At 36.1% G+C, this 144,179-nt stretch overlaps 9 protein-coding genes, 1 long non-coding RNA gene and 3 pseudogenes across 25 annotated transcripts; 8 read left to right on the plus strand and 5 right to left on the minus strand.

Moving 5' to 3' along the window:
- Positions 1-2,433: 2,433 nt before the first annotated feature.
- On the minus strand, positions 2,434-3,604 carry LOC113294161 (MADS-box transcription factor PHERES 1-like). Its single transcript, XM_026542578.1, has 2 exons — positions 3,533-3,604; positions 2,434-2,799 (listed from the first exon to the last, which is right to left on the minus strand). Exons 1-2 carry the CDS (start codon positions 3,602-3,604, stop codon positions 2,434-2,436), a joined length of 438 nt encoding a protein of 145 aa, XP_026398363.1.
- A 12,536-nt stretch (positions 3,605-16,140) lies between these two features.
- LOC113294162 (protein FAR1-RELATED SEQUENCE 5-like) lies at positions 16,141-18,090 on the plus strand. The gene has a single exon (XM_026542580.1). It carries the CDS (start codon positions 16,141-16,143, stop codon positions 18,088-18,090), a length of 1,950 nt encoding a protein of 649 aa, XP_026398365.1.
- Positions 18,091-48,745: 30,655 nt separating this feature from the next.
- LOC113294163 (agamous-like MADS-box protein AGL80) lies at positions 48,746-49,366 on the minus strand. Its single transcript, XM_026542581.1, has one exon. The coding sequence runs from the start codon at positions 49,364-49,366 to the stop codon at positions 48,746-48,748; it is 621 nt and encodes a 206-aa protein (XP_026398366.1).
- Positions 49,367-49,946: 580 nt separating this feature from the next.
- LOC113294164 lies at positions 49,947-65,755 on the plus strand (annotated as a pseudogene).
- Positions 65,756-68,493: 2,738 nt separating this feature from the next.
- Positions 68,494-71,870, plus strand: LOC113295859. 3 transcript variants are annotated; one of them, XM_026544188.1, is made up of 6 exons: positions 68,494-68,609; positions 69,435-69,917; positions 70,010-70,303; positions 70,401-70,506; positions 70,659-71,329; positions 71,614-71,870. In XM_026544188.1, the coding sequence occupies exons 2-4, from the start codon at positions 69,580-69,582 to the stop codon at positions 70,471-70,473; spliced, it is 705 nt and encodes a 234-aa protein (XP_026399973.1). In that variant the 5' UTR covers positions 68,494-68,609; positions 69,435-69,579; the 3' UTR covers positions 70,474-70,506; positions 70,659-71,329; positions 71,614-71,870. The 3 variants fall into 3 exon arrangements, 2 of the variants coding, with proteins under 2 accessions (XP_026399973.1, XP_026399974.1); XR_003332939.1 differs by having other exon boundaries at positions 68,504-68,609; positions 69,650-69,917; XM_026544189.1 differs by lacking the exon at positions 68,494-68,609 and having other exon boundaries at positions 68,641-69,917.
- Positions 71,871-73,393: 1,523 nt separating this feature from the next.
- Positions 73,394-76,488, plus strand: LOC113292742. Of its 2 annotated transcripts, none has more exons than XM_026541611.1 (6): positions 73,394-73,462; positions 74,730-74,854; positions 74,969-75,080; positions 75,157-75,261; positions 75,350-75,613; positions 76,070-76,488. In XM_026541611.1, exons 3-6 carry the CDS (start codon positions 74,985-74,987, stop codon positions 76,478-76,480), a joined length of 876 nt encoding a protein of 291 aa, XP_026397396.1. In that variant the 5' UTR covers positions 73,394-73,462; positions 74,730-74,854; positions 74,969-74,984; the 3' UTR covers positions 76,481-76,488. The 2 variants fall into 2 exon arrangements, with proteins under 2 accessions (XP_026397396.1, XP_026397397.1); XM_026541612.1 differs by having other exon boundaries at positions 74,730-74,841.
- Positions 76,489-78,162: 1,674 nt separating this feature from the next.
- LOC113295862 (asparagine--tRNA ligase, cytoplasmic 1-like) lies at positions 78,163-82,412 on the plus strand. Its single transcript, XM_026544192.1, has 6 exons — positions 78,163-78,704; positions 79,712-80,302; positions 80,427-80,677; positions 80,805-80,934; positions 81,170-81,228; positions 82,007-82,412. Exons 1-6 carry the CDS (start codon positions 78,198-78,200, stop codon positions 82,188-82,190), a joined length of 1,722 nt encoding a protein of 573 aa, XP_026399977.1. The 5' UTR covers positions 78,163-78,197; the 3' UTR covers positions 82,191-82,412.
- Positions 82,413-116,530: 34,118 nt separating this feature from the next.
- Positions 116,531-124,415, plus strand: LOC113294165 (annotated as a pseudogene).
- Positions 118,804-123,870, minus strand: LOC113295874. Of its 5 annotated transcripts, none has more exons than XR_003332942.1 (5): positions 123,598-123,870; positions 121,136-121,364; positions 120,909-120,964; positions 120,203-120,328; positions 118,804-119,088 (listed from the first exon to the last, which is right to left on the minus strand). It is a non-coding gene; the product is annotated as an uncharacterized LOC113295874 (long non-coding RNA). The 5 variants fall into 5 exon arrangements; XR_003332944.1 differs by lacking the exon at positions 118,804-119,088 and adding an exon at positions 122,237-122,383 and having other exon boundaries at positions 119,978-120,328; XR_003332943.1 differs by lacking the exon at positions 118,804-119,088 and adding an exon at positions 122,237-122,460 and having other exon boundaries at positions 119,978-120,328.
- Positions 124,416-132,005: 7,590 nt separating the features above from the next.
- Positions 132,006-132,716, plus strand: LOC113292956 (oleosin 1-like). Its single transcript, XM_026541759.1, has one exon. It carries the CDS (start codon positions 132,028-132,030, stop codon positions 132,469-132,471), a length of 444 nt encoding a protein of 147 aa, XP_026397544.1. The 5' UTR covers positions 132,006-132,027; the 3' UTR covers positions 132,472-132,716.
- A 651-nt stretch (positions 132,717-133,367) lies between these two features.
- Positions 133,368-134,861, minus strand: LOC113294166 (F-box/LRR-repeat protein At4g14103-like). The gene is made up of 2 exons (XM_026542582.1): positions 133,965-134,861; positions 133,368-133,652 (listed from the first exon to the last, which is right to left on the minus strand). The coding sequence occupies exons 1-2, from the start codon at positions 134,859-134,861 to the stop codon at positions 133,368-133,370; spliced, it is 1,182 nt and encodes a 393-aa protein (XP_026398367.1).
- Positions 134,862-136,910: 2,049 nt separating this feature from the next.
- On the minus strand, positions 136,911-141,417 carry LOC113295876. 9 transcript variants are annotated; one of them, XM_026544207.1, is made up of 8 exons: positions 141,134-141,417; positions 140,026-140,246; positions 139,711-139,794; positions 138,957-139,090; positions 138,370-138,508; positions 138,161-138,289; positions 137,986-138,088; positions 136,911-137,307 (listed from the first exon to the last, which is right to left on the minus strand). In XM_026544207.1, the coding sequence occupies exons 4-8, from the start codon at positions 139,061-139,063 to the stop codon at positions 137,171-137,173; spliced, it is 615 nt and encodes a 204-aa protein (XP_026399992.1). In that variant the 5' UTR covers positions 139,064-139,090; positions 139,711-139,794; positions 140,026-140,246; positions 141,134-141,417; the 3' UTR covers positions 136,911-137,170. The 9 variants fall into 9 exon arrangements, with proteins under 9 accessions (XP_026399992.1, XP_026399993.1, XP_026399991.1 ...); XM_026544208.1 differs by lacking the exon at positions 140,026-140,246; XM_026544206.1 differs by having other exon boundaries at positions 139,711-140,234.
- Positions 139,986-140,076, plus strand: LOC113300927 (annotated as a pseudogene).
- Positions 141,418-144,179: the final 2,762 nt, after the last annotated feature.

A 144,179-nucleotide genomic window follows, 5' to 3' on the forward strand; every position in this document is an offset into this window, starting at 1 on the left:
GGCATGGTTGACATTCCTTGGCGCGGAGATGTGGCTGGCACGGCTGGCATGGTTGGCATGCTTTGGCGCGAGACGTGGATGGCATGGTTTTCCATTGGCACGGTGGTGCGGCTGGTATGGTTGGCATGACTTGGCGCGGAGAAGTGGCTTGCATGGTTGGCATGCTTTGGCGCGGAGACGTGGCTGGCATGGTTTGCCATTGGCACAATGCTGCGGCTGGCATGCATTGGCGCGGAGATGTGGTTGGCACGACATGCCTTTGGTAGATGCGGCTGGCATGGTTGGCATGCCTTGACGCGAAGACGTGGCTGGCATGGTTTGCCATTGGCACGATGGTGCGGCTGGCATGGTTGGCATGACTTGGCGCAGAGAAGTGGCTTGCATGGTTGGCATGCTTTGGCGCGGAGACGTGGCTGGCATGGTTTGCCATTGGCACGGTGTTGTGGCTGGCATGGTTTGCCATCGGCACGGTGCTGCGGCTGGCATGCATTGGCGCGGAGATGTGGTTGGCACGGCATGCCTTTGGTAGATGCGGCTGGCATGGTTCGCATGCCTTGGCGCGGAGACGTGGCTGGCATGGTTTTCCATTGGCACGGTGGTGCGGCTGGCATGGTTGGCATGCCTTGGCGCGGAGACGTGGATGGCATGGTTTACCATTGGCACGGTGGTGTAAGAATTTAGGATTTGGTGTACGAAGGTGATGTCGGTCAATACTATGGGTTCTACCGTGGAACATGACACATATATATGTAAAAAAAAAGGTACCCTGGTAATTCTTACGTAGGCGTGTTGAATGATCAATAAATGCGCTAGTGGTCCTAGTGACGTCATGTTAGATGTAAGGTTTTACGATTTTAACCCTAAGCCAAAAACCACCATCAACAGAAGGATAATAGTCCCACACTGTTAATGTCCCTTTAATAAACTTAAAATATAATATGGAAGGGCCAATCCACTCATTGCCAATTGGTTGTGAGTTGGATTCCCGTATTCTAATATGTTATTACAGCCAAGCCATGTATGAGACGTGAGACCCAGTAAGACCCAAAAAGACAGGGAAACCATACAGCGGTCCATATAAGGTGTGGAGCTACTCCACTTATTTCCAATTGGTTTTGTGGTCGATGTGCGCAGACTTTAATTGAGATAGCAGTTGCTAAACTACATAGACCCTTTAATGACTATGATGAGAAACCAAGATGTAGGGTTGTTACCTAGGAGGTGTGACCTAAGACCAAGAGGTAAGAGGAGGTGCATGCCTGTTACAAATGAAACATGAAAGTTGACACTGTATAAGGTGTGAGTTAGATTCTGCATATTCCTGTGAATAAGTATATGCAGATATGAATTTAAGGTTGTTATTTTCGGATTAGCTTTGTAAAGCATATGTTCATTTGTGTCACCATCAACAAGGCCAGCCATATCACTCAAATCTGGATGTAGAAACTTTCACTGCTTTACTTAGATCGATGCCATGGTATTGGTTTTTTCAAGATTTTCACAATAAGATGCATATTAAATCCGTAATGTTTTTCCCATGAATGTTGGTTTTATTGCTTGCGCCAACTTCTTACAGAACTTCTTGTTGTTCATATTTTTATATGCAAAAGAAATTCAGAATGGACAAACGAATAAATAAATATGTATAAAACTCACACAATATTAAAAGAAAAAAAATCTTTTTATTATATTTGCGCCAAGGTATTACATTTTTTTTTTGACAAGAAAATGGCAAATTTGATAAAAATTTAACATTTATCAAAGAGATGAAAGTCAAGAAAATTACAAAGGAGACTCAACACATTGGTAGTGCATAGACAGAGTTTAGGGGATCGATAATCACCAGAACCCAGGAATCCTTAGCGATTATTGTCTATGCATTAGACTGTTGACGATATCTTCAAGGGTACCACCACAATAAGATGCCTCCAGTGAAGGTGGTAGAATCCCCCCTTCCATCATATTCTTACTCGTACTATTGTTATTGAATATACTTTCAAGTGTACCACCACCATAAGATGATGGTGCCTCACGGGCAGCTGGTGGAGCTTCTCCTCCCATCATCATCTGATTGGTCATATAAATCGGCGTGCTACCTTGATAATTTTGACCGTAGTCTATGAATCCACCATTTACACCACCATACATGACACCACCATTACCATTATCCATACCATAACAAAGATTTAAACCACCATACATGACACCACCATTACCATTATTCATACCATAACAAAGATTAACATAAGATCTATCATTAGTACTAGGGTTAGGGTTCATATTGATATTCTCAATATTATGAGGATTCATAGTGATATTCCCAATATTATGAGTACTAGGGTTAGGGTTCATAGTATTATTTGTATTAGCAGGAATAGATTGTAATACTGGTGTATTAAGCTCGGTTATTGCTTGTTCAATTTCTTTTATTCTTCATGCAATTAACATTCTTAAATCAGCCAAATCACTACGATTTACAGGAGAGCACTTACCATTCAGAGCTTCCCTCACAATTCTACCGAGCACCTCATTACGATTTTTGAATTCCTGTTTCCGCGATTTTTCATCAAGTTTAGTAATCTGCTTATTCAAGAATGATCGGTGATTCGTTGTCTTCTTGTTTCGTTCCTCCAAGGACATGCTGTTGAATTTCATCAATACATGCTGCATTTCTGGTTGATCTGTTGGCCATATTTCTGGTTTTAGATCTCCGTATGGTCCACACACTATCACACAACCATCAACACCGCATAAGGTACACAACTCACTAACTAGTTTAACAAAACCCTTGCTTTCCATCTGTAGAAACACACAAACTGAAATAGGAAAGAAGAGATGCTTTTGGCAAGGACACAATAATGGACATATATAGAATGTCTAGACTATTAATTAGAGAGGCATTGACATGTACTTGCTGAGAGAATTAATGGTAGAGGTTCAGAAAGATTTCTGCCTTGCCTTTGTTTGGATCTCGACAGCTCAGGCAATTAAATGCTTTTTATTAATCTGTGATCTTTTTGCTTCAGAGCATTTATATGACCTGTAGAACGTTACGATCTTATCATTTATACATTGAACAGTTATCATTTAGTGAAGGTTTAATGCAATTTGCTACTCCTTTGGAATTGTGGAACAAGGAGTATTTCTGCAATAGAGTTGATTAATCCTAGTCAAACATACTCAATGAAAGTCCAAATGACTTTGATTTTTTGCAATATCTACGGGCACGTTTAAGAGAAAAATAATGGGGTTTTTTCTTTATGTAGAGTTACTGTTGAATCCAATGGTGTTCATTTGCATATATAGAATGTCTAGACTAAAAAACAAGCAAAGGTCGCAGCCTATTTGCGTCCCTTCTTATCATATCTTCAATTTAGAAAGCAAAAAAAAAAAAAAAAAAAGTTCTTGAGAGGAACATGAGAAACCAAGCTGAAGGGTGCTAACTAGGAGTCTGGGAGTGACCCAAGACCGGGGATAAGGACGAAGTGACTGTTTTTTCCATGCCGCCGATGTCCATGGAAGAAGTATTTACGACATCTCTATGTATCTCTCTATATGTTTTACTGCTGGCACCGCTTCCGATTTCCCCATCATTTTCCACCATTGTATCAATCAACGCCTTGGGCGAACTGTCGCCCAACTGAATAAGCAAACCTTTAATTGAATGATACAACCCATTCTACTGTATTTTTCCTTGTTGCGGAAACTCTGTCATTCTTTTGCTCCCAGATTTAACTATGTATATAGCGAAAGGCAAACAAATACTTAACAGTTAATTGGAAAATGTTGTGTTCTCATAACACTATCGTTCTTTTAGCCTTGAGTGTTTCCTGTCTTGTTGGCCTTTGGCATTGTGGATGGTATGTTCAATCCTCCTAGGCAAGGCTGATAATAGGATAATTTAGGATGTTTCTTCATGATTTTTAGACATTCTTTGAATTTTCTCGTCACAATAAATTAATAGTTATATATGGGTTTAAACTTTAAATCTACATTATCAATAAATGCACAAGAAATTCAAAATAAGATTTTTTTATTACATAAAACTGGACCGATTATTGCACAACTTTAGACGCCAGATACACATTAAGGGACAGACACTCGCGAAAGGTGATCATGCATGGTGTAAACCGGTGGATTGAATAGGTTTGAGGGATCCATGTAATCTTCCCCAAGAGGTGCATCCTGATTCATTACGTTTGCATCTGGTAGGGGAATAGACGAATAGTTGGCTTTCAAATTCTTCCAAGGATGCCAACATCTGATCTGATCGCATCCTCTGGTCTTCGTCAATACTAATATCAGCACCACCAGCCAGACCACAAGGACTCACACCACAGCAGCCAACATTCATATTAACGTCATTAGCACCATCATCAAGGATGGGATAATACTCCTCAATTCCACCTTCCACACCACCACCACCATCTAGGATGGAATAGTATTCCTCAACTCCACCTTCAACACCACCACCACCATCTAGGATGAGATAGTGTTCCTCAACTCCACGTTCAACACCACCACCACCATCTAGGATGGGATAGTACTCCTCAACTCCACCTTCCCCACCACCAACACCATCTTGGATGGGATAGTATTCCTCAACTCCACCTTCCGCACCACCACCACCATCTAGGATGGGATTGTACTCCTCAACTGCATCTTCTACACCGCCACTATACCTACCATTCTCATAATAACCCCCACTAACATTGGCATTAATGTTAGTAGCACCACCATCTAGAGTGGGACAGTACAATTCAACTCCATCTTCCATACCACCACCATACATACCATTCTCAGAACCACCAGAGATCTCACTATCAACATCTTCACCATCACCAAGATTAATGTAAGGATTAATATTATCAGCACCACCATCTTGATTTTGATAATAGTCTCCAACATCTGAACTACCCCCAAGAGACTCTTCAGCGTCATTCAGACCACCACCATAAGCACTATTCTCAGAACCACTATCCGTATAACCATCCATCTCTTCATCACCATTCATATAAGTGTACTGAAGTACAATTGGTTGTTTTGGATTTCTAAGTCGGTTTAAACAATTGCGAGCATGGTCGCCTTCTTTTGCAGCGAACGCATATAAATCAAGAGCATCCTTGCGATCGAGATCATCTATAGAGCACTCACCAATCATGGCCTTTCCGTATATTTGACCGATTTCCATGGTACCGTTCTCACGCTTGTATTTTTGCCATTTCGGGTTCATTTTCTTTATATTATCAAACAGGTAACTTTCCTGATCCATTTGATTTCTCATGCGGTCTTTCTCTGGCACGCTGTCTAAATTCATCAAACAATCGTGCACGACCTCATCTGATGGCCAGACTTTTGGTTTTTTATCATTGGCTCCATTAATAATCGCGCAAGCAGTAACCTCAGTCAAGGTACACAAGTCGCCAAGCATTTTTAATATCCCTCTCCTTCTTGACCTCAAGATTCCTTTCTAATAGCCTTATTAGTGATAAAAGCAAGGTTTACCTTCCCCGCCTTTTCGTTGGATAATATATATAATGGATGCAGAAGAAACAACAAAAACAAAGGGAGATGAAGATGAAGATGAAGATGAAAATTAAAGATTCAACATGAAGAGAGTACACCAACACTAAAGGAAAGAAAAGATGTTTTTGGCAGAAACATTAGTACATAGAATCTTTGAAGAGAGGAAAGGGAATATATAGATAGATAATGTATTCCAATAGAGTACTAATGGCAGAGGTTTTGAAGATCTTCTCTTGTTCTTTGGTCTAAATTCGCTTTAATGTTGACAGCTAATGACGTTTTCAATGAGTTTACCAACATTAAATACTTTTTACTAAATTTTGACTTGATTTAAAGCAATTTGTCCTAAAGATACTGAAAAATCTAGTCATTAAGCATTTAAAGAGTTGGAAAAGTACATTTAAGAGAAGGATAATAACAAGGTTATCGCATGCAAAGAGACTCATATTACAGTGTTTGTGAATCACTAAGTTGTCGAACATCCCATTTATCACCCCCATTCATTTTTCTGCAACGACTATTTCCTCCTCACTTTCTGCTGTAGAGACTCTAGATTTTTATCCATTTGTAGTTGTAAATCCCTCTCATCTTCACTCAATTCCATCAGAAATATCTGATTCTATGGGTGATCCTGCTGTGAACGCTAACAAACAAGTTATCACTGATATCTCCGAAGAAAATGTTGAAGAAAGTGAAAAAATGAGTCATAACAAACGCAAAGCGGTTTTGATTGGTAACTCAAATCCTGAACCTACTATGCTTAAAAAGATCAAGAAAGGTGGATCTTCTGGAGACCAGATCACCACCCTTGCTTCACTTAATCAGATCTTCCCAACACCTTTCCCTGAAATCTACCTTCCTCATGAGTTCTTTCATCGGAGTGTTTCTTCTGCAGCTTTTGACCCTGCTATAGCCCCTTCTGAAGATATGATTATTGATGAAACCCCCTTCAACGCTGCAGCTGCTGATCTTGGTGCAGAACCTTACACATCTGAAGTTCAGGTATCCACCTCTCCTTCTTCGTTTTATTCCTTAGATCTACAATTTTCCTTTAGATCTTGCTTACAAGTTTGTGTTCCCTTAATTTTCACTGGAATAGTGATGTTCTGATCATTGTTAGATGCATTAGTGTTCATTTTGATTTAATCCAAATGGTTTCTTTGTAGTTCTAGTTTACAGTTTTGTACTACCATTTTAAAAAGTCTTTTAGGATCTTCTTTCTCGTGTAAGGGTCTCACCTTTCTTTTATCACTTCCCTTGATACATCTCATTTTTGTTCTGGGCTTAGCTCTAATCCCCTTTCTCTTAAATCTGTTTTTTTTTTTTGTAATCTCAACTCTGATCTCCTTTTTTGTGTGTTCCGATATCCTTTCAGTTTAACCCCAGGTAGTAAATAATTAATTTAGGCTGGCGGAGGCCGGATAGGAGAGACACTTGTTGCTTATCTCAACAATTTTTTAAAATTTATTCTTCATTTCTGCAGTGTTGTTGTCATACGGATTTTCCAGATAATTTTTATTTTCTTTTCACATGATAGTGCAATTAACATCAGATTTCGCGAAGATCAAACATCTGTATGGGTTCTCAGTGGTGCAAATCGCATTAAGTCCATAAATGGGATTTGGTCTAGTCCAAGTAGTTTTAAGGGGATTATTGCATTGTTTTTTTTTTGAGTAAGAGTTTATCAGGGGTGATGCTTTATCTCATAATTTTTGTTATTTGATTTATGGCAGAACAAGGGTCAGTAGGAGGGAGGATTGCATACAAAGATTTCGGTTGCAACAAGGAAAAGCTAGAAGGGAATGTTATTCTGTTCAATCCGATAGACTTCTTTTGTGGAACCTTTTTTATCGAAGTTAATGTGTAATAATAAGTCTCAAGACTGAGCAGCTTGGGACTCAGTGATTTATGTTTGTTTTACAGTTTAAGACTTTTTGAAAGTGTTGTGTTTGTGCTAAAATCCATATAGTATCGGTGTTGGATCCTATGAGGAAATTATGCTAGGGCCCAAAAGTATAAACGCCTATAGGGTACATGGTTGAATGTGGTATGTGCATCTATAAAACGATGTTGGTATCGACGGTATGTTGTATATGCATCCTGAAAATTGGTTGTATGCTTTTAGGGATATACTTCAAGTGGTGAAAAATCCTAAAGAGGACTAACTTGGAGTCCAAAAAAAATCCAATACCAAGAAAAAGAAATTAGAAAAATAGAAAAAAAATCTTAAAGAAGATTACAAAACAGATCCATATGTTGTAAGTCTACTTCTCTAAATTCATTTAATTCACATTACTGATAGTAATTTTGAAGATTATTTTCCAAAAAAAAAAACACTTAAAATTTGAATTAGTTGTTTTATGATAATTGTTTTTAGGTTTTTACAAAATGTATTACCATATATTATGGCGACCAAGATTACGTTGAAATCATTTTTAATATTATAAAATGATATTGATGGATGAATATAGCGCTAAGTAATACTAATAAATGTGAATACAAAAGAATAAAACTAATCTCTGAGGTGATATTACCTATGTATTTTTTGTATGTTTTTGGGAATATTCACGATGAATTCATAAAAGATCTCTTCCTTAAATGACTTTTCTAATTTTAGAGTGTAATCACTATTCTCATTTTTTAATGAGATACAATCTATTACATTAACTAATTTCCAAATAAACAAAGTCGCATAATAACAATAAGAGTTGAGTGGAGGGTAAAAAGTTTCAACTTTGTTTTGTACAAAAAAAAAAGTGTTTTTGATGCCAAACCAGACCATGACTTTTTTTCATCTATGAGGTTAACTTTTCAACCTACGCATACACATAGCTAATAATTTAGTTCGCGATTTTTTTTATGGTTGAAAAGAACAGCAATTCCTAATGTTATGGAAGATATTTATAATTTTCAAATAAAGAAAAAACTTAATTCAATATTGAAAAAGTTGTCGCCGCCGCCAATTTGATAATGTGAGTATATTAAATACGACAAATTATAAGATTTTATTAAATAGTTTTGATATGATAAAAACTGAAAAACTCGTTTGCTGCCGCTAAATTGGGAAAGCAAATCAACAGGCTTTAATTACTAAGGGTCTATAGTACGAAAAATTAGGAGATTTTATTCATTTTAATCATTTATAAACATTTATTATTTACTGATACAATTAGTTCGATTAGAAAAACACGGTTATGTCAGAAATTTAAAGACCAGTGGTTGAGCTAAAATAATGATGTAAGGAAGACAATGTAAATACATGTTGAAAGTAAGACGATGTAAATAAAAATGAATAATATGTTATTAAGTTTTATTCTACGACATTGCTAATGTGCATGTTGGTTATAGATAATTTTCATATTAGGTATGTAGAAAAAATTATTTCAAAGTGGTCAGTGGTAAGTAAGGCTATGAAAGGTGCATAACAGAATGAATGAGGTTTGTCCAGTATCTTAATTTGTTAGTTTCACTGGTGTAGAGGGTAATTTTTGGAACGAGGGTAAACTAGTCATTTTATGACCCATGGGTAAAATTGTAATTTTGGTAGTCCAATGCAAAATCGCCTCTCTGTAGAAATGTATAACACATTCAAGGTACTCAGGCCTATGAATATGATTGACTATCAGACCATGCGGAAGAGCATGCAAACTCAAACGCAATTTAGACAGTATGAAGCTCAAAACTCCAACCAGGAAAGGGTTCAAGACGGAGTTCAACTCCTGAAGAAAGAGAAGCTGGCTCAAAGATGAAGAAACCTAGTTAGGCCCGAAGAGCTTCCTCCGCTCCGAGACCAAGAGCTTTCGTCACTCCGAGGCGAAAAACCTCCATCTCTCTAAAAAGAAAGGACTTCACCACTCAAAGGTAAAAGATATTGTTCTTCTATAGGTCCGTGTTCGACCACGCGCCTCAGCCGAGGTTAAAAGTCATTTCTTAGCCGAGGTCGACCGGCTTAGCACCTCAGCCGAGGTTAAACATCTCAAGTCAATGTTCGATCGCCTCCAAGTCATGGCCCTCCTTTTGGCCGGACCTTGCCTTAATCCTCTTCATAGAGCCATTTCGATTGCCTCAGCCGAGGTCAAACATCTCGCATCATCCGAGGTCAAAAGGATCGCCTTATCCGTGGTTAACATTCATTATGACAAATCGTAAGTATATATATATGCTACCACGTCACACGATACATCACATACAAAGGTTTGTCACATCACAAATGGGGGGATAAATTTTGGGTTTTGGTTTGGTAACGTGTGAGTATCAACCTTCCCACACAGAAAGAGAATATTCGAGTGTGAGGAGTCACCTTAGGATAGACTAGATAGGTTATCGATCCTTAGATATTCCTTAGGCTTATGAAAAAGTAGTCATCCTTTCTCCTTGTCGTTATCCCACCGATTAGAGATTAGGGTTTTGCAAAGATATAAATAGACATGTGCTTGGTTATTCTAAAAAGAACAGAATAACTAAAACAACAAAAAAAATATCTGCAACTGAGAAACTCTAGTATTATCTATTTCGGATTCTCTCCCTATACCAAACCTACCTCTGATATGCGACTGAAGTAGTCTTTCAATGGCCATCATCTTGGTTTAAGAAAGGCCTTTTCATCATCATCCTCTCATCCTCAAAGTAGAATAAGTCAGACTCCCTGACCAACCATCGTATATTTTCTACATATACATTTTGGCAATCGCGGTGGGGCGTGCGGTTGATCACTCGTAATTAGAGATTACAATCATGAGTTTCATCATGGAGGAAATTTATTCTTCAACAACTACCCATAACACAAACGTACTCCTAAACCCAAATCTAAACTTTACGTCTAAAGAAAGGTTTTTTTGTCGACTCGTAGAATGTTTCCGCAACGAAGAAGAAGTCAGGGAGGTATTATTCTCATATACCAATAAGTTTCATGTCTATCACGGACACATACAAGGCGGTTATTCCCTATCAGTGTCTCTATTTCATCAAAACGACATTAAGTCCAGCAAACCCGACAGGCTCCGAAACACTCAACAGAATCTTACGAGATTTTAGATCGACATCCTGAATCATATCAAGACCATCATGAGCCTCACCATTATGTCGATCTGTGTCACCATGTGATCCTCTTTACCTTGGTGAAACACCATGCTGAGACTCTTGAGAAAAGGCAGAATGCAAGTCACGCTATAGTCATCCTCGTTAAAAAATATTATGCTCATCATGAATTCAAGAAGAAAAATGACCAAGCACATGAACATATTCATCACCATTGGAGATTTATATGACGTTAAAAACTTAAACTTTTTATGTAAAGACTCACGAAATTTCTTCTAGGTTTAATGCCATCCGACCTGATCTTGAAAAACCCGGGAAGTTTACTACACTTCAGTGTTTCACTTTTGTATATTTCATTCTTTATCCGATTGGCATCATTCTATAAGATTTGTATTTTCACCTCCTACATAATGAAGTTAGAAAATGTTTCCATATTTCACTCCCCCTCTCTCCCAATTTTTTTTCCCATGTTTACGAAACAACCAACGCATAACATTTTATGGATCTCATCATTGAGATAATTTATGGATTTTATCATGAATAATCTAATATTTTTGACTTTTTAATATGTGTTTACTTGAAGTTAAAAAAAACCGCGAATTTATATCCTAAAGATTATTCATGGTGGGTTACATGTGAAAAACCGGGGGTCTAACAACCACACCCAATATTTTCCTTATTAATCTGTTTGGGAAAACTCCAATAGACTTTTAATAGAATCAACTAGACAGTTAGACTCAAACTTAATAAAAGTATATCAAAGAGTTTATATCTCAATTTCTCAATTCAATCCACAATCAAACAATAATGAATTTGCGAGCCCGATTGAATAATGAGAAATAACTTGAACGGTACCAAAGACCAATGTTGGATTATTTAATAAATTGAACTTACGCACAACGTGTGGTATTTCTATTATATAAAAAAATATAATGCGGAAAAGAAATAACATAGACACCAAAAAAAATTTAACGTGTAAACCGAAAATGCAGAAAAACCACGGGACCTAGTCCATATTTGAACACCATACTGTATTAAGCCGTTACAGACACTAGCCTACTCCAATCTAATCCCACTCACAACTAAAAATTGCTACGATCCAAAGTCGAAGACTTGATAAACAAATTTGTATCACATAGAAAAATCTATTGAATAGATAAATCTATCTCACGCATATATACCTGCGACATTTGTTCCCTCTTTTGATACATCAAGGTGAACAAGAACCAATTGATAAACCGATCTTGTATTCCCGAATAACAACTTAGTATTATCAATCACCTCACAATAATCTTAATCGATTAACGAAATTGGATATTTTGGAATCACAAACAATGAGACGAAGATGTTTGTGACTACTTTTCAATCGTGCCTATCGGACATAAATCTCGAGCAAATCTTAAAGAAGATAGTACTCAATCACAATAGAAAACAACAAGATCATAACACGCAACTACAGATAAAATAGTTGGGTCTGGCTTCACAATCCCAATGAAGTCTTTGAGTCGTTAACCTATAAGGTTTCGTGAAGAACCTAAGGTGAAAGGAGAATCGACTCTAGTCGCAACTAATATCACACATAAGGTGTGGGGATTATGTTTCCTAGTTGTTAGACCCAATATACAGGGTATACTTGCCATACCCAATGTATACAATCGAGACTACCTAGCATTCCTGGGAATCCCCTGTCCTCATCTTCAATCAATATTTTTCTAACATCTTCGTCGGTTGGTTTTCGTAAATATGTTCGACCAAAATGATTAATTATTACTTCACAGAACAATGAAAGGTAAGTGTAAGAAGTTGTTTTACCCATACGAAGGTACTCATCGTTCGCATCCGCTGAAGTGCCATAACCTAGAATCCTTAAAGCTGAAGTAACTTTTTGTTCAGGACTATGACCTGTAATATTCAGTGCATCAAACTGATAATTGAATTGAGGTTCTACCAGAAAAATCTCTTCAATAATATTATACACCATATGACGAATCGACCTTGAAAATTTTGATCAGAGTACACACAATTTGGAAGAAAATAATCGTGCATCAGCTTTTGGTGGTAAAATTCCCTCCCTCGATACGTATATCTTCTTGATAATACTTCTTTGGGATCTGGAACTCTTGGTATTTGGCCTGTATGTACAAGCATCAAAGTTTAGATTAGTTTATTATCTTCAGCTTCCTCATCATCAAGTTCTTGCATCCTCTTACGATAACTTTTTTGTTGTATTTCATAATAATATTCCTATCGTAATTGGATCTCGACATTGATGATTATTTAAAATTGAGAATATAGAAAAGGAAATTGGTGAAATATCTGTAGAAGTATGTGTGAGTTATCTGGAGAAGTAAGAGGGTGTATATATAGGAACCATTGGGGGGAAATAGCCGTTGCAAAATAACTACTGGTCGATAATCACAATATCACCAGCAATATTGTGATTAGCGCTCGACGGAAAGAATAACGCCAGCGTTATAGTTAGTAACGCTGGCGATATTATGAATGTCGCTCGATAGAAACTCAGTCGCTTATTGGTTTTCCCATAGTGGCGCAAATGGTTTGCCATGCCACCTGGCATGCCAAACACCATTTTTTGGCATGTGCATAGGAATAAGCCTAACAGACTAAAAACACTCAAAGACACATGTTTGGTGTCTACATAACTTTATATATACGTGGAAAATGTTTGGAGCAGTGAAGTTTTCTTTACAAAGCCAAAACTGGAGAGGCAAGCAACTGCTTATCCATGGATTTGTTTTATTAAATTAGATTTTGTTTTTAATTCTCACTGTTATTAGCAATTTTGAAGATTATTTTCTTAAAAGACACTTTAAATATGAATTAGTTATTTTGTGGTAGTTGTTTTTAGGTTCTACGATAAATTCATTTTTCATATCATTAATGGTTTTAACGGATGACTATAGTGCTGACTAATAGTAATACTTGTGGTTACAAAAAGGAATAAAAGTAATCACTGAAATGATATTAGCTATGTTTTATTTATATATTTTTGGGAATATTCATGATAAATTCATAAAAGATCTCTTCTTTAAATGAACTTCTCTAATTTAGAGAGTAATAATTATTGTCATTTTCTGATGAGATACAACCTATCACATTAAATAATCTCCAAATAAACAAAATTATATAGTAACTGTAAAAATTGAGATGAGGGTAAAAATTTCAACCTCCTTTTGTAAAAAAGAAATTAACCAGACCATGTTTTTTTTCATCGATGAGGTTAGCTTTTCAACTTATGCATACACATATCTAACAATTTACTTCACGAATGTTTCTATGGTTTCCATGGCTGAAAGGAACAACATTTCATAATATAATGTAAGATGTTTACAATTTTCAAATAAAAGAAAAATCAAATATGGAAAAAGTTATGGGCGCCTCCAATTTGATAACCTGAGTTAACATGCTTAATCCATCGAAAAAATAAAATAAACATGCTTAACTTAAAATATGCCAAATAATAAAAATTCATTAAATAATTTTGATTTTATAAAACTTGAAAAACTGGCGGCGCTGCTAAATTGAATACACAAATCACCAGATTTAAATAAGGGTATAATACGACAAATTAAGAAATTTGATTCGTTTCAATCGCTTATAAATATTTACTGATACAATTATTTCATTAGCCAAACACAGTTATGTCAGAATACCAAAAACCAATATAACAATGAAAGTAAACCGATACAAAATACAAACGAAAAATGCGTCATTAAGTTTTATTCTATGATTAGGACTCCACCGGTGCTGTGACGACACAGGCATAGATTTTTTCAGTTAAGCATTTTTACGATGGTAAAGTGACCCATTTTTGGACAACGACATAAGGTACCTTTATATTCAATCAACTATTTTCAGCAGTTTGGTGAGTACTGAATCACCTCTTGGTGAACCGTGTAAATACGTTTTATTAAACATCGGCCAACGGAGATCGAGCCCAGGCCAGACATACCTAGTATAATTTGGCCACCCGAAGGTTTATTACGAGTCATCATAAAACAATAACTGATCTCGGCTGATGATACCACTAATGTCAAGATATTTCTTCGTGATTTAGATATCCTCTCCCAGTTTCAACCAAAAATAAATATCAACTATATGGAAAGCAAATTAAAGAAAAACAAAACGGAAATGGCAAAGGGCAAAGAAACTAAACAACTTCAAAATAAATAAATAAATAATTATGATGTCTTTTTATTAAGTTTGTTCCTATAAGCTATGACATGATGTTAAACATTTTCAAGCCTGCTTTAGAAACCAGAGACACACAAAAGAAGAACCCTCAATCACACATTAAGGGACTAACACCTTCACGAAAGGAAATCACAGAGGGTATAAACCGGTGGATTGACACGGTTCTGAGATATCGGTATTCATTAGGACATAAGAGTCATTAGCAGGAACTGTTAATGCATTAGCACCGTTAGCGGTGTCTTCCAAGGTACCACCACCATAAAATTCCTCCACTGCAGGTGGTGGAACAATTCCTTTCATCATCATCTCGTTCACATCATTATTGATGATACATTCTTCAAATGTACCCATTAATTCATCGATCAGGATTTCATCTGGTCGAGAACTCGTAGGTGAGTTGGTCACCCCGTCGAACAATAGATGGCTTTCGAGCGCTTTCAGCATTGCCACTTGTACTCCAGCAACACTTCCAGTTGTATCAACAGCAATATCTTCTAGGGTACTGGTACCACCATAAGATTCCTCCAGTGTAGGTGGTGGAACTTCTCTTCCCATCAAACTCTGATTAATTATTTCTTTCCTATGGTCTTCCATAAGAGGTGCAACCTGATTCATTACGTTTGCGTCTAATTCTAAAATAGTTGGTGAGTTTCTTGCGTCGTTTAACCAAAACTGATGATTAGATGATTAAAGAGGCATAATCGATGTACTTGCTAGAGGTAATTAATGGTTGAGGTTTTTAAAGATATCTGACTCATTTTTGTTTGGATTTGACAGCTCATGATAATTATCGATTTTTCTATTTGAACAGCAAGTGGACAGCCACTTGACAGCAAAACTGATGTGGCAGTGAGAGGTAAGTAGCTTTTTTTATTTATCTAATTCTTCTTTTTAGAAAAACGAGTTAATTCTTTAATTCTTTAAATCGTTGGATATATCCGACCGTTCAGATTGAAATCAAATACTTTAGAAACTTGGCAGCGGGAACAAAAAGGAAGTCCGACGTTTCCTATTCAGTTTCTTTTTTCTTCCCAAAACAAATTCTTAGGGTTTGTTCGTCTTCGTAAAACAATTCTGGGTATCCTGCGATCAAATCTAGGGTTCTCTTCGAATCTTCCAATAGAAAAAAGTTAAGTGATGGTAGTTCCAGAGATCACTACCATTTTATCTCCAACTTACTAACAAGGTAAACTTAAAAACCCACCTCTATGTTTATTGTATAAGATTTCTTGAATGCCAAAATCATCTTGATTGTTTAAGGTTTGATACATATCGTATTTTATAAAGTGTTTATAGTTCTTGTTTCTCTTCTGTTAGATTTGGGTAAGCATCCTGATCAGGAATTTTGATAATTGTATAACTATGGTTCATATGATTCATATGTTTATTATTCACAGAACTGTTTATATCGTAAACTTATATCAGGTTTATGATACATCTAATCTGATTTTAAGTGTAGACGGCGGTGTCAGTTTAGATGATACTGAGAAGGAAGCGGGTGAAAAGACTCAAAATACCGATGAGGATGAATGGTACATTGGAAAAAAGTTTGAAACACATGATGATTTGTTCCGTGCTTATAAAGCATATGCAAAACGTGAAGGATTTGCAGTTAGAAAAAGAACTAATTGGAGAAACGAAGAAGGAATCATTAAAAGTGTGATGTATGTTTGTAACCGATCAGTAAATCCTGTTAACAAGACTAAAAATATAGCCAAACATCGCAAGAGCAATTGTTGTGATTGCAAGGCTTACGTTACTGCAAGATTGGATGATGAAGACAAATGGGAGATTAGTCAACTTAAGCTTGATCACAATCATACGTATGATCCAAGTCTGTCTCGGCATTATCGACAACATCGGAAAGTTGAACCACATGTATTACGTACCATCGACCTTAATGACCAATCAGGAATTCCAATGGAAAAGACTTTCCGCTCTGTGGTGAATCAGTATGGTGGATATGATAAAGTTGATTGCAGTGAAAAAGATTGTAGAAATGCTCTTGCAGAAATACGCCGACTACGACTTGGTGAAGGGGATGCAACTGCTTTGATGAAATATTTTTCCAAGAAGGTAAAAGAGAATAGTGGGTTTTATTTCGAAGTTGACTACGATGATGAAAATCAATTGAGAAACGTATTTTGGGCTGATGGTTGGAGTAGAGAAGCGTATAAAGAATTTGGCGAGGTCATTAGTTTTGATGCCACTTACATGACAAACGATTATGATATGCCTTTCACTCCTTTTGTCGTGGTTAATCACCATGGACAATCAATATTTCTTGGATGTGGGTTGCTTTGTAATGAAACTACAGAAACATTTGTATGGCTATTTAAGAAGTGGCTAAAGTGCATGTCTGGATGTGCTCCGAGAGCAATTATAGATGATCAGTGTCAAGCCATGAAGAATGCGGTTGAAATTGTTTTTCCGGAAGCTAGGCACAGATGGTGTCTGTGGCACATAATGAAAAAAATTCCTGAAAAGTTTGGTAGTTATAAACAAAGAGAAAAAATTGTGTTTGCTTTGCAAGAGGCAGTATATGATTCCCAGACTCCAGCTGAGTTTGAAGAATCATGGAAGAAAATGATCGACAAATACAATTTACAGCAAAACACATGGTTGAGAGATTTATACCCTGAGAAAGAACGATGGGTACCATGTTTTCTTAAAGACACGTTTTGGGCGGGGAAGGCTTCTACTCAGCATAGCGAAAGCATAAACGCAATCTTTAAAGGTTATGCTTATTCAAAGACAAAATTAAAACAGTTTGTTGAACTATGTGAACAAGCTTTGAGGGCTAAAGTAAAAAAAGAGTTTAAAGAAGATGCGGAGTCATGTACAAAGGCAATTCCTCTTATTTATGGCTATCCTTTTGAAAAACAGCTTCGGGATATGTATACCCTTGTGAAGTTTCAAGAGTTCCAGAAAGAAATTCGTGGGAAGATTGCATGTGAAGTGGTTGATTTTGATGAGGTGACCGAGGTTCATAAGTATGTTATTCGAGAGGATATTTGGCTTGATAATGATTTTTGTAAGAAGGTGAAATTTAATGTTACATTCCGTAAAATAGAAACGGATGATGATAGCAGTGAAGAGGAGGATGGTGATATCGCTGTTGAAGTTGTAGATGATGGTGAAGGCATGGTTGATTTAGAGACAAATAATGAAAGCGAAACAGATGACAACGAAACAAATGGAAGTGAAACCGAAAGAAGCGGCACAGATGATAGTGAAAAGGAGGAATGTGTGTTTGATAAAAGGACAGACGAAACAGAAGCAACTGAAGCTAAAAAAATAAAAAAAAATTAGTTGATTTCGATATTCATTGTAGCTGCCAAATGTTTGAGTCTAGGGGAATACTTTGTAAGCATGCAATTGTGGTACTAATGCGTAATGGGATTCGCCTTATTCCTGAAAAATACATCTTACGCAGGTGGAGAAAATACGTAACAAGACCGCATACAAAAGTGAAAGTGATTTTTATCTGTTGGGAGTTGAACGAGCAAAGTCTGTGTTACAATCAAATATGTCTGAAGTTCAGCGTTTTAGCGGATTTGGCTTCTGTCAATGATAAAGAAAGTAAAGTTGTTAACGAATGGTTGGACAATAGGACCGAGGAGCTCAAAGCCAAGTCAATAGAACTCGAAAATATTAAAATGAATGCTGAGGATCAAGGGGATACATCAGCTCCTAGTTATCGCGAGCCATCGAAAAAGAAACGTAGAGGAAGAAAGAGAGCTAAAACACTCAAAGCCAAGAGATCATGGAAAAGGACCAAAACAAAGACTTCTACAAAGCCTAGCCAGGTTAGTGTTTTATGTTCCCTACTAATGGAACACATCTTTCATTGTTAAAATATTAGTATGGTATTGTTTGAAATATTTATCTAACGTCTCTACTCTCAGAACCCCTAAGATATAAATCTGTGTTATATTTATTGCAAATTCATTTAAAAATACAACTCTAAACCAAATTTTGGAACTAATAGAAACATCCCATTATATTAGTGTGAGGTTGCACTACAAAACTTTGCTTTATTTGATTTGTTACAGGATGTCATCACAGAGCTTCCTGACCCCATTTTAAATGATATGCATGTGACCCAGGAGAGTGTTACAACTCCAACACCATCAAATCCTCATGATATTTCACATCAGCAACATACAGAAGTTACTCGCGGTCGAGGTACTCGTGGCCGAGGTCGAGGTCGGGGAACTCGAGGTATGGGGACTCGAGGTCGAGGTCGAGGTCGGGGAACTCATGGATATATGAATGCCCCTCAACTGAGCAACAATACTTCTAGATTTTCTACTGTTGGCATGTACATGCCTGTTCCTGCCGAAGCACCATTTATCAACCCTGCTTGTGTGAGTAGTTGGAATTCACCTCACAGTTGTGCTTCAATTTGTTATTATTTTCTTTTTCCTTTTAGTCTCCCCTCTAACCATTATGTTTTTTTAATTATTGTAAAGTCAAATATGAGGACAGCATATGGTCAATTCGAAAATGTTGAACCAAATTCCTTTCTAGAACAATTAATGGTAAATAAACTTTTGCAGCATTCCAGAGTTGGAAAGTGTGATGTTAAGGAAATTTAAATCCAAATAATGGCATTTGTTCTGTAATAGCAGGCGCAGACCCCTGGAATCGCACCATGGCAATACTATGGAGGAATCCATAATTTTGGAGCAGCATATGGAGATCGTCACTTACATGAATTAAGTCGAGCTCTCACTCCTACTTCCTCGCAGAGACCTTCCAGCGAGGAATTTATCTAAAGGCAGAGATAGATTCCATGTGGAAGAGTATTTTGTGTATTTTTTCATTTGGTTTTAGGTTCATTATGTGTGTGTTTCTTTATTTGTGAGGAGTATTTTCTTGCATTTCACTGTGTTTTATTTTCCAGTTGCAAGGATATCTATGAAGCAAACATTTAGGCAACTTCAGTAGTGCATTGCTTTAACGGAACAAATATATGGATCTTTTGTTGCTAACATTATGTGTGTGGCATTATTTTAAATCTCTATTCCTGCATCATAAAGCCGTCACAGTTAATATACTTAATCCATGTATGTACAACATACATTCCGGTCTGCTATAGTACCATACATTTTGCAGTAGGTCTATATAGTCTGCAGTACCATCAAGTGGAGAGCAAGATGAAGAGTATTTGTGCAGTCGACATAATCCTTCCACACAGTGTGATATGCCATAATTTATAAATAAAATTCATTTCATCAAAGAAGGAATACATTTATAGACCCATACATTTACAGAATATGCGAGTAGCGAGTTGTCAGGTTACAATTTCAAATTAACAAAACACTAGCCAATCTGGCCAATACGTTCTTAGGTTACATTAGCTTTACAGAATTTTCAAGACAGTAGCCGAGACACCTCGAATAAGAAAATTAACACGCAAAACTGGTTAATCCTTTATCAGTTGGTTCTTGTACAAAGACAGGTGATGCACAAGAGTTTACCAAATATAAATCTGGGCTGGAATACCCTGTCAGTGTTTCCATAAACAAACGCCTTCGGTACATGGATTGAGAACTGAAAGAAACATTTAGTGACCAACACCCTGCGAAAGGCCGGAACCAAGACGGAACTGGTTAGCTACTATCTTGGCCCCAGTCGGATGTTGAGGCTTTTCACCCTACATGTTTTTTGAAAGTTACAAACACTTCAAACAAAAAAAATTGATCAGGTATATACAATATGGAATATCATTCAATGTAACAACTTACATATGAACTACTCCATCAAACAAAATGATTGCGTCCAACTAAGAAGAAACTACAAAACACGCATAAATAACTTCAACTAGTAAATAAATATCAAGAATATTGGAACATAACCAGGCAGATAAGAATTTGTAAATGTTCAGACAAGACAAGAAATATCATAGCAGACCAATGATGTGTTTTCTTCTTCTTTCCATCAAGAATTTTTTTATTAAGTTCCCAGAGTTCAATTCTTTTACATAAAATTTAGTATCTCTTCACTGAATTCATAAAGGGGAGAAAATTAATGGTCTAAACCAAAATTGCAATTTGTTTATGGATATTTACACATCAAGTGTCTATTATTTCCTAAAAAGCTGACTCTTTTGGTGCAGTAAAGGTCAAAATTCTGCTTATCTCATCAATCAACATTCAAAGCCAATTCTCGTGGTGTCATTTAGCCTATATGCTTTCAAATCTCATCCATTATTACCACTCTTCAAAAATTAACCTATATGCTTCTAATTTAAGATCTCATACATCTAATCTGGTTAACAAGTGTCCTAAGAAATAACAAATCTTAATCAAGAAGAGACTAATAATTCTACTATCAAATCTCATATAAGACGATTTGAGAAATGGAATTCTCATAAACAAAATTAGGATAAAGATAGAGAATGAAACTAGTGAAACGGGAAAGGAGACTTACTATGATGTCATCTCCAACTAAATCAATAACTTTATTGGATTTCTTGCCTAACCAGTAGGTTCCTACTTGATTAATATCTAAGAACTTGTTTGTTTGCAGCTGACTCGACATCTGAATCTGAGTCAACCCCTGACTCGGACCGAGTCAGTAGTCAGACCGTTTGTTTTCCATTTTGAGTCAGATCTGACTCGACCTCTGACTCAGACATAACCCCTGACTCGGACTCATTTGAGTCAGGTAACAAAATACCCCTGACTCATGGGACCAACCCACTGACTCACTTATTTCCGAGTCAGATGAGTCAGATCTGACTCAAAACAAACATATCGACTCAGATTCAGATGAGTCAGGTGATTTCACTCAGATCCAGATGATTCAGATCCAGACGACTCAGATGAGTCAGGAGTAAACAAACATGGTGTAAGTTTAGCCGCTGAAGTCTGTCGGATTGATGAAATCTACTAACTGAATGGTAAACAGAAATATTATAATTATTAGATCTAAAACATAAAACTAGAATTAAATCATCGGATCAATACTCGAAGATACTGAAATCAAGATGGTTAGGATTGAGCGATTTTTGCCTCAGAGCTAGAATTAGGTTTTCGACTTCGCTTCTCTCCTCTCGTTGTTCAATTAGGTGTGAGACGAGAAGAACAAGTCTGAGTGAGAACAGATCGGGGTGATCTTTGAAACTATCGATACAGATTTCATGCGAATCGTCGGATACATCTAACGGCCTTAAGAATTAATGAATTAAGTCGTTTTTCCGTTTTTAAATAAAGACAAAACATAAACAAAAAATACTTACCTCTCTCCGCCACGCAGGTTTTGTTGTCAAGTAGCTGTCAACATGCTGGTCAAGTAGCACTATTGTGATAATTATGAACGTTTATCACAATTAAATGTTTTTTAATAGCATTTATATAAGAAGAAGACTAGGATCTTGTCATTCATTTGAACAGTTATCACTTATCACTAAATGCAATTTTCTTTTTTTTTTCAAATGACATGGTTCCTTTTTGCGATATTTAAGGGCAGTGTTGAGTGGTACGTGTACTTTGAGGGGTAAATCTTATGATCCTAGTAGGGTGATTAGGTTTCTATGACACCAGCCAGGATGTATACATTTAGGAGTAACTGGCATGATTCAAACTGGTTTTTAGGTTGCCCAGTCACCAGTCCCGAGTAACTAGACTAAGAGGTGTGTCATTTCATATCGAAGTTTTAGTAGTCCAACAGTTCCAAGAGGATGATCTTGGATACATAATGTTCGGATTGGAACCGGATTATATGGGATACATCGTGTAAAGATTTGAGTCGACACAAAAAAGCATTACAGACTGTACAGTACTGATTTCTTTGATTTATAGCTAGCTAGCAGAGACTTGTTAGACACCAGACATATAGCAGCATGGGACAAAAGGTCACCTTCTTAATTGTAACTTAATTTGAAAAAAAAGAAAAGAATAGCCTTATAACATTTTCATCTGCAAAGGCCCATGGGATGAAGATCAGATGTTGAGGAATATCATATCTACTTGCTCAAACAAATACTTATATACAGATGTAGAAAATCTGATATCAAAAACTTAGTGAACATAAACGTAAGTCAAACAAATCTCTTCTAATGATATATTTAATCTTATGGCTTTGCAGCCTATTTATAGTTTAACAAATTTGACTCTTAAGAAAAGACACTTTCCTAACAAATCAAATTCTAAAGCAAGACTTTTCTAGAATATTGTAAACTCTATATGAAAATACTATACGTAACTAAACTCTAAAACTAAAAAACTTGTTTCTCAAGTTTACTACACGTTCACAATAACGCGTAATAACTTTTACTGTTGTTTCCATAAATGACACCAACTTCCACTGGTTACTTTCACTCAGTCAGCAGTAACTTCCACAATAACATGTCAACTTCTCCAGGTTGCTTCCTCAATCTATATCTTGGTTTAATCTTCAACATCCTCCCTTAAACCAAGATATTCTTTACTGATCATTTCAAGTTTTCCACGCAAGTAGATGAAGGTATCATACTTCAAATACTTGGTAAAAACATCAGCCACTTGATCTTTACTTTCACAACATTCCACGGCAATCTCCTTATTCCTGACAAGCTCTCTAATGTAATGATATTTGATATCAATGTGTTTACTCCTTCCATGAAACACAGGATTCTTTGTTAATGAAATTGAGGACTTGTTATCACATATTATTGTTGTAGGTGTAATCTGTTCATTGAAAAGAGACTTCAACATCATCCTCATCCAAACAACTAGTGTAGCACAATTTTCCAGCAGCTATGTATTCAGCTTCTGTTGTAGACAAAGCGACAACTTGTTGTTTCTTTGATGACCAAGAAAAGAATCATGTTCCTAAATGGAATGCATAGCCTGATGTACTCTTCCTTCCTTCTGTGTCTCCATCCCAATCACTATCTGTATAACCAACCAATTTAGGATCTTCTGAAACTGTGTAAAGAATTCCCAAACTAATTGTTCGTTTGACATACTTCAAAATCCTCTTTGCAGCTTGTAACTGTGACTGTCTTGGTAATTCCATTATCCTACTAACCAATCCAACTGCATACATAATGTCTGGTCTTGTAGCAGTTAAGTATCTCAAACATCCAACAAGACACTTAAAATCTGTTGAGTTCACAAGTTCTCCTGATTCATCTTATGTTAGCTTCAACCTCTCTTCAGTTGGTGTTAAAATTGGATTGCAATTATCCATCTTGAAACACTTAAGTATTCCATCTGCATATCTCTGCTGATTAATAAAGATTCTTCTTTCTGTTTGTTGTACTTCAATGCTAAAAAGTATGACATTAATCCAAGATCTGTCATCTCAAATTCTTTCACCATATCCTCCCTGAATTCATTGATCATCTCTGAGTTATTTCCAGTAAAAATAAGATCATCCACATACAAACAAACTATAATAAGATTACCAAGTGAATCAGATTACAAATACAGTGTATGCTCATGTGGACACTTGTAAAACCTTTCTCAATGATGTATGAATCTATTCTTGTATACCAAGAACGTGGTGCTTGTTTTAAACCATACAAAGCTTTGTTTAGATTGTACACTTGATTATCCTTCCCCTCCATAACATAACCTGCGGGTTGCTCAACATATACTTCTTCTTTTAGTACACCATTCAAAAATGCACTCTTCACATCCATCTAAAAAATCTTCCATTGCTTCTCAGCAGCTGGAGCAATGATCATTTGAACTGTATCAAGTCTTGCAAATGGTGCAAAGACTTCAGAATAGTCTATTCCTTGTTTTTGTCTATATCCTTTAGCAACTAACCTTGCTTTTAATTTATCAACTTCACCATCTGATTTGTACTTTGTCTTGTAAACCCATTTGACTCCAATTGCTTTATTTCCTTATGGAAGTTCTGTAAGTTCCCATGTTTTGTTCTTTTCTATTGAGTTTATCTCTGCTTCCATTGCTTGTACCCATCCATTATCTTTAGAAGCTTCTTCACAAACAACAGGATCACAATCTCTATATAAAGCAAAATTCATCTCCTCTTCATCACTATCATCATCTCTTGTTATCACATGATCTTTCATTCTTGCTGGTATAACATATTTCCTTCTTGATCTTGCAGTCTCTTGTTGTGGTATCACATCAGTTCTTACCTCTTCAGTTATTGCTTCCTAAGTTCTTCTTTCCTCTTGTTGTTCAGTAACTCAATCTTGAGTATTTACTTGTTCTTTAACTGCTATTGGAACTGTTTTAACAGTTTCATTTGTTGAGCTATATCTTTCCAATTCCACTGAGAATCTTCATCAAAGATTATATCTCTACTTATAACTATTTTCCCTGTTATAGGTGTAGCGCCCCCTAAGCTGGCAGCTGACTAATCCAAGAGATTAACTAAAAAGAGGCACTAAAATCTAAATCATTTACCTAAACAAGCAATTAAGAAATCTTCTACAATACTTAACCCAAAACTAGCCCCACTTAGAAACATATATACAAGAACTTCTCTCAAATGATACATATACAATAGTCATTTGGTTTACATATATAATATGCAACATAATAAACATAGCCGAAGTTAATCAACTAGCGAACTCAACCCTTGAATCTTTCGCTGCGCAACTCTGATCTGTCACTGAAATTGAAAGTGGGAATGGGTGATCACATCATCCATAAAAGGGGTGCCCAGTAGGAATAACATCTAACTTTCAAGTAATCATAAGCAAGAGTTGAAAAACAATACATGTTTTTCCAAAACATTAAACAGTGACTAAGTCACTGAAATAATCATATATGTATATGGAACAAACTCCTTCTTTCAAACAATGTATAATATTCGTGCTAACCACACTCATTAGATATTGATATCACCAAGACCATGATGACCCACTCTAAGCATAAAAGCTAAATTCATGTAGATATAATTGTGAAGGAGCGTATCTTATATACCACAAGTGGAAATTCTCATTTCCCATAACAATTCATAATGACAAACAAAACATTACAAGTCCTTTCCAAATCGTGGAAAGATTCACAAAATCAACAGAATTATCATAATTCAATTTAAACAAATCATGGAATGCACAACTAGACAAATCATGAATTTGATAAACATAAATATTTGTAAAAGAAAACATCAATGGTTACAAGAGAGTCAAATGTATTCACACCTCCTTTAATGACAATCCACGCCTACCTCGAGATCCACGATCCACCGGTTCATCCTTTGAATCGATCGTTGTTAATATAGACTAATTGTTAATCACACAAGAAGTCTAAGAATCTAGCCAAAAGGCTCACACAAGAATCATACAAGTCCATATAATGGTTTTAAGCCCATTTATAGTTCGACACCTTTCTATTATCTATCTTTAGTACATCTAAGGTTTACCAATTCAATTAAGTTGGTTCTATAGTCCAATAGCTAAGTCTTATGAACGTCTACAACTTTGTAGAAGGATCCAAAGGCTCATTCAAGCCACAAAGGTCCAATACATGTTCATTAGGGGAACCGGCTATAAGCTCAAGTCCATCAGAGTCAACTAACAGTCACTAACGGTCAAACTGACGGTCACAGGTCAACTAACGGTCAACGTCTAGGTCCGGGTCAAAGGTCAACTATGGTTAAATCGGTCAACTGAGTCAACACTGAGTTATCTTGGTCCTAAAACTCCGGGTAAACCAGATTCTCAATTAACTCAGTCAGATGGACTGAATCAGAAGCACTAGGTCGAGTCAGCTAAGCTAAAAAGAACTCAAATTAATATTCTTGCACATAACATAAATCAAATACAACTTCATTTACACAACCAACCTGATTTCAGGCTTTAACCAAACTTCAATTCCATCACCCTGCAATTGCAGTACCAAGCCATACACATCCCAGTTGGACTTCAAATTCAGTAACCATACACCATCACTCATTCCTCAACTGCAAGACCTTTCTTTCTCATTGAATGTTCACCAGCACACTCAAACTTCGACAACTAACTCAATTCCTATACACAACCTCTGTTACTGCAATTCTTCTACAAGCCTATTACATAACCCTGCAACTTAATATCATTAACATCTCCAAATTCCCAACATTCATCTATAACTCATCCATACCAAAATCTCAGTATCAACCCAACGCCATCATCATGAACCCAATTCCATTTATGCATCACTTCATTGTAACCCATTCCGTCTTACATGACCTGTATCATCACATGAAAATTGAACTACAGGTGCAACCCACAAAACCATCTGCAGATCATACTTAATTCAGCAACAACACCATCGCATTCCATCCCTGCACTTTACATCACCACCACAGTTAATTCAGCTCAATAGAAAACTCCATTTCCATTTCATACTAATACATACATAGTTCATACATATATCCCCTGCAACTTCAATAATATTCCTATTAATTCAACAACATCACCAATGTATTTTCAAAGTTGTTGTAGTAATATGATTCGTTCAAGACTTGTGAAAGCGGATTTTTAGATTTTTTTTTAATAAATAAAAAGAGCGAACTAAATTAAAAAGATGTTGTGAAAATTATGGAGAGAATAGGGCTAGGATTCCACCATTGGTTGATATTAGTGATTTAATAAAATAATAATTATGCAACTCAACATTCAAATTGATTCTAATAGTATTGCCTAGACATGCAAATTTCCAAAAGAATAGATGTTAATCCAAGCATAGAATATCAAAACCCTAAAGCAAGCATATTCAATCAAGAGAAAATACACCTAACTAATCAAAATCATATAAACAATTTTTAGTTCAATGCAACAATCATAATAGAGTTGTTGTAATTAATTAATAGAAATATATCATTTTTACCGAAACAATGGCTTCCTCCATAGCCTCAAGGATTGGGTTTAGGTCATCATGATGTTGGAAACACGCTGAAAAATTGATTTCATTTCTCAAAGTAGGTGTACAAATGATGAAATGGAGAAAATGATGAAAATTGGGTGTTTGGAACGTTTATAATTCTTGCAAAACACTGTTACAAAGAACGATAGAAAAGAACTGTTGTTGTTGTAACTCTGCAACCCTCGTGTGGCTGTCGTTGTCACTGTTGATAAACGACGCCTCTGGTGGTCTTTTGTTCTTCGTGTTCTTGGTGCAGCAGAAGAAACAGAGTTCTGAAATTCACGCCTTTCTAATCTCTCCTCTCGACCCCAAACTCTCTGTCCCCCTTATCTATGATCCAAGCAATCTATTTATACTCCTCAGCCTCATTTAATCACGCCATAATTCTCAATATTCTTCATTGAACTCGAGCAGTAAAGAAAATATTCAGGGAATATTTTCTTCTAAAATCTCCTTATTTATCTTTGTCAAGGTCCAAAGTGTTGCTCGAGTCATCAAACATGAGCAGAACACGTTTAAATTCTCCAAAACTCATGCAATCCCATGAACTGTTCCTCTCATGCATGTGCTGCCCTGTGTTCTTCTCACGGATTTTTCAACCAAATTTGATTGAAACAAACACCCATACCAGCTTTGTTAGGACATATCACAACTACAGCGATTGAATCGCACAAAAACTCCTCCAAAATCCGATCGAAAAATCTTCCAGTGAATGGAAATATTTTCCCGCCAAAATATTTTTTTGAAATGTTGAAGATGAAGTGACCCTATCCTTTTCTGGGGTGTGAATAGCAGATGGGTGTTGAGGACAAATTTGGGTGCTGAGGATGAATTTGGGCTACGCATAACCTTGGGTGTCCCTTAGCCAAATCTGGGGTCCGTATAGGAAATGTCCTCCAGGGGTCCAAATAGCACTTTTTGAGCAACTTTTTCCGCTCAAGTATATTTCTCCAAAAACACCTACACAAACATAAAAACACCATAATAAGTACAAAATCAAGCACTAGGAATAGAGACACTAAGGATAATTCAGACACAAAAATGTGTCTATCAAATACCCCCAAACTAATTATTTGTTATTCCTCGAGCAAATCTAATATAGAAAATAAAAATGACTACACTTAGCACGTGCAGCAAGCCGTTAAACCACTAGGTGGCCCTAGTGGCGGAGTGTTGACTCCGGAGGGTTTACCAGAGGTGTACCCACAAAACCTTTAGTCCAGACCCTAGCTATCTACGCAGAACCTTGGAAGGCACTAAAGAATCTCCTTGGTTGGCATACTATCATTGACTACAGGAGGAAGTACCCTGACGCGAAATTCCAATTGATGTACACGAGTTTGCACTCAACATACTAAAATTCATATATAAGTGACAGAGCTCTACTCAGATAGTTTTTGTACATCATAACCGGAGTCAACCAATCACATGGAAAGATTAAGAAGATGGATAAAGAGATGGTTAAAAGTGAACGGTGTTTCCCATATCTGTCTGAAGGCGTCTGCCAAGGTGAACCTATCCTAATGGACTGAGATACCGGTCTGACTAATATCAACACAACTGGCATATACAAGGGGACCACTGGTCGATAAACCTAACTCTAGGTCAACACAACTGGCATATACAAGGGGACCAGTGGTCTGGTCTTTTTTTTTTTTTTTTTTTTTTTTTGTTGTCTATCTCAATCACTCTATTCCACCCTAGCAAAGGAAACAACTTGAATCGTGTGCCCCACCAAATCACTTAAAAATAAAAATAGAAGGATTAGGATTCAACGAGATATGACGAAACTACCATGTTTTTTTTTATTCTAACACCTGAGCTTTGTGCTTTTATGAATAGACTCTTTAGATGTTTCCATCTAATCAGATTGGTTCCTCAACTCCTATAACTAAGATGTTCCCATCCACTTAGATTGGTTAGTGCCAACCTTAATAAGCATAAATTTCTAGGATCTGGAGTTTATTTGTTGCAGCTAAGAGCTAACAAAAAGTTTCTTCCACACCCCCAAACTTAAATCTAACATTGTCCTCAATTTTCTAAAGATGAAATTAAAAGTATGAACAATAAGAAACTGTTACCACTTGATGGATGGAAAAAGAAATAAGGAAGGATATTACCGTAAGAATGAGTACCTCCCAGGAAATGCGAAATTTAAATTCTTTAGCTAGAAATCAAATACCTCAAAAAGGATTGTCACCTTCCAAAGTCATATATCAATAGTCGAAACAATTGTGGGTCCATAAGACCAAATAGAGCTGACACCAGTATGAGACAACTGCACTGATTCAGAAAAATGAAAAGAAGGAGCACGTCCTCATCTAAGGTTTCTGTTAAGACAACTGGGTTTATCTGCGGCGCGTAATTGAACTTCATATGTGTGTCTTGAAAAATAGATTCATCCGAAAAACGGGTCTCTAATACCTTGGTTACCTCCTAGAGAGTATCAGGAGTATCGGGTTGCGGAGTCTGAAAAGACTCAAGTAATATCTGAGATGTACAAGGCTCGAGTCCCAAGTTAGGGACTCTAATTAGGGATACGATACAATCACAAGAACCATCACTATCCCCAAACTTAGGGTTCGCAGACAAACCTCTAACTATTTCTTGAATTTCTGGATCTTCAGAGTCCTTAAAATACTCAAGAGATTCTTCTAGTTCTATACCCATAAACTTAGGGTCATTATTATTCTCAAAAAAACCTAAAACTATTGCCTGAATTTCTGGGTCCATAGAATCTTTAAAATACTCAAGAGATTCTTCTAAAGATTGATCACATGTCTGATCTAAGAGAATGGTTTCCTCAAAATCATATAAAGAATCTACCAGTAAAATGTCAAGCCAATTATCCTGAACCAAATCCTGAACTAAAGTGCTAATCATATTCGCTTCTTTTAAATCATCGTTCTCAGAAGGTTGTCTAGTAACATTAAAGACATTTAGTTCAGTGGTCATATTACCAAAGGATATGTTCATATGCCCAGTCCTACAATTGATGACAGCGTTAACTGTGGCTAAGAATGGGCGACCTAAAATCACTGGGATTTGACGACTTGGGTCCTAAACCGGCTGGGTTTCTAGAACAACGAAATCCACAGGATAAATAAACTTATCAACCTCAATCAGAACATCCTCTATGACACCGCGAGGGACTTTGACAGACCTATCAGCTAATTGTAGTGTCATTTTATTCAGTTTCAACTTACCAAGACCTAATTGGGTGTATACATGATACGGGAGTAAGTTAACACTAGCTCCTAAGTCAAGTAAAGCTTTATCGACAATGTGATTACCAACCGCACAAGATATGGTGGGGCATCCATGATCCTTATACTTAGGTGGTGTTTGGTTCAGAAGAATGGAACTTGCCTGACCAGCTAAAAAAGCTTTCTTATGGTCGTGTACAAATATCTTTAAGGAACTTGGCATAAGAAGGCATCTGCCTAATTTCTTCTAATAGCGGAATGTTGATGTTCACCTGCTTAAATGTTTCCATTATCTCGTTGAAAGTCGACTCCTTATTTGTTGGGGCTAACAAATGTGGATATGGGGCTCTAGGCACAAAAGTAGACCTATCAGGAATTTCTTGGAAATCCTTAGAGACTGTTTCATTTTCCTCGTCTACGGGATCCTCTTGGGAAGTAGAAGGTGGAACTACAGTATGTCCACTAGGCATGGCTACCTTATTGTCTACCGTTTTACCACTCCTAAGGGTTGTTATCGAGTTCACATGGTTTGATGATTTCTCACCAGCTAAAGATATTTGATGGACTCCCCTAGGGTTGGGTTGTGGTTGACTAGGAAACTTTCCTTTTCTCTCTCAATGTCTCATTTATCTGACTAACCTGGGTTTTCAACTCAGAAATAGCCTGAGAGTTAGCTTGTACCATCCTTTTATTTTCATCTAATCCTTGTGCAACCGATTGCTGAAATTCTAAAGTGTTCCGAGTTAACAAGGCAAGAGACTCTTCTAACCTCATGATTTTCTTATCTGAAGGGATATGAAACTGTGTCGGAGCTGAAGGATTCTTAGTATAGCCAAAACCTGGGGGAACCTGAGCATTAATAGACTGAGCTTGATTCTGGCCCTTGGACCAAGAAAGGTTTGGATGGTTTCTCCATCCAGGGTTATAAGTTTATGAATATGGGTAAAACTTCTGTCGGTTATCAAACCTAGTGTTGTTATAAAGAGCATTGGCTTGCTCTTCAACAGCATGGCCTTCCCAAAAAGGCTCATTTCTTCCACTACTACCACTAGAATGACCTAATTCTAAGGCTTCTAACCTTTTGGATATAGATGCTATTTTGTCATCTGACTCATAAGATCCTTATACCCTATTAACATTTCCTCTACTTAGAAGAATTGTTTTCTGGGTTGCCTACTATTTTCCCATTGTTGGGTCTTATCGGCGATTTCATTCAAAAATGTCATCGCTTCATCAACAGTTTTATTCTCAAACCCACCTGTGCATAAGGACTCAACCATGGTTGTTGTTGAATAATCTAAACCCTCGTATAGGATCTGAATTAACCTAACCTTCTCCAAACCATGATGAGGACATTGAGATATCAAGTCATTGAACCTTTCTAAGTACCTATATAAAGATTCTCCCTCTTGTTGGGCAAAAGTACATATTTGTGTCCTAATAGACGATGTTTTATGCCTTGGGAAAAACTTATGTATAAAGGCAGAAGTAAGTTGGTCATAGGTTTCAATTGACTCAGAGTTCAAACTGTACAACCAAGATTTGGCTTTATCTTTTAAGGAAAAGGGGAATAACCTAAGTTTCAACGCATCATCACTTAGGTTTTTAATTTTCAGAGTACTACAAACTTCCTCAAATTCCCTAACATGAAAATAGGGGTTCTCATTCTCCTTCCCTAAAAACATTGGGAGCATCTGTAAAGTCCCAGGTTTCAGTTTATAATTTGCCTTGGTTTCAGCTAACTTGATACAAGACGGACGAGAGGTCCTAGTTGGGTTTAGCAAAGCTTTCAAAGTTGCCATTTCTGGCACTACCAAAGGACTAAGAGTACTAGGGGTACTTTCCTCACGAAGAGACAGATTCTCAAAACTGAAGTTTCCAAAAACGGGGCTCTCAAAAGAAGAGTCTTCGAGCTCCCCGCCTTCACAAGAAGAACTACTAGGTTTCACTAATCAAACCCTAGAGTGTTTCTTTTCCAAGCCCGTTTAAAAACTTCGGGCATACACTAGAAAAACAAAATCAAAAAGAAAAGTCCTAAAAGGAAGGGATGTTCTATGCAAACACAACAAGGCTGACTCCACCACAGCAAACCTACTGATTTCTAGCAAACAAAAAGCATGATGGCTCCACTTAGATTGTTTCTAGACCAGCTTCTAATCCTTCGAACGGGAATTCGTTACAATTTAAGCAAACCCCTCTGGAATCAATCCGAGTTAAAGTAAGTTGAATAGAGGCGAGGGAAGCTCGGTGGAGCTTTGATACCCAAGGCCTCACCGGTATTACAAGGCGGCGCAGTCACGCATTCAACTTACAGAAACCGTCAAGAACTTCGAAGTATGCTTAAAAGAGTAACCAATATTTTTCGAATGACTTTCCTGTTAAGCTCGTTACCCTATCGGTCTCGTTCTAGTCAAAATTTTAGGCTTAGGTTCGCGTTTGGTGTCGTTTTCCTAAGGCGGGCAAGAAGAGAACGGTGATGAAATCCGAACCCTTATCTTGTATGGCCAGTCCTTGCCCTTTACTAGGAAATTAAAGCAGCCGTTTTCAAGTCCTCAACATATATGCATACGAAGGAAGACAGTAACTCGCTGACAGGGGATTCGCGAGTGTTTCGACAAACTTACCTCCCGTACCAGACGGGGGATGAACCTTTGTAGTCGACTCGGGCCACGACTCCTATGTCATGTACGAACCCGAGGGGCCGAGGTGATATCGTAATCACCGTCCTTCTCTGCAAACAGTTTATATTTAAACTACCCTTCCGTAGGGTTTAAAAAAATAATGTCCCAAAATTTAAAGTCCAAAGTCCAAAAAATAAAGTGCAAAAGAAAAAGAAAGTCTAAAAAAATAAAAATCTACAAAAATAAAAATGTCTCTCTTTTTTTTTCTCTCTTTTTATAAAAAAAAAAACTTCTTCTTTCGCTTTGCCTTTCACTCGAAGTCTTTAAGTATTCACCAAAAGCTTTGGCAAAATTTTCTTTCGCTCCAAATTCCGAATTCTGTAAGAAAAATACAAAAACCCAAAAACGTAAAGAAGAACAAATAATAAAAACTTAAAAAAAAAATCAAAAAACTCTAGCCTAAAGACAAGTCCGCGTCGGCGGCGCCAAAAATTTGATGTATTTTCAAAGTTGTTGTAGTAATATGATTCGTTCAAGACTTGTGAAAGCGGATTTTTAGATTTTTTTTTTAATAAATGAAAATAGCGAACTAAATTAAAAAGATGTTGTGAAAACTATGGAGAGAATAGGGCTAGGATTCCACCATTGGTTGATATTAGTGATTTAATAAAACAATAATCATGCAACTCAACATTCAAATTGATTCTAATAATATTTCCTAGACATGTAGATTTCCAAAAGAATAGATGTTAATCCAAGCATAGAATATCAAAACCCTAAAGAAAGCATATTCTATCAAGAGAAAATACACCTAACTAATCAAAATCATATAAACAATTTTTAGTTCAATGGAAAAATCATAATAGAGTTGTTGTAATTAATTAATAGAAATATATCACTTTTACCAAAACAATGGCTACCTCCATAGCCCAAAGGATTGGGTTTAGCTCATCATGATGTTGGAAACACGCTCAATAGTTGATTTCATTGCTCAAAGTAGGTGTACAACTGATGAAATGGAGAAAATGATGAAAATTGGGTGTTTGCAACGTTTATAATTCTTGCAAAACACTGTTACAAAGAACGATAGAAAAGAACTGTTGTTGTTGTAACTCTGCGACCCTCGTGTGGCTGTCGTTGTCACTGTTGATAAACGACTGCCTCTGGTGGTCTTTTGTACTTCGTGTTCTTGGTGCAACAGCAGAAACAGAGTTATGAAAACTCTTGATTCACGCCTTCTGAGCTCTCCTATCGACCCCAAACTCTCCGTCCCCCTTCTCTATGATCCAAGAAATCTATTTATACTCCTCAGCCTCATTTAATCACTCCATAATTCTCAATATTCTTCATTGAACTCGGGCAGTAAAGAAAATATTCTGGGAATACTTTCTTCCCTGATTTAGCTTCTCACGCGTTTCTACATCTGCAAAATCTCCTTATTTATCTTTGCCAAGGTCCAAAGTGTTGCTCGAGTCATCAAACATGAGCAGAACACGTTTAAATTCATCAAAACTCATGCAATCCCGTTAACTGTTGCTCTCATGCACGTGCTGCCCTGTTTTCTTCTCACGGAGTTTTCAGCCAAATTTGATCAAAACAAACACCCATACCAGCTCTGTTAGGACATATCACAACTATCCATAAAGTTTCAGCGATTGAATCGCACAAAAACTCCTCCAAAATCCGATCGAAAAATCTGCCAGTGAATGGAAATATTTTCCCGCCAAAATATTTTTTTGAAATGTTTAAGATGAAGTGCCCCTATCTTTTTCTGGGGTGCGAATAGCAGTTGGGTGATGGGGATGAATTTGGGCTACGCATAACCTTGGGTGTCCCTTAGCCAAATCTAGGGTCCATATAGCAAATGTCCTTTAGGGGTCCAAATAGCACTTTTTGAGCAACTTTTTCCGCACAAGTGTATTTCTCCAAAAACACCTACACAAACATAAAAACACCATAGTAAGTACAAAATCAAGCACTAGCAATAGATACACTGAGCACGTGCAGCAAGCCGTCAAACCACTAGATGGCCCTAGTGTATTCCGCACAAGTGTCCCCCAAACTTATTATTTGCTAGTCCTCGAGAAAATCTAATATAGAAAATAAAAATGACTACACTTAGCACGTGCAGCAAGCCGTTAAACCACTAGGTGGCCCTAGTGGCGGAGTGTTGTCTCCGGAGGGTTTACCAGAGGTGTATCCACAAAACCTTTACTCCAGACCCTTGCTATATACGCAAAACCTTGGAAGGCACTAAAGAATCTCCTTGGTTGGCATACTCGGACTTGTGTATACTCGATTTCAGACTTAATAATAAAGAAAATATATACACAAAAAAAAGTTGTGACAATAACGAGAGGTACTGAGACTCGGGATTTCACCAATTTTCATACTCATGTGGTTCAAAAATCAATTCTACACAATTATACCTCATATGATAAAGATTATTGACTGTTATTCTTTGCCAAAGTAGATTCCGAAAGTAATGACTGTAAATCTAAAGCATGGGACATCAAAACACTTAAGCTAAGCATGACCCGTCAATTGAAATCACAACCATTCAAGAGAAATCATAAATCAATTCAATTTTAGTGCAAAAAGGCATATAAAGAATTACCACAATGATGAAAAAGGGCTTCCTCCGTCGTCTCAGTGTTGGGTTTAGCTCCTCATATCAAAAACATGCTCAAAATATTTATTCATGGATTCAAAGTGTTTGAAGAGAGTGAAAATACAAGAAAAAGATAAAACAGATCAATTGCAATGTTTATATGTGTAGCAGATCGACTGTTACTAATGATACAGAAGATGTAAGACTGTTGGGAACGATACTATGTGTTAAATCTAGGTATGGTTATTCCTATTTTCTTACATTTACTTATGATTATACGCGATTTGATTATGTATATTTGATCGCTCACCGTTACGAAGCCTTGGATTGTTTCAAGCGCTTTGTAGAAGAGGTTGAGAATCAAACTAGGAAGAGTTTAAAGACTCTCCGTACTGACCGTGGACGCGAATACTTATCTTATATGTTCAAAGAATTTTGTGAGACAAAGGGCATAACTAGGAAGCTTACTATTCCTTATACTCCGCAGCAAAATGGTGTTGTAGAGAGAAGGAATAAAACATTATTGGATAAGGTAAGATCAATGATGGCGCAAGACAACCTCCCAATATCTTTATAGGGGGATGTTATTATGAGTGCGGCCTATATTTTAAACCGTGTCCCGTCACAGTCAGTTCCTACTACACCATATGAACTCTGGAAAGGCGAAAAACCCAATTTAGGGAATTTGCGCCCATGGGGTTCAGCTGGTTTTGTTCAAAACACTTACCATGTGTACGGGAAACTATGACCTAGAGAAAGAATTCTTGTCTATATAAGATATTCTGATTGCTCAAAAGGTTAGGTGATGTATGGTGAACATCCAAGTGGAGGAATGACTGAAGTAGAGTCCAGAGACATTGTTTTCATTGAAGATGATTTTCCTCGCATCAGTGACATTAACAAGGACTTGGAACTCTTTCAAATAGAAGAGAATGTTGACATCTTGCCATCTTCTAGCGAAGGTAGGGAATTAGTTTCTCAACCTATACCCGCTGAAGATAGTGGGAGTGATCTTCATCCTAGTGGGAGTATCACACTAGATCCCTAAGACCTTGAGACACGCATAAGTAAGCGTCAAAAGGTACCCCGTCGTCGTTTTGAGATTCAAGGGGGAATATCAATGTGTGCTGCGAGTATTGACGATGAACCCACTTCTTACGAAGAAGCGGTTTCATCACCTGCTAGCGGCAAATGGATTGTTGGCATGAAGAATGAAATAAAATCAATGAAAAACAATGATGTTTGTGATAGACGCATTTATGTGTCTAATATATCCCAATTGTATATATTGTTAGTACCCATTTTTGTACTTATGATGGTATTTTATTTATTTGTAGGTGTTTTTGGAAAAATAAGGTTTTGCGGCGAAAGTGACTGAATATGTGGCATTTGGACCTCTGTAAACAGTGAACCGGAAGTACCCCGAAAGTATGCCGGAAGCGTCCCAGAAATGCACCGGAAACGTCCCAGAAATGTCCCGGAGGAACCCAAAAATTACTATTTCCACCCAATTGCTATTCGCACCCAAGCTCTGGTTAAGGGGCATCCATCTTCTCTTTAAATTCAAAAACAGCTTTTTGGCGGGAAAATATATTCAAAACTGGCAGATTTGTGATCGAGAAAATGAAGGTGTTTTAGTGCGATTCAATCGTTGAAATTTGGTGGGAAGTTGTGATATGGGATAGGGAACACATTGTGGGCATCGGATTCGATCGGAATTGGCTGGAAATCCTGGTTTGAGTCATGATCTCAAAACAGAGCAACGTGTCCTGTAACACGAGTTTGATTGTGTGTTTGCCATGCATGGAATGATTTGGAGGAAATCGATGACTTCGGAGGCGTGGGGAAGGTTAACTAGAGCGTGCAGGATCAAAGTTTACGTGTGTAGAAGCCAAAAATGGAAATTATTGTTAAATATGGGGAGCGAGCAATGACGGGATTAATGGGAGATTATACGGTGTTATGGTCGGATATTTTTGTTCTAAAACACTATAAATACAAGGATAAAGAGGCTAGCAAGTTGGGAGAGTCTTTGGGAGAGTTTAAGAGCCGAGAAGAATCGAAAGAAAGTCACGTAGGAGAAAAGCTTGCTGCTGGTGCAAGGAAGAACACGAAGAATATAATACCCTCAGGGACAATCGTTGATTAGTGTCGCTTAATTGCGACAATACTCAATTCCTTTCCCCGACTTCGGAACAACAACACCTCTGTTGTATCGTTCTTTTTGAACGCTTTATATGTGTCGCAAACACTGTTGTAAACCGTTTTTCTCCATTGTCTCTTGATTGTAAACAACTTTTGAGTATCAATGAATCAATTTGAGAGGTTTTTCATCATGAGTAGCTAAACCCAATCCCAGGGGTGACGGAGGAAGCCATTCTTCCAAAAGTTATGTGGTAAAATTTATTTAGTGTTTTCTCTTGATGGAGTATGCTTAGTAAATTGCTTTTGATACTTCATGCTCGCGATTAACAATGGATGTTTTGAAAATCTAATTTAGGCAATGATTAGAATCACAATTTCCTTTGATTGGAGTTGTATTGTCTAGAATTGCATGATAAGAATTGTTATTGAATCACATAAATTTTGGTGAATGGTGGAATCCTGATCCCCGGTAAAAATTCTCTCCCATATTTTGTTAATATTGTGCATATAAAATTATTAATTTATTTTTATTAATTCTAAAAAAAATTATCCTTCACAAATCCGAGAGTTTGAACCTTCACTACTACAACCACGAAAAATCTATCATCATTTTGGCGCCGCCGACGCGGAATTGTGTTTAGGTAGAATTTTTTTTTTAGATTTATTTTTCTTTGTTCTTTTTTACGTTCTTTGGGTATTTGTCTATGTTATACAGGTTTTGAGGCTTGGATCGAAAAGAAAAAGAAGAAGAAGAAGTTTTCAAAGATTTTTGGCGATTTCATAAAGACTAGGAGCAAAGCTTAAAGCAAAAAGAACGGAAAGAAGACGAAGGACTTTTTTTTTATTATTATTTTTTAGATATATTTTTTTATTAATTTTTTTTTATAAACTGTAATTAAAGTTTTTATTTTTGTAATCTTTTATTTTTGGACATTATTTTTCTTTTCGGACATTGAACATTGGACATTATTTTTAAAACCCTACGGAAGGGTTATAAATTAAAAAAAAAATAAATACAAACTGTGTGCAGGGAAGGACGGTGACTACAATATCACCTTGGCCCCTCGGGTTCGCACACGGCATAGGAGTCGTGGCCCGAGTCGACGACAACGGTTCATCCCTCGTCTGGTACGGGAGGTAAGTCCAATCAAAACACTCGTGAATCCCCTGCAAGCGAGTTAATGTACTCCTTAAGGTGCTAATTGTTTGAGGGCGAACCGGACTGTCTTTATTTTCCTAGTAAAGGGCAAGGCCTGGCCAATACAAGATAAGAGTTCGGATTTCATCACCGCTCCCTTCTTGCCCGCCTTAGGAAAACGAAACCTAACGCGAACCCAAGCTTAAAACTTGACTAGAACGAGACCGATAGGGTATCGCGCTTATCAGGAAAAAATTTCGAAGGATATTGGTTACTTTCTTAAGCACACCTCGAAGTTCATGATGGTTGAATGCGTGACTGTGCCGCCTTGTGATAGCGGTGAGGCCTTTGGTATCAAAGCTCCACTGAGCTTCCCTCGCCTCAATTCAACTTACTTTGACTCGGATTGATTCCAGAGGGGTTTGCTTAAATTGTAACGAATTCCCCTTCGTGAGATAGAAACAAGTCTAGATACAATCTAAGTGGAGCCATCATGCTTGTTGTTTGCTAGATTTTATAGGTTTGATTTGGTCGAGTCAGCCTTGTTTGTGGTTGTGTAGAATTCCCTTGCAATTAAGAATGTCGAACTGGTATGATAGAAGCCAATACAATGAGTATCGACCTGAATTTGAATATGGACATCATCAAATTTATGACCATGGTGGGAATAGTAGTTGGAAACGCCAACCTTTTCAAGGTTATGGTTCATACCATAGTGATCCCAATTACTATCCACACACGAATTGGTCTTACGAGCAAGAAAATCAGGAATATTATAATACTAGTCATGCGTTTTTGGAAAATTACTTAAAAACTAGTCCTGATTATGACATTTCTAAACCTGTTCAATCTCTAGAAGAAACCTACCAACAAATTCGAAGGGAGTATGAACGTGCAGTTAGTTCAAGAGAAGAGAGTACACAACGGTCTAAGATATTCAATGAGACTTGTGAACGTATAAGTGTTACGCTCAGTGAAATTCAAGCACGTTTAGAGGAAGAAAATGAACAGTTAGCTAATGCTGCTCAAAATAATCTAAATTTCCAAAATAGTGTTTCCAATTCTACCCTTGATATCAATAGTGAATATTTGCCCAATCTAGAGGACGAGGTTAGAATAAAAGACACTACTTATTTAGATAAGGTTCAATCATCTTTGTACTATTATGATGATGAGGATAGTAGTAATGAAGAATCTGAAATATGTAGGTATAGTGATCAGGAATCTATTAATCCAATTGAGCTTTATAATGATTATATTATTTCTAGTTCAAATCCAAATAATTTTTATGATTATTCACCTATTCAAAAGGACGAGGATTTGATTAGGGATACCACCGTTTTAGACGATGTAGTTTTTCCTTTTGATTACGAAGCCGATAGTGGTTTAGAGGAACGGGTTCATTTAGAAAATACTGTTTTAGAGTCTAGCGACTTAGAAACAATAGTCTTGGAAGAAGAAGATAGACCCATAGAGATAAGTAAAGATGCACTACCTGATAATAACTTAGAAGAATCTCTTGAATATTTTAAGGACTCTGAAGATACGGAAATTCAAGAAATAATTAGAGGTATATCTAGATACACTGAAAACTCTAAGTTTGGGGGTGATTATCACTTCCCTAGTGCCTTACCTTTAACTCTCAGAAAGTCCCCACACTTAGGACTTGATATCTGTGCCTCGACCATTTTACAAGATTACCTTCATACTCGTTTTCCCGAGCCTAATGATGTCCATGAAGGAGTTCAGTCGTTAGAAACCCATCCTCTGGTTGATGTGGTTTGCCCAGGCTATGATCCCCAGATTGACTTTGTTTTCCCACCAAATAGTTTTCTTCCAACTGTGGGAACGTTTATATTCCAAATGTGTCGAATATTAAGTTGTGAGACTAAACCTAAATGCTTTAGGAAATTAGAATCGACACATTTGCTTAAGAATGACCACTACTCTCATTTTGGTCAATTATGTAAGTCAAATCTTATTGACTTAGAGGATCCTCAGTTATTTAGGTTATTATTGTGCGCTTCTAAGATCATATTTGAGTTTTTCCAGACTCTAGGACCTAATGATTCGGATCCCACCTATGAAGAAACGCAGCCAATGAAAATTTTCTATTTAGACCCTTTCATAGAACCTGAACCTGAACCACAATTAGATATAAATTTCTTAATCAGGAAACTAAGTAAGGGCATGCTAGTCTTGTTCACTTTCTTGGTTCATTGAAGTTTCCTTTGGTCAGCTCTATTTAGTTTTGAAGACCCACAGTTATTTCGACTGTTATTTTAAGGTTCGAGTTGACTAATCCTTTCCTAAGTCTGGCTGAAGACGTTAAACTTAGCACTTCTTGGGAGGTATCTCATGCTCATGCAACATGGTAATATCTTTCCTTAACTCTTCCGCTTCAAATGGTAACAGTTCCTCCTTGTTCATGCTTTTAGTTTCATCTTTAGAACATTGAGGACAATGTTAGATTTAAGTTTGGGGGTATGGGAGAAACTTTTTAGTTGCAATAAATAAACTCCAGAGCCTAGAAATTTATGCGTATTTAGGATGGCACTAACCAATCTAAGTGGATGGAAGCATTTTGGTTGTAGGAGTTGAGGAACCAATCTGAATAGATGGAAACATCTAAAGAGTCTATTCATAAAAGCACATAGCTCAAGTGTTAGAAATAACATGATAGTTTCACCATATTTCGTTGAGTCCTTTTCACTTCTATTTTTATTTTTTTCATTTTAAACTATGTTTCTCTAAGTGATTAGGTGGGGCACACGGTTCAAGTTGTTACCACTGCTAGGGTGAATTAGAGTGATTGAGTTACTATATATTAAAAAAAAAAAAAAAGTTAAGACCGGACCTGTTAGACCAATCGGAATAAGTATTAACACTTGGATAGCAATATGCGTGTGTTCTCCCTGTTTCCGTCGCCTAAGCAAGCGTGGAATGCAGGACCCGTGGGAACTATCGTGTAATCTGCTGACAAGAAGCATGCGCTTGGATCAAAAAGATCTATTCATGCCGTTAAGTTAAAAAAAAATGGTTATTGTTCTGTGTAGTCAACTGCTGGTTCCCTTGTATTTTCCAGGTTGTTGATCTAGATTTAAGTTATTGACTGCTGGTTCCCTTGTATATACCAGCAGTGTTGATATTAGTCAGACCGGTATCTCAGTCCATTAGGATAGGTTCATGTTAGCAGTGGCCTTCAGACAGATATGTGAAACATTGATCATTTGGTCAACATCAAAACCATCTATGTTTTTCTATATCCATTTCTTAATTTTTCAATGTGATTAGTTTGACTCCGAATATGATGTCCATAGTGCAACTATCTGAGTAGAGCTCTGTCACTTATATATGAATTTTAGTATGCTTGAGTGCAAACTCGTGTACATCAATTGGAATTTCGCATCAGGGTACTTCCTCTTGTAGTCAATAAGTATGCCAACCAAGGAGATTCTTTAGTGCCTTCCAAGGTTCGTTGTAGATATATATCTAGGGTCTGGAGTATTAAGGTTTTGTGGGTATATATCTTGTAAGCCCTCCCGAGACTATAACTCAGCCACTAGGGCCACCTAGGGGTTTAAAGGCTTGTTGCATACGCTAAATGCAATCGACGATGCCTGCGACAGTGAGTTAGGATTTTATTTTCTATTGAATTTGCTCGGGACTAGCAAATAATAAGCTTGGGGGTATTTGATAGATCGCATTTATGTGCCTAATATAGCCCAATTGTATATATTGTTAGTACCCATTTTTGTACTTATGATGGTATTTTATTTATTTGTAGGTGTTTTTGGAAAAATAAGGTTTTGCGGCGAAAGAATATGTGGCATTTGGACCTCTGTAAACAGTGAACCGGAAGTACCCCGAAAGTATGCCGGAAGCGCCCCAGAAATGCACCGGAAACGTCCCAGAAATGTCCCGGAGGAACCCAAAAATTACTATTTCCACCCAATTGCTATTCGCACCCAAGCTCTGGTTAAGGGGCATCCATCTTCTCTTTAAATTCAAAAACAGCTTTTTGGCGGGAAAAATATATTCAAAACTGGCAGATTTGTGATCGAGAAAATGAAGGTGTTTTAGTGCGATTCAATCGCTGAAATTTGGTGGGAAGTTGTGATATGGGATAGGGAACACATTGTGGGCATCAGATTCGATCGGAATTGGCTGGAAATCCTGGTTTGAGTCACGATCTCAAAACAGAGCAACGTGTCATGTAACACGAGTTTTATTGTGTGTTTGCCATGCATGGAGTGTTTTGGAGGAGTTCGATGACTTCGGAGGCGTGGGGAAGGTTAACTAGAGCGTGCAGGATCAAAGTTTACGTGTGTAGAAGCCAAAAATGGAAAGTATTGTTAAATATGGGGAGCGAGCAATGACGGGATTAATGGGAGATTATACGGTGTTATGGTCGTATATTTTTGTTCTAAAACACTATAAATACAAGGATAAAGAGGATAGCAAGTTGGGAGAGTCTTTGGGAGAGTTTAGGAGCCGAGAAGAATCGAAAGAAAGTCACGCAGGAGAAAAACTTGCTGCTGGTGCAAGGAAGAACACAAAGAATATAATACCCTCAGGGACAGTCGTTGATTAGTGTCGCTTAATTGCGACAATACTCAATTCCTTTCCTCGACTTCGGAACAACAACACCTCTGTTGTATCGTTCTTTTTGAACGTTCTATATGTGTCACAAACACTGTTGTAAACCGTTTTTCTCCATTTTCTCTTGATTGTAAACAACTTTTGAGTATCAATGAATCAATTTGAGAGGTTTTTCATCATGAGTAGCTAAACCCAATCCCAGGGGTGACGGAGGAAGCCATTCTTCCAAAAGTTATGTGGTATTTATTTAAATTTATTTATGCAACTCTTTTATGATTAATTGCACCGAATAAAAATGGAGTAAATGATTTTTATTAATCAATTGTGTTTTCTCTTGATGGAGTATGCTTAGTAAATTGATTTTGATACTTCATGCTCGCGATTAACAGTAGATGTTTTCAAAATATAATTTAGGCAATGATTAGAATCACAATTTCCTTTGATTGGAGTTATATTGTCTAGAATTGCATGATAAGAATTGTTATTGAATCACATAAATTTTGGTGAATGTTGAAATCCTGATCCCCGGTAAAAATTCTCTCCCATATTTTGTTAATATTGTGCATATAAAATTATTTATTTATTTTTATTAAGTCTAAAAAAAAATTATCCTTCACAAATTCGAGAGTTTGAACCTTCACTGCTACAACCACGAAAAATCTATAATCAGTTTGGGATTATGTTGACCTTCCACCTGGGCGAAATACTATTGGAAACAAATGGGTCTTTAAAATTAAACGCAAGGCATATGGTTCAATTGACAAATACAAGGCTCGCCTAGTAGCAAAGGGATATACCCAACAAGAGGGTATTGACTATGAGGAAACTTTTTCCCCTGTGGTGAGGTTTTCCTCAATTCGTCTCATGCTTGCTATAGTCGCACATTTGGATTTAGAATTGTACCAAATGGATGTTAAAACTGCATTTCTCAATGGAGAACTGGACGAAGAGATTTACATGTCTCAACCCAACGGTTTTAAGGTAAAGGGACAAGAGCGCAAAGTTTGTCGTCTCAAACGTTCTATTTATGGCCTTAAGAAATCGTCTAGACAATGGTATATGCGTTTCCATCAGTCTATCACCTCTGTTGGTTATGAGATGATTGAGAAAGACCATTGTGTGTACATTAAACGATCCAAGGAAAGTATTCTCATCGTATCATTGTACGTCGATGATATACTATTAGCTGGTAATGATCTTAAAGGTATTGTCTCCACTAAGAAGTGGTTGTCCTATAATTTTGAAATGACGGACATGGGTGAAGCTAATTATGTATTAGGTGTTAAGATCACACGAGATCGCTCAAGAAAGATTCTTAGTTTGTCACAAGAGACTTACATAAATAAGATTCTTGAACGTTTTCGAATGCATAATTGCAAACCCATTAACACTCCTATGGATAAAACTTTGGTCCTAAGTAAAGATCAATGCCCAAAGAATGAAGAATAAAAGAATTATATGTCCAAAGTACCTTATGCATCTGCAGTTGGGAGTCTAATGTATTCTATGTTGTGTACTAGACATGACATAAGTTTGGCAGTGGGTATGGTAAGTCGTTACCAAAGTAACCCTGGACCGGATCACTGGAAAGCAATCAAAAGGATATTTCGTTATCTTAAAGGTACTGCTGATCTTCCCCTTTGTTAACGTAGTGATGATATTAGACTTAAGGGTTTTAGCGATGCCGATTGGGGCAACGATAAAGATGGGTACAAATCTACTTCAGGTTATATGTTTAAACTAGGATGTGGTGAAATCACTTGGTATAGTAATAAACATAAGTGTGTTTCTCTTTCCAATGTGGAAGCAGAGTATGTTGCACTTTCAGCAGCTGTCCAAGAAGTTGTATGGTTAAGGAGATTTCTTAAGAGTCTTGGTGTCTCTAAAAATGCAAAGGATGCGGTGGTGCTTCATAGTGATAGCACATCAACTCTTGCATATGTGAAGGATCCCAAATATCATGGAAAAACCAAACATATTGGTAGGATATTCCATTTCATACGTAATACAGTTGCACAAAGAAAGGTTGTTCTTAGACATATCTCCACGAACAAGATGTTGGCTGACCCTTTGACCAAGCCAAAGCCGAGAGTTGTTTTCCAATCTCATGTAGAGAACATGGGATTGACTCTGATATGTAGAACATTTGATTATTGTTTGATGACATTATTATTATTATTGAGTGAATGAATGAGTATTGATTGTTTTCTATATTAAATACATTTTATAGAATTCAAATATACTATTCATATGTACATATATTTGAATTTATCTACAGACAAGAATCATCCTACTCACACAGGTGATTCACCTTAGCGCTTAGTACAGCGAGCAAGATGAGACAAGAGAAAATAAGTTTTTTGGAATTTGTATTTCAAAATTACTTGTTTTTATATCAATCTTTTGATTCTTTTCTGAACTGTATAAGTCGCCTTAGAGAAAGGACTATGGAATGAGTGTTTTTAACACTCATCCTCTTTCAAATTGAGTGAATGACTGAGTGAAAGAGTGTTTTGTGACCGTGGGACTCAAAATTAACAGACTAAACGGCTGATGTTTATCCGCTTGGAGAGAAAAAAAATCTCCAAAACAGCTGAACTTATGCCTCCCGTAGTTTTTTTTTAATAATAAAACCTGATGTGGGTCCCACATCCAAGAGTTTTAAAATAATAAAATTCTAAAAATAGGGTTGAGAGGCATATGTTTAGCCGCTCAATGTAATTGTTTTTCCAAACGGCTGACAATCAGCCGCTTAGTCTCCACCTTCGCACACTATTTCGCCCCAATGAGTGTATGAGTGATTATTGATGAATGAGTGAGCATTCTCACTCCATAGTAGCACCTAATTTGAGCAAATCCAGTGATACTCATTCATATTGAATGTGAACACTCACTCCATAGCCCTTGCTCTTAGTATGTCTAAAAAAAAATCTCAAAGAGATCAACCATTAAGTTTGACCACCACTTAATGAAGCTTGTTATAAAGCAAGATGTGATTTTCTAAATAGTCTTTATGTGTTATGACTGGGTTTAGAAATTCAGGTTAGGCACTTTTTAGCGACTAGACTAAGATATGTATGGTGTATATTTTTAATGCAAGACATGCCCACTTAAGTGGGAGAACACCGTAGCATACGCATACTGTATGTGTTGAGTCGGTCGAATATGGGAGCAATGAATGATTCCCTGCTTCATTGTTGTGTCAGCCACTAGATTAATATCCAATTCTTTTACCCCTTTTTGGGTTTATGTCATGAATAGGATACTTAATGATGCTACTTTAGCATGTTTTCTAATACGATGCATATTTCCGTAATATGATACATGTCTAGGAAAGTTATTAAGTTGAATTGGATTGATATGGATTTTTTGGAAGAAAATTTGATGATACACCATGAATTGTGATTCATTGCTGGCCAGCGTTTATCGTATGTCGAAAATCATGAATACAATTTATATGTATGGGTACAATACTGCTTCTTCGAGGGATTACTAGTATTGCACCGGGTGTAGTCAAATTATCTGAGGTGAAAACGAGAAGTTAGTAAGTGACGTACTTTGGTTAGTTTGATAAAAACTTAATAATTGTGCTCATACCATTTTTGTAATGCTCGTGAGGCACACCCTATACCAGTATGAAGAGTATGTGAAAAAGAGAGTACTATATTATATGCGTGCAAGTGGGAGATGTTAGTATTTGGTCGGTCAGGTTAGGTATCTCGACCCATGACCAAATCCATCTTGTATACCCGCATATATTGGGTTGAATACTTGAACGTGGAAGACGTGGGAGAATCAGTTTCTCCAATCAGTTTTGACTGAGAAGTACTCGGACGACTACTTCCACTTCCCTAAACGACATATAAATAGAGTATATGTTATTCTTCTTAAGTGGATGCATGGTATACTGCCGCAAAACTTAGGGTTTATAGAAACTATCTCTTCCATTACTTCTCTAGGAGACTAGGGTGTGAACTAGCAGTATATTCTGTAGTAGAGTATATTGAAGGCCTCACTGAAGTTGAAGAACAAAGAAGGATTCTAAAAAAAAGGCCCGTAATAGCAATCATTCGATCCTGGGGATTTCAGATCTTCCGCAGGTAAGTTCCTATCTGAATCCATTTACTTTGATCCATGTTTATGTAACAGACTGGAATAGAAAACTCACACAACATGAAAAACAAATAAGTTTTTTTTTTATTGAAACTGGACCGTTTGAAGAACAACTTTAGACGCCAGACACACATTAAGGGACGGACACACTCACGAAAGGTAATCATGTATGGTGTAAACCGGTGGATTGACACGGTTTGAGGGATCATAATATTCCCCAAGAGGTGCATCCCGATTCATTACGTTTGGATCTGATTGGGGAATAGACAAATAATAGGCTTTGAAATTCTTCCAAGGATGCCATCATCTGATCTGATCGCATCATGTCGTCTTCCTCAATAATAACACCATTTCCACCAGTCAGACCAAGAGGTGCATCCCGATTCATTACGTTTGCATCTGATTGGGGAATACTATAGTCATTAGCACCATCATCTAGGATGGGATAGTACTCCTCCACTCCACCTTCCACACCAGCACCACCATCGGGGGTGGGATAAAACTCCTCAACTCCACCTTCCACGCCGCCACCACCATCTAGGATGGGATCGATAGTACTCGTCAACTCCACGTTCCGCACCACCACCACCATCTAGGATGGGATAGTACTCATCAACTCCGCCTTCCTCACCACCACCACCATATAGGATTGGATAGTATTCCTCCACTCCACCTTCCACACCTACACCACCATCTAGGATGGTATATTAGTCTTCCATACCATTCTCAGAACCACCAGAGATCTCACTATCAACATCTTCGCCACCAAAAAGATTAATGTAAGAATTAATATTATCAGCACCACCATCTTGATTTTGATAATAGTCTCCAACATCTGAATCACCATCTTGAGAGTCTTCAGCGCCATTCCAACCACCATAGTCGCCTTCTTTTGCAGCGAACGCATATAAATCAAAAACATCCTTGCGATCGATATCATCTATATAGCACTCACCAATCATGGCCTTTCCGTATATTTGAACGATTTCCATGGTATCATTCTCACGCTTGTATTTCTGCCCTTTTGGGTTCATTTTCTTTATATTATCTAACAGGTAAGTTTCCTGATCCATTTGATTTCTTATGCGGTCTTTCTCTGGCACGCTGTCTAAATTCATCAAACAACCGTGCACGACCTCATCTGATGGCCACACTTTTGGTTTTTTATCATTGGCTCCATTTATAATCGCGCAAGCAGTAACCTCAGTCAAGGTAAACAAGTCGCCAAGCATTTTTAATATCCCTCTCCTTCTTGACCTCAATGATTCCTTTCTAGTAGCCTTATTAGTGATAAAAGCAAGTTTTACCTTCCCCTCACGCCTTTCCATTGGATTATATATATATATATATATATATAATGGATACAGAAGAAACAGCAAAAACAGAAAGAGATGAAGATGGAGATGCAAATTAAAGATTGAACATGGAAGAAACATTTGTACATAGAATGTCTGCAGAGGGGAAAGGGAATATATAGATAGATAATGTATTCCAAGAGAGTACTAATGCCAGATCTTCATAGTTCTTTGGTGTAAATTCGCTTTAAATGTAGACATCTAATGACGTTTTCAATGAGTTTACCAACATTAAATACTTTTTCCTAATTTTAGACTTGATTTAAAGCAATTTGTCCTAAAGATACTGAAAAATCTAGTCATTATGCATTAAAGAGTTGGAAAAGTACATTTAAGAGAAAGATAATAACAAGGTTATTCCATGCAAGGAGATTCATATAGTACAGTGTACGTGAATCGGTAAGTTGTCGAACATCCCATTTAACACACTATTCATTTTCCTGCAATTACTATTTCCTCCTCACTTTCTACTTTGGTGACTCTAGATCTGTATCTATTTGTAGTTGTAAATCGCTCTCATCTTCACTCAATTCCATCAGAAATATCTGATTCTATGGGTGATCCTGTTGTGAACGCAATCAGAGAAGTTATCACTGATCTCTCTGGCGGAAATGTTGAAGAAAGTGAAAAAATGACTTACAACAAACGCAAAGGGGTTTTGACTGGTAACTCACATCCTGAACCTACTATGGCGAAAAAGATCAAGAAAGGCGGATCTTCTGGAGGCCAGACAACCACCCATGTTTCATCTAATCAGATCTACCTTCCTCATGAGTTCTTTCATTGTTATAGCCCTTCCTGAAGATATGACTATTCATGAAGCCCCGTTGAATGCTGAAGCTGTTGATCTTGGTGCAGAACCTTACACATCTGAGCTCAGGTATCCACTTCTTCGTTTAAGTTTTATCCTTTAGATTTACAATTATCCTTTAGATCTTTCTTCAAAGCTCGTCCTCGCTTAATCATCACTTTAATAGTGATGTTCTGATCATTGTTAGATGCACTAGGGTTCATTTCTCTTTTGTCCAAATGGTTTCTTTGCGGTTCTAGTTTACAGTTTTTGTACTACCATTTTACAAACTCCTTTACGATCTTTTTTCTCGTGTAAGGGTCTCACTTTTTCTTTTTCACTTCCCTTGATACATCTAATTTTTTCTCTGCGCTTAGATGTAATCCCCTTTCTCTTAAATCTGTTCTTTCTCTTCTTTTTTTTTTTTTTTTTTTTTTAATTTCAACTCTGATCTCCTTTTGCTGGGTGTTTCCATATTCTTTCGGTTAAACCCCGGGTAGTAATCAATTAATTTAGGTTGGGGGAGAGGAGAGACAATTTTTTAAAATTTAGTCTTCATTTCTGCAGTGTTGTTGTCATACGGATTTTCCAGATAATTTTTACGTTCTTTTCACATGATACCGCTAATTAACATCAGATTTTGCGAAGAAAAAACATGTGCACTAAGTCAATAGATGGGATTTGTTCTAGTCCAAGTAGTTTTAAGGGGATTATTGCATTGTTGTTTTGAGTAAGAGTTTATCAGAGGTGATGCTTTATCTCACAATTTTGTTTTATGATTTATGGCAGAACAAGGGTCAGTAGAAGGGAGGATTAAATACAAAGATTTGGGTTGCAACAAGGAAAAGCTAGAAGGGAATGTTATTCTGTTTTATCTGATAAACTTCTTCTGTGTGGAACCTTTTTTATCGAAGTTAATGTGTAATAATAATTCTCAAGACTGAGCAGCTTGGGACTCAGTGATTTGTGTTTATTTTACAGTTTCAGACTTTTTGAAATTGTTGTATTTGTGCTAAAATCCATATAGTATAGATGTCAGATCGTATGCTCGGGCCAAAATATAAAAACGCCTAGGGGACGTGGTTGCATGTTGTATGTGCATCTATAAAATGATGGTCGTATGTTGTATATGCATCTATGGAAAAGTGGTTGTATGCCTTTAGGGACATACTTCCAGCGGTAAAAAAAACCCTAAAGAAGACTTACTTGAGGTCCAAAAATACTCCTAACACCAAGGAAAAAAAATTCAAAAAACTATTAAAGAAGATTACACAATAGATCCAGATGTTGTAAGTCTACTTCCTTAAACTCATCTAATTCTCATTACTGATAATGATTTTAAAAGATTATTTTCCCAAACAAACATTTAAAATTTAAATTAGTTGTTTTATGGTAATTGTTTTTAGTTTTTTATAAAATTTATTACCATATGTGGTAAATTCTATTTAATTTAATTTTTGCAATTCTTTTATGATTATTTGCACTGAACTGAAATTGAATATATGGTTCTGATTAAGTGGTTGTGTTCTCAATTGATGGGTCACTAAATTTACCCTCATTGATATATTGTTTCATCGAAATCCAATTCAAATTACGATGTCATTTTCTTGTTCCGGAATGGGCCTCTTCAATTTGTTTAGGTTTATGCTCTACTCCGGGGAAAGATTTACCCGACCTCTATTTGCACATATAGGACAAATGATCCCAATACCGCTTCTTTTGTTTGATAATACTTTTTTTCATTTTATGTCATTCTAACGGATGAATATAGCGTTGACTGATAGTAATAAATATGGTTACAGAAGAATAAAACTAATCTCTAAGGCGATATTACCTATGCTTTTTTGTATGTTTATGGGAATATTCACGGTGAATTTATAAAAGATCTCTTCTTTAAATGAATTTTTCTAATTAAAGTAACAACTATTATCATTCTGTGATAAGATACAACCTATTACATTAACTAATTTTCAAATAAACAGAATTGTGTAATAACGATAAAACTTGAGTGGAGGGTAAAAACTTCAACTTTGTTTTGTAAAAAAGGTGTTTTTGATGCCTAACCAAACCTTGACTTTTTTCATTAATGAGGTTAACTTTTCAACCTACGGATACACATAGCTAACAATGTAGTTCACGATTTTGTTCATGGTTAAAAAGAACAAAAATTCATAATATTATGTAAGATATTCATAATTTTCAAATAAAGAAAACACTTGATCGAATATTGAAAATGTTGTCGGCCGCCAATTTGCTAATTTGATTTAACATGTTTAACTAGGTATATAGAGTACCACAAATTATAAGATTTCATTTAATGATGTTGTTTTGATTAAAAATGAAAACTGGCGACGCTGTTATATAGTGCAAGAAAATCAACAGGCTTTAACTAAGGGTATATAATACCATAATTTAAAAGATTCGGTCTGTTTTAATCATTTATAAATATTCAATTAATGATACAATTATTTCGATGAACAAAACGAGGTTATGTCAGAAAGTTAAAGACCAGTGGTTGATCTAATATAATGATGTAAGTAAGCTGATGTAAATACATGATGAAAGTAAGCCGATGTAAATTAAAAGGAATAATACGTTATTAAGTTTTATTCCATAACATTTCTAATGTGCATGTTGGTTATAGATAATTTTTATATCAGTTATTAAAACAAAAGTTGTTTCAAATGATCAGTGGTAAGTATGGGTATCAACGGTACTTGACAGAATGAATAAGGGTTGTCCGGAATCTTAATATGTTAGTGTCACTGGTGTAGATGGTGGTTTTTGGAACGAGGGTAAAATAGTCATTTTTGACCTATGGGTAAAATCATAATTTTCGTGTCAAAGGAAAAATCGTCACTCTTCCTAAATGTCTAACCTTGTCGAGGTACTCAGGCCCAGGAATACGGTCGTCTACTAGGCCATGTGGAGGAGCATGTGAATGCAAACACAAATTAGTTAATATGAAGCCCAAAAATCCAACCAAAAAAGGGTTCAAGACGGAGTTAAATCCTGAAGGGAAGAAGCTAGCTCAAAGCTGAAAAAACGTAGTTAGGCCCAAAGAGATTTCTCCGCTCCGAGCCGAAGAGATTCTGCAACTCCGAGGAGAAGAACCTACATCACTCTGAAAATAAAGAACTTTACCACTCAAAGGTAAAAGATATCATTTTTCTATAGGTCCGCTTTCGACCACGCGCCTCAGCCGAGGTAAAACGGCTCATCTCCTCATCCTAGGATAAAAGTCCCAGGTCAATGTTCCACCTCCTCAAGGTCATATTTCCCTTTTTGTCCCGACCTTTCCCTAAGCCTCTTCACAGATCCATCTCAAATGCGCAGCCGAGGTCAAACGACTTGCGTCATCCGAGGTCAACATTCACGATTGGATCACAATTGAACTCAGCCAAGCTTCTGCTCTCCACATGACACACACGGCTATGACAAGCCTTATGGACCTCTTCACGTGACTCTAGATGGTCTTCACGCGCAAACACATGCAAAGTTATAAAAACTCTTAAATATGTTACCACGTCACACGATACATCACATACAAAGGCGATTCATGTCACAAATGGGGGGATAAACTTAGGGTTTTGGTTTGGCAGTCGACAACCATGTGTGGGTATCATCCTGCCACACAGAAAGAGAATAGCCAGGTGTGAGGAGTCAGCTTATGATAAACTATACATGTTATTTATCCTTAGATATTCCTGAGATTTATGATAAAATGATGATCATCTCTCTTTATCGTTATCTCATGGACTAGAGATCAGGGTTTTGCAGGGATATAAATAGACATACTGTTAGTTCTAAACAGAATAGAATAAATAGAACAAAAAAAAATTCTCTGCAACTGTATCTCTCTTGGAGTCTCTTCGTCTGCAACTGAGAAACTCTAATATCATCTCTTTTGGCTTATCTCCCTAGACCAACAATACCTCACATATGTGATAGAAGCAGTCTTTGAATTGCCATCATCTTTGTTTAGGAAAGGAATGTTCGTCATCATCCTCACGTCCTCACAATAGAACAAGTTTGATTACCTAACTAACCCTCGTATATTTTTCGACATATACATTTTGGAAATCATGGTGAGGCGGTTGATCACTCAGTCGTGGTTGAAGATTACAGTACGTCATGGTTTTCATCGTGGACGAAGTTGATTCTTCAACCACCAACCATAACAGAAACGTACTTAGAAACCCAAATCTAAACTTTACGTTTAAAGAAAAGTCTTTTCGTCGACTTGCATAATGTTTCCACAACAAATAAGAAGTCCGGGAGGCATCATTCTTAGCTGCAAGGCAGTTCCACGACTATCACAGACACATCCAAATAGGTGATTCCCTATCAGTGTCTCTCTTGAATCAAAAGGACATTAAGTATACCAAACCCGACAGGCTCCTAGACACTCAACAGGATCCTACGAGATCTCAGGTCGACATCCTGACTCATCTGAAGACCGTGTTAAGCCTCACTACTATGTATATCCTCGTTACCATGTAGAGCCTCTTTACCTTGGTGAAACACACCATAGTAATACTCTTTAGAAAAGGACGAACGGAAGTCACGCTACAGTTAGCCTCGTTAAGAAAGATGATACCCATCATGAACGTAAGTAGAAAATGAGAAAGCACCCTAACGTATTCATCACCCTTGGAGATTAGATGACTTTGAAAAATCAACCTTTTGATGAAAAGACTCACCAAATTTCTTCTAGGTTTAATGCCATCCGACTTGATCGTGAAAAACCCGGAAAATTTACCACAGTTCGTTGTTTTGCTTGTATATATATTTCATTCTTTATCCGATTAGCTTCATTATTTTAGATTTGTTTTGTCACCTCCTATAGGATGAAGTTAGTGTTTCCGCATTTCACTCTTTCAATATTTTTCCATGTTTACGAAACAACCAGAGAATAACATTTTATGGATATCATCATTGAGGTGCGACAATTATATTTTTAATAAAGTTACTTTAAAGATTATCATTTATTATCTGATATTCTTGACTTTTCAATATGTTTTACTTAATATTAAAAAAGGGTCCGGATCATGTAACAAAAGGTTTTTACAAAACCTTTTAACAAAACACAGCATCCGTCAGACTATATTTATCTAACAGTCCTAATAGTCAATGATGTGGCAGTGAAACTAACTTTGTAACTTGTTTGGCTGAGACCAATTAAGTTATACACAAATCGAAATTCGTATAAACTACTTCGTAGAAAAAAAAAATTGCTACTTGATCGGAAATCAAAAATACAATATCCATTAATCTTAATGTATGATTCTTAATCAAATCCCTACTCTAAAAATGTAACTTTTTGTCCTTTTCTGATTTTCGATGCATGAATCAAAATCATGTATTTAAAGTTATGTGTTGGCTGAATCAGTGAATCACGTTTGATACCATCAAAAAACTTTGATTCTGGCATTAGATTCCTTCAAAAAAAAAAGATTCACACTATATTAGATGTCAAAGTTTCATATTGAACTATTATCTTCTCGGCGAAAACATCTTCATAACATGATAAGGGAAGACCGTGTTTAAGAACCTGTAATGGATGGCGGATTAATATATATGTTTACTCACATCATATGTTGATGAAATTGAATAGAAAAATATTCACCCAAACTGGATTATTGTGTAACCTAAAAAGGGGTAAAGAAGAATCTATGGTACTTCTGGATATTGGTTTCTTCTTTCAATTTTTGTATGCATGTAACGCAGCGAAACAAGTAATACAATTAGTTTCATCGACTATTTGGACTGCTAGATATATATAATCTTACGGATATTGTGTTTTTTCAAAAGGTTTTTTCAAAACCTTTTGTTGCAAGATCCCGACCCATTAGAAAAATATAAATTTTAATCCTAAAGGTTGTTTATGTAATCTAATATTGGCAAAATAAAATTTGGGCTCTGTATATGTACCATCTTAATGGTGAGTTTACATACTTATCATAGTAGACTAGAAACGGTTGTACATGTTTTTTTTCTATTCTTTTATTATAGTAGACTAGAAACAATGTACATATTTTCCCTTTTTTTTAATCACAATAGACTAGAAACACTCAAATCCACATGTTTTTTGTCTATATAACTTTATATACCCGTGGCCAATGTTTGGAGAAGTAAAGTGTTTTTTACAGAGTCAAAATTGAGAGGGAAGCAAGTGTTTATTCATGGATTTGTTTTCTTGGATTAGATTTTGTTGAATTCTCATTAAAATTTTGAAAGACTATTTTCTTAAAGAAACACTTCAAATTTGAATTTGTTGTCTTATGATAATTATTTTTAGGTTTTTACTATAAAATCATTTTTAATATCATTAATGGTTGTAACGGATGAATACACTGCTGACTAATAGTGATAAATGTGGTTATTAAGGAATAAAACTAATATGTGAAGCGATATTACCTGTGTTTTTTTTGTATGTTTTTGGGAGCATTCATGGTAAATTTATAAAAGATACCTTCTTTAAATGAACTTTTTTAATTTTAGAGAGTAATAAATATTGTCATTTTCCGATGAGATACAACCTATAACATTAATTAATTAATTTCCATATAAAGAAAACTGTATTATAATAATAAAAATTGAGTGGAGGGTTTCAACTTTGTTTTGTAAAAAAGAGCTTTTGATACCAAACAAAGACCATGAATTTTTCTCATCGATGAGGCTACATTTTCAACTTACGCATACACATAGCTAACAATTTACTTCAGGACTTTGTTCATGGTTATAAAGAACAAAATTTCATAATATATTATAAGATATCTACAATATTCAAATACAAAAGAAACTTAATCAAATACGAAAAAAGTTGTCGGCGCCGCCAATTTGATAATCTGAGTTAACATGCTTAACTGAGTATATAAAATACGACACATAATAAGATTTTATTAAATAATTCTGACTTGGTAAAAACTGAAAAAACTGGCGGCGCTGCTAAATTAAATACACAAATCAGCAGGATTAACTAAGGGTATATAATACGGCAAATTAAGAGATTCAATTCATTTCAATCATTTATAAATATTTACAGATACAACTATTTTGATTAGAAAAACACAATTATGTCATGAAACTAAACACTAGCGGTTGAACTAATTTAACGATGAAAATAAGTCGATATAAAATACAAATAATTAATACATCAATAAGTTTTATTCTATGACATTGCTAACGTGCTGGCACTGGTACTGAACAGAACAAATAAGGGTTGTCCAGTATCTTAATATGTTAGTTTTACTGGATATTCGTATCCAATAACTATCCGACGGGTAATAGAATTTCATTTGTGTATCTGAACCCGTCAAAATTAACGTACCAATAATTATCTCAAAACTATATAAGAAAGTGAAAAATTTAATTTGGTTGTTTGTTTGTGTTCAATCACTTTTTGTTCTCGTGATTCCAAAATTGTAACACCAAGTTAATTTTGATGAACTTATCATTTTTTTCATTTCTTTCGCGCAAAATCATCAACACATGTAAAAAACTATGCAAATTCAACCTATAATAATTTTATAAATATATTTATCCTATAGGATATTAGTATTCACGTATCCGTATTTAATAAGATATATGTATCCATATCCGATATCTGAAATTTTAATAATATCCTAAATTTTTGATAGGGATTGAACGGGTATCGAATATCTGATTATCCATTAAGAGTCCTATTAGTATCAATAATAATATATCACTTCATAGGAATAGTAGTTGAATATATATGTTACAAAATGTTGTATATACATGTGACTATTAATTCAATGACAAGTTTTATTCAACATGAATCGTGCCAAGCAGATGATTGGACAAAGAAAAGTAATCAAATATGTTATCCATATGTTAAATTTTATATTTTAATTTGTTTACATTCTGTTATAAATTAGATCGATTTATGGGGTAAACGTAAGCGTACATTTGGTGGGGCACCGGTATCGAATTGTTATATCGCTGCTAGGATGAAGTGCGTTGATTGATCAGTTACTATCAACAACAAAAAAATACAGACAAATTAGTTCTATCGGAATAAAAAAAAAATTATTATTATTCAATAAAATCGACCATGGGGATCCTTGTATATATCACCTGAGTTGATCTAGAATTAGAATTATCGACCGCTGAGACCCTGATATATACCAGGTGTATTTATATTAGAGTTCAGACCAGTATCTTAATCCATTAGGATTCATGGGATTCATCCTTGCAGTGACCTTCAGACATATATGGAAAACATCGTTCACTTTAGTCAATATCGCAAACCATTTATCTCTATATATATCTTATTAATCTATTCATGTGATTTGCTTAATTCAGGATACTGATGTCCATAGTGCGACTGTTACTTATATAGGAATTCTAGTTTTCTTGGGTGGAAACTCGTGTACAACAATTGGATTCGCATCAGGGTACTTTCTTCTGCAGTCAATAACTAGAATGCTAAAAAGTTTTTTTTGTGTCGCTCCTAGTTTCTGCACAGGTATCTAGGTTTTGGAATAAATTTTTTGTGCGTACACCTCTTGTAAACTCTTTAGGGATACTAGGACCACCTAGAAGTTCGAAGGATTGTTGCATAGGCTAAGTCCAATTGTGATTCCTGCGAAAATGAGTTACAATTTATTTTCTAGATTTGATTTGCTCGGGGACTAGAAAATAATAAGTTTGGGGGTATTCTATAAACGCATTTATGTTATTATTTTAATCTCGACTCTTTATATGTTACTACTCGATTTTGTAACTATTATGGTATTTTATGTGTGTGTAGTTGTTATTGGAAAAATAAACTTTTGTGGAGATGGCTCGAAAAGCGGTATTTGCATCCCTCCATAAATTGTTCAAGGAATTACATGTTTGATAAGGGAACCCTAACTGTTAACTATACCTGCAATTTGGATGGGGGCTCTCCCCTTTTCTTCTTTGTTTGCAAATAAAAATTAGACGAGAAAAGAATACAGAGTTGCGAACTTCCCTAATTCGGATCTGGATTTGGATTTAAACGAGATTTTTTCGTGGATTTTCATTGGACCAAGTTGGTTTGGGATGTTTTATCAAAACATGATTGCTAAGGGTTTTGGAATCAGCAAATAAAGAAGTTTTCGTGTAAATCAGGGGACAAAACACTCCCGGAGATTTTCTGTTCTAATTATGGAAGTTACATGGCCAGTGGAAAAGAACATACTCTCTGTTGATTTGATCATATCCCATGAAGAGTTTGGATTAATACGTAAGCCGCATGAAAGGGAAAGAAAATAAACATGAGCAACATTTGGTAAAAGAAAATAGGAAGGACAAAGATATTCTCGGGAGATCTAGGCAGGGGCGAAGCTACCTTGTGACTGGGGTTGCTTAAGCCATCCCCAACAAGAGAAAAACCCATTTTTTCCATAGCCTTTTTTGGGTTATACCATAGTAGGTGTATGAATTTTACGTTTAATCCAGGTCTAAAAAAGGCTCAAGGACACCCTATATACAATATCTAGCTCGGCCACTGGATCTAGGGTTGCTTGTTTGTGTATATAAGGTGATAGGAGTCTCAGAGACATTATCGAGGGTCTGAGATAGTTCCAGAGAAGAAGAAATCAACGCAGAGTGAGTCTGCACCAGGAAGAAGAAAAAGAAAAATAAGAGAAGTTGCAGACAATGCAAGTAGAGTGTCGTTTTCAAGAACACTTTGTCGCAGAAACCGTGGTATAGTCAAAGGAACAAGGGTTTGTTGATGTTCAGTAATGGTTTCTAAAGACTTTTAGCGACTGAGTATTATGTTTCTGCAAGTCTTACTCTATTACAGTCCTTTGTAACGCCAATACAGCGTTACAAACCGTCTGTTTTTTTAATTCTTTTCACCTTTGTACACACTTTTTGAGCAACGAATAAATCTTTTGAGAGTATTTTCGATATGAGGAGCTAAACCCCAGCACTAGGATGACGGAGGAATCCATATTCCATGCGTGTGGTAACTAAATTTAGTTCTTTGCATTAGTTTTTAATTAATTTATGATCTTTTAGTGAATGGTTGTGAATTCAATTCAAATGTCCCACGCTTTCGATTTACAGTCATTTAGATTTAAAAATATGCCTTGGCAAAGCTAGAGAGTCAATATTTTATTATTATTTGAGTTATAATATACTTATCTAGATAAATATATGAATCACATGAATGAATTTATGGTGGAATCCTGAGTCACAGTCTCTCGTAATATTGTTATCAACCTATACATATTTTCTAGCTCAGTTGAGAATTGAGTTTAAAATCAATTTTCACAAGTCTAAGTTAAATGAATATTTACAACAACTTTCAAAATAATGTCACTATTCAAGACTCTAGAGTCTTTTCTCATATAATTAACTAGTAGCTCCAGAATTCATAATCCATATTAGTCTATTCTCATTTGAACTTTGGTGCCCAGTTGAAGTAGTTTTCTCACTAGGACCAGAAGTATGAAGAAATGATTCGTCATGAGTCAATGGATTAAAATAATGAGAAGAAATCTTCATCTATGCAAAAGATTTCTGTAATTGTGGAGTGCCATTATATATCTGGAATCAGCATACCTACATCTGCACCTAAGTATTTTCAAAATGTCATTTTTTTCTTCAATCTCACAAAGAATTGTATTATAATCTACATTTGTTATAATAAAAAGATTGGAGTCTCTTTTCTTAATGGTAAAGATAGAAGAACTAGAAGCAAGAGGATGACCAAAACTAGACGTCTTTTGAGAGTAAGAACCAGATGATGTTTGCGGTTTCTTAAAAGTTGGATTATATTTCTTCATAAAGAAAACAAAATTACTATGATCAATTACTAAAGGATAAAAAGATTCATTCTCCCTTTCCTTAAGCCATTGCTCATGATTGATTAGTGTAGATAGCAACTCAGCAAAAGAAAGAGGCACTTCTCTATTTTGAACATTAATAACAAATGAGAGTATTTATTCCCTAAACTAGAGATATTATACATAACAAAATCATCGTTTTGGTACTGGTTCTCCAATATCATCCAAAAAATCAGAGATCAACTTAACTTGAGGTAGAAAATAAAAGATCGAAGAATTACCTCTTATGATTTGACAGCAACTAGCCTCTGAGTTTATATTTTCTGGAATAAAAAAATTGAGTAAAGATCTTGGAGAGATGATTCCACTTTTCCACTGAAATAGGTTTTTCTAATAATTCAGTCGCAAGAGAAGGTAGAACAGTAGCATTGATACAAGATCCAACAAAATGATCTAAAGATCGCAATTTTAAGATATAAAGGATTAAGGATAGACACATTATTTTGAAACAGTAATTGAGGTTGAGATTCAATTGAACCATCAATAAAACCAAAAAAGTTGGTATGATCATACTAGAAGACATCTGATCCTTTCAAACCAGAAAATTGGATCCACCAAGCTTAACAAAAACAAAATGAGAGACGTTTTTTAAAGGAAGTAAAATGAATAACAGAAAAAATATTATTGTGACACTCTGATGGTGGTGATTGCTGAAAAAGAAATGTAATAGTTGGAGGTCATTGTGGATCAAACTGTTGCTCAAATTGTTGATGAGGTTATTGCTGGGAAGGTTGTAGATATGGTTTTGGATGATGTTGTGTAGGTGGTTGTTGGTGTTAGAGTGGTTGTTGTTATTGAGGCTTTCATAGTTGTAGCGGTGGTTGTTCTGATTGTTTTTAAAGGTTTTATGGTGGTGTTAATGACGAAAATTTTTGACTGTTGTTATTCAAATTGTTTCTTGCATTTTTTTTGTACTAATGTTGTGATTGAAAATGAAATCCATAGAGTTTCTGGTTGTTCTTGACATGATTGATAAGGATTAGGTTGTAGAAACATAGGATCGAGAAAACGTTGCACGTGTTTAATGGTGAATGGGATCACTACGTCAAATTCCTGGATTCGTAACAGGAATTCGTAACGGCTTTGTGGCCGTTACCAATTTTTCCCGTTACAAATGGCCGTTACAAAAAAATCGTAACAGGCTGAACTGTTACCAAATTTAAAAAAATTTGTAACAGGTAACCGTTAATAAATTTTTTATAGGCGTGCCATTCACACTCTAGGTTACACTTGGGTGGTAACACCTTGAGTATGTGTGTGTGCGAGTGACACTCCTAGAATTATATTTCCACACACCATTAGTTATACGAGAGGATATTTCCTTCCACGAGTATGCCATTCACATGCGTGGATTCCATGGATAAGCTAGCAGTGGACATAAATCGGATTCACTTTCATCAAAATTTTTTCTCTCTTCTGATATGCGTCTGTTCTTTACTCTCAGGCGATGAAACTAGGGTTTCATCACAGAGATCATATTAGCCGAGAAACATCACAGAAATCTCTTTAATCTTTTTAATACCTTTCAATCATCGATCTATGTAAGTGTTAATCGTTATAAGGTTTTCGATTTTTAGGATTTCATATTTTTTTTAATCGATCTGTTTTTGAGGGCTTCATTTCATCTTTATTTTTAGTTTTTCCATTTTTTAGTCCGTGAATCTAAACTGATTTGGTTCATATGAGTTATGTTTTGTTAATCTTCTTCATATAAATCTAATTCGATTTTTTTTCTTAATTTCCTGTTAGCGTTTGAAGTATTTTGAAGACTTGAAGATCGCAGAATTTTGAAGACTTAGAAGGTATAAGTTTCGAAAAATTTAACTGATTTTAGGGTTTTATTTTATTTCAAAAATTTCTATTTTTTTTCCTACTTTGTAATATAATTTCTAGTTTGTAAGCTAATTTCAATAAGTTCTAGTTTATAAGCTATTGGTGCTGATTGACATCATTTGTAAGCTAATTCCTATTCGTCTGATTCTAATGGAGGTTTGTCACAAGCGATTACTGTTGCGAAAAGAGAGATTTTGAGTTTGAGTTTGGGGATTTTGACATCAGATTTGGTGATTGGTGCTCCTTTGAAGCAAATGCCACTAGAATGGAGTATTATGTTACTGTTGGTTTACCACCATGTGAATTGAGTTATGTTAAGTCTGGGTTAGGTTTTTGTGATATTTCTCCTGGGTTTGGTGATAATTATCTAATTGGTGAACTTATTAATGTAAGTGCCTTGATGAATTTTTTGGTTTGAACTTATTTCTTTTTACATTATGTTTAATGGGTTAAGTTTTAATTTATGAATTTCTTATCACAATGTTATGAATGTGAGAAAGGTATTGAATTAGCAACTGAAAACCTTTGGAATTCAGTTCATTTTGTGCTTCATTTTGGATTTGTAGATTCACTACACTGCAAGGTTTTCAGATGGGACAGTATTTGATAACGGGTCGTGTTATCCCGCATGACAGTGTGTGAAAGATTTATAAAGCTAGCAAGTTGCCAGCCGTCGGATGTGCATGTGATAGATATGATAAATGACAATTTGTGCCAGCTGTTAAATACTGAAAAATTTATAATAAATCCTCCAGCTCAGTCTATAATTACTAACTCACCTTATCCAATTTCTTCATCGTCTTTATACGAGTTTTAATCTTCATCAACTGCAAACCCACTAAATTGAGACCGAGTTAACTAACTAATCAGATCCATATTCATCTTCACCTCCACTGACAGCAGTACCACCATCACAAATCTAAAATTGAAAAACACTATAAATCTAGATTAAGTTATTGTTAATTAAACTTTTGAAGATCAAAAATAATCTTAATCAGATCAATCAACACACTGTTAAAACCAAGACACAATCAATGGCAAAAAAATTACACCAACACTAATCTCAATATTGAAATTACTAAAGATGATTTGAATTGACATCAACACTACATGCACGGGTATACCTTGAAATTTATGTATTCATTGATTTAAAGTGTTCATACATGTTATGTATGATTATCAAATGTTCCAGACAGTTTCTATCCGACCGATCTTCATTAATTTGAGGTTGAGTTTTAACCTTACACAACCGGCTAAAAGGGGAAGAGAAAAAGGTCCTTATAAATGAAAGTTAAAAATCTATAAGGCTGTTTTTGTTTTATTAATTAAAATAAAGTGAAGGGCTTTATTGCAATTAAATTCTTTGACCAGTCGTACATTCATTAGAATTAAAAACATATTGTCATCCTATGGCTGGCAACATCCTAGCTTATAAATCCTTCCTGCACTATCGTGGGGGATAGCACCATCCTTTGATAGCAGCTATAAACGTGGAAGATATCTCACAATGCGCATTGGTATTAGCGAGGTATTTGCTTATTTGAATTCAAGTTGAATTGAAGGTTTTCTTGCCATATTGAGTCGATATGCTTAGATATAGAATGGTGGTTACTAAAGCAGATATGTCAGGTTTGATAAAGTGGAAAACTCATAACAAGAAATGTATGGTAAACTGAATTTTTTGTAACTTCGAGTGAGAGTGCAAACGATTACTTCATGTTAAACATGTCTACAGGTGATTAAGGGACTGGACCAAGGGATTGGAGGAGGTGAAGGGGTGCCTCCAATGGTTGTTGGTGTGCTTACAAACAACAACAGCTGTTAAATCTATAAACTTTTTGATCCTTTCTTGTTATTTTGTTGTACTCTGGTATAAGTAATTCAAAGTTATCCTTCACTTACATACAGGAGGGAGGCGTAAACTTCAAATTCCTCAAGCATTAGCTTATGAACCTAAACCTGCAGGATGCTTCGGAGGTGAAACTTTTTTGTTATCCATAATTTTTCTTTAAAATCATCAAGATAGAAATGGATGAATACTTTGAGGATCTACAAATTGTTAACACCTCCATATTATATTCTTTACACAGGTGAATGCAACAACCTGCGAACGCGACTCTTGCCTATGACATTAACTTTGTAGGAGTTTACAAGTGGAAATTCAAAACTGCAAAGATTTCAGTTTATATAATAGCAAGTAGAATAACAGGAAATAGCAGTGGCGCATCCTGTGAGCTTCTTCCCCTACTGATACTGCTTATCCTTAATAAGTTCTTTCATATGTTACGATGCCTGAGGTTTAAGGGTCAACTTTGGTGCAATCAATATGGACATTTAACTTTGCGTAATTGGGAGTTAAGTTATCCTATTAACCCAACACCGAGTAGTTTATTGGTCCCAAATCCCTCAAGCACTCATGCTTACATACATAAGTTGTCTCTCTCCTTGATTTGAACCATGTTATGCCCAAATGACTTCCACATATTCGTTTCTTTCTTGTCTAGTAGTTCCAGTGTCAACTCGGTTTGATGCTTTCTTTTAAGTAGGTTTCATCTATTTCCCTCAAAATGCTTTAGATATTAACTGTTGGACTGGGTTGCCTGTTATTTGAATTTCAGAATCTTAAAAGTTTAATGGAGTCCAGTGCTCTATATAGATCGTAGTTTATCAAGCAAAAGAGTATTGCAGTTGTTGTCCAACTCAACCACGGATTATTGATTCTCGGAGATCATTATGTCATATATCACTAGCGAGCCATCTGATAACACACTATGGCCGGTAAGAGGCTTGCATGTATAACTTTGTGAAAGTGGATTTTCTTTTCTTTTTTTGTCTTGCTTTACAGCTAGTGGACATGGTTCTTTCAGTTTGGATTTCTCTGCTCCTTCTTGAATTAAATTAAGAACCATGATAATGTCTTACCTGGAGTCAATTCTGATAGACTGTCTTGGTTTGTTGTATGGAGTTTAAAGACAGGATAATAAAAGTACTCATGTGTCGCAAATGCTCTAGTTAGTGCATTTTGAGTTGTATATGAAGATGACCAAGAATACTCCAAGGAGGATTTACTTGCTGCGTATTTTGAGTTGTATTTTATTACTTGTTTTCATTTTTAGTTGTGTTTTATTGCTTTTTTGCATTTACTTGCTGCATATTTTGAGCATTATTTCTTCCAGTTTACTTGTCATAATAATGCTACCTGTCGTATTTTGCAGGATTGCTTACATCGGGTTTTTTGATTCCCAAGCTTTCAACAAAACAAGCCTGCAAAGGATATAAAGCTGAGTTGCTCTATTTCATCAGAAAGAGTGGAGAACAAAGCAGCTTCAAGATCCGTAAGTTCCATGTATTCAATTTTTGTAAGTTTTGTAGGCAGTTAGAAATTTGGAGCCTTCCATGTATTCCCTTAGAAATTTGATACTTAAAAAAAAAAAAAAAAAAAAAAAGGTTTGGTACTTAAAGAAATTTCAGTTCTTTTATTATATGAATCTGATATGATGTGATATGAATAGATCGAATTGAATGAATGTGATATGTTGTTGAGTGTGGATGATGAATTAAATCAAGAATTCCGCCTTATTTCCGATAGAAAATGAACTGCCAGTCAACATTGACCTGGTCAAAATTGGTCAATATTGACCAAAGACGGGGTCAATGTTGACTGGCAGTAATTTTTTTTATGTTACAAAAAAAGTTCGTAACGACTTTGATCTGTTAAAAATTGCCACGTTGTAACGAATCCGGCAAGATATAACCTTCCATGTAGTAAAGGCTTGAAGATGTTACGATGTCGTTGTTACAAAAAATTCCATCATATATCAATTGCGTGAAATTATGAATTAAACTTCACTAGGGATGAGTTGAAGTTATTCCCAAATCCCAAATGTCTTCACGAATTACTTGATTAATTGGTAAACATTTAGGAAATAATGATTACCATATTTTACCAAGACATTAACCTGGGTAAAACCGCTGGATATTCCTTTCCTGGTTGACATTCCTATCCTGGAAAAGACAAATCCCAAATCCAAAGTTAACTAGTTGGTATGTGAAAACTACTACTAGGCCCGTTTTTCATATTTTTTCACCGTGAAGCCCACGGGTGGAAATCTTCATACGCGCACCCAGTTTCTCGCACCCGGTTTCTCGTTGAAAATTTCTCGCACACCCATAGTTTCTGAAATTGTGTTTTTTCGTGTTTTCTTCTTTTTCATCGTTGACAAGAAATTTGAGACTGAGAAATAAAGAGGAAAAAAGATGAAGTTCTGGTTTCTTTCAACCTAGTAACTGGTTTGTCTTCCAGTTTCATCGATATCCCAATCTTGGTTCTAATGGATTTTTTTTTTTGTTTATATCGACTTCATTTTTAGGTTTTATATCCATGATTTTGTTTCCATTCCACCCCTATCCAATTTTCAACTTTATTTTTCTGATCTTTTGATTTATAATAAGAACGTTAATCTGAGTGATTCGATCATTGTTTGTGTTAGTATCGAAATAAACCACTCTGATCTCGATCCGATGACTTGATAATTGGGGATTTGATTATAGTGGGCATGATTTTGTATTTTTATCTGAATTGAAATTCAGTTTGACATGGTAATCTAAGTAATTACCTAATGTGGTGAGATTGTTGGTTTTCCCTTTGATTGATTACATGGTTTTTGTGTTGTTGAGGTACTGATTATGGTCTGATGATGATTTGAGAATGAATAATACAAATTCAGGGTTTCTGGTTGTGAAAATGATTATGAAAACAAAGAGAAATTGGAGAAAGGTAATGGTCCTGATGGGTCCATGGATATATGTGTGTTGTCCTGAATTTGGGAAGATGGTAATTAGTAAGAAGATGATGTTGTTATGGCAAAAAGGAGTTCAAGGAGAGACTAAAACGAAGAAGAAGAAAAGGATGTTGTTATGATCATAACAACATCATTTGTACGTCATGACTAGTCATGCAGTCAAGAAAATAGATGCACAAGCATAATCCGATATCTTTTCTATTAGTTGTTAAACTGAAAATTGTTGCATAATCTTTTATGCAACGAGAAAATGGATGCATAACTTGATAAATATGCATCCAAAAATACGGATGCATTATGCATCAATTTTTTCTTTATTAAAATTAACGAACACTACACCAAATCTAGGTTTTACTAACAATATGTTTCCTAACTAATTTTATTTTGGTAACTCAAATGATCCATTATAACTCTAGTAACCCATATAAAGAGTTAGTAAATTATGTAATAGTTACCATATTTAGGAATTAATTCATAAAAACTAAATAACTATTCGAAGTGTAAGATTATTAGTTATTCGTATCTAACACATTTTATACTAAATCACTATTGGAACTATTTCTACCCAAAATTGGATGTATACCAAAATGAACCCCATGGTTATAACTATTTATCATTTTCATTAGTAACACACTAAGGCATAGCTAACACAATGATTTATCTTTAAATTTAGAAAATGTAAAATGAAATTGATGATTCAATAAAAAATAATTTGTTTGGAACCAATTTAAATTCTAGAACCTTGAAACTTATATCCTGGAACCAAAATGATATGGGAACCGAATCCTAACTTGGCTATTTTCTCCCAAAAGACCAGGCCGACAGAGAGGAAAATTCATTACCTCTCTTTCTTTCTCATTTCTCATTAATTTTGTGTTATTTACAATAATCACAGGCGTCCGGAAGGATTTTGATTATGAGGATTTGAGTACTATCGGTTACTGGTGAGACATCTTTCAAAATCTATGGCTATATTTGTTTCTAATCTTTGGTTTTCAAATTAGGATTTTTGATTTTTGGTATCTAAAAATTAATGATTAAAGTGATGTTTGGAATAGATTTGGTATTGTTCTTGTGGAATTTGAGGATGGGTATTGAGGAATTTGAGGATTGGTGTATGGGGTTTTGATTTAGACATGAATCGTCAAATACAGACAAATTAATTTTAGGTTAAATGAGAATTGAACCTTTACTGAAAACTTTTGAAATTTTACTTATGTAACTTTCAATCCTGTGATAAAGATGTGTTTTTGTTCTTTTTTCTTACTTGAAAATGAACTAAAACAATGGTACACTGTGTAGAAATTTAGGGATAGTATACCTGGTTAGCGAGATGGAATCCTTGTAATGGATGTGTACTAAAATTGAAATACAATGAATTCCATAGTTGAAAGTTTGTGGATGCGAGTTTAATTATAAGGAGGACTGGTTTTCTTATATATTATGGCTTGTCGTCCACGGGAAATGACATGTTTGGAGAAAAAGTGGGACAATTTTATGAAGATCAAATGGGGTTTACCTAATTGTGTTGATAATTTGAGTTAATTTTGTTTTCCTTGTTGTGTCTACATGATTTAATAGATTCATTTTTATCTATTAGTTACTGTGTATTTGTGGTTTACATCTATATATACTGGTTGCCTTACCCGGTAATTACATTTGATGTTATGATCCTCTCACTCTTTATCTCACACAACTTAAACTTAAAACACAAGACTTGTAGATCAGACACATAGTTTAGTACTGCTTTCTAATACTAGCATACACAGATCATTGTGGACAGTGGACTACAAAAAATCGTATTACTGGAGCTGATGTAAAACCAACACAGAAGAAAAGTCTGATTTCTGCAAGATTCTTAAAGACCTGAAACTTCCTACTGGTTTCTCGTCGAACATTAGCAACAATGTTAATATGAAAAAACTGAGTATCAGTAGCTTGAAATCACACGATTATCACGTCATTATGATGTATTTGCTGCCAGTTCTACTTCAACATGCTTTTCCTCGTCACAAAGAGTTGCGAACAGCACTTCACCAAATCAGCTTGTATTTCAGAATTTTGTGTTCTAAAGTCTTGTGTAAAAGTGATCTCGAAAAGGCTCGATTCATAGTTGCGGAAGCAATGTGTATGCTTGAGAAATACTTTCCAGCTTCCTTTTTTGATATCAGTGTCCACAATATGGTTCATTTGGCAGATGAGGCTTTGATTTGTGGACCCGTCAGGTTTCGGTGGATGTATCCTTTTAAAAGGTGAATTGTTCATTTAGTTATGTGGTGTTGGTTATGTTAGGTATATACCTAATCTTTTATTTTGCTGATATATACATGTGCAACTGAAACAGGGCAATGAAGGACTGCAAAAACATACCAAATAACAAAAGATTCATTGAAGGGTCTATTTCAGTGTCCCATCTTTTACAAGAGTCTGTTATGGGTGCGATGGAGTGCATGCCAAATGCAAACGCTGGAAATCACAAAGCTACTTGGGAAGCCTTTTTAAGACCAGATTCGGAGTTCAGTGATGTGGGTTCTATGCTTAAAGATAAGAAAGTGACCCCAACCAATGTACAATATGTACAAATACGTAGGTGGGTACTCTTTCGATTAAATCCTCCGGGTCTTGACGCCTATTATAGGTATGTTTTTGCTGCATAGTATATTTTTCTTCAAATTCACTAATGAGAGGTAAAGAAAATGTTGCTTGAATATTGATATGGTTTATGTTATTTGTAGGGAGTTCTGTGACACCCTCTTACCCATCTTAGATTCTACTGGTAAGGAGGTCACGGTTGATGAGGTAGAATAACAAACAAAGTTCATTCCATGGTTGGTTGAAAAGGTATGGCTTCTATGTATCTTGTTTAGATTATATTGATAAGGAAACCTTATATGGAAAATTGAAATGCTAAGCGTGAAATTAGTTTCTCTCCAACGGAAGCCTTAGTTTTAATCTAATGTTTGGTTGACTGTTGTTATTTTCATTTTGTATAGCTAGTGAAAGAGAAAAAAACAGGTTCGGTTTTGTGGAGATTGGCACAAGGTCCTGTTGGAGCGACAGAGTATATAAAATATCGCGTAAATGGTTTTGTGTTTTCTCCTAGATCTTATGAAGAAGACCGTGATACCCAAGATAGTGATGTCTGCGTAGAGGCATACACCACGTTTAGGAGGAACAAAGGTGATACATCTCCTGAAACTCACTTATCAAAGTGGTATGGAGTGATCAACCAAATCCTAGAATTGGACTATACCACTTTTTATGAGACTGTGTTCTACTGTGACTGGGTGAAGGTAGGCAGTGGAATCAAAATTTGTCCAGATTCCAATCTGGTTTTGGTAAAGTTGAACAGTATGAGAAGTTCCAGTAAAATATATGACGAACCGGCAATTCTAGTTGAAGAGGCAAGCCAGGTTTTTTACTCCAAAGATTTGAAAAGCTCTGATCAGTGGGTTGTTATTCCTTCACCAAAGGGGTTAACGATAAAGGTAGACGATCTTGAGAAGCCTAGTCCCGGCAGCTTTCAAAATGTTCTTGTCGATGAACCGCATTTGGATTGTTTGCTTAATGTTTATGGTGCCAAGAGGCCAAGAGTGGTGCCAAGAAGGAGAGCATAGCCAGTGTGATTTCTGATGAAGAGCCTAGAAGCATTTGCATCAAACAGGTAACCTTTGGATTGAACCAACTGTAACCAAACAGAGTTCAGTAAATGCATTTTGATGACATATTTTTATACCCCAATCTTCTTTGATTTTGGCAATCTTGGTTAGTGATCTGTAACTGGTTTGGTTTTGAAACTGCCAAGGCATATAGAGATTAGTGATTGGCTTGTTAAGAAAATGTTAAGAGAATGCAGTTTACCTTTGAATAAGCATCCGTTTAATGTTAAGAGAATGCAGTTTATCTTAACTAAACTCTAATGGAGCTTCCTTTTATGTCTTCGTGCAGGAGCTGGTGAGTCCATTAGGAGCATGAAATTTTGTCGCGACTTAACTAAAGTACAGAACACTACCTAAGTAACCGAAAGATCGGGCTATGGATGTATGGTCATGGAGTGGCAGTAGCAATTCTGACATTCTACTTTACATTCCTGCTATATCATAATATTAATACTACAGTCTCTTTTTGTTTTAGTTATTGATTAGTGACTCGAAATCCTACAATCTCTTTACATAATATTAATACTACAATCTTGTTTATGTGCACTTGCTTCCACTTCCTCAATCTCGTTTCAAAAATGGATTCCCAAACATCCATTTAGATTGACCTTGTTATTTAAACGAAGATCGAATTCGTGTATCAGAAATTGATAAGTGACTCGAAATCCTCCGATTCCGTGCACTTATTTCCATTTCCTCAATCTCGTTTCAAAAATGGATTCCCAAACATCCATTTAGATTGACCTTGTTATTTAAACGAAGATCGAATTCGTGTATCAGAAATTGATAAGTGACTCGAAATCCTCCGATTCCGTGCACTTGTTTCCATTTCCTCAATCTCGTTTCAAAAATGGATTCCCAAACATCCATTTAGATTGACCTTGTTATTTAAACCAAGATCGAATTCGTGTGTCAGAAATTGATAAGTGACTCGAAATCCTCCGATTCCGTGCACTTGTTTCCATTTCCTCAATCTCGTTTCAAAAATGGATTCCCAAACATACATTTAGATTGACCTTATTATCTGAAACCTATTATCTGGTTTAGACAAGTGAATCTCAATTTGATAATGTCGACGTCCTTAAGACACAAACTTGTGTTTTTACCTGACGAAATATCTGAAGTTATAACAAAGTCGGATTCGTGTCTTAGAAAATGATTAGTGACTCGAAATCTTCCAATTATGCGCGCTTACTTTCATTTCTTCAATCTCGTTTTAAAAATGGATTCCCAAACATCCATTTAGATTGGCCTTGTTCTTTAAAACCTACTATTTGGTTTAGATAAGTGTATCTCAATCTGATAACGTTCTGAAGACACAAGTTTGTGTTGTTATCCAACGAAATATACGGAGTTTAAAACAAGATCGAATTTGTGTATCGGAAATTGATTAGTGACTCGAAATCCTCCGATTTCGTGCATTTGTTTCCATTTCCTCAATCTCGTTTCAAAAATTGATTCCCAAACATCCATTTAGATTGACCTTAATATCTGAAACCTATTATCTGGTTTATACAAGTGAATCTCAATTTGATAATGTCGACATCCTTAAGACACGAGCTTGTGTTTTTACCTGACGAAATATCCGAAGTTATAACAAAGTCGGATTCGTGTCTTAGAAATCGATTAGTGACTCGAAATCTTCCGATTTAGTAATATAAAAATTTGATCTCAAAACTTGTGTCTAATTTTGAACCGTTGATTGTGCAATCCGTATGAAAAAACACTTGATATTTAACACTTCATTTCATTGAATCCGTATGAGCACATAAGAGGACTATTGACCATTGATTAGGGGTAAGAAAAATAAACGGTTATCAATTGTTAATGTGGCTCTAGTTATGACCACACCTGTTTATTTTCATTCACCAAACTTATCAAGTTCGTGAGAAACAATGAAATCCCAAATTTTCCCCTACTTTCTTCTTCTCCCGCTCCAAAAATTCACTAATTTTTGTTTCCCCCTAAATCTTCCGCCAAATCACTCTAAATTTTAGAATGGTTTCAAATCTATTTTTTCTTTTCTATATAATCTTGTCGCAAGACTTGATTTTATTTTTTCCTAGAAACTTAGGGTTTATTTCTCTGAAGTCTGTCTATCTTTCACATCAGTTCTCACCGTCGCTGCCTCTCTTAAGGTAATTTCGTGATTTTGTTTTTGTCTCAATTTCATATCATCAAGTTCTGATATGAATATTTTGATGTTAGGGTTTCGGTTTCAGTTTAGATTTATTAATTTTGTGAGAAGAAGATTTTCATATTATCATTTTCATTTTCAGTTTAATATTAATTTCATATTATCAATTTCTAATATCAGTTTCAATGTTTCATATTATCAATTTCTGGTACTAATATTTTAGGTTTTCTGTTTGATTGAAAAATGGTTTTGGGGTTTTGATATTAAGATTTTAGGGTTTCAGTTAATTTGAATGGTTTGGGGTTTGTTATCTTTTTATTAGATTGTTCTCTACTTCCATTTCAGTTTTTTGGGGGTGAGTTTTGGAAGTTCATGTTGAAGAATCTTTGGATTTACCTCTGAATCTCCTTCTATTTCAGTTAATTTGAATGGTTTTGGGTTTGTTATCTTTTTATTAGATTGTTCTCTACTTCTATTTCAGTTTTTTGGGGGTGAGTTTTGGAAGTTCATGTTGAAGAATCTTTGGGTTTACCTCTGAATCTCTTTCTATTTCAGTTAATTTGAATGGTTTTGGGTTTGTTATCTTTTTATTAGATTGTTCTCTACTTCTATTTCAGTTTTTTGGGGGTGAGTTTTGGAAGTTCATGTTGAAGAATCTTTGGGTTTACCTCTGAATCTCTTTTTATTTCAGTTAATTTGAATGGTTTTGGGTTTGTTATCTTTTTATTAGATTGTTCTCTACTTCTATTTCAGTTTTTTGGGGGCGAGTTTTGGAAGTTCATGTTGAAGAATCTTTGGATTTACCTCTGAATCTCCTTCTCTCTGTAGAATTGATTGGTTTGTTTTCTTTTTCGTATGTAACATTGGTTGATTTTTCTGTTTATTTTTTGTATGATTTGAGCTAATTTTGTGAACCTATGGATCTACTATGTTTAGTGGTAGTGTTTGAGGAAAATTGGTTATGTCATTCTGTTTGATTTTGGGTTCTTGTTTTGCTTTTGAAAATGGGTTTTAATCTTTTGACCTCTTCATTATTTGTTGTTCTGCAGCAAGTCCTATTGTAAACTTATCAAAGTTTTCTTGTTATGCAGCAAGTTATGTATCTGTTTTTATGTATATGTTTTTATGTTTAGACTGTCTCATGGTATTGGTATGCTTGTGTTTAAGTTTCAATCTTCTGTTTTATTTTCCTTCATTTACTTATATTTTCTGGTACTGATAAGGTCTACGGTTGATGGTAACGGTGAACATGTATGTGGTACCTGTAGGTGACAATGAAGACAAGTTAGCTACTCGGGCTGGCAAACTTGTCCGCGTCTATTGTCCAGTCAAATATGTGGATTGGAGGAAGGTTCCAGAGAACTACAAGAAAGATGTGAGGTATAAGTTGTTGGTATGTAATCCATACTTTTTTTTCTCTCTTCTATTCTGGTTATTTTGAGTTACATTTAAGAATGAATGCTTGATAATCATGTTGATTTGCTGACTTGAAACTTGTTTATTTTAGCAAGAATTTGAGTTCAATGTGCCAAATCATTTGGCCAAGTATATTGTTATGGGGTCTCTTCCATAAAAGTTCAGGACATTTAAACATGTTGGAAAATAAAATCCACAAGCTCGTAAGTACATCGTATTGCATTCTGACACTAGTTTAATGTTAACTGTTTATACTTATCCATATAATGTTATGCACAGGCTAAAAAGGAAGGTTTGGTAGTTGAGGCTGCACGAGGACTTGCTTGGATGAATGGTCATGTTGGGAAAGATGGAATAGTAAATCCTTCGGCTGTTGAAAAATATGTGAGTATAGTTGGTCAGGTTGAATGAAGCTTGTATTTTACCTATTTACTTCTGAAATTAATACATGTTGTTCAATGTATGTTAAAAGGAGCAAGTAAAGGCCGCTAGAGCTAGGAGGCAGGACCTAATCAATGCAGGATTGGCATCCGCTTCAGACTTTGAGAATGATGAGATTGCTGAAGTCTTTGGACCTGAAAAATGCAGAGCTGGTTTGTTGGGTTATTCTCCACTTGTCTCGAAGAAGCAAGCCTTATACGCGAGTGTTGCGATGCGGTTCCCAATCAGTATTGCACCAATGACTGATCATATGGATGAGGCTCTACTGCCAAAGCATACTGAACTAATCACCAATGTAAGCTTTGATTTACAAGTTCTGTTTTTGTTTATTATTATATCTTAATGCTCCTAAAATATCAATAAACTAGGATAGTTCATTAGTTAGTTGCAATTATATTTCAAAGGATAGATGCATGATAACTTATGGATGGTACATATCAAACACTAGAATTTGTAATTGTATGTTTTCGTGGATGCTTTGAAGATACATATAGTGGTGTACCTTTCTTTTTCCTTGAGACATCCTTTTGATATAAATGCTTGAATGTCAATACTAGCTTGTAGTTATACTAGTGGTACATATCGAACACTAGCATTTCAAATTGTCTGTTCTCATGGATGCTTTGAAGCACCTTTTTCTTTTTTCCTTGGGACATCCTCTTGATATAAATTCTTAAATGTTTATAGATTGTAGTTATTATTCCCAAATGGAAAATCTAATTTGTGTTCTTAACTGTTTTGTCTATTATAGGTTGTGCTGCAAGTTATGGCAAGACAGCAACAAAACCAACATTCTTCCAGCACAAACCCAGGTACTGGTGGTGTTGAATATCCCTATGGAAATCAAGTTGTGCTCCTTTACAACAGAAAAAGGGAAGTTGTTGCTACAGGTCATGTTGTATATGGCATAGATGGAGAACATTGTGAGGGACTTTTAGTGCAGCTAGAAGAGAGAAAGGTATGTCTTGAAACCATCGAGGATGGTAACTGTGTTGTACCTGACAGTCCTCAAGGTGATCGCTGTTATCTGAGAGAGTATGTTGTAAATGAATCAGTAATTTGGATCGTGTTTCGTATGGAATTTATGGAGTCTGCCATGAATGAAAACTTCTTCAGTAACTACTTTTTGTGCAGTGGAAACATATCCTGCTTTTTATTTTGAGGAGCACACTTTTTATGAACTGAAAACTTCTTGAGTACCTATCTCATTTTCAGTCTGTAAATTTGTGATGTTTTGCTTAACTACTTTCATGTGGAGTCTGCTCCTTTTATATAATGATCATGGTTCATAATATATATTTCCTGTGTTCGGTCCTTTTAGTTTTATGAATTCAATTTTTGGTGGATGAGTTGTAGCTTAAAAAGTAATTTTATAGTTACTGAATATCGTCAGGTCTGGCAACCGGAAACTGTCAGGTCCGGCGACCGTAAACTTTCGGGTCTGGCCACCGGAAACTGTCAGGTCGTCGCCCGGGAATTGTCAAGTCCGGCGACCGGAACCTGTCAGACCGGGAAAGTGCCATTTGTTAGGTATCAGAACTACCAAATTTTCTAACAGAAATAGTGTTACAAAATTCTGGAACCAAAAGACACATGTCATTTGTTTATTAGTTATTTTAATAGTAATAGAAAGAGTTAGCAGTGGTTGTAACATAATATTTGGATTACAAAGTAAATATGAAGTGTAAAATGTCAATAGTTAGGATAAATATTATAATGGACTTAAAGTGTTAGCCTATTTAATTTCCCTAATGGATTAGAAGAGTTAGACAAAATTCTCACAATTATATTACACCATATCCATAACCATTTATTTTAGTAAGGGAAATTAGCTCCTATTTTTTGGTAACACATTTTTCCTATAAGCAAATCCTTGATTTGGTGTAGTGGAAAACAATGTCCACATAACTTGTTAAATGCATAACTTGTTACGCATTCGAGAAACTGGTTGCATAATACGTTATGCATCTGTTTTTCAGTTGGATCCAGGCGTATATGTGGCTGCATAACCAAAATAATATATGCATGAACAAAATTATGATTGCATAATGTGTTATGTATCGTTTGTGGTGTATGCATATTGTGTTATGCATCTTTTTGAGAGGCTGCATAACGAATATGTAGTCAATTTTTTGGATTTTTTCCTAAAATGATGACAACCTCCAAGGCTTTTCGTGATTTTTTTTTTTTTTTGATATTGTTGTTTGTACTCGTGTAGGTCTCTTTAAAAGCTTTAAAGTGAGATAAAATTTATAAAATTTTAAGGCGTAGTTTTATAGATATGTTATATTTAAATTTCCTTACACATTATACTGCCAAAAAAGTAGGATGCATAACGAGTTATGTAGAGGTTTTTAATAATTTCGAATAATTTTGGGTGTTAGGGAAACCGAAAAATATTTTGGGCCTAACAACAGTAATAAAATGTTTTTTTGGGTTTTAGCTTAAATTCCCCGGTTGGTATTTCTATCCAGGCCTAGACAAAGCCCAAATTCAAAGTTAACTACCACATTGGTCTAGCTGCTCTAGCATACTTTGCTGAAGATTCTACCACAGCATTGACTTATTTCTCTACTAAAGAGCAGACAATCTTGAATCACCATTAGCTCTCAGCTATCCTTACTTTAGCCAATCGCATTGAGCCGCTCTATTGTCACCTTCTTCCGGCACATTCTTCTCATTGTCATTTACATGTAGCTCCAAAAAAAAATCAAAAAAAAAATGACGAATCGCCCGACTTATGTTTGGTTCAGTTGACTAACGGGTTAAATCGGTCAACAAAGACTTTTCGAATTTCTCAAAGAAAAAAATAGGAATCTTCAGAATCCAGAGTAAGAGAGAATATAAGACCAACCAAATCCCAAACCCTAAACAAAAAAATGGCAGAAACTGTAATTCCCACCACAGAGATGGCGGCAGCAACCCTAGCTGAAACCCCATCTTCTTCTTCCTCAACATCATCGGCCGTATGGTCTGAATTTTCCAAAAGAGTTTTAATCAAGAACATAATCGGCCGTCCAGATGGTGGTGTTGGATTAGCCGGCGAGAAAATCAAAGTTGGTGGTTGGGTTAAAACAGGAAGAGAACAAGGGAAAGGTTCATTTGCGTTTCTTGAATTGAACGATGGATCTTGTCCAGCAAATCTACAAGTCATTGTTGATTCATCTGTTTATGAGTTGAGTCAGATTGTAGCTACTGGTACCTGTGTTTTTGTTGAAGGGGTTTTGAAGAAACCACCAGAAGGGACTAAGCAGAATGTTGAGTTGAAGGTTGAGAAAGTTTTGGAAGTTGGTGGCGTAGATCCTGCTAAGTATCCATTGCCTAAGACTAAACTTACTCTTGAATTTTTGAGAGATCATGTTCATCTCAGGCCAAGGACTAACACTGTGAGTATAAGGGTCTTTTGAATTTGGATTTGATTTTTTAGGGTTTTTTTTTGCTGGTTGCTTTGTTGGGTTTTTGAAATTACTAGCCTGGATTGCACTGTCAAATGGTTACTCAATGTTTAGGTTGTGTAGATGATATTGAAATTTTAGATTGTGAGATTGTTACTTGTAATTGAATTTGGGTTTAGACTTTGAATGTTTCAATTTTGATGTTTTTCAATGGTAGTTCACTAATTAAGTTATTGATTAAAATTCATTGCTATGTTGGGTTGTAAGAAATCACTAGTTCTGTGTGGGGGGTTTGCACAGTAAATGGTTATCCCCTTGCGATTTTGCGAAGCGTGTGTAGGTTGCTTAGACTATGTTGAAACTTGAGATTGTTACCTGTGATTGAATTTGGATTTTAGACTTGGAATGTTAAACCTGTAGTGCATTTCGATGGTTGTTGACCTGTGTAGTTTTTTTAGTTATTGAATTTGAAATAAGTGTTGTTTTACATATAGCTTACGGGATTTAAGGGAACAAAGTTTGCAAGATAAGATAAGTAACTGTTTAGAAGTCAGAAACGGTATTGTTTGATTGTACTTTTTAATCTAAATAGAGGAATTTGTTTGTTATTTTGATAACTTATTGCTAATTGTTGGTTGGGGCTAGAAAAGGAGACATGAATTTAGTTATTGAGCTTATTAATAGTGGTTCTAAGTAAGTTATTTACGAGAAATTATGACTATGTTGAGTAGTTTCGATTGCAAACGGATCTTGAGGAATTGCTACGTAGGGATTTTAGCTATATTTAGGAAGAAATAGTATGTTTAATTAATCTCTGCTTATCTGCTGGCTTAACTTAAAGATGACTGCTGCGGTTGTTTGGTTTGACCCCAGAGTTTCAGATTCTATGGATTTTTTAGTTGCCTACCTCTTGCTTTTGATATAGTTCTGCATCACCTTGTAGTTTAGTGTTTCAGTCAGGGTTGTATACTTATTATTCTTATTTGTATGTGTCTCAGATATCAGCAGTTGCTCGAATCAGGAACGCATTGGCATATGCAACCCATACATTCTTTCAGAAGCATGCTTTCCTTTATGTCCATACACCTATTATCACAACTAGTGATTGTGAGGGTGCTGGTGAAATGTTTCAAGTCACAACATTATTTAGTGACACTGAAAAATTGGAGAAGGAGCTGAAAGAGAACCCTTCACCATCAGAAGATGAAATAGAAGCTGCTAAGCTGTTGGTCAAGGAGAAAGGTGAGGCTGTTGCAGCGCTGAAAGCTGCCAAAGCTACTAAACCTGAGATTGCGGCTGCTGTTTCTGAACTAACAAAGTGTAAGGAGAAGCTTGCAAAGTTGGAGGAGAGATCTAAACTAAAGCCTGGTATGCCACAAAAAGATGGGAAGATTGACTATTCAAGTGACTTTTTTGCACGTCAAGCATTTTTAACAGTGTCAGGGCAGCTCCAGGTTGAGACATTTGCTTGTGCCCTTAGTAACGTGTACACTTTTGGACCAACTTTTCGAGCTGAACACTCTCATACATCAAGGCATCTGGCAGAGTTTTGGATGGTGGAACCTGAGTTAGCATTTGCTGATTTGGAGGTAATGAAGTCATAATTTCCTTAATTGGTAATGATAGTCCAATAATTACAGTCAAATTTTATGGTTTTCTCTGAAATTTGTGAGCGTTCACTGACCCTCAAACATGCATTTGTTTTTTTTGAAGGATGATATGAATTGTGCAGAGGCATATGTTAAGTTTCTGTCCCAGTGGTTACTTGACAACTGCCTTGATGACATGCAATTAATGGTTAAGAATTTTGATAAAACTGCAATAGATCGTTTGAAACTTGTTGCGTCAACCCCATTTGAGAGAATTACCTACACAGATGCTGTAGCACTTCTTGAGAAAGTTACAGATAAGAGGTTTGAGAATGCAGTGGAATGGGGAATTGATTTAGCTTCTGAGCATGAAAGGTACTTCCACATATTGTTTCCCTGTTTTACAGTTTGTACCTCATTTATTTAACCTGAAAGCTAGCTAAAAGTTTGTACCTCAGTTATTTAACCTGAAAGCTAGCTAAAACTTTGTTTTGCTCTCCAGATACTTGACAGAGGTAGTATTTAAGAAACCTGTTATCGTATACAATTATCCAAAAGGAATCAAAGCATTTTACATGAGACTCAATGATGACGGTAAAACTGTGGCAGCCATGGATGTTTTAGTACCCAAGGTATGTCACCTTGATTTTTTTTTTTATGCTCTCCATGCTTGTATGAAAATTGTATGTTCTTTGGTTACATGAAATATGCTTTAATCAAGAGCGCTTCTCGCTTCCAGCTTGTCTTATGTGCAGTTACTTGAAGTAGTTATGTGTAAAGATAGTAAATTGATTGTAAGCATTGTTACTTCTATATGCATTTGTTGCAATTCTGTTAAGTTTAAGATTGTTTATTTTTGGTTGCCAGGTTGGAGAACTAATAGGCGGAAGCCAAAGGGAAGAACGTTACGATGTCATTGAGAAAAGGTATGGTGTGGCTATTCTCTTTTAAGTAGTAGAGCTGATCGTCTTACTTATATAATTAGTTTTCATATGCCTCACATTTTACAATATTTTGCGTTTATTTTAGCTGCCATTTGTTGCTCTTGTGAAAGAATTTGGTCTGTTACGGAAACTCTATGGTCGCAATATAACTAATACTGGAATAGGATGCATCCAATTTTCTCCATATTGAGGAAGTATTGTGAGTGAAACCTTTTCACTTACAATCTTGTCACCCTGCCTGCAGACACTCACATGCCCGCAGGCATTTTATCTTTACATTTGTTGTAGTGGGCGTTTATTTGTATATATGGTCTTATTTATCATATAACGTTTTCCGTATATACCGTCTTCAAATTCCTCTCTTCTCACCCTGCCTGCACAGACACTCACGGACCCAGAGATATTTTATCTTTGCAGTTGTTGAGTGGGTGTTAATCTGTATATGTGGCCTTATTTAGCATATAACAATTTTCGTAGATACCGTCTTCAAATTCCTCTACAAGAGTTTAGAACCTAGAATTTCAACTGTAGATTACTCTGCATGGCTTGATTCAATTCCGTTTGAGTCATCATGTATGTTACTTTGGGTATTTGTATTAATGCTTTCCAAAATTGTTCAATTTTTCTCTAGAAGGGATGGCGTAGGTGAAAAAATATTTGCGTCCTATTTCTCTCAATATTTTGTTGTTTGTGTGGTGAAAATTTGCCCCTACAACAAGTGAGTGTTCTAAGATTTTGATTTTCACTCTTATTATTGCAGGATTTTGGACCAAGGGTTGCCACTTGAACCATATGAGTGGTACCTCGACCTGCGACGCTATGGGACTGTAAAGCACTCAGGGTTTGGTTTAGGTTTTGAGCGTATGGTGCTTTTTGCTACTGGCCTTGACAATATCCGAGACGTGATTCCTTTCCCTAGATATCCAGGAAAGGCCGATCTTTAATCGTGTTTTTCTGTCACATACTTGACCATAGCTGTTCACTGGAATTTCCCTTGATTTGTTTAGAAAGAATCATAGTAACAGATTTTATTTTTTCCCAGTATCATATTGAAATTATACTCTGGCTTTAAGCATTTTGATCTGTCAAACCCCTCTGCAGTATATGGAACTTTTGTTAAACTGCCATGTACATAATCTGTACTCCAATGCTTGATCTTTTTCTCAGCTAATTTTATCCCTTTGATTCAACCAATAAATGATCTTGTAGATGAGTCAGGAACAGCGTGTTGTTTTATGCTTACAATGAGCAGTGTCCTACGGTTGTAACTGCGTACGAATGGGCCAAAGACAGATTTATGTAAACAATGGGCTAAGGTAATTGTTGGGCTGAATAGGAATAACGAACCACGTGTGCCCTGGTTTAGGGGTGTAAATTTTGCCCGGCAGCCCGAGGCCCAGTACCGTCCGCCCTGTCCCATGACAGCCCATGGGTGACCGTGGCCCTTTAAGGGCTGGCCCGATCTAACCCATTTAAATAAGAGGGCGGGCATAGGTCACAATTCAAATTTTCTTGCCCGGCCCAATACTCTCCCAATTATCCCGTCAATGCTACCCGCCAGTGTTATCCATTTACCTAGCCTAAGTGACTGTTCCAATTTTGTTTTATCCTAGAATATACTTGGTACATATACTTAATACAGTCAACCCTCATAGTTTTCATATGTATTTCTTAACTTTTATTCCATAGGAGTCTAATTTTGTTAACCATATAGAGAAAATATTGAGCAAAATCTATGGCACTTTCCTTTTCTGATGATTCAATTCAAGAAAAATTATAGGAAGTTTGGTTTATCTTATTCCCATCTCAATTCTCGTATTTGATTATTAATTTTAAGTAAAACTTGTGTATTACTACTTTCTTTTTATTTTTAACAATATATATGTATAATATATATTTGTTTGTAATATTCAAGGCCCTCCCGGCCTTACCTTCCCGAGCCCAAATTACAAAATAGGTTTGGGTAGGCCATGGGCACTTACTGTAGATAAATAACCCTGCCCGCCCGGCCCTTTTAATTTCATGGATAAGAAATGTTCCGGCCCTCTCTATACCGTCCCATTTAATAAATAAGCCGGGCTGCCCAACCTGGCCCAATTTACACCCCTACCCTGGTTTCTATCAAGAGATAGTTGTTTGTATCACTTCAAGTTTCTTCTAGTAAGTCTGAAATTTCTTTAAAGGGATACAAAGTGAAAGTCTACAAGGGAAATTTCATCTTAAATTCCGTTTGAAGAACAAAATTGAGGAAATATACTTCCTAAAAATGACTAACCAATGCCGGTGCCATGATAGCACAGTGATAACAGTAACGTAGCCAAATAAAAATTTGGATAGTGTGTAATATGTTTCTTTTTTCAAGATTTTATTTATTTGACCCATTAAAAAGATGAAAATATCAATCACACCATCAAATTGGACGGCATAATACACCAAAATTTTCAATAAAAACCCACCAATTTCACCTAGGATTCCTTCTTTGGTAAGGCCAGACTGGCTCTAATTTACAAGGTGGCCATTAGCATGCTAAAAAAATTCTTACTAAATTAGGGAACCGGCTAAAGCCTCAGATAGCCCCCCACTTGGCCCGTCCCTGTTTAGGATTGAAAATCAAGCAGGATCTAGAGACCTCCGTTGTTTCTACATGTCTCCCTCACTAAATGGTAAACTTACTGGATAATGATACTGATTACGAAAACTTGCGAGTAGCAAGTTATCTACCGATAAAATGAATGATTAAGGAAGAAAACTACGTTTGAGAAGAAAAAAGCTAACGAAACTAAGAAATCAGCCAACATATATGGACATTATAATGAAATTAAAATTAAAAATTTACCATATGAATCATATTCTAAAAAAATCTAGCTAAATTAGTGTCAAGCACTTAATTTGGGCCTATAACTAGATGACAAAAAAGGTCATTATAAATAACCTTCACACCACTCCTTATCAAAATAATTACCTAAGTACCTATTTTACCCATAATTAATAAGCATTAATTAATCATATTAGGGATTAATTATGTTTTGGATGTGAGATTAATTAATGTTAGAAATTTATAGAGTTCTTCAAAACATCAAACATTTAAATTTTTTTTATCGTAAACACTACTCAGAATCGGTTTACGCTCATGCAAATGTAAATCGATTCTGGATTGGTGTTTCCAAATTAACAGAGGACATATATAATTGGTTCACGTTTCCATATGTGTAATCCGATTGTCATAATCGGGTTTTACACTTTACATATATATACCGATTGTATCCTTTCATACGATCTTTTTTATTATTCATTCCATTATTATTGTAGGATGGATTTAGCACATGCATCAAGCCTTTAAACCCCTAGGCGACCCTAGTGGACGAGTTATAGTCTCGTGAGGGTTTACATAGAGGTCTACCCACAAAACCTATATAAAAACTTCTCAAGCAATCAATCTTCCTCCGAAGACGATACACTATTCATGAAGTCTGGGTCATCCTCCGGGATTTTTTCTACCAAGAAGTGATAGCTTGCATCGAATACGAATGCTTCCCCCTTTTCCTCCAAGTAGCGCGCTTTCACGACTTCATGCTACAAAAACACAAAAACAAACTTACATTGGTTAGCGGTGTTTCATTGGTAGATAAAACAATATGGGTTACGTAAAAAAAACCACAAAAACACTTACAAATTGTTCAATGGACAAGTTGAATGGGCGAGTGTTAAAAATCCGAGGTTGGATAGCTAAATAAGCAAGTATCACATTTTCGATGACTAGGTGCCTCTCATGGACTTGTTGAACACTTCTTCCATTAGGATTTCCAAATTCTTGGCTAAATTTGTTGTGTACTCTAGTCCAAAAGGTTACGGCATCCACCCTTACGGAGGATTGACGTCTAACTCGAGTTTCCGCGTACCATGCTTTGGTGATTGCCAAATCTTCATTTGAATCATATGATGCCATTTCTTGTATGTGGAGGTATGAAATGAGTAGTTGTGGAGTATATGGAATGAGGGGGAATAAAATGATTAATTTTGGGGCAAATTGGATCCAAGGGTGAGGTCTCTATTTATAGAGAAAGTCCCTAACGACTATTTTTTTTGAAAAACGTGAAATAATTTGGCATAATCGGTCTTCTAGAAGGTATATATAACCCGATTATGTTTTAATGCCACAAGGAATCGGTCTTTTTTGTGACCAACATAAACCGATTAAAGACATGTAAAAAAATTGAATTTTTACCGAAACTGATCAGTTTATATATATTCATATGTGACCCGATTCTAGCTTGAAAAACATACTGGAAAAATAGCTTGCACAATCGGTTTATGTTGAATATCGAGTAGACCGATTGTTGCAACACATAATTATAATTAAAACTTCAAGTGCATTAAGTTGAACAAACCTTAAAAGAGTGTTAAGAACTTAAAAGAGTTGAACAGATATCATCCAAAATACATACCTTAAAAGAGTATTAAGAACTTAAAACATCCACAAGACTTATAAACCTAAACTTTTAATATCTAAAACTTAAACGTAAAAACTTAAAGTACAGGAGCACTAGCATCAGCAGCAGCAGCACCACCGAGAGCACTTGCAGCACCACCATCAGCAGGAACACCAGCATCAGCACCATCAGGAGCAGCAGCTTGTGCTTGAGCCATTTGTTCCCACATACCTTCCATTTCTGCATGGAGCTCCCTCTCAGCTGAAATCATGTTTCTCCTCATCCTAGTGAACCTCATGACTTCATAAAGCTCCTCCAGTACAAGCTTGTCAATCAATGCGATGGATTGTTCAAGATGGGTCTCACGCCCATAGGAAAACTTATAGAGGCTTCTTTCTGGCATTCGTTGTGGTTTCCTAAAGATGTCCTCCAATGTGAGCTCTCGAGAGTAAAACACTAGGTGTGAGAAGTTCATATCTACATAAAACCAAAAAAAAAAACTAGTCAAGAATCAATAATCGGTACATAATCATACATATGTAATCCGATTCTGACTACAAAAACATACAGGCCTGTGAAGCGTCAATAATCGGTTTATGTGGTACATATATAAAATCCGATTATGAAAAGGAATCTGAAGAGTCAAACATAATCGGTAAATTATCAGGCACATAAAACCCGATTATGGGATCGCATAATTAAAAGAAAAAAATGTCTACAGAATCAGATTATTCTTAATCACTTATAAACCGATTCTGGGATGTATTTTCATATTTCGTTTCTAACCTAAAACCGCTTGATGTTAATCATCATATAAACCGATTCCTGTGCATGCTCTTCATGGCGGAAACCAAAACCCAGAATCGGTTTACTCGATATATCAACATAAACCGATTCTGGATGTAATCAGAGATTTTGATTTTCGAAATTTGAAGATTTAAACATGTAATCAATCAAGAAATGCAAATCATAGAACGGGTTGATGGAGATTTATCTTTTTCTTGGTTGGATCGAAGATCTTGGAGGAGAGGGTCAAAAAAAATAATTTATTAGAGTTTTGAGAATTTGAAAATATTAGGAAGAAAATAGAAAGTTTTTTAGGTTTAGTTTTTGGATTTACTGAAAACGGAAAGATTAGTATTTATATGAGATTTTTTTAGGAATTAATGTGGGGGTAAATTAGTATATTTTTTAGAAGGTTGGGTGCCCAGAGTAATTTGGTGGTGTGGGAATGAAAATTTGATAGGCCCAAATTAAGGAACGCGCAATTGGGGAATATAGATTACTTCCCCTAACCAATAGTGTCCTCTAAAGGGTGTTTTTTTTTTGGGGGGGGGGGGGGGGAAATACTAAAATCCCTTCCCTCAAATAAAAATAAAAAACTTAAAATCAAAAAAAAAAAAAATCATATCCCCATTTCCATCTTCACCTCTTATTAATCTCTTTTAGGGTTAGGAGTTTTGAAACCTAAATATTCCCCACTCCCTTTCAAATTCGAAATTTTCCCCACTCCCTTTCAAATTCTCTTCTTCTTCTCTTCCAGCTCCTCACTTTGAAAACAATTTTATTTTATTTTTAAATTCGGAAGAGATGAAGACCATGATGGTAGTGATGAAGACCATGCCGGAAGTGATGAAGACCATGCCGGTAGTGATGAAGACCATGACGGAAGTGATGAAGACATGCCGGAAGTGATGAAGACCATGCCGGAAAATGGTGCCGGCATACTTGGTAACTAACATTCAATGCCGTAACTAAGTGCCGGCATGCTCGATAAAAATCTATCAATGTCGGTAGTCAAGTGAAAATAAATTTAAGTTTCCTGGATACTTTACATCATGTGCCGACAGAGAAATTTAAGAAAAATACTATGCCAGTATCTATACGGCATGCTCGAGAATTAACTAACTGTGCCGGGAGAGGCTACACCCCCGGACCCCCCCCCCCCCCAGACCCCCTGGATAGCGGGCTTGAATTTCAAAATGGGAGATAAGCTCAGTGCCGACATGGACGTGGTATGAATACCATGCCGGTATGGCTTCTTCCGGCATGGTATTCATACCACGTCCATGCCGGCACCAAGCTTTTTCAGCTGCAAAAATGGTGGATTCAAAGAAGAAAAAAAATCAAATTTTCAACCTTTTAGCAGCAATTCTCTCTTCACAATCATCCTCCATTTTCACCAAAATAATTTCCCTCTCAAATTTTCTTTCCCTCCTACTACTCTCCCCTCACTCCCCCAAACACAAATAATAACACACACTAATCATTTATCAAAAATCTTAAGATTTTATTAATTATTATTAATCACTAATCCTGATTAGTAAGGGATAGATTAGGAATTACATAAAATACTTAGATAAGATGACCTTATTTGATATTTGAATCCCGTTTTTGTCCTTTTTCTATATCCCCAATTATTTTTTATATCCCTAATCGTGCGTTCAAATTAAGTGCTATAGACTGGGGCTAAAAAACCTTCTAGTAAAAATCTGTCAAAGTAGGAAGCCAGCCACCTTCCTCCCGTTGGGGAAGTTCAAAGAATCATTCCAATATCCTAGCTAGAGTTGGAAAATTTTAACCTTAAAGAAGAATAAATTAAAATAATCAGAATAATTTTAAAATACACGGAAAGTAATTTTAAAAATTCAATGATAGTAACTAGCATCAATTGGAGATCTCATAACTTGTATAAGCCTTGGTTTTAAGAGTTGGCTTATATATACGTGGTGCACCTTGTCTTCCTGTTCCATGAGCATGCTAAGATTTGTTGGGGAATAACAATTAAAATTGATCAAACAAATAAATAATAAAATAGGCACTTATCTGATTTTCGTGTCTTCTCGTTAGCCAACTGTTGATGTCTTGAACATCCTGTTAAACAACATAGAAAGAAGAAACTCGAATGGTAGATTGAGGCGCATGTTCAACATACTGTCCTTAAGACAAGAATGCCCGGCTACACTCTGAAAAGATGATGCTATAGCCCTACGGGTACATCTGCCTCCAAGATACAACAATCTTAACAAAGTTTGAATAGCACATTCAAATTTGTCCTACTAGAACTTGGCAGCGGAAAAACTCATGAAATCGTTAGCACTTAAACCCTCGAATCAAACATCGAAAAAAACGAAGAAGAAGTACTCAACTCTAGGATATAAGAGAGGTTTTTCTATGTATATATTTTCAATAAAAAAAATTCTTCATATATATTAAAACCCTAACCCGATAAAATTTGGAAGGTGTTTTTTATTTTTGGAAAAACCTTTTTATTAGTAATTTTTATTCACATAAAACTGTATTTTTTTTCAACAATCCCCCACATGAATAAAAATACAATAAAACTCGGAAAACAAGAAATATCATGAATATGCATAGGTGTCCATAAGGTCTTGAACCTTTGCTTAGTGAGAGGTTACCTGAACTACTTATTAGACAGTGTCATTAGGTCTTGAACTGTCTAACATTTGGTGTAACTCGCGATAACAACCACACATGATATCTCCACGGTTGCTGCCAAGCTCCGCCGTTGTGTCCATTTTGGCCCTGGACGTCTTGTTTCTCAGAATGCTCTAGAGAATCAGCTCATATTCTCATAGAAAGCGACCCACTTCCTCATTCAGATAGGTGAGTTCCATTAAGAGTGTTCACTGCTACACCCCACTTCAATCTTAAATTGAAACTATGGAACTCATTAAGACTTATTAAAGTCACCCTTCACATGCAGTCACACTATCACATCTACACCATAGGGAAGGGACAGAGAGAATATAATTCTCTGATAGTGTTTACCTTTACCTACCATAAATTAGTTGTCTCATTCGAAACCTTGATCTTGGGATCTCCAGTCAGCAAGGTTGAGTATCCTTCATGGCAAGTTTATTTTATATGAGCTTAAGTCCCATTCCCCCTCGATGTATAATTACGAACTATCTCTTTAGAAAATCCTTTCGTCAAAGGACCACTAATTTTTCTGTTGACTTCCCTAAGTCTGTGAGGTTCTCTTTTGACTTTACATGTCTACTGAGACCTCTTTTTGACTTAGCGAATCAACTAAAATTACTTCATTAAAGAGTATAGTTGTCTTACCGAATTAGCCTTTTTCGAGTATGTCTAGACTTTGTCATTGCTCATTTACTTTAGACTCACATAGTCAATTGAGTTTCTGCAATGATGGCCACAGGCTTCTATCACAGAGGAATATCTTCTAAGAAGCATCTTAGTAATCATTCGTCTTCCTCTTATTCTTGAATTAAAGCACACGAACTTTGATTTCTTCAATATACAAGTTCATCTTGTCTGTTTTAAGGACTTCCTTAGACAGACACTCCTTAAGAGGATACACACATAGGCTAAGATTTATCCATAGCCTGAAACAACAACATCTCTTAAGGTCAGTACAATATGTATTACATACACAATTTAAGATGTACCTCAAGTATTGCAAGTCTCTGATCATATCATCCCGGTGATTCTTTTGAGATACTAGTGTATTTGTATACGTCTGCTATACTGCACATTTACAACACACATTAAACGCATCGAGTTTGACAAAAACCATTTCCTTCAGAATTTCTTCTGGATCCTTTCGATCATTTAGATCATATCAACCATCTTGGTCTTTCAGTCAAATCTTAAACATATCACATATTTCATAGGTGGTTGTAAAGCATATATCACATAATTGAAATTAATTATGTACCTCATGCATTCCAATCTCTGGTCTTCTAAACAGAGCATCCATGTGTTTTCCCAGGTTAAACGCGGATATGCACATCTACTGATCCTCTCATCGTTGATGGATTACAAGATCACATGTCTTATCCCCCACATTTAAATACTTCTCTAAAGAAATATTTAAAACTTAGCTCTTGGTTTCAGCAAGTGTAAACCGACATTAAGTACAAGAATTAAGCATGAATAGGTGATGCTCTTCCCCTGAAACGAGCTCCACTATACCTTTGCATGCTTATTCAAAAGAATTGGAAAATTAACTTTCTCATACCGACGAGTACCGTTGTACCTTCGCATGATTTTATTGATGGAGAACACACTTTGATTCGTAAAATCTAGTGTTCCAATTCCACATCCATCGCCTCATCTTTGCACCTAGTCATTCACCTGATTAACTTATATACAATCACAACCAAGGTTAGTGATAAAAATTAGTTATTCAAGAATGTGGTACAATTTCGACCTCTCTCTTTGTATTCGTTCTCATAATTTTTGATTTGACACGCCAGTCATAGTCTGCTGGCTTGTCTCTCGTGCCTTCATGTTTGCTGATTCAAAATCTGTCTGGCACTCTTCCAGGAGGACATTGCAGACTCGCTAAATCTTTGAAGCTCATCAAAATATGGTTGAATATTTTGATATTCAATTGATCTCAATGGCAAAACATTACCAACCATCAAACTAGCTTTCTTCCCACAGTACAAAAACTGACCAATGTACATCCCCTCAGCCGCAAGGAACAACTCCTTCTGATGTTTGTACCTGAATGGATGACGGAAGGTAACTCTAGATAATGGTGCACCACGTCCTGGAACATAAACGATTTCAGTAACTACACCTAATCATGGCAAGATAACGCTCATCCCTTGTCCAGATGAAAATCTCAGCACAATTTAGAATGTTATTGTTCTAAGGAGTATCATTACTTCTCTCTGTGTTGCTCAACAACTTCCGCGGACAGTCTGATTACCGTGAGAACTAATTTCTTTTGAGTTTCAAACTCTGTAAATCTCTGCATTTTCTTTCTATGTCTCTAAATCTATTCATAGCTCAGCTTCTCGTCACTGCCAAACACGGCTTGACTTTTCTCTAGCCCCAAGAGAACCCTGACTAACTTCTACTTCGTTCAAGCCACATTTTGTTCGCGACACCTCTTATTCTTCGAACTGCTGGTCATCATCCACTGTATAGATTCAGATATATCCAGGATCGTATTTTCTTTCCTTTGTGTCACCAAACACAGGTATACAATCACATGTACAGTGTGTCACCTAGCACAGACTCTTGCAAACAGTAGCGATCTCATTGTATTCTAAGTACATTTTGAATGACAGAACACTAGGTACTTTATTCGGAGGTAAATAAAAAGAAGCGTTAATACTGATGCGTTCTTTTTCTTTATGAACACCTTGAATATTACCTAGATTTTACTCGGCTCTTATATGCATTCCAGTGTGCCACCTAGTACAACTCTTCAAGCACTAGTCAGGGGCATAACTTGGGCATGACTTATCAATTACGCTGAAAACAAACAACAGACTGATAACGATAATTCGAATCCTTCTCTGCACATCGTCTTTCCTCCTACCCTGCCAAACTGAGAGTACTAGTTTCAATGTATTTTGGAAACACTTCACTCATTTCCGTGACATACTAGAATCTGCAATGCTCTAAGTTTTCCTTTGAAGTAAAAAACGCAAGGTATTCAATTTAAATACCATTAGCATCAAGGTTACTAATCCAGTTAAAAAACACTACGCGGCAAATTTCATGACCTCCCATTTTCAATTACTCAAGTGCATGTCTCCATGTAGAATTATTAATGATATTTCGCGAAACTAGTTCGACCATTCCCTTAATACTTGAGTAAAGTGTGAGAGAGAGAGAGCTAGCTTCCTTCATGTAACCGACTGGGTCGTAGCTCGCTCTTGAGGATATCCACTGACAAACCAAAGAAGCAGACCAGATGACAGCTCTGACTTTCGCCTGCATTATGGGGGATGCTGGTAACAATCGTGAATTGTCGTTGAAGAACAACGTTGAGAAGGTCTGTAGAAAGATCCATAACAGCATCATCTTCCGAATCCGAAGCAGCATCTTCCGAAACAATCATAGCCCCATTCTCTGAAGCAGAATCAACAGCAACAACGTCCACAAAATCCGAGCACTCAACAACATCTCCAGCAGGTTTATCTAAACCATGCAAAAGAAATTCAACCCCTGCACTGTTGCAAGGTCCTTCCACGACATCACCATGAACAACTCCTTCACGGCCTCTACACGTATAATTACCCCAAAGCTCGTGTCAGCAAGCATGACAAGGACATGTAACTCATAATCCCCAACTCTGGTGGTAGCTCTAGAAGTTACTTCAGAGATTCATGAGTACCAGAAACAGCCTTCACATGATCCTCGAGCTTGAAGTATTTGCAAACATATTTTTCATGCACAACAATTGTTGTATGCAGGTCCTTCCTATTTGGTTTCATATTGAGGTTACCTTCTTCAACTTTTTCAACCCATCCGCTCAGATTTATTAGATCTCCTTTGAGAACAATAACAGAATCACCCTTCATATAATGGCATTTTCTCCTGATTTCTGGTGAGGTGGATTATTAAGACTATCAAAAGAAGAAAACCCAGAAAATATTAAAAGCATCTGATCTGCATCCATCCTAGGCCCATAGACATCTAAAAAGCTTATTTGCTTCCAAACGTCGGAGGTTGGATTTATACGCCTCTGTGGTTGCATCTACAACGATCTCTGAACCACCAAACGATTCTGTAACACCTAGCCGCGGACGCTTCAACATCTATAATAAGCACATGCTCCAACAGCTTTACTGGCTTGCTTTATTACGAGTATTATCAGATTGACCCGCCGAAATTAGAGGATATACAAGATATCCCATATAGGCCCCTGATCTGATGCACATATTAACCAGTTAGGTTCATCACGATCACATGTAAACTTAAAAAAGAAAAACAGTCGATGTGTATAGTACGAGAGCTACTTATCAAACCTAATTCGATTATTTCTTAATTGTTATTCTAAGATTTTTCTTGTCTTAAGTTTGTTGGGGAATAACAATTAAAATTGATCAAACAAATAAATAATAAAAGAGGCACTTATCTGATTTTCGTGTCTTCTCGTTAGCCAACTGTTGATGTCTTGAACATCCTGTTAAACAACATAGAAAGAAGAAACTCGAATGGTAGATTGAGGCGCATGTTCAACATACTGTCCTTAAGACAAGAATGCCCGGCTACACTCTGAAAAGATGATGCTATAGCCCTACGGGTACATCTGCCTCCAAGATACAACAATCTTAACAAAGTTTGAATAGCACATTCAAATTTGTCCTACTAGAACTTGGCAGCGGAAAAACTCATGAAATCGTTAGCACTTAAACCCTCGAATCAAACATCGAAAAAAACGAAGAAGAAGTACTCAACTCTAGGGGATATAAGAGAGGTTTTTCTATATATATATTTTCAATAAAAAAAATTCTTCATATATATTAAAACCCTAACCCGATAAAATTTGGAAGGTGTTTTTTATTTTTGGAAAAACCTTTTTATTAATAATTTTTATTCACATAAAACTGTATTTTTTTTCAGCAAGATTAATAATCGATCACACAACCATAACCCAAAACTCCTCCATATCGACAAGTTATAGTAATACATACTTCCTGTAGTATTGCTTATGCTCATAATGAAGAGTCCTATGTACTCTTTTCTTTTTCATCTGGTATTTGTCTTTCTTATTACCTTCCTCCTAGCCATGCTCCCGACCCCAACTTTATCCAGAAAAGAACCGAAACCTGCTTTATCTTTAAAACATCTAGTGGGTTCTCGTAAAGGTCAGACCGTAAAAGGTTTGCATCAAATCAAAAACTATCTCGAAAGATTTGGGTATGCTAATGTGGTGGCTAATATTAGTAACTATCATCTTGCACATGAAAACGATGACACGTTCGATGATGTTTTAGAGTCGGAGATCAAGGCTTATCAACTGAATTACAATTTGGAAGTCACTGGAATGTTAGACACTCAAACTCTACAACAAATGATGTTGCCTAGATGTGGAGTGCCAGACATCGATGAAAACGGGAAAAGTTCCATGAAATGGAATCACTATAATGGAGGACGCTGGAACGTAAACTTCAAGTTTTTTAATGGGAAACGTAAATGGCCACCTTCCAAATATAACCTTACTTACAAATTCACCTCCGACGGCTCTCTAACTAACATAGATTATGAGACCCTAAGTTCTGTTTGTGCACGAGCTTTTGCAACATGGGCAGCTTGATTCCTTTTCACTTCAAGGAGGTTGGTGGAGTTGAACATGCTGATATCTATATTGGCTTTCGAACAGGTGATCATGGTGATGGTAAACCCTTCGATGGACCGTTGAATGTCTGGGCTCATGCTTTTGCACCAACAGATGGAAGACTACATTATGACGCAACTGAGAATTGGGGTACTGGCCCAGCATCAGATGAGATTGATTTAGAATCAATTACTATTCATGAAATTGGACATATTTTAGGGTTCGAACATACTTCTGATGGGAGTGCTGTTATGTTTCCGCATATGGAATTAGGGATGGCTAAGAGGCAACTAGGCTCAGACGATGTCAAAACTTTGTATGGGCTAATTGGCTGAGTTGGATGCTTGTATGCTTAAACTTTATGAATATTTATTTCTTGCATTGAAATAATAATTAATATTATATTTATTATTTATTTATCTTTTACAAGAAACTAGTTGGAAGCATAGCACACGGAAGAAAAAAAAAAAAGAATAGTTATGAAATATTGATTTCTAGAAATATCATATCCATAATTTCCTTCAATATAATGATTCCAATCAATGAGCACACTATCTGCTGGTTTTCCTTTTTTGGGTCATATACTGTTTAAACATACGTTGCTACTCCTAAATATGTATTTTCTTTTTTGTCAGCAAAAATAATATTGATTGAAAAACTCTGCAACAGGGCAGAGGCTGAAGAGTCGCAACAAACTAACAAACCAAAGAAGAAAGATGTCCAGAGGACCCAAATTAAAGGACAAGAGGAAGGAAACACATTTGAGAGGGTCAAAGAATTTGGCCCTCCAGTTTACAGTAATATCATCAGAGGTAACGTTATGAGTGCAATTCCTATGGGTTCGACATATTTTTAATTTTTTCATTTTGATTCCACTATGGATTCAACAAAAGAGGAAAACTGAATGGAAGACGGAAAAATGTAATGGTTTGCCCTTCGCGGTTACTGATCATCCGCGCGTCTATGCTCAAACCACGCGGATCATCAGTGGCAATCAGCTGCCTGTTTTAATCTTAACAACTACAAATCCAAACTTCCAACGGCTCTCTTTGAGTTTCTTATAAATGCAATTCATTTGAACTCAAAATTACACCTTTACATCTAAGTATCACTCAAAAATCATTCGAAAATGTATTTCAGAGTGTCTCCCAGAATTCGCGGTCTAAAATACATTCTAGAAGAGGATTTAATTATTCGTGGAGCCTATGTTTTTCAAACAAATAATATTATCAGCGATAATTAAGGCGTGTCGCTTCATACTTTATGGGAGATATGTTTTAGAATATTCATCGTAGAAACAGGAAACCTGTTTAATCGTGAGGTTGAAGGATTGTCGCATCGTTTTAGTATAATTCGTCGGGAAATATCGCAATTCCTAGGTCTACTAGTGCACAATCACCGTAGTAAATTGAATGATGAAGGCATGGATAAAGTGGAACCAAGAACAGTAGCGATGTGAGGAGTATCACACCGCATATCTTCAGCCAAGCTTGTTTCAACATACTTAGAGAGCTCAACAGATTCAACCCCTTTATCGTTCTAGATGCTCCACTACCCGGCAATTGAATGAGGACGTTAATTGACGGTTATATAGTAGTTTTTGAATATTTTTTGTTTGCTTTAATCTATTATAGTTGCTTTAATCCAATGTACAATATTCTTTTATTATAAGAGATCATCAATTCAGTTATGATATTAATGGTGTGAGTGCAAAGAAATTTTCATTAATCACATAAACATAACACAACCCAAAATATAAAAACAATAGTGAACCAATTGGTCCACTCTATCAAAAAACACCTAGGACATTTCCAGAAGTGCTTTCCGTATGTATCTTCTTCTGTAGAAGTGTAGAAATGCATAAAATTCCGTATGTTGCTTCTTCTGTATGATTTGAGCATCAACTGCTTCTCTGTGAACAATGTTTGAATTCGTGATCTCCATCTCCACAGTGCTCGAAGTGTAGTAAATTGTTTTTCTTCGACACATAATATTTGTTTTCCTTTGCTTTTAAAAAACATGGTAGATGGTATCGGCCGAAAATGATTTCTGTTGGTTGGGTTGAGAATGAAAATTATGGTGTACTTATAAGATTAAAAGAGACATTGTTTTATAGTCGGTGGTAATTCATGTGGGGCGGTCTAGGTGGAGCCGCGCGCTTCTACTTTGACTGCCAACGGATAAATATCCGACAGTTCTAATTTCTTACCCTACAAATTCAACTCTTTCCATCTCCAAATTCACACCTTTAATCTTATTCTTTCTTTATAAAACTTTTAATTAATCTCTCATTCTATAGAAATATGTCTGCTAGGATTTGTATTCCTAAATTTACTTAAGAAAAAGATTTAGCTATTTGTACAGCCCACATTTCTCATACTATATAAAAAGTTATGCGTAATCAAAACATGTTGTATCCATCTTTTTGGCAGAACATTTTCACAATGTTCGTTGCAGAAACGAGGGACCCCGGAAACCAAGATGCTGATGGACAACGACCATCAAGCAAAAAATTCACCAGTGCAGTGATAGAAGTAAGTAGTTCATCTGCAATAACATCAGGAATTATTTTCATGCAAACCAAGATGTTGATCATGCAAACCGTCCCTACCACAGGAAATACCTTTGGGGATGCTTTTAATACGACGAAGAACTAAATCCTTGCTAGCAAGAAAAGGATCAACATCAATAGAAGCGGAGGGGATAACAGGTAAAGGTGAAGTGGGGTGTTTGAGCTACAAATTTTACTTATTTGACTCCTTAAAAGGATAAAAATATCAATCATACCATCAAATTTGACCCTCATGTAATACACCGAAATTTCCAAAAAGAAGCCCACCAATTTCACTCTAGGATAAAATAAAATCAAGTGAGGTCTACAGATCCCACTTGTCTCCTATATTCAATGGTAAAATTATTGGGTAACATACTAATGATTTGAGTTGGAAACCCGCTAGCACCAAGTTATTTATCAACAAAAAAATGGTAAAATGACGAAATTATGCTTTAGAAGAATTTTTTTTTTTAATGAAATTAAGGTTTTCTTTGGAGATCATATTTTGTAGATACAGTTTCTAGCGTGGGCAAAAAAAAACTACGGAATTTCGTGGAATTAATGGTGGCTTTTTTTGCAGAATTCACGATTTTGAGGATTTATAATCCCATGGGATTACAAGTTCTGTGATCATGTAAATCTCTCTGTGTTTGGTAGCTCATTTAAAATTATTAGGATTCATAGAATTATCTTCTTTTAACATCCATATATTATTTGGTATTACACTCAGAATTTTAAAAATGAAGTTAAAAAAAGTGGGTCTATAAATTCCTTGATAAGTTTCCACTTAATCTCATGGGACCACATTATTTACTAGGAATTTGGGCAACCAAACATACAAAAGCAAACGTAATTCCACTTAATCTCATGGGACCACATTATTTACTAATGTAAAACATGTAATTTCCATAAAAAGATGGTTAATTCCATGAAATTAGATGTCATTAAACACAAACTAAGAAATCATTCAAAAGATGGACAATAATGAAAACATAATGTAATTAAAAAATTTAGCATATTCTTAAGAACTGTCTTCTAAAGTAACCTGTTATGGGGGCAGAAGGAATTATTACAGGGGTTGAACCATGATAATAATGTTTATCTAGTTGGTTAGGAGGTGTCCAAATGGTATTGTAAATTGTCTACATTACCCTCCCCATTTTTTAAACCTAAATCAAAACTAAATTGAAAATATGTTTTCTTTATTCTTTTCCCATCAATCGTAACCTCCATTAAAACTGAAAATTCTACCGTCTTCGATTAATCGGAGATTCGAAAATTAATCAAGTGTAATGACTTATATGAGGTATGTTTTGAAAAACCCAGTTAGGGTTTAGTTTATTTTGTTCGATTTTAGTTTAATTTCTATGAAAAATTAGGGTTTTAGATGAAAATTGAAATTGAAATTTCTAGGTTTATGTGAGTTACGGTTGATTTTAACTCAATTACGGACCGTAACTGGAGATTTTGATGTTCTTATGGTTGGTAATAGTTCAATCACCAACCGTATGTTCTTATACCTGAGAATTTTTTTCAGTTACGTTTTTTATTTTTCAACCGTAAGTGAACTTACGGTTGATGTCGATACCAGAATTGCGAACCGTAAATAATCCTGGAACCCAGAGTTCAGAAAGGTCACCAATTACGGTTCATAACTATAATTCGAGATGAACCTTAAATACTGTTACGGTTGGTAACCATTTTAGTTTACGAACCGTAATTAAGTTACGGTTCGTCTCGAGCATTTGGTTACCAACCGTAACTGGTTTTACGATTGGGTTTTCCCCAAATTTAACCAGTTACAGTTGGTAGTTCATCTTTTACGAACCGTAACTATGATTTACGGTTGGTTACGAGCAAAAGTCCAACCGTAATTAGCTCTGAAAATGTAAAAAATTTGATTTTTTACGTACTTTAGATAACTTTGGACAATAAAAAGCTAGTTTAGAAGTATACCTGGTCATTTTCAGGCACTAGTTCTTCACTTTGTTGGTTAATTTCTTCAATTGATTGAGATTGACCTTCACTTTGGGTTAAAACATTATTACCATCTCTGAACTTTTTTTTCTTTTTTTTTCTTAACTCTGAAATATGATTTTGTTTTGATTGAGAATTAATTGAAGTGAAACTTAATCATTAACATTAAACCAAACTACCAACACTAAACTAGATTATCAACACTAAACTATGTAAGAGTTAATTGGTCATTTTTCAGTTTTTTGGGATAAGGGGCACTTGAAATTATCATGTAATGACCCTTTTTTGTCCTACTTTAGCCCCTCTAATAATTCCTTCCTCCCCTATAACAGGTTACCTTGTAAATATCTGACAGTGCAGGAAGCCAACCACTTTCGGATCAGGGAAGTTCAAAGAGTCATTCCAATATTATTCTATAGTTGAGAATTTTTAACCTTAAAAAGGCGAACACATAAATAATATAATTTAAAAAAATAGAGGGAAATTAAGTTTAAAAATTCAACGGTAATAAATAGAATCTGTGGGAATTAATTGGAATTAATTGGAGATCTCATACCTTATAAGTCTTGGTTATTAAGAGTTCGATTATATATGTTCGGTGCAATCAGTCTTCCCAATTATCAGTCACACAACCCCCTAACCCAAAGCTCCACTACCTCTCAAATATTTCTAGTAAGTATTGCTTGTGCTCATGATGAAGAGTCCTGTATCAACTTTTCTTTTCCATCTGGTATTTGTTTTTCTTATTATCTTCCTACTAGACATACTGCCGAACCCAACTTTATCTAGAAAATTACCGGAACCTGCTTTATCTTTAAAACATATAGAGGGTTGTCGTAAAGGTCAGACCATAAAAGGTTTGCATGAAATCAAAAATTATCTCGAAAGATTTGGGTATGCTAATGTGGTGGCTAATATTAGTAATTATCATCGTGAGAATGAAAACAATGATAAGTTCGATGATGTTTTAGAGTCAGAGATCAAGGCTTATCAACTGAATTACAATTTGGAAGTCACTGGAATGTTAGACACTCAAACTCTACAACAAATGATGTTGCCTAGATGCGGAGTGCCAGATATCGATCGAAACGGGAAAAGTTCCATGAAATGGAATCACTATAACGGAGGACGCGGGAACGTAAACTTCAAGTTTTTTGGTGGGGGACATAAATGGCCAACTTCCAAATATAACCTTACAAATTCACCACCGATGGCTCTCAAACTAACATAGATTATGAGACCCTAAGATCTGCTTGTGCACGAGCTTTCGCAACATGGGCAGCAGTGATTCCTTTTCACTTCAAGGAGGTCGGTGTAGTCGAAAATGCTGATATTTTTATTGGCTTCCGTACAGGTGATCATGGTGATGGTATACCCTTTGATGGACCTTTGAAAACGTGTGCTCATGCTTTTGCACCAAAAGATGGAAGACTACATTTAGACGCAACTGAAAATTGGGGTACTGGCCCCGCATCAGATGAGATCGATTTAGAATCAGTTATTGTTCATGAAATTGGACATATTTTAGGGTTGGAACATTCTTCTGATGGGGGTGCTGTCATGTTTCCATCTTCAGACTTGGGGTGGCTAAGAGGAAACTAGGCTCAGACGATATTTTAGGTGTTAAAACTTTGTATGGGCTAGTTGGCTGAGTTGGATGCTCTCTACCTTTGTATGCTTAAACTTTATGAATAATGATTTCTTGCATTGAAATAATTTAAAATAAAGAAAAAGAGAGCCGTTAAGAAAAAGACGATCTCGTCTGTGCCACTGCTTGTGTGTGCCCTATGTGCCATACCAATAGAAACACGCCACATCATTCCTCTCATTAACCATGACTAACTAAATAGATTTTCTATTTATACAACACTAATCGATTAAGACAGATAATTAATTAGTTAAAGAAGATATTACAAATCCAAGAGAAAATACCGTGTTTCTATTGGTGTGGCACATAGGGCACACCCAAGCAGTGGCACAGACGATCTGGACCCATGTTGATTTCTAGAAATATCATAAGCCACATTTTCCTTCAATATAAAGATTTCAATCAATAAGCACCATTATGTAATCTTCCTTTTTCGGGTCATATACTGGTTAAACATACATTGCTTTCTCCTAAATATTCCCTTTATATTTGAAAAGGGAAGTTTTTTTCCTTTTAAATTTTTTATCTAAAAAAAAGGCATTTTAATTGAGCACTGATGTCCCGCACCGTTTTAGGGTAGCTTTCCCGCTCAAACGGTTTCTTTATCGTTAGATGATGCCAAAATCCACATCTAACAGCCTTAAACCCTTTAAGAAAAATGGTGGGTCCTTTCCTGAATGTGGTGGGTCTTTTTCTGAAAATGAATTCAATCGTTGATTTAATGATCTAACCGTAAGAAGTCCGTTTGAACGGAATAGCTATCCGCAAAACGGTACCGGATAGCATTTGCCTTTTTAATTTAGAATAGGATGAACTTCCAAAGTTATTCTTCCCAAAACTAATGATAATCAGTGACAATTAATGTAATAATTAAACATTTTATTGAAAGTAGTTTTAGAAATAAATTAAATAAGCTAGTCTCTCACATATTTACCTTGAAAGTTGTTCAAATAGGAAAATATCTGTTTTTTTAGGAACGTACTATGAAGTATATATTTTCCATTTTGTCCGTAAAGATAATATTAATTGAAAAAATCTGCAAAAACGCATAGGCTAAAGGGTTACCACAAAATAACAAACCAAAGAACAGAAACGACCACTGGACCCAAATTCAAGGAGAAGAGAAAGGAAACACATTATGGAGGGTCAAATAATTTGGCCCTCCCATTTACAAAAATATCATCTGAGGTAACATTATTAGGGCAACTCATATGAAAATATCATCTGAGGTAACATTATTACGGCAACTCATATGGAGTCAAAAAAAATTGTGGTTTGTTCATTTTGATCACATTATGGACTCAACGAAATAGAAAAATGGCATGATAAACGGGGACCTGTTTACCAAGGAGTTTCCCAAATATACTATCAATAATAATGAAGTAGTATCGATTCACATTTTTTCGGAGAATTTTTTGGATAATTCGTCCCATAAATAGGGGACCTACTTAATCGTGAAGTTGAAGTATTGTCATATCGTTTTAGTATAATTAGTCGGAAAGTATCACAATTCGTAGGTTTACTAGTGCACTATCACCATAATAAATCGAGTGGTGAAGGTGTAGATGAAGTATAACCAAAAATGCTAGCATTGTGGGGTAGTATCACGACAGGCCTTTTTCCTACCAAGTTTGTTTCAACATCTTAGAGAGCTCAACGGATTCAACCCCTTCATCGTCCTAGATGCTCCACCACCCGGAAATTATGTAGTAGTTTCTTTAATCTTTTGTATTTGCTTTAATCTATTATAGTTGTTTTAATCCAATATTGTATGCTTTTAATGTAAGAAATCATCAATTTAGTTATGATACTGATGGTGCAAGTGCAAATAAATTTTCATTAATTACGTATACATAAAAAAACATGAAATACACAAAGATGGTGAATCATTATTTCCTACACTTTAATCAGTCTATTCCACCAAAAAAACATCTAGGATATTTCCAAAAGTGCTTTTCGTATGTGTCTTCTTCTGTAAAAGTGTAGAAATGCATAAAAGTCCCGCAACCGGGCTTTGAGCATCCAATGATACTATGTGAATAATGTTTGAATTCGTGATCTTCATCTCCACAATGCTCCCATTGTAATAAATTCTTTTGCTTCCACACAAAATATTTTTTCCCTTTGCTTTTAGAGAAAACGATGGACGGTGTTAGATGGGAATATTTCGATTGGTTGGGTTGAAAATGAAAATTATGGGAGTATTCATAAGATCAAATAGACTCGTTATTTTATAGTCGTTAGTAATTTATATGGGAGGTTTAGGTGAAGCTGCAAAGTGCTACTTTGACCGCCAACGAATACATATCCAACAACTCTAATTTCTTATCCTACACATTTAATTCTTTTCATCTTCAAATTCACACCTTCAATCTTACTCTTTATTTTTGAAACTCTTAATATCTCAATCTATAGAAATACGTCGGATAGGATTCTTGGTCCTAAATATACTCAGGAAGAAGATTTAGGTATTTGTAAAGCCTACGTTTTTCATACTATAGAAAATGTTATGCACGATCAAAACATGTCAGATACGTCTTTTTGGCATAACATTTTTACAATGTTCGTTTCAGAAATGAGGAACCTCGGAGACCGAGATGTTGGTGGTTTTTGTGATCGTTTTCAATTAATTAGTTGCGTAGTCATGCAATTCCTTGATTGGGCATGGGAAATTAAACGAGAAAAATTTAACGATATAACTGAAGCTGAAGTGATCCAACTTGCTCTGGGTGAATGGCATGAAACTCACGGAAAACTTTTTCTTTACGAAGCTTATTTTAGCATCCTTAGAGACGATCCGTCTCAATCACATGTGTGCTGCACCTGAGGGATGGTCATGCCTTTACGATGGAAGAAGATGTTACTCTTATTCGATGTTGGATGCATATTATAACGAGAGATAAGACCAGTGACTATTTCTGGGAAAGAGTGTTGCAAAGGTTCGTAGAATTACGAAATGAATATATAAGAAACAGCAAGAGCCTAAAACTAAGATTTTCATTCAACAATAAGGATGTCAAATGTTATACAGAAGTTTTGTGGATGGTTAACCGTGATAAATCTAGATTGTCCAACGAAAAACTGGTGAGTATCATAACACCTATGTCCTTTTTGAGCAACTGCACCATAGTTTAATTAAAATCATATTAACTAACTTGTTGTTATCTGCTGTTTTTCAAAAAACCAGGGTTATAACCCAGTTTATTAAATAAAACGGAAGAGAGTTTAAGCATTTTGAATGCTATGAACTCTATAAGGTTAATGTCGCTGGATTTGATGTAGTTTGATGTTATTGTCTTTCATTATGAAATCAAGTTACTAAACGTAATAAGTATCGTTTCATATATAAATTGGAATTCTAATTTAAGGTCTAAATATTTTCATTAGTTGTTGATACTGTCACTTCTTTCACAAGATATAAACTTAGACAATAACAAGAACTTAACTAACAATTTCAATAAAAATCTAGTAAAATCTCTGGTCTTCTTTTTTTCTTCATTTGACGTATCTTCTATTTGAACTGTTTCTCCTTTGTTTCCGTAACTTTGGTTGTTCACTTTCAAAGATGGAGCTTTTCTTAGCCTTTTGGCTGAACATTTTCTTGGATTAACTTTTAAAACTTGAGCTTTTCTTTACCGTTTCAATCTTTTTAAAACTACCACATATCTTAGAAACAACAACTCCAAGTTTTGCATCACAAAAAAGTGTAATAGATTTTTGAGACATTTCACTAAAGAAATTTAAAACACACTAGAATAAAAATTAGAAGAGATTAGTAGAGAAAATTCAAGAGGAGTGAATTTTGGTGAGAGTGGACTGTTTGAAGTTAGTGGTAATTTATAGTAGTAAAAATATAACCATTTTTTTAATTGTGAAAAAATATCCGTTGGCGGATTTACTATGACCACCAGCGGTCTTTATTACTTCGTTCACGCGGTTTTTTTAGAACCGCCAGCGGCTTCTCTGCGACTGCGCGCTTCTTGATGAGCCGTCCATTACTTTTATCATAGTGGAAATTCCACTTTTCCCATCCACCTGGATAACTATATTTTTCCATCAGTTGAGTTGCATAAAAACTGCCGTTAAAGTTGTAAAGATGATTAGCCCGAGAGAAGATTTTGAGTTTCGCTTCAATGGTGATGACATCCGTAGAATTTTATTTTTGCTTGTATTGAAGGTTAAACCAAGATATGATGAAGTAGTTCATGGAAGTAACTAGTTGAAGTTTCTCCGGTAGTTTGTGAAGCACCTAGTTGAAGTTAACACGATGTGTCATACTTGGAGATGAAGTAAACTTGAAAAACAAGTTTTTTGGGTTCTAGAAGAGTTATATGTTTAGAGGATAACTATGTTTATAAGTTCTTTGCTTTTCTAGAAGTGTCCTTTATTAAGAGTTTGATTTTATTAGGAAAGTGCTTTGAGTGGTCGTCAAGTTTGTTTTTACATTAAATAGGTTGTTGAGCCATGAGAGTATGAACACCAACATTATTATCAATTTAGTCGTTTATTTCTTCCGCGTTGCTCTCCTCTCTCTTGCTCGATCCTGCATTTGGTATCAGAGCAAGGTGAGAGGGAGAGAGTTAAAGAAATCAGATGTGTTCTAGTAAAGAGTTTCCAATTCCGCATAAAAACAAAAAAAGTAATATAAAAAGAAGAATAATTAAAGCTTGTAGAAGAAGAATGACAAAAAGAAAAAGATTGTGAGAGAATCTTGAAAACTAAAGAAGTGTGAAGGTTTTGAAACAATAGCGTGACTGGAACAAAGAAGAAGCAACAACAAGGTTGTGAAGAAAAGAAAAGTAATCACTAAGAGGTGATGAGAGAGTAGAGGGATCAACAAGAGGTAGGTGAATGAATCCTATGAGTTGAGAAAGACACGTCACAAGGTTGTGATCGTGAGAAGTGAAGCAATTCTAGTGTGGAATTTGAAAAGTATGGTAACATGTGTACTTTAGAAGAGAAGAAGGGCTTGTGAACTGTGAAAAAAATCAGTTGTAGCAAACATCATGACTGTTGGTTGTGACTCTTGTTGAAGTAACATGAGAAGAGAAGATAAAGTAGAAGACGATCTATAAAGCTCGGTGAAGAGATACAAATTACGAGTCAAGTAAGTTTGTATGAAATCCTGCAAGTGAAGTAGGTAAAAAAGAGAGAAAGGACGGAAATCCTATAAGTGAAGTAGGTAAAAAAAAGAGACGGAGATCCTATAAATGAAGTTGGCAAAGGATTTGGTTTCTTGTTTAGCAAGTTGATAGTGCACAACAATAGTGTTTCTAGCTTGTTAAGGATTTGTTAAGAATATCTGGTTTAAGGGAGGATGTTGAAGGTTAAACCAAGATATGGTGAAGTGGTTCATGGAAGCAACTAGTTGAAGTTGTCCCGGTGGTTTGTGAAGCAACTATTTGAAGTTGACATTGTATGTCATACTTGGAGATGAAGTAAACTTGAAAAACAAGTTGTTTGGGTTCTAGGAGAGTTATATGTTTAGAGTATTACTATGTTTTGAAGTACTTTATGTTTCTACAAGTGTCTTTTATTTAGAGTTTGATTTTATTAGCAAAGTGCTTTGAGTGGTCGTCAAGTTTGTTTTTACTTTAAATAGGTTATTGAGACGTGAGAATATGTACACCAAAATTATTATTATCAATGTAGTCGTTTTTTTCTTTTGCATTTATTTTCTCCTCTCTTGCTCAATCCAACAGCTTGAAATATCTTTCGTTTCTTTCAGCCAAAGCGACCATATGATGCCATCGAACAACCTCTTCCAAAGCTTTCTCCTAAATATTAGAGCTACCTTGATTATCAGTTCGGTTTTTTCAATCCAGAAAACTCTTAGTTTGTCTCTTGTTTGTGTGTACATGCACGTCATAAGGCAAATGAATAAGAAATAATTTCACTGATCAGAACATCTGGGAACTTCGTCTCAAACTTACACACCCATCCGCACATAAAGGGTTTGTGGTGTTTGTTCGGAAAGCATATAAAAAATCCTCGTGTGTCATGGGAGAAATGCATATGTGTTGGACAAATGCTCATATATATGGCACGAGTAGTAGTTGAGTCAGTTGAAGAAAATGGAAGGTATGACGAAGATATGATTCTAATTATTGTGGCATCCTTATAGTAGTGCTGCTGGAAAACGTATAGAAAATGCAAACCTCACGTACCATGTTTGCGTTCTTCTAATGGAAGCTTACGCGCACTGATCCTGATGCTCAAGATGCTCCTTTTGATGCATTGAAGAAGATAAGTTTATGTGGTGATAATTTGAGAGGTTTGAAACCACGTTGTCATTCTCCAGTGGAGAGGTGTGAATGGAAGAAAAGTGGTCAAAGATAATCTTAAGGTGATAATCCTAGTTCCTCTATTCAGTTTGCTGTTTGTTTTACGCATATTTTTTTGCCATATTTTTTCATTTTCGAAAAATCAGTAATGAGTATATAGACCAAAGTAGAGATGTCAGTGTTGGTAGAAATTTATTCTCTATATGGAATTACAATGGGAAAATTGTAAATGAAGAAATAATTGAAGCAAGTTTTTATGAAGTAGAGCTGTCAACAGGCCAGGTTGTTGCTGTGAAGAACACTTATCAGATGAAGATTCTGACAAAACACTTGATTTAAAATCTTCCGAAAGCGAAGTTGAAGCGTTGGCAAAAATTTCACATCGGGACATTGTGAAACTTTTTAGTTTCTGTCATAATCTTGATCGACGAATCTCATTTTTGGTAGATGAGTTCGTAGAGGGAGGAACATTGAAAAGTATTTTATACAATGGAAAAGAAGCAGCGGAGTTTGATCGGATAAGGAGGATAAATTTCATCAAGGGAACAGCTAGTCAGCTAGCTAATGCACTTGCTTACACGCACCATGACTGCATACCAGCAACAGAGCTATCACTTACCGATTCTGGGCAGGGCATCTTTTGCAAATCCATTTGAATTTATTACATTTGGAGACATAATGTTGTCGTGAGAACTTGTGTAACCAAATTACCTTGAACAATTTGTCGTAAGAATCTGGGTGTCCTATCTGACTTTATTATGAAAATCTGAGTGACTGCTAACTCGGCTAGCTCAACCAATATATTATTGTTTTATGATGTAGATTGCGAATTTTAAACATCTTTTCGAGTATGGTATTTTTTTGATCGGTCAATAGGAAAAAATTCATTGAATAAGAGGTACTTAATGGGGTACCTCTACCCAATAAATACAATCGAAACAAAAAAAAAGAAAACCGAATTTGCAGGGGCGGAACTAGGATTTAGATCTAGGAGTGGCTTGGAAAAAGTTTATGGCTGCTAGATGTGGCTTGCAACAATTTCAGTTAGGTTTGCATTGGAGTTGTCTAAGCTCCACTACCTATTTTAAAAAAAATTCCAAGTTTGGGGGTGGCTTAAGCCAGCACAAATCTGGCTGTAGATCCACTGCGAATTTGGAATCGATCACCCAAAGAAAAGAACAAAGAACAAATAGCCAAGAAACTAATGTCTCATATCCAACTCAAAGCGGCCGATAGAAATACGAGCCCCATAATGTTATCACAATGTTAGCTATGACCGGCCTGCATAGTGGCGCACAATTATGTTGCGTAACGGAATTTGTAACCTGGCAGATGGAGCTGCACAATCCGACAATGTAGCGGCAAGATGGATGAGACAAGAAAGGTTACTTGGCACATGCAACATTATAAGATAGTGTTGCATATCCTTATTCAGATTTAGCCAAGCTCAAGAAAGGAATAAAGAATGAGATGTAAAGTCATAGAATGACTTTGGCATGGTCCTAAGCTTTGTCCAAGGCTTGGAATGTGCATGTGCATCAATGGAGATGCCAAACACGCCATTGGTGATTATTGCTCGCCAAACGAGATGCAAGTGATGCATATAAAGCATGAAGCTGAACTAAGCAAGTCAAGACTCAAGTGGCATGGTATTTGGATGTTGGCATCCAAATAATCTAAGTATGAAAGTGGCATGTACTTGGAAGATATGCAAGTGGAATGTACTTGGAAGACATGCAAGTAGCATGTTGCATTACCAATGCCAAATGCTTGACAGAGGCCAAGATTGAGTGAAGCGTAATCATTGTTGAAGGTGTGGCAAGAGTGCAAGATGCGATGTTTCGGGACTTAAGCTTAAGTGCCGGATGCGAGTGTGTGTGCATGAGTTTGCAAAGGTGCAAACTTATAAGGCTGAAATACAAGTGGGTGATAAGAGATCACTGAACCATTATATTTCCGGGTTATACTTGCGCGAAAATTTGTCAGGGACATTTACAGGTGTGACACTACGGGTATCAGATCACAGATTGCTCTGTTTTGGCTTTGTTTTGGAAGATTTTCTATTTTTTGCTTGAGTTTTGGTTGCTGAAATTGTTAGATCGTAATGGCTGGTAAGAAGAGTTCGGTGGATGCCTTAATTGATAGGGTAGAGGACTTGGAAGACAGGATTGGCGAAGAGGTGCGCCATCCTAATGATGCTAAGGTAATGGTTCGCATCAAAGCGTTGGACAAGCATGCTGCTGATATGTTTGTGGAAATCCATAGTGCAATTAAGAAGCATGATGATTTGGAAGGCCAAATCACTGCTGTTAAGACCATGTTCACAGGAGCCTTGAAAGAACTAACTGATGAGTTAAGTGTCTTGAGGCGAATGGTGGGTGTAATTGGTTCGGATCAAGCTACTGCGGGTGGTAGTGGCAGTGACTTTACGAAGATTAAAGTCCCGGAACCTAAGGCGTTTTTTGGCACAAGAGATGCGAAGGCATTGAAGAATTTCATGTGGGACACGGACCAATACTTCAAGGCCGCCAGAACCCCGGAAGAACAAATAGTTACTCTCGTTAGCATGTACCTGGAGGGTGATGCGAAGTTATGGTGGAGAACTAGAACTGATGATGACCTTACTGCTGGTCGTCCAGGCATCGTGACATGGGATGTCATAAAAGAATAATTGAAGAGTCAATTCTTACCAAGGAATGTTGTTTGGTTATCCAGAGAGATCTTGCGTAAGTTGAGGCATACCGGTACACCACGGGAATACGTGACAGAGTTCTCGTCTGTGATGCTAGACATTCACAACATGTCGAAGGAAGACAAGTTGTTCAATTTTACATCTCGTTTGCAGCCGCGGGCTCAGGATGAAGTGAGAAGGAAGGGTCCCAAAGACCTACCTTCAGCCATTGCAATCGTGGACAACCTTGCAGATTTTAGGTCGGTTAATACCTCAACTGATGCTAATAGAAAGGGAAAGGACAAGAAAAACCAGAAGTGTAATGACAAGGATAAGAAAAGTTTTGAGGCCAAGGAGAAAAGCTATCAAATGGATGATAGTTTGGCTGCGAAGAACAAGGCTGCTGGTTGTTTCTTATGCAAGGGTCCTCACCTTGCGCGTGATTGTCCAAAGAAAGAAAAATTGGCCGAAATACTCACTGAGTGTAGTGGTGACAAAGAAGAGACTGATCAAGTGGAGCATGTTAATCCTATTCAACTATGCAACATAGTAGCACAAATGGCAGCAGTACAACATGGGCTGAATGGCGCTGGCCTGGCTTATGGGAAAGTTGGCATTCACAATCATCGTCTCTGGGGCATGGAAGATACAGGTGCTTTGCACACTGTTATGAGCCTATCTATGGAAGAACACTTGGGTTTGGAAGTATATCAGGCTGATCACTGCATGCAGACAGTGAATGATATAGCTAAGCCAATCAAGGGGATGGCTGTGGCAAATGTTGAAGTTGGAGAATGGTGTGGCCAAATCAGTACAATGGTGATGCATCTCAATGAGTTTGAGATGATCCTTGGTAACAACTTTTTCAAAGAAGCAGAGGCAACAGTGATGCCTCACCTTGGCGGGATTTTCATACAAAGTCCAAGAGCACCTTGTTTCGTGAAAGGTGTAAGGAAAGTTAGTCCGGTTGATATGAAGTGCGACATGGGGAAGGAAAGTGAGTTTGCACCTGTCCGCTCGTTCGAAGAAAGATTAGCTGAGATTCATGCGAAATTTGGATATCCCGTGGACATTAGCATTTGTTCGCCGTATTTAGCGCATGTGTGAGGCAGGGGCATTGCATTGCTTTTTGCAAGTGCCTGAACCTGCAAGGTTGCTGAAGTATGGAGACTTTGGCATGTTATCTGTTTGTTGTTTCTGTTTGAAGTTTAAGTTGGGTGTTGCTGATCTTATGGTCTTTGAAGATAGCACACTTTAGTTGGTGTATTTGCTTTGGTAATGTATTTTCTTTCAGTAAGGCCGTGGTTTGGCCAATGGTGTAAATGGGAAGGAGTCCCTATGTTTCTTATGTAAGGCTAGTGTAATGAATGAAGGTGGTGTTTAATCAAAAACCTTGTCTCTTTTTTATTAATGTAAATCTAGTTCACTGGGGAAGCACTACAAGTATACTTAGCCAAAGTATGCAATAAGAAACGCTGAAAGCAATGCCAAGCAAGAATTGAAGTTGGTGGCATAAGCAAGTTTCCTGTTGGGAAAAGTTATGGAGAATTGAGACTGTATTTGGCAACAATAGCATGGAGTAACGCAACAAGAATGAAGATGTAAGTCCATCCAGCATATGAGTTAAGAGTAACTCATAGTTAGGAAGAGCATGATGTTGTTTTTCCGCTACATTAAAGCGTAGCAGTTTGAAAGAACAAGTGATGACTTGTTATTTTCAAAGGCGCGTGAAGAGGAAACTAGTCAAGAGAGACGGTGTGATGTCACGGGTATCCTAAGTCATGGCTAATGTCATGCATTTCAGTCGAGTTTGCACTGGGGTGTTGCAAGGTGATTGAAGAATACTTAACTTATAGTAAGGCTTGTTGAACTACAAGAGTGCAATGTCAGTCGGAATTGAAGGCAAGTAAGCTAAGTTATGCATATCAGGGTGATATGTTAGTTATTTGGCGTGTACACTTAGGCACGGAATGCCTTCAAAGAAAAAACAATTGTGTGCTGATGCAAGGTGCATGGCAACAGATTGCAAGTAGCATTTGGGCGTTGATATGTGAATGAAGTGGAGATTGAAGCATAGTCGACGATGCGACAATGATGCTGGAATTTATAGGCTCAATGGAAAGCCAAACAAGCTAAGTGACGGTGTAAAGTACTAGGCAGAAAAGTTTTGGCAAGACTGAAGTCCAAACGAAGTTGCTGATTTCTGAGAGTGGCTCATATGCGTACAAGGCCAAGGAAAGTTCAGTAGAGGCTGAATTGATGTTGCGTTCAACGAGGACGTTGAACAGATTGGGTGGGGGAGGTCTATGACCGGCCTGCATAGTGGCGCACAATTATGTCGCATTACAGAATTTGTAACCTGGAAGATGGAGCTGCACAATCCAACAATGTAGCGCCAAGATGGCTGAGACAAGAAAGGTTACTTGGCACATGCAACATTATGCGTTAGTATTGCATATCCTTATTCAGAGTTATCCAAGCTCAAGGAAGGAATAAAGGATGAGATGCAAAGTTATGGAATGAATTTGGCATGGTCTTAAGCTTTGGCCAAGGCTTGGACTGTGCATGTGCATCAATGGCGATGCCAAACACGCCATTGGTGATTATTGGTCGCCAAACGAGATGCAAGTGATGCATATAAAGCATGAAGCTGAACTAAGCAAGTCAAGACTCAAGTGGCATGGTATTTGGATGTTGGCATCCAAATAATCTAAGTATGAAAGTGGCATGTACTTGGAAGATATGCAAGTGGCATGTACTTGGAAGACATGCAAGTAGCATGTTGCATTACCAATGCCAAATGCTTGACAGAGGCCAAGAGTGAGTGAAGCGTAATCATTGTTGAAGGTGTGGAAAGACTGCAAGCTGAGTTGCACGAGCATGTCAAACATTGGCATAGCCAGAGTTGCACGTTGCGATGTTGCGGGACTTAAGCTTAAGTGCCAGATGCGAGTGTGGGTGCATCACAAGCATGCCAAAGCGTGTGAGCAAGTTAGAGAAGGTTAAAAAGAAGCTTTGTAACCGAGTTTGGCATGTCCTAACCGTCCAAGACATGTGTGGCGCGTTTTCATAGTGCCATCACAAAAGTTAGCAGTTAAAAAGTAAATTATGGCGGTTAGGGAACTTCCCATGGACATATGGATGTTCATCGAGCATGCAACAGAGTTGCATACGGATTGGCCCTGGTTCTTGGCATTATAAATAGCCAGATAACCCCTTGTAAACGATATGTTCAATAATTCAAGTGTTGAGGAACCATTTTGCAGTAGAGAGTGAGTCTGTTGTAGGCTTAAAGAATAAGCTTGTAAGTTCATTGGTTGGACTGATTTTGTAATCTTCCCCTTAAGTTAATAAAGTGAGTTGTTGTCTTATACCTTGTGCCTTGGTATCTGGTTGATTCGAAGTTGCTCCCCTTATTTTTGTGTGGCATAAACATGGCATGAACCTCTTTGTAGTATGGGATACATTGTTTGGTAGAGAAAATCTGAGTAAGACTTCCGTTGCATACTCTTGGTAAAGTTGGCTGTTTGCGAAGGTGCAAACTTATAAAGCTGAAATACAAGTGGGTGATAAGAGATCACTGAACCATTGAATTGCCGGGGTATACTTGCGCGAAAATTTGTCAGGGACATTTGCAGGTGTGACACTAGCCGTCAAAACCAATATTTTAGTGTTTGACTCCGCCCAAAAATATGCTTGAATCTTAATACTCGAACTAAACTTCCCAAGTTTCTCTTCGAGTATGGTACTCCCTCCCATTTCTGGAAAAGAGATATTTCATTTTTTCAATTTAACCTATTTTTAGGCTAAAATGGAAAAGTGAAAGTATTTCTTTTCAAAAAATATAGGGAGTATTATTCTAAGTTACAAAAAAAGAAAAAGTTAGGGATCCTGATAGATTTAATGGGCTTATGCGACCTACAGAAAAAGGAACATACAGCAATTAAGTTCTTATAACATAAAATATAATCCCGAGTAAGGTATTATTCAACCTACACATGCATTTGCGCCGGTTAAGACATAAAATATCAAGAAATTTTTAGCTCACAGACATTATGCTATACATCTTCAAAATTATTTAATCATCACTTGAAACAAATCACCAAGAAAAGGTTGAAAAAACACAACCAGCTCACGTATCTTGTTGAGATTACCTTGTCGTTCAATTTATGCAAGGTTGAAAAGATAGAGCCAACTCACAGTACGACTTAACTACAGTACTATCCGTAGCTCCAGCAGCACCATCGAAGCATATCCTTGTGGCATAGAAGACATAGTAGGATAATCCTATAGATATATTGTGACTTCGTCATTAAATTTGAATTGTAAGCTTCTGTGTAAGGTATCAAAAAGATGTAGACGAGTCAGATTTTAAATGAGTCAGCTTAATTTTTTTGATCAATGAAATATTTTCTCTGCTGATCCAAAAATAAATAAATGAGTCAGCTTAATTATAGTCGACCAAGTTAGCAAAAAACTAAACAACCTTTTTTAGGAGAAAGTTTGACTGTACAGTACGTCTAGCCCTCTTAGCTCAAATAGACTCATTGATTGAATTATCACATGGATCAAATCAAAAGGAGTTTAGAAAAGATTTAGCCAACTTACATGCATGTCTCATACACATCAACTGGTTGTTACATTTTCTTTTATGAAAATGCATGGTTGTTACTTGTTACATTGATTATCACTAACTAAGTTTTGTTATTGATGAATTATGCATTTTAATAGTATATATTTTTTATAAAATAAAAGAAAAGAATGGTTCCATCAGCTTAATGGCGTCGCAGAAGACAGATACGGACGCATTAATTCACCAGTAAAGGCCTCTTAATTTCCGCCGAATATGTTACTCACCGCCCTATTCTAAACCCTATTCTTCGATTAATGTGTGTTACACGAAATATTGTTAAAGTGGGAAGTAGCAGTCTAATCTAGGCACTTGCAAAATACTTTATACGGGTTATTCTTACGCGTATAACTTCATCAATGGGTCATGGTACGTGCCGGACACGTATAACTTCATACGCCTATACTAAACATAAGAATGGCATAGTAAAATAAAGCAAGAGAATGATTACAAAGTGACTGGTGGCTCTTATATGGGAAGACTGTATAACCCAAAACTCAGAAAAATCAGAGGCAAACTTTTCTGATTGTACTAAAATGACTTGGTGGCCGGGAAGACTTGTTTCTGTAACTTGGTGAGTAGACTGTAGAAATTGTAATATCAGTTTAGTTGGTTCTTATAAAAGAGGGTTAGATTGATTAAAAGTCTCCAGGGAAAAGTAATCCTCCGGGCCTCCCGCCTAAGGCAAGTTGAGCAACTTCCGATAAAGACTATCTCATGTGTAGGCTGTAGCTGTCACCATATGTATTCACTTCATAGCAGGTGCCACTGTAGTACAGTGCTAAAGTGATTGGGTGATGATATCAGTGACCTGACTTCGAAACTCGTTAGTATCGAAAAAAATCTTTACCGATCAAAAAAAAAAATTCACTTCACAGGGAAGTTGCGGGTACAAATTGCATGCTCGTATATGGTACTAATGTTAAATCCGTTCGAGGTCATGCAAAAAACAGCACGAAACGGTGGGTATACTAATGGAGAATAATTCAATTATGCAAATAATTTGCAACTTGCAAGCAATATATATAGTATACTTGAGCAAGTCTCTTGTGCCGGAAATTGGCACTTGCAAGTAATGTATATTAATATTTTGGCATCAGGTGAGGATAAATTGGGTCTGGGTTAAGGGGCAAAATGTCCCAAAATCGATCCCAGTTGTGAAAATGTTCCGGATTTTTGGTAAAAGATTGAAACGCCCTAATCCGTTAGATTTTCCTTTCAAAAGAGTTAAGTAGTCGAAATTGTTCTCCAGGATACATTGTTCATAATTCAGGATTCAGTGTTTAATTAAAATTCAGGGTTCAAGGTTCAGGACTTAGGATTTAGGGTTTGGGGTTCAAGATTTAGGATTCGGGTGGTGGTCGTGATGGTGGTGGCGGTGGTAGTGATGCGGTGGTATTAGTGGTGGCATCGATGGTGATAGTGGCGGTGGTGGTGGTGCGGTGGTATTGGTGGTGGCAGCATGGCGATAGTGGCGGTGATGGTGGTTGAGGAGGCGGTAGCGATAGCTGTGGCGGTGGTGTTGGCGGTGGTTGTTCTAGTGGTAGTGGTGGTGGGGATGGTGGCGGTGGTGGTGGCGGTGGTGGTGGTGGTGGTGGTGGCATCGATGGTGGTTGGTGGTTGTTTGTTTGGTGGTGGCGATGGTAGTGGCGGATTGGTACATCTTGATTGAGAAGGATAAAAATGGAATTTCAAAACTCCATTAACCAGTCAAGATGCCCAATTTTGATTAAAATGCTCTGAAACTAACGAAATGAGGCATTTCAATCTTTTTCCAAAAATCTGGGCATTTCACAAGGTTGGGGTCGAATTTGGGGCATTTTTCCACTTAACTCCTAAATTAATTGGTAAATTTATTTTTTTTGGGAAATAAGAATATACAGATGCCATGTGCTGCATACATATCCATAATCATATCTATAAATGGACGAATTTCCTTCTTCAATCATGCAACAAGTTAGAATTCATTCAATTATTGCAAGCTGTTTGCTATATCTGGGACAATTGTTCTCATTACTAAATGGCTGCACACATTTCAGGCAGAGTTCTAATCAAGAACATTGTTTGTCGTTGAGATGGTGGTGTTGGTTTAGTCGGAGAAAAAGTGTCAATTGGTGGTTGGGTAAAAAATGGAAAACAACAAGGTTCATTTGCAATTCTTGAACTGAATGATGGATCATGTCTGTCAAATCTTCAAGTTGTCATTGATTCATCGGTTGCTTCTAATCTCGGGAAAATTGTTCATATTGGTACGAGTTTTTTTGTTGAAGGTGAACTTAAAAAAGGTGCACTTGATCAAGGTACTAAACTGCAGCGTGTTGAATTACATGTTGAGAAAGTTATTGATCTTGGTATTGTTGATCTGGCTAAATATCCTCTATCTGAAACTGAAAGGAAGCCGCATACTCTTGAATCTCTGCGGGATTATGTTCATCTCCGTCCACGAACCAGTACTGTAAGATTAACATTTCTCGTTCTGCTATCTACCATAGGGTTGCATATTTGTTAATTAACTTGTGGTTTATGTGCACATTTCACAGATGTCTGCGGTTGCTCGACTTAGGAACGCATTGACATATGCAACACATACATTTTTCCAAACAAACACAAAATTGGTTAAAAAGACCAAAATCAATAATTTCTGGGTGAAAAAGACATCTAGGTTTTGATACTATTTAAATGGACAAAAATGTTAAAATAGCCAGGATGTAAATAGTTTCATCCTACCCATTTTTAAATATTTTTTCTTATTTTTAATATATATCAGGATGCATCCAGTTTCATCCTTGCTATTTTTTAAATTTAAGCCAGGATGAATCCAGTTTCATCTTTGCTATCTTTTTTTTTGTCCATTCCATCCGTAATAATTTATACTCGTCCATTAGATTTATGTTTTAAAAATATTTGGACAAATGATCCATTTTCCGTTTTTCAAAAGCATGGGTTTCTTCGTGTGAGCTACTCCTACAGAGTCAGAAGACGAAGTAGAAGCTGCTGAGCTTCTTGTCAAGGTGAAACGTGAGGCTGCTTCACAATTGATACTGTCTAACGCTACGAAAGGTGAACTCGATATTGCTGTTTCCAAACTACCAATATCTATGGAGAAACACACATAGCTAGAGGAAAGATCCACACCTAAGCCTAGCCTGCTACCACAAAAAGATGGGAATGTTGACTATTCAAGTGACTTTTTTTCGCGTCCAGCATTCTTAGTTGGGTCAGGACAAGTTCAGCTGGAAACCTTTGCTTGTGCACTTAGTAATGTGTACACCTTTGGACCAACTTTACGAGCTGAAAGCTCCCAATCATTTAGGCATCTCGCAGAGTTTTGGATGGTGGAACCTGAGATGGCTTTTGTAGATCTGGAGGTAATAAAAACATTATTCACTTAAATTTTATGCCGAGTCATATCACTAAATTTGCTTCAATATCTTTTGTAGGGTAATATGAACTATGCCGAGACATATGTTAAATTTCTTTCACAGTGGTTACCCGACAACTGCCTTGATGATATGCAATTCATGGTTAACAATTATGATGAAACTGCTATAGATCGTTTGAAGCTAGTTATGTCAACCCCCTTTGAGCGTATTACTTATACCGAAGCTGTAAGACTGCTTGAGAATGTTAGGGACAAGAAATTCGACAATATGGTAGAATGTGGAATCAATTTAGACTCGGAACATGAAAGGTTTGTGTACATGTATATTTCTTTTCGTTTTCAGCACTCATTATCCTGAGTTCTTCGAAATGAATTATGTATACAAATACTAACTACAAGTCATTTTTCTCGACCATGCAGATACTTGACAGACGTAATATTTAAAAAACCTGTTATTGTATAAAATTATCCAATGAGAATTAAATAATTTCACATGAAGATTAATGATGACATGAAAACAGTTGCTGCCATGGATGTTCTAGTACCCAAGGTACACATTTTGATCCGAAATATATGTCCTCCCAAGATACAAAATATGCTTGTGGCAAGTCGTTATGATCTAACATATGTTGTATTGCTATGAATAAATATATAGGTTGAAGAACTGATAGGAGGAGGCCAAAGGGAAGAGCGGTATGATGTGATGGAAAAAAGGTAGGGAGAAATACGGTTTAGTCCAAAAATCAATTCAAAAGTATATTATAGTCCAATCCGAGTCAACTAGGTACAGATTAGTCCTAAAATATGAAAAGTACATTATTAACCCTTATTATTTATAATTTAGTCCAAATATTTGCAGTTTAGTCCACAGTGACTCACGATGACGTCAACAACTTTAAATAATATATAAATAATTAAAAAACAATATATTTTTCGAACCGCTCGTCCAAAATTCACAAACTTTGTATATTCGGAAAGCTCTTTCCAATATCTACAAAAAGGGTACCAATATGACTATATAATTTTCATTTTTTTTTTTAATTTTAATTTAATTGTTGTGTACAACTATGTAAACCACTATAAAAATCAAAAAAGTCGAACATCCAGACCCACATAACAGGCAATATATCCATGAGGGGTTCCAAACAAATGTGCCAAAATGTCATCAACGCTATCCATCTTCTGCGCGACTCAATCTGACAAAGGGAAAAAAAGAAGAGGGGTTCCGAACAAATGGGATACAAATGGAAGAAGACAAGTAAACAAACAAAGGAAAATCCATAGTGCCGAATGATAAACGTTATATGCATAGTTTTACACATCAGTATGAATATTTCCAGTCTCCCATATATTTATTACATAGGAGCAACAAATTTTAAATAGTGGTTTATGTGGTCATGACAAGAAATACAAAATGAGAAATTCTGCTTTAAAAGTTGAGGAGGAATGTATTTTGTAGGAAACTGAACTCACATGAAAAGAACTCATAATACTTTCGTCACATGAAAAACTTAGAATACCTCGGATATATTATTCAGATGGAATTGGATTCTACAAAGTTAAAAAATTGTTAGTTATAGAAAAGCCACCAACATCACTGGCTCTACTCTCAGAATCATTGGATTTCCAAGCAGTAGGAGTAGCTTGTACACCCTAGTTTTATGCAAGCATAATCTTACGGAGTGAATTTTTTACATAATTATTTACGTAACATTAGCTTATGGCATGGAGTCATTGTTTATCATATGCACACCCTAGTTATTGATGCATAAGCTTATGGAGTTAATTCTCATACATGCGTACCAATTTGTACACCCAATTTATTTACCCTAGGATAAGCTAATAGTCATTTTCCTCCACATGTGTACCAATTTGTACACCCTAGTTTTACATGTGTACCAGTTTGTACACCCTAGTCATCTGCGCAAACATAAGCTTATGGACTCTTCTATATCACAAGTCGTACACATATCAAACTAACTCTATGGTGCAGATCTCAGAGCAACGACAACCCGAAATCTATGCAAAATGAAAATATACTCGCAACATAAAACTTATCATAAAGACGTCACATTGAGCATATGGTTGCCGCAACCTCAAAACTTTATTGATTATCTGTAATAGTGTGTAACTTCAGTTTATTCCCTCAAACTTTATATTTTAAACATGTTGGACCGTATTGTATTTTGTGTGTAATAATTCCAAAGAAATGCATGCATACCAATGATAAGAAGAGAAGCTTTCCAAACACCAATAGTGGCTCAATAAAAAAACCCAACATTTAGAAATGAAGAATTGAACTTTACTAACCTGCGTCCGCTATTTTTCTTCTCACCCATGTTTTTTTGACTCTGTATAAGTACATCAATGAAGACTGCAATTCAACGAACACCAGCTACTACACATTTCTAAGCAAGTCTTCACCGCCTAATTAAACTGTAACAACGACAGCAAGTAAGTGAATGCAGAAACTATCCAAAGTACAACAATAGATAGAATGACGATCAAAGAAGATATTGCAGACGCCGACATTAGTAGGCTATTATACACTATTTTTTTGATCTCATGGCTGCAAACCAGCAAGCTAACCAACCTCTTTATATGCTATTTCAATTATATTACTGTAAAATGAATAAAGAGTGGTTTGGTGACAATATCCCTATTAGAACAAGGTACATAACGTTGAAAATATGTACAACGATGTACACATTGAAAATCAATGTGTATAATTATGTACACGTTAAAAATCAACATATGTACAACTATGTACACATGTTATACACATATGTACCTCTAAAACAAAAATACCTAAATGATACTATCTTTACATGTTTCCATCGACCATCAATCAACAAGCAAGGAGATATGTAATAGCATATTATCTTTGAAACCTGGAGGTTTCAAAATTATCTTGATTGGAATGAAGTAAGTCATATATAGGAGCACAAATGTTGATAAATTGATATGCATAAAATGAATTGACCACTCAAAATTGTGATTAAGTACTCCGAGTTACCTGTTGATAATTGAGTATAACATATAAGACCATACCTAGCAGAACAAGCAATGAACCTGCAAAATAGTGTAGTACTATAAAATTGGCGGGGTTTCACATGACGAAAAAATACTTGAATATAATTTCATAGTCATCTGAAAAGATACATAAACAAAATAAGATTCAGGTTATGTCATCCCATAAGTTATCTCCAACGTATGAGATTAAACAATGCAAGAAGTGGATACCTTGAGCCAGTAGATTGCATCACGAACATAGTGGGACAAAGCTAAAAAGACAGTGAAGCTGTACAGAAAAAATCAGCTTCCATTAGCTTTTATGAATTTTCTCTCAATAAGTAGACCAAGAAATGTTTGATGACAGCAATTTCCCAAAGCAACATGGTGATATCATCAGACCCCAATACCAGTCTTTCAGGAGCATTTTCTCTCATTTTTTATTCCTCTCAAGAGCAACCTAACAAGCAATTGAAGCAAGGCAGTGGAAAATAAAAAATTGTTAGTACAATAGAGAAAATGCAAGGATCCATTACCGACAAAAAGTTTGAGAGTTTATAGAAGATGAGCTAAGTGTCAACGGATAGAAATGAACAACATGAAGTGTTTTTCCACAATAGTTAAGATGGAGATGGCCTAAGGTAGTTATGGTTATCAAAATGAATTTCAATATGTGCATTCATAAACAATCAATAGGTGTATAATCATGTGCAAACTAATGATCAATAGGTGTACAACTATTTGCACACTGAAAATCAACATGTGTACAATTATGTACATATTAGGAATCATTATGTGTACAACTATGTACATACTGACAATCAACCAATCATAAATGATACTCGGGTGAAGCATCAATTTCTTATTGGAACAGGAATGTCAAATGCAATCAAAAGTGCTAAGACAATGCATGAGGTTACAAGAGAAGCAAACAAAAAACTAAATCTAGAAAGAAAAGGTAACTCCTCCCAATAGCCGTAAAAGTCTAAGGAGTACAACTGGAAACCTGACTGAAAATGACATTTAATTCAAACCTTCTCACATTTAGTTTGAACAAGTGAAAGCAACATAAGAGGGTTAGGCTTTCCAAAACTATAGGAAAAATGTGCACCATTAAGGATTAGTGGTGCACCAATATGTACGCACCTATAATATATGAAACAAATCAATCAATCATTCCTGCAAACAGACTTACTTTTTATGGAAAATGCACTAGTGCACCCGTATGTACACAACTATAAAACATGGAACAAATCAATCATTCATGAGTATTAACTGGTGCACCGTTAAGAATTACAAAAAAAAAAAAAAACAGCTGAGTGCAATAATCACCTAAACTAAAAGGAACAAAAGAAATCCGCTCAATAATCAACACTTATTTGGATCCGCGAAGCAACTCTATGTTCCTTTTGTGTAGCAAACAGTTACAATTAGACAAACTCCAGGTGATGGATTCTAGAAGAAGAACAGCTCAACAAGCTGCAAATATAAACGTCGTATTATCCAACCACGAATATACTTATGAATCAAACGAGCAGCTACTGATGCTCTTTTGGCTGCAAAAATCATTTGAGAAAGGCAACCAATGGTGAATATTTTTGGCTGCAAAAAACTTTATGTGCCATGCTAATCCTTCAACTTTATCTGATTCTCAAAGAACATATCATCATGATAAAAGGGATCAAACCAATGGTGAGCATTTCTTTGTTGCGGGGAAATTAAAGTGTTTACCAAACGCCATATCATGAATCAGAGTTATGCTCATAACAAAGGACAAACAAAAAAAAGCTAACACCAGCCAAACATTTCTTGATTCTTCTATATTTTCACGAATAGTAGTTATGCTGTTCAAAATGAAAGGACAAAGAAAAGTATTGCTCACGATAAATTCAATATATATTACAAATCTCCATAAGTCTGGTAAGCAATTAAAAATGAACACACATCAGGAACATCCCCATATAACTTCTAGCATGATATAATTAAAAAAAGGTACTAACATTTTACACATATGGACTATCGACTACAATGAAGATCGAATCATTAGATAATTAAAAGTCCTGCGAAATCGAAGTGCCTCTTTGTGAAGTAAACTATTATTATATTCTTCAAGAGAAACTCATTTACATATTTCTACTACCTTCATTCGGAATCCACATAATCAAAACATGGTCCTAAATTTTATTTACAAAGTACTCATTTCTCATCCATCTTTCATGAAACTAAAGCTCCTAATGATTGAAAAGATATCAAAAACTAGTCCATCCTCAGGGATATATATTGCTCTTGAAAAATCCAAATCAAGAGTCTATACTATTTTTTTAGAGAATAAAAAGATAACATGGACTTAGATTAATTTACAGTTTTGAAGCAAAATGAATGAGAAATCTTCCCACGATACACGAAATTACTCCCTATTATGGTCTCTGGAGTCGGGACCTCCCCAGATTACACAGATTATATATAGGTAATTATTCTCTTTGTAAAGGAACTAATAAACTTGAAGTAACTATATGTAGCCAACATAAGCAATCATTCAGCATATAGAAACATAGATCTAAACTTTGATTAGTGATCGAATAAGAAATTGAACTAATTAGGTTTTTAACACTTTTTTCTTTCTGAAATGGATTTCGAAATCAATGAATTAATAGTTGTGATCAAATTAAATAATAAGAATAGATTAATCTTACATTTCAAATCGATTTTAATGATGAAATCCTCAAATTAATTTGATGAAATCCTCAAATTAATTTGATGAAATCAAATATCATCAACTTTTCTCCTCAATTTCAAGTGAATCTTCAGGAAAAAGTACCGACGATGATGATATAGGCTTATTACTGAACTGAATCAAGTGTTTGTTTAATTTTCAGATTTATATTTGGAAGCTAAAGATGTCGAGATCAAGTTTAGAATTTTTTCTTCGCTGAGAGAGGGAGTTGCAACAAAGGAAATGAAGAGACATAAACTGAATTTTGAGAAGTAACACTAATGGGTATTTTTGCCACAAAAATAATCATTTTTGGATTGAATCGTTCGTTAAAGGATTAAATCGTTTTAAATTGGGTAAATTTGGATCTCCTAATACTGGGTTTTAGAGGGGAGGATTAGAGTGTCCAACGCCCCTAATTGCCAACTGGCATCAATTCTTTTTTGTTTTTTTACAAAAAGGTATGTGTTAAGGAACATAACCAGGTACAGTCAAGTGGGGTAACTGCCCCTAATTGCCAACTGGCATCAATTTTTTTTTTTTTTTGTGCCCTATCATTTCAAATATTGAAACGAATATGATTGGCATTCTTGTTCGGTACGGTGGATTACAGGATTCTGGAGTCAGGGTCAACACTTGATCCATACCAATGGTACCTTGATCTGCGTCGTTATGGGACTGTGAAGCACTCAGGGTTTGGTTTAGGTTTTGAACGGATGGTACTTTTTGCTACTGGCCTTGACAATATTCAGAGACGTGATTCCGTTCCCGAGATATCCAGGACGAGCAGAACTTTGACACATTTCAAGACTCTTGTATCTCCTTTGGCTTGCTGACGATTTCTTTTTTTTTTTTGGTAAATTTAATTAAAAAAAATAAAGATGTTGCCAACAGTTCCATTTTTTTTTTCTTTTGGTTTCTTTTGTTTACGACTTCTATTCAACTAGTACTTGATGTGAATATCGGCCCTTTAAGCTTTGTTCTACAAATGATTTACTCAAGGGTGCTTTTTCTCATCTGTCATACTATTAAGTAAAAATGCTACAACTGTGCATCAAAACTCAGGGGATTAAAAATCCTGACTTCATTGGGGTATATCCAAACTACCTGGGGTATATCTAATAAGAAAAAAGCTAGGTCATTATGAAGTAAAAGAAGCCACCCCTTATCCTTGTATTTTCTAAATGGTAAAATTGCCCCTGCAATGATTAACACTAATTTAATCGAAATGATTAGATTAGTTAAATTAGTTAGATTAGTTAGTTGATTTATAAGTTGGGTTTTAGAAATAATTTACAGAGAGAAGTAGAATGAAGTAGTTGAGGAGGTTTTTTTTTTTTTTGAGGGGGGAGTTAGGGTTTTTGATAAATTTGTGATATGAGTAATACAAATCCTGATTTTGAAGTGGGGGGCTCTTCTAACTTTCCTCCTACAAATGAGTACTTATATGATGATCTACGAGATCATGATCAAATGGATTACATGCATGACCCTCACTTTTATTTTCCTCAAACTCAAGATGGCTATGGAAGTGATGAATATCTTGAGCCAAACGTAGAATTCAATGACCCAGAAGAAGAGATGGAGCTGCAAGTAATCAGGTAGACAACCTACGTGGTGAAGATTGTGATTTTTCCATGCCAATGATCGATTCTGTTTTTTTTTCACTTTTGCTTCCCAGGATCGGGTAGGTCGATGCTTGTCGATCATGCCGACCATAAGCGCCGGTGTGGTTTATATTTGAACAACGTGCCGACTTTTCATGAACAGCGTCCGTGTCTGCAAGGTAGAAAATTTGAACCATGCCGACTTCCATTTTTTTGCAACACAGGAGTCGTGACTTGAAAATGCGTACGCCGACATCTTAATCTTTTTGGACCCTGCCGAGTATAGTTCGGTCGGCACTGTTAAATTTTTTCTACCATGCCGGCTATTTTGTAGTCGGCATAGTTTTACATGTCGACCATGTCGACTTTGGTAATACAAATCAACTAACTTTTGATGTTTTGTAGATTGTTGCATTGGTACCGATGACGGATCATCCTCAAGCTCACAATATTAGAGGTCCTGATACTTCCGCACATTACGCTAATGATTTGGAATGGAAGGAAAAAGACGACGCGGTCAAGTAGATCGTTGAGAAAGCAAAAGAGAAGCTGTGTGTTCTAGTGAAAAATACCCAACAAAAAGATACGCGGTTTGAACTGGTATGCGAGTGTTATGGGTCGCCGGACTCAAGTCATAACAAAAAGGGTTATGCGTATGATAAGAAGACGACTAGGGTGTACAAGACGAAGTCAAAGAAGTGTGGATGCCCATTCAATGTTATATTTTGGAGGAACAAAGAAACCGATGACATGTGGAGAATGAATAGAGTTGATGTTGGTTGGCATAACCATAAAGATCCGGAAACTCTTGTTGGGCATTGTCAAGTTGCCAAGTTGAAACCGAACGAGTTCGAACAAGTAAGAAAAAGTTGGGGAATTAAACCAAGCAAGATCCTTAGTAAGTTCAACAGGGACGACCTACATAACCTCTCTTCATTGACTACAATTTATGCGACCAAGGAAACTATAAAAAGAATTGAATGGGATGGAAGAAATGTGATGGAAGAATCACAATGGTTAGTACACAAATAAAACTACACGGTTAGACACCATGAGTCATCGGAGGGCTTGGTGGATCGTATTTTTATTGCGCATCCCGATATGATTCAATTGGCGCGGCTTTTACCAAGTTTTGTTCATGGATTGTACTTATAAGATGAATAGGTACAACATGCCTTTGTTGAACATTGTAGGACAAACCTCAGATAAGCAATCGTTCACGGTTGCATGGTGTTTTATGGATCGTGAGAAGGATGATAACTATATTTGGACATTGGAAACTTTGAAGCTTCTTTACCACGAAGACGAGACTCCCAGGGTTATAGTGACCGACAATGAGCAAGCAATAATGAACGCCGAGAGGATAGTTTTTCCAAATACGCAAAATTTGTTTTGCACTTGGCATATACAATGCAATCTTAGAAAGAATTGTAGGAATCATATCCAAAAGCCAAAGGCAAAGAAAGGTACTAAACGTGAAAATAAGGTAGATGAACGTCTTATCAAACTAACTAAAGAGGAGCGAGAGAAAGAGAAAGAGAAAGAAGATGAAGAATGGAAATAAGGCGAGATCAAATTTGGGTTATTCATGAAAGCGTGGGATAAAGTGGTTTGGTCGATGAGTTTAGGAAGATATGAGTTAAAATTGAAGGATTTCGAGGATGAGTGGGGCGTTGATTACCCCAAAGTAGTGGCATATTGCAAGAGACAATGGTTGAGTCCACACAAAGAGAGGATTGTGTATGCTTTTACTTACGACTATAAACATTTCAAACTTGAGTCCACAAGCATGGTAGAGCAAGCTCATGGGAGACTAAAAGGTCTACTTTTCACGAGTCAAAATGGGATTGTGACGGTTCAACATGCTATCCATGAGTACACTAATAATGATATCTACAAGATAAGAAAGCAATTCCAAGAAAGTAGCTTCCGTAAGTTGAAGGAGTTTAATGAGGATGATTGGTTGCTTGTTGGTATACATAGAAACGTCTCGCATTAGGCAATACGTTTCATGATGAAACATCTCAACTTGTATCAAAAGTATAAAAGGTATGATGACCCGAGCACTCCTTGTAAGTATAGGATAATGAAGGTTATCGTACTTTCATGTCGTCATATGCTTGGTAGGTATAAAACTTCCAATCCGATTGAAGATATCGATCCTTATTAGAAGAAACTATCTTTCAAACCGGCTCCAAGAGAAGATTCCGGTGAAGAGTTTGGCGACATGGTACTTGGGAGAATAATCCTCGAAAAGTACCCCAAGTTGAATAGGACAAACAAACTATGAAGCACAAGTTGATTCCGATTGTTTACCCTTTTATGGAAGAACTTCGAGAACCGGCGAAACAAGATCCAATGGGTAGACCACCTACCACAAAGACGATGGCGGAAGAAAGGGAACAAATTAAAGATCATTTCAGTACAAAGTGCGATCCATCCGGGCATGTTTATACTGAGGCGCAATACAAGGAGGAGGCGGCTAAAAAGAAAAGAGGTCGTCCGAGGAAATAAACAATTACACCAACGGTTTCAAACTTGAATCCAAATAGCACTCTACTTCTTGAGAGTCAAGCAAGTGTGGAATTTGTTGGAAAGAAAAGGGGTCGGCCAAGGAAGGATTCAACTACACCAACGGTCTCAAACATGAATCCAAATGGAACTCTACCTCTTGAGGGTCAAGCAATCCAAGGAGATGTTGTGAAGAAAAGAGGTCGTCCAAGGAAGGTAGTACAACCGCTGTTGCAAGAGTATCGCGTACAACTCCCTCCAATTATCCACGAGTTCGTTATTGGTACCGACGACGTCCCAAAGGATGGAAATTGTGGGTTTCACGTTGTCTCGCAATAATTGGGACACCTAAGTGGAGCGGTTGAGGAGAATCTCACCCAATGCCAATACATAAGAAAGAATATGGCCGCCCGACTAGAAAAAGACAAGGAGTTTCATATCTCAATGATGCTACAAGGTTTCATGGAGGACAAAGAAGAGACTTTAAAGATTTGCTAACTAGTGTTAAAGTCCCGAAGGGAAATGCATCGGTCAAATGGGAGCATTGGATGAGAATGTCGGAGTGTGGCCATCTATTGGCGGATACGTGGTCATGCGTGCTACATTATTTTAGTAAGGGACTATCTATAGCATCTGCACCGAAACATGGGTTTGTGTGGAGAAACTTAAGCATAGAAGAATTGTTATGGCTTTGGTGAATAAAAATCATGTTATTGGTCTACAACTCAACAAGGAATGTCCATTACCTCCTCTTTGTAAGTTTAGTTTTTGGGAGAACTTCATAAACAACAAGAGAAAGGAATGGATGAAACTTTATGAGGACAACATGGACCTTTGGAATATTTTAGATGAGTCTAGGAAATGTCCCTTAGATTTGACTAAAGGAGGTTTAATAGATTTGAATAAACTCCCTCTAATAAATTTGAGTGATGATTGATTATGGTTAGGAACTAAAGAATCTTTTTGGAGTACTTTTGTAATCACATTCGTGTTTTGTTTAATGTACTTTGGAGTACTACAAATGAATGAAATGAATGTGGTTTTTTTTGTTGGTATATACTACTTTGGTCGGCAATGTGTTTATCACACGACCCTGCCGACCGTTCCAGGGTCCGCAAGGTCTTGGTTTCGTCAGGTTGCCGGCTTTTCTGTGGTCGGCATGATTTATGAGGAAAACCATGCCGACTAGAACAAAAAAAAAACTTGTTTCCTGGATGTTATCATACATTATAGTCGGCACGGTGGATTAGGAGAAACCTGCCGACTACACACTTGCCGGCAGGGTATATGAGGATAACCATGCCGATCAGAACAGAAAAAAAAACTTGTTCCTGGAGGTTCTCATACATAATAGTCGGAATGGTGTATTAGGAGAACCCTTCCCACTAAACATTCACCGGCACGGTTTGTAAACCGTTAAGTGCCGACTGTTAAGCAGCCGTCACGCTTTTAATTTAGTACAATGCCGACTATACATCGAATACAAACCTTAAAAACTTAATTAGAGCGTACAAACCATAATTATAGCATACAAACGTTAAAAACTTAACCCGTACACATTTGGGCCATAGATAATATCTTTTTCCGGTACACAATTTCTTAGGAGAAGTAATTAGCTTCATCTTACTGTCGCAACATGGATCTGTGCATGGTAGAAGGTTTATTTTAGCAACTTCATCTTCATACGGATCTAGGCGCTCATCTATCCAATAGAAAAACCTACATCAAGTGCATTTTGAAGTATACGGCTGATATACATCTCCTACTGCAGCTTTTATGAGAAATAAGAATCCGTTATAACCTTCAATAGTGCATTTGCTTCCTTCAAAGGAACAATCGTTTGCAAAATGAGCACTTAGTGTACAAAGAATACAAATATTTGGTTGTGTTGCAGTTGAAACTTTCATTCTTTATGCAAGGTTGAAGATGAAGTTGAGAATACTTTTACAATAACAACACACCTAATATATTGATTTTGAAATTTCTAGCCATTGAGCATTCAATGGGTTGTAATTTGTTTCTAAAAAGTGAAACTAACATTTAAGTCGACAAGGTCGAGATTTCAAACCATGCCGACCACCATTACCTGACAGCATTGTGGAATAAAGCCTGGTATGGTCGGCAAGGCAGAGTTTACACACCATGCCGACTATACATCGAATATTGTTTAAAACTGCACAAAAAAAATATGTTCTAAAGAAACTGAAACTGAAAATTAACATAAGTTTAACAAGTTTAAAACCACAATCTAAGAGTTCAAAACAAACATAATGTAAGAGTTCAAACCATAATCTAAGTTTCTAAACCAAGTGAAACATAATAAAGTTTAAGAACTTCATGGATCCTTCTCATTGTTGTTATCTTCCTCCCCATCACTAGCTTTTTCACCATCACTAGCTTTTGCAGCAGCATCAGCTTTTGTTTTTCCCTTATATGGACCTATGTAGTCAACCTCCTCTTCTTCCTCCTCTGATGATGTGCATTCAACATAGTTGAGGGGATTGCTAGGACTGTGCATAAACCTTATAAAATTCTTTAGGATCTTTCTTACCCATCATAAATAACTTTCTTACATGCCAATTCTCTTCAGTTTCATCTTTAGGATCTTCTAAATTGGGATAAATTCCGTCAATAAATTCTAATATCTCTTCTGCAGTTACCGTACAAGTTAGATCTTCTTTTTTTTTTCCCTGGGAACCTAAACAATGCACAAATAAAATATATGAAATTTTTACACATTGAAAGATGATTTTGGTCATATGGTAGGCAAGGTCGAGAATATATACACTGTCGACTAATACTTACTCGGCATGGTTGTAATCATATACCAAGCCGACCAATACAGAGTCGGTAAGGTCCTATACAAGAAAGATTCCGAAGGTTGACATAAGAAATTAAGGTTTATGTGACCTAAAGTCGGCGTGGTACAAGTCTAAAGATAGTGCCGACCATATGTAAATCGGGAGGGTTTGTTATTATATCCTGCCAGCCTTGGTTATTGTCCAACAGTCGCCATGGCTGTTATGAAAAGTCGGCAGGTTATTCATCCTGATACCATGCCGGCTCTTACAAAATACCAATAGTCGGCGTCGGTTTTAAATTATCGATCTTGCCGACGAAAAACCCTGAAAATAATAATTTTCGATTTCTAGCCTAATATAACAATCATATAACACATCAGAATAATGGGTTGAGTTTAGAAATCACATACAGTCATCTTTTCACCGGTTGGATAGGTTTTTTTCAACATTCTCAGGGATTGGATTTTCGTGTTTGCTAGTTCCAATTTTTTTCCTTACCTTTTCCCTCTGATTTGGATCTTCTCATGTTACCTGTTGAATCTCTCTTGCTACTCGATCAAACCATTTTTGGTAGAATATCAAAAATTAAAATTTTTTGTTGATTTTTTTGTTGATGGAATAAGATGAAGGAAGGAGAAGAGGGGAGGGATTAGAAAAAGATTAAACGTTTTTTAATTTTTGAATTTAGAGTTTAATTTTAGGTCAATTAGTACAGGGATACTAAAGTAACTTCATCATGTTTTGACCTCTTCGAAGGGCACATATCCATTTAAATTTGGACCCTAATCCAAGTTAAAAATGGCCCCTTAAACGGCAAAATAGAAGTAAAATGCCCCTGATAAACTTGTAAAGAAATTTGTTCGACCAAGGCACAAGCATCACTATGCATCATAACATGCGTTAGTTTTGAGCTCTATGGTTTTCTTCTTTTACGAACAACATGAATCTTACTTCCCTGCTTCTGCAGAAGACACGTTAGAAACATTAGTAGCTGCAGTAAAAGATCGTTTTTCGATTGATCACAGTACGTTCCAAGTTTCAACATTGTTTGTAACGGTGAAACTTACACAACTCACATGACCACTGACAGCATCATTCATGAGAGCCACCACCCACTACCATCTCCCACCTCCTCTCAAAAAGTTCTACTCTAAATCTTCCCGTGACACTCCACCAAACCCTTTAACCGCTACATTATCCAATCACAAGAAACTACCCAAACTTTGGATTGGGCTTCTTACACGTGGTACCATTGCTTCATTAGTCACACATCATGATCATCTCGGCTTCATAAAACTATCCAATCGCACCAATCAAGAAAACATCACCTCTCGTCTCCTTACGCCACGTGTGTGCACCAGCTCACCACCACCTGTCCAGTTTTCCTATAAGAACTTCTCATTTCTCATTTCCATTTCCACAAACACAAATAAATTCTCATTCAGTACAAAAATTCTTGAAATAAGCATTCTTAACCGCTGGATTAACATCATGGAGGATCATCATCAATATCATCATCAACAATCAGTAATGGCACCAGACAAACGTCAAACCGTCAAGTTCCTAACAGCAACAACAATTGGAGTAGCATTACTTGTTTTATCCGGGTTAACCTTAACCGGAACAGTTATCTCCCTAGTTGTTGTAACACCACTGTTGGTGTTGTTCAGTCCTGTTCTTGTCCCTGCTGGGATAGTTTTATTCCTAACCACAGCTGGGTTCTTATTCTCTGGTGGAATGGGTGTAGCTGCATTATCTGCATTGACATGGATCTATAACTATGTCTCAGGTAAACATCCAGTTGGTTCAGATAAAGTTGATCATGCCCGCATGAGGTTGGCTAACAAGGCAAGAGATGTCAAGGATAGAGCTAAGGATTATGGTCATTATGTTCAGAACAAAGCTCATGAGGTTGCCCAACAGGCTACTTCTTAAACTTCATGAACCACATTGTGTATGGCTTGAGCTTGATCATCAGTTGGTCAGGTGGGGGTGCAGGTGGACTACTTTAGCCACTCTTTATGTTTCCTTTGAAGCTTTTAGCAGTCTTTTGATTTATGAATCAGCTACTAGGTTTTAGATTTGGGATGGTGTAATAATTTTCTCTGGCAAGGTGTTGTTTGTGTTTATTAGGGTTGTCGTTTGGGGAGAAATGTGATGTTTTATGTACCCTTTTTGTGTCGTCGAAGTAAAAGTGAGAAATGTACTAGTATATTTCTTTCTTTTTATGTGAATTGAAATGAAAAGGGTTTACATAATTTGTTTTAATAACATACCTCAATGGGCCTTCACCTCCACCCCTATAAGAATTCTCACCCTTACAATGATAAAGAGTGGGCAATGAACTTCATAGTACTAGACAAATGAGTTCTTAAGCAATGCCAAAATTTTAGAAGTCCAAGTGATGCATATACATATGAAATTTTGTTCCCCTAAATTATTCACTGTTATGGTTCAGTAGATTATAGTGAAACTGCTAGGAAAATGATCTAGTCCATTGACAATGAGGTCCCATTACATAGGAAAAGACACTATGTTCAGAGCCCAAATTGAATGAGGTCCCTCATACAAGTGTTCATCGACGTTTAGGTAGAGGGAATTTCTGTACAATCATGTAAAGTGAAGATGCAATATTTCTATCCACAAAATCCATGAATAAATTTTCATAAACGACAATGTCATGTAACCAGTTGCCATCTTTTAATTAAAATCTCAGTCAACATAGATTATGAGGATCAAAATTGAATTAAAAATAAAACGCCTAAACTCTCCCGAAAAACTAACAATGCGAAATTGACTTAGAAATTCTGATTTAAGTATTTCTTAGAAGATCAGCACTCTTTAAACTCAAACTCACAGCTCTCAGAGGCTTTAGGAAGACTTTGAAATTCTGACTTGAGTACTTTTTTATTTATCAGATCATCACTTCTTAGATATAATCTAATTGTTCTCAAATCTTTTGCATTCTTCGAGATTAGTTTCACCCATCTCATCTCCCTCTCATTCCCACTAAAACGCACATAGGTAACTGATTGTAGATGTTGAAACATGCATCCCGCAGTCAACATATGACTAGCCCAGCTGTGTTCGTTTTCTTCATTCTCGTCAATGCAGCTCTGAGATGGGATTAGAAAATAAAAAATAAAAAAACATCAAACGGAGTAGATTTCCAAATAGCATAAATGTTTGAAAATTAGAAGTTTCGAGCACTTGCCTCTTCAAATACGAGCCACCTCAAATATGTGCTAGCTCTCTTTATGTTTTCATGTATTGTATTGCAGTGGGAAACTTGAAAACTGATTTATTTGTTGTTAATGCCTTGTGATGAATAGATTTTAGATTTCTTCGTAAACATACTACCTGTGTTTCATGATGTGGACGAGTTGATCCTGAAAGAAGGAAAAAACACCACTGATAAAGAACAGTACCTCCAGGGTTTCAGCATATGTTTCCAGATATAACTTCCTTAAATATGCAGCAAAACCTATCTGTTGCTTCCTCAGTACATTGCCATATTCACAAAGGTGTACTTTTGCAGATTCTAGTGTTTGGAAGCTGGAAAGAACATATTCCCTTGCCACACTACCACAATAGGTAAGTGACACTAGATTTGGTACATGAATTTCGAGAGCACAGTTTTGTAAACCCTCTTCCGCCCATGTCAAGTTACAAATTTCCAAAAGTTTCAGTGTAGGAGTTGAGATACAAAAATCACTCACACCAAACCAAGTGCAGTCTTCCAAAATCAAATCTTCAAGGACATGGCAATTAGAAAAGTGTTGCTCTTTCCAGCAATCATTATCAGTAAATTGGATTCCAATGAGTTTAAGGCTCTTGAGTTTTGGAAAAATAAAAGTTCCAGGAAGACGGGTACCATTGTTTGCAATTAGCTCCAACTTATTCAATGATTCACATCTGAAAAGAGATAAGGGAATATAGAATGGCTTGTCTTGATCTAACCAGAGTTCGAGCTCTTGTATATTACGCCTTGTTAAATTCTCGATCCATAAATGAAACCGAGATGCACTCATAAGTTCATTCGTCGTGAGATGGCACTTCTGAATATTTGACTCATCATGAAGAACTAATGTTCTATCCACAAATTCCATGAACTTATTAGTTTCAGACAGTGAAGGCGGATTGGGAAGAAAGTATGGAAAAACAAGGGTGGGGATAGAGGTCCATATGTACTTCCATCTTTTTGATAGTATACAAGTACGAGCAACAAGTTTGATATCAAGGAAAGAGAGGATATGATTTATAAGTGAGTCAGGTAATTTGCTAATCCTATCATATGCCTTGCCAATGTTATTGTTCAAATCCATGCTTTATAAAGTCTGTGCGCCTTACAAAGAAGGTAGCTAGCATCAAGCACAAATTACATAAAACTAAAAGAAGATGAAATAAAAGTGAATTAGAAGATTAGCTGAAGCTGGAACAAAAAGAAAAAAATTAGCCGATATCACTCTTAATTAATTAATTAATCACCAATTCCAATAGTTAAAGAAACCCTTGAGATAAAAACCCAAATTCCAGTTTTCAGCATTAATTTGTAACCTAGCTAGGGTTTTAGAATGGAAGCCCACGTAATTTGTCAAAAATAAGTCAATAGTTGACTGTCAAGAATTGGTCCAACTACCGTCTCCAAATTTTCGAAGAACTGGGTACACATTTTACAATTCTCCTTCGCAGTGTATACGTATCACGAATGAAGTCATGGAGTGCCATATATGAAATTATATAGATATCAATTGGAAAAAATCAATAAAGTACAAGATGGAACAAACATAGAAATTGAAACGCAAAAATATAGAATTTGGCACCAGACAAACGTCAAACCGCAGCAACAATTGGAGTGCCGTTGCATTACATGTTTTGGCCCGGTTTACATTAACCGGAACAGTCATGTCCTTAGTTGTTGTGACTCCACTTTTGGTGTTGTTCAGTCCTGTTTTAATTAGTCCCAGCTGAGATAGTTTTATTCCTAACCACAGCTGGGTTGTTATTCTCAGGTGGAGTGGGTGTGGCTGCATTATGTGCATTGACATGGATCTACAACTGTGTCTCAGGTAAACATCCAGAGGGTTCAGACAAAGATGAACGAAAGAGGTTGGCTAATAAGACTAGAGATGTTAAGGATAGAGCTAAGGATTATGGTCATTATGTCGGGCCGTTCCTAAATGTTTTTTTGCCCCGAAGCTAAAAAAAAAAAAAATTTACATAGTTGTGCTTGCAATTTGTATACAGATAATAGCTACTGAATCAGGTGCAATAACTATGAGAAAAAATGGAAATGACAGTCAAAATATTAAATCAATCCTAATCATGGTGCAGACCCTAATTAAAACCACCCAAATTAACTAACCGCAAAATTCAATCACAATTATACCAAAATCCCCAAATTTCAAAACCCTGAATTCTAATCTTTCAAAGGTTTAACAATTTCAAACTAAAAATAAAAATACCGGAATCACCTAAATAGTTGTTGAACTAATCATGCCAACATAACTTAAATATAAACGCTAACTAAATAGTTGTTTTAGAAATCATGTTATTGAGATCATATGATTCTCAATCAATGATTTAAGACTCATAAAATGCAAGAGGACAGGGATTCACCTTTCTCCTTTCCTTTTACGCTCCAAAAGAAAAGGCAAAAGGGAAAAAGAGTTGTCTGTGAAAAACTCGAAAAGATTTGAAGAGTTACACGAATACTCATCATTAAGTCCATATTTTTATTAACATCTGCCCCAAATATTTATGCAGTTTCTTAAAAAAGTCCCTAAGGATACTTACATTTTTAAGCTACCCCTAATGCCAAACAAGGCTTTTTCTGCCCATGGGCCTTGCTGCCCCAAAGTGGGACTTTCCCTGAATACCCTATGGGGCCGGCCCTGTATGTCCAGAACAAGGCTCATGAGGTTGCTCAAGCTACTTCTTAAACTTCATGAACCACATCGTATGGCTTGAGCTTGATCATCAGTTGGTCAGGTTGGTGTGCAGGTGGTGGTGTTGCAGGTGGACTAGTTTTAGCCCCTCTTAAGTTTCCTTCTGAAACTTTTAGAGTTTTCGTTATCTTTGATTTATGAATTAGCTACTAGGTTTAGGTTTAGGATGGTGTAATAATTTTATTGTTTGTGTTTATTTTAGGTTTTGTCATTTGGGGAGAAATGCGATGTTTTATGACCTTTCTGCTTTGGCAAGTGGAAGTTAAGAAATGTAGCATCTTTTATTTGTTTTTATAACATGAAATGGGTTTACATAATTTGTTTTACAACATACCTCAATGGGCCTTCACCTCCGACCCTGTAAGAACCGAATTAAATTTTCACCCTACAAAGAGAAACATGGGGCAATGAACTTCAATGAACTAAACAAATGAGTTTTTTACTCTAAATTCATTGTTATAGTTCAGTATATTACAATGAAACTGCTACGGGAAATCCATTGACAATGAGGTACCAAGAAACCTATGAAGAGAGTCAACAGACTAATAATCTAAGACACTTCAGAGAAGCCTAAGCCCAATGTTGTGTGATGTGCAGAGAAAATTGATAGCAGAACAAAACAATCGTAAATTACAGACAAAATGAAGTGTTCTTTGAAATTGAAACATGAGTTATCTGATTGAAAGTTATGATTTTTGTTTCCTCACAAGTAAATATGGTGGAAGAAAAGATGGAACAATGCATGCAACCCCTAAACAAATTACCACCAGCACTCCAACCCAGATAGCTTTGTGTGGGATCCCAAGTAAGAGCTCGTCACAAACTACATAAAAAACAGCAATAATAAATCACAAGAATTCAGATATTATAAACAGGCAAATGACTGTTCAAAACTACTTGAACCGAATGCGGGAAACAAGATATGAGATCAAGATGTATGCTTCCTTGAGATGCTAAACACGTGTGCTAATAGATTCAGGGGATCTCAATCCTTACAGGTCGGATCAAATTTACTCTACATATGCATCAGATTGTCTGTCTTCATGTTTTGTAAATTGTGAAATAATTTATGGTCCTCAACATTGACATAAAAGACGAGTTGAAATAAGTAGCGCTGAAATAAATTGTGAAACAGTTTATGTTTCAAACTCAAAAATGACTCATGATTAACAAAACTACATATGAGTTCTGACAGTTAAGAAGATCAATTTACTGATGTAGAAAATATACACAATTAGAAAGGCAAAAACGAAAAGGGTTCTGCTTAGATGACCCCCAAATAAGGTCCATACCTAAGGGTCTGTCTCAGATCTTTTCAGTTTAATATGCAGAATTTTGAAACACAGGCACCAGAAGGGCAAATAAAACTGAGGACATTTTATAATAGATGATTGAAATAACTGATGGGCAAATGTTTGCATTTGTGCAGTTGAATTGGTTATTGACTTATTGTAGTGTACTATGGATATAATAGAGAATAAACTAGAAAAACTAATGGTACCTATATTAAATAAGACGAGTTCCCTCTCCTTTACGCCGGGAATGGCAACAACTCCAGCAGGCTCCACAGATACAAGAACATATTTCTGACTTTGATCAAAACTCTGCATAAATTATACTTCAGAAACTGCACTTGAAATCATGCTTTCTCAACTGTTAATGGATTTTTATCGAACCTGGTGGTTAGGAATGTCGTTACTATCAGCCTCAAAAATCAGTTTCTCTGTGTTGAGTAACCTTCTGTTCCAGTTGTGCCCAATATCTGATTTGTCCCTTATCAGTTGAATGGAAAAGCTAGCGGGAATCTGTTGTTATTCAATAGCCCCAGTTAATTTCAATAAACAAACTCCAATTGTAAAATAATCAAAAGAAAGAGTATACATACAGAAGCTGGATATGATATCTTCACTTCATACCAAGTAGATGATTTGAGTCCATTTAATCGGTACAGGCGAGAACCCATTTGCAAAGGTAAGGTTTCACGCAGTAACTCTTCCCCAACATTCAGAACTTTGCTATCTGCCCTGCAAGTTATCACTCAAATGTAAGTACCTCTGTGCCAAACAACACACATATGCGATGAATCTATCCATCTAGGATAGAAAACCATATGATATACTTCAGAGATTTGGAAGTGCATGTGCGTTCAAAGTCTGTAAATTTGCTATTTCATCTTTTACTGTAACTCGGGACGTAACCATAACTCCAAAAGAAATTTGGTGTAGTTGATCTTGTTCTTTTTCCGAACTTAAGTTTGGGACACCAAAAGTGATATAATCAAGGAATTACGAAGGATATGAAATTTTTCACCAAGTAATAAATCCTATAGATGTGCGTTCTAATCTTCAAAAGTTGCACTTTTCCTCCATTATTGTCTCAAATCTAGATTCCAGAACATCTTGCTTGACTTCTATATAATCAGAACAAAGCCTACAAAGTGCATTGAATCCCAACAAAAGTACAAACACTCACATCTTTTCTTGGTCAAGAGATACAGCACCAATGACAAAACCACAAACATATAGCAGTATCACATTATAAACCGACAATCGACCCATCCCAGTAATACGTTTAAGCATACTTCCAGCTTCCCCAGCTAGGTCTATCTACAGAAAAGAAAACAGAACAATTTTAGACAATTATATTCATAAAACTCACTATTGAAAAATTGAGACAACCAAAATCATAATCTCATTGCAAAAACTGTGGGTTCTGGAGTTTCGATTCTAACTTAGTATTCGTCCACTAGTTACATTTTGGAGTGTCCACATTTCCAAACTATCAATTAATCAATTTATACTCCTCTTTAACTAAACATTTTGATTTGAAAATCTTTAATCAAATCGATTTTTCCTTGAAGCTTTTTAACAAACATAACTTGAGCAATGCCTAACCCCCAACCTTGCTACTCAATCCCTAACCCCTACCAATGCACATCAACTTCAGAATCTGCCTATACATTATTATTCAACTAGTAAACAGAAATTACCAAAGTTTAAAAGATCTAAGTTAAATTCTCTAGTTCCAGTGAATCTTTAGGAGTATATCTGTATCTACATTTCATTTATTTCCCAACTATCATACTAGAATCAATTAAAACTCCATTTTCCAACAATTTCTTGTCAGATTTTTTACATCAACCATAGCAATCAAACTTCCAAAATGTGAACCATCACCAGTTAGATCAAAAACGACAATAAAAAATTTGAGTTTGAAACAAACTAACCTTAAATAGACAATGGTAATTGATTCAAGAAGTCCTCTTTCTTCAAAAACTTAGCTCTTTAAATCAAACCCATGTCTTAAATTCCTGTTTTCAAGTGATTGTAGACTGAAATGAACACAATTTGTGGTGGGGGTGAAAAAGGTGAGATTTTTAAGTGGGTTTTGTAATGGGAGAATGAAAGAGTGGGTTTTTATAGTATAAGTTTCATTGTTAGTCCCACTTCGTTGAGAAAAATGAAGTTACGAGGATATATAATAGAAGTGAGAAGGTTGGGCACGACCTTACTTGGACAGGATCTGTTCTATAGGTTCGTACCTGTGTCCTTGAGTTCTAAGGAGACAGGAACCGAAGTCTGGTCTTCAGACTGCTGTGGTGGTCGTGCAGTTCCCTAGATAATGAATATCCATGGAAGCTAACAGTTTCTAATCAATCGATAGCAATGACAAGCTTCAGGGGAAAATTAGCCTTAATGTTTTGATGCATCGGAAAGCCTCTGGATCTAACAGACGCAGCCGAAGAAAAAACTGTATCGGGTACTGCCAACAAATTTAGGCCAAGAAAAAGCAGTTTCAGTAGTACAGGTAAATATGATGATGGTTATTCATATTCAACCAACAAATAAACCAAATACAAACACTGTCTGCTCGTTAATTATGCTGCACTTTTCATTAGTATATTGCTAATGAATCCTAAAGCGGCACACATTTTACATTGTACTGCAAATTTGTTCCACCACTAAGAAAATATGCAGTTCGCAAGCATACATGAGGGCACCACTTTTTTCCTCCAATTAATGACTTAAATCTAAGCTCTAAACGTTGATTCTATATGTACAGATCAAGACTTAGTATGTGCACAGAATCTTAAAAGAACAAAAAAAAAAACACACCAACACTTACATTTTTTCTTAGTCAGGAGAGGACAGATGACGACAGAACCACAAACGTGTAGCAGCAGAATCACATTATAACTCAATGTTCACAAGCGAAAAATCACAGTATGAAATCTATGTTGGGAATTTTTGATCAATTTAGCTAATCTGATAGAAATCGATCATTCGTAGAGCAAGACTTGGGAACTCAAAAGGGGGAAACTTTGTTTTTTCTGTAAACCGCTTAATTCCATATAATTTGGTTTCTAACTACATTTTGATTTGAAATCTTTCCCCAAGATCGATTTCTTTGAGGATTTTTGACAAACAAAACTAGTGCAAAGTATCAAAGTAACAGCAGAGATTTAAAACCCTGATGCCCACAATCAATCTATTAAAATCCCTAACCCAAGAAATGACAATCCCTAAAACAAAGAGAAACACACTTAAGATGATATTAATTACCTGAAGAGTACCAAAACGTAAACTACCAACAATTGTTATTGACCAAAAACCAGCTTATATAAGATTTTGAGTTTGAAACAAACTAACCTTAAATCCAAACTAGTAATAGATTCAAAAAGTCCACTTTCTTCAAGTATGTCCACAATCTTAGCTCTTTAAATCAAACCCATGTCTTAAATTTTCGTTTCAAGTGATGGTAGACTGAAATGAATGTACATCAGGTGGTGAGGGTGAAAAAAGATGAAAAAGAGTGAAATGAATATATATATCTAGTGGTAAAGGTTTAAAAGGTGAGATTTTTCAGTGGGTTTTCGGAGAACGGAGAACCAGAGTGTTGAGATTAGTTCCACGTTAAATGAGAACGGTTTATGATTTTGAACGACTTTTTGGGCATCACTTCTTTTTATGGACCATGATTTATTAAAGCTATCTGCCCTACATTTATAAGGGTATCCTAAAGTGTGGAAATGACTAACTTATCCTTGACTAAGGTAAATCAATAACAAAACAAAATCAAAGCCATGACTATTACCTAGATGAATTGATGAGTTATAAAAAGAAATTCTCATCTTCTTCTCTTTTTCCCTCTTTCAACCGTTACTCGTTGTCGCCAAATTCCTGAGTTTACACAAACGCATTACTTTAATTTGTTTTTGATTATAAAATTTGAGAAGTAATCATCGAAATAAGGTGAAGATTGAAGATACAAAGAGTATTTTGGTTAGGAGACATTTTAGAAAACCCTAGGTTTGCTAACCGAACTTTTGGTGAAGAAAAAGATTGTTTCCAACCGTTCTCTCGCAAACTTTTCTTCATAACGAAAACTTTCTATGTAAGGCCAAATGTTGAGTTTGGTTGAGTCGCAATTTGTTTCCTAGACAAACTCGTCTGTATATACGTAAATGCTGGGTTCGGTTAAGTTGATATTTTGTTTACTAAACCGAACAAAAAGTTCGGCTAGCTACTTAGGCAACTTTACGAACACATCGAACTTAACAAATATTTTTTAGAGTTCGGCATAGAAAAGGTAGTCGAACATAATACTCGGGTGGCGAAAATTCCATTAAAACTAAGTTCGGTTACCTGTGTTAACTGATAAGTTCGGCTACCTGATATTGTAGTCGAACTTTTTCGACCTAGCCGAAATCAATTTGTAAATTTTTTTAATTTTAAGAAATGTTTTGGCCAATTCAAGCATCATTAACTAAATTTTAAGTATATCTGAGTATTCAAAACATCATCCTATGGTTGTGGCTTGGAAAAAAAAAATCTAAATTTTTCTCTAGAACATCTTCCTATTATTATTATTCTCTCTCAATAATTTTTCTTTTAAACAAAAATCAACTTATTAATTTAATCTCAGTAATCATTAATTAGCTTAACTTAGCCATATCACGATCATTATACTAACTTAGCTGAGTGAGTTCAGTATATTACTATGTTTGTGTACCTCAACTATCTGAATGAGTACATTATATTTTGTTTCTACGTAGTTTTTCTTTTTATTCAACACTTAATTGATCATATTAACAACTATCTCATAATTTCAACCATAAAAAAAAACTATCCAGTAATTTCCTATTACATAGGGATATCATTGTCTATTCTAAATATAAAAAACTAGATAAATCGTATAATGTAAGTTTCTTTATCTTTAAACACTTTTTCTTTATGAGAGGTTAAGATTTTTTTTCTTTTCCAATTGTAATACAATATTAACTGATTATCGTTATTAAATTTAGTATATTATGTTCTATTTAATTAGTTAATAATACATGCTCCAAAGATACTAATGTCCCTACTTTTTCTTTTCTTATTAGTATCCCGAAGATACCACTGATTTCAACAAGGTTTATGGAGCAAATTACTTGGAAGGAGAACAGTTTGGGAGTTTCCTATATAGATCTCAACCACATCATGATTATAGATTTATCCCCCGGAAGTTGAACACTGACTGTATTTTGAACTTGACTACCTCTATATATTTGTTCAGCAAATTATATATAATGAATATATCATACAAGAGTTAACAGAAGATATATCTAACGAGTGGTAATAAGAATAAATAAGATATCGAACTGTATTGGGATTGATTTTTAGAAATATAAAAAAATATAAAAGATATTTATGGATATAAGTTGTGACGACAACATGATAAGAGATTCCTGAAAATGGGATATATTATCGTATATTAAATGAGTGAAATGTGTTTCACTACACGAAACTTATATTTTTTTATACGTAACAGAGAATATTACTATAACAAAAAAATGTTATTTATCCGTAGAGGATATATTTTCGGAAATATAAGATGGTGGCTATTGATTTGAAATGTTGAATGATACGAACACCACAAATCGAAATATAAATGATTGTTAACAATCATTTATATAGCTCAACGTGTTATAATCTTATCACGAACTCCACAAACCAATCTGCTAATCTTGTGAAGAATAATAATAGAATTCTAGTGAGTGTATAATTACTCATCCACTCCATCCATTGCTGATTGGTTTTTTTACTATACAACCAACACAAACTTCATATCCAAGACTCTTATCATAAAATCAAACATCATTACATCAGTGGCTTTGACGCAATCCTCCGATATCGCAGTAATTGAAGCTGCAATTCCCAAACAGCCATCGAAGCTATGATGACAATCAACTTTCGGAACTCCATTTCCATACAACCTATTCCAAAATGAATCAATATTTTAAAAAACGGATTAGAAATCAATCATTGAAGCTGCAATTTCCAAACATATGCAAGCTTGCAACAAATAAACATGGCTCAGTAACAGACATGATTACCAATAATGCTTGGAACTTGCAACTTATAAGAAATTTAACTCAACAGGAAATCACTGAAATGATGAACCTCTTTACATTATTGGGTGCTCCTCCAATTTTAAATGAAGATGCAGAAGATGAGATGATATGCCAGACTCCTGGAGGTTTTAGTGCCAAACTTTGTTTGAAATGGTTGATTGAACGACATCCAGAAATCCACAATGAAGTGCCTCATTCCTGCATGTGGATACAACCAATGCCTCCAAAGGTACAGTTTTTTATGTGGACTGCAACTCAGAACTCAATAGCTACAAATGACAATCTCATAGGAAGAGGGTCTC

The sequence above is a fragment of the Papaver somniferum genome, chromosome 7, assembly GCF_003573695.1.
Source record: "Papaver somniferum cultivar HN1 chromosome 7, ASM357369v1, whole genome shotgun sequence".
Classification (NCBI taxonomy): domain Eukaryota; kingdom Viridiplantae; phylum Streptophyta; class Magnoliopsida; order Ranunculales; family Papaveraceae; genus Papaver; species Papaver somniferum.

What these genes read in the sequence shown, in the direction of transcription:
- LOC113292956 (XM_026541759.1), top strand. Translation starts at nt 132,028, where the DNA reads ATGGAGGATCATCATCAATATCATCATCAACAATCAGTAATGGCACCA.
- LOC113294163 (XM_026542581.1), bottom strand. Translation starts at nt 49,366, where the DNA reads ATGGAAAGGCGTGAGGGGAAGGTAAAACTTGCTTTTATCACTAATAAG.
- LOC113292742 (XM_026541611.1), top strand. Translation starts at nt 74,985, where the DNA reads ATGTGCCAAATCATTTGGCCAAGTATATTGTTATGGGGTCTCTTCCAT. An exon ending in CTTCGGCTGTTGAAAAATAT is followed by an intron (nt 75,262 to 75,349) that starts GTGAGTATAGTT and finishes GTATGTTAAAAG; the next exon opens with GAGCAAGTAAAGGCCGCTAG. An exon ending in ATACTGAACTAATCACCAAT is followed by an intron (nt 75,614 to 76,069) that starts GTAAGCTTTGAT and finishes TGTCTATTATAG; the next exon opens with GTTGTGCTGCAAGTTATGGC.
- LOC113295862 (XM_026544192.1), top strand. Translation starts at nt 78,198, where the DNA reads ATGGCAGAAACTGTAATTCCCACCACAGAGATGGCGGCAGCAACCCTA. An exon ending in TAGCATTTGCTGATTTGGAG is followed by an intron (nt 80,303 to 80,426) that starts GTAATGAAGTCA and finishes TTTTTTTTGAAG; the next exon opens with GATGATATGAATTGTGCAGA. An exon ending in TACGATGTCATTGAGAAAAG is followed by an intron (nt 81,229 to 82,006) that starts GTATGGTGTGGC and finishes TTATTATTGCAG; the next exon opens with GATTTTGGACCAAGGGTTGC.
- LOC113295859 (XM_026544188.1), top strand. Translation starts at nt 69,580, where the DNA reads ATGAAAAAACTGAGTATCAGTAGCTTGAAATCACACGATTATCACGTC. An exon ending in TGGATGTATCCTTTTAAAAG is followed by an intron (nt 69,918 to 70,009) that starts GTGAATTGTTCA and finishes CAACTGAAACAG; the next exon opens with GGCAATGAAGGACTGCAAAA. An exon ending in GGTCTTGACGCCTATTATAG is followed by an intron (nt 70,304 to 70,400) that starts GTATGTTTTTGC and finishes TGTTATTTGTAG; the next exon opens with GGAGTTCTGTGACACCCTCT.
- LOC113294162 (XM_026542580.1), top strand. Translation starts at nt 16,141, where the DNA reads ATGGTTCATATGATTCATATGTTTATTATTCACAGAACTGTTTATATC.
- LOC113295876 (XM_026544209.1), bottom strand. Translation starts at nt 139,063, where the DNA reads ATGCTTAAACGTATTACTGGGATGGGTCGATTGTCGGTTTATAATGTG. An exon ending in TCTCTTGACCAAGAAAAGAT is followed by an intron (nt 138,509 to 138,956) that starts GTGAGTGTTTGT and finishes GATAACTTGCAG; the next exon opens with GGCAGATAGCAAAGTTCTGA. An exon ending in ACTCGTCTTATTTAATATAG is followed by an intron (nt 137,308 to 137,985) that starts GTACCATTAGTT and finishes TTTTTTATGTAG; the next exon opens with TTTGTGACGAGCTCTTACTT.
- LOC113294166 (XM_026542582.1), bottom strand. Translation starts at nt 134,861, where the DNA reads ATGGATTTGAACAATAACATTGGCAAGGCATATGATAGGATTAGCAAA. An exon ending in CATATGCTGAAACCCTGGAG is followed by an intron (nt 133,653 to 133,964) that starts GTACTGTTCTTT and finishes ATCCCATCTCAG; the next exon opens with AGCTGCATTGACGAGAATGA.
- LOC113294161 (XM_026542578.1), bottom strand. Translation starts at nt 3,604, where the DNA reads ATGGTGGAAAATGATGGGGAAATCGGAAGCGGTGCCAGCAGTAAAACA. An exon ending in GAGAGATACATAGAGATGTC is followed by an intron (nt 2,800 to 3,532) that starts GTAAATACTTCT and finishes GTGTTTCTACAG; the next exon opens with ATGGAAAGCAAGGGTTTTGT.